Raw genomic sequence first — 138,216 nt, 5'->3', positions numbered from 1 at the left:
CACTTTTTAAGTTTGTTTGGTTGGTTTGAATCTAAGTTTGTTTGGTTTGTTTGAATCTAAGTTTGTTGCACTTACACACTTGGCATTCTAGGTCTTGAAGTGCTTTTTTAGGGAAATATTTCTGATTTCCCAAATCCTTGATTTCAAATTCATCACCCATTCTCAGTTTTAATTGATTGATTTTTGTTTGATCATCTCCGGTCAAAACAATGTCATCTACATAAACTATTAGAATAGCAATCTTTCCTGTCTTGGAAACCTTTGTACATAGAATATGATTAGAGTGCCCTTGACTATACCCTTGAGACTTGACAAAGATAGTGAATCTGTCAAACCATGCTCTCGGAGACTTTTTCAGACCATATAGGGATTTTTGGAGTTTACACACCTACTGACCAAATTGGGCTTCAAATCTTGGCGGGGGGCTCATGTAGACTTCCTCCACAAGGTCTCAATTCAAAGAAGCATTCTTAACATCTAGCTGGTATAGAGGCCAATCTTTGTTCACAACAACAAATAGCAAGACTCTAACAGTATTCAACTTAGCAACTGGAGAAAAGGTTTCTGAATAGTCAATATCATAGGTCTGAGTAAATCTTTTTGCAACTAACCTTGCCTTGTGTCTATCAAGTGTACCATCTGCTTTGTATTTGAGAGAAAACACCCATTTGCATCCTACAGTTTTATGTCCTTGGGTAGAGCACAGATCTCCCAAGTTCTATTGTTTTCAAGAACCTTCATCTCTTCCATAACAACATTTTTCCATTCAGGACACTCTAGAGCAGTGTAGATATTTTTCGGTATTATGGTAGAGTCAAGGCTTGCTGTAAACGCTCTAAACTATGAAGAGAGATTATCATAGAAAACATAGTTGCAAATGGGATGTTTAGTGCAGGATCTGGTACCTTTTCTCAAAGCAATGGGAATGTCAAGAGAGGGATCATACTCATCAAGTTTTCTTGTATGACCCTGTTATGCTTCATCATTACTGATTTCTATTCTAACCTCAATGTCATCACCATGGTTCTTTTCTTCCATATTTTCAAGAACAGCAACATCAGACTTGTCATTCTCACTTATCGTATTATTAGTACAAGGTTCTGTAGGGTTTTCCATACCTTGGTCTCGAGGAGGTTCGAAGTCTTGGACTGGAGCCGGCGGTTGACTAGTAGGGGACCCAACTTCCTTTATGAGATTCCTCCTGTAATATGTTTTCCAAGGAACTTGGTTTGCAGGTAAGATTATGGGATGAGGATCAACGTCAGATACAGTACTAGGAGTAGGTTCAGTAAATTCGAAAGTGTTGTTAGACTTTTCACTCACACTCTCCCCCTGAAGATGGCTAACAGGAAAGTAGGGTCGGTTTTCACAGAAAGTAACATCCATAGTGACAAAGTATTTTCTAAACGACGGGTGAAAACATTTATACCCGCTTTGGTGAATGGGATATCCAACAAACACACAGGCCTGAGCCCGAGGGGTAAATTTAGTCTAATTAGGGCCAAAATTATGGACATAAGTGGTACACCCAATGTAACGGCCCAACTCCTTATACTGAGTCGAAGTCATTACTAAATATAGGACAAGTGGTTTAGGACAAAATTTAGTAAAAACGTATAAGGTTTTAGAAATTTATTTATGAAAATCCAACAAGGTAACATGCAAAAAAAAAATGATGTTTCGTTCTAAAGTCCTACTCGGGCCCTATCTAAAACGAAATGGTAAATAGTGAAGAATACTCAAACTCAGGTACTAAAGTCAAAAACAAGAATAGGCGGAAGCAGAAATCCCTATGGCTTGCCACGGTCATTTCTGGTCGCTCGCCAGCTTGCCTTTGCCCTTACCTCGTCCTCTACCTGAAAACATGACATGAAAAGAGTGAGTACAAAATACTCAGTAAGGGACCCACTACTAGTCCCACTAGGTGCCTGTTAGCTTCCTGTCAGAGTCCTGTAACTGGTACCCAATCGCTGGCACGTTCCCGAACACGTGCAACATGCGCTCCCGTAGGAACGTAACTCTGGTCTTCGGTGCCCCGGGGGACACCTAGGACAATCGGGATGCGAGGACCCCGTCGAGTCACTCGAGTCATATCTATATCCATGCTAGACTGGTGTCCCGTCGGACCGCACAGTCCTAAATAGGTGGTGATCCCGAAGGACACCCATGCAGGTACGACTCTAACAGGTTAAACTAACAGGTACCCTAATCGCAGTATACATACACATGGCGTCATCATATAACATAACAGATAAATCATCATTACACTCTCCATCTCGACACCCGTCGTACAGCCATAACAGTTCTCGTCATCACAACATCATGCTATAATATAACCATATCATCAATCGCATCATACTATCATTAATTTCATGCATCGTACAGTCTAGTCCTCGACATGCACAATTGAAGGTATACGTGACCTCATAATTCTAAACATGGAGCTAGTAGTAGAAATCTCTTACCTGGAGATTTACTTGGCGAGTTCTAACCGCGAGGCAAGTGTGCTTTCCAAGCAACGAGGTCCTAACTGTTTAATACGCCAAAATTCGTAATTAAGTCACCAACGACTAACGGTTCAAAATTCAGTTGAAATGACTTACCCTAGAAAGAGGTTGCAATGCTGAGCCCCTACTGAAGAAATCCCACGCTGCAGCAGTTACTTGGTCCAAGACGTCCCTTAAGGAAAATAATTTAATTTAATTCCAAATTAAATTATTTAGTGTCCAAAGTCATTAAGTCTTACTGGGTAATGCCAAAATAATTAGTTTAATTATCCAAAATTGGATGGCAGGAGCCAAATTAGGCTTGGCGGCTCGGCTGGAAAGAGAACAAGGATCGGCTCGGCTTGGAGGTTGAAGATCGGCTCGGCTCGCGGCGCAGACTGGCGCGGCTCGTGGTGCAGACAAGCGCAGCTCGGCTTGGTACAGCGTCTACGCACGTGCGGCTCGCACGTGGGCGCTGCTCGGCTCGCGGGTGCACGCGGCTCGGGTTCCGGGTCAGAGGCACGCGGCACGGGCCGAGCTTCGGGTCACGGAGCGGGGCTTCGGCCGGGTGGGGTCCTCACGCGACGAGGCACTGGCTTCCGGATCCGGGTGGCGCGACGGCTGCGGGTGGTCCGGCTACACCACGGCTTCGCTCGGCGACGGCTGCAGACGGACGTTTCGGCTGCGCTGCGTCGGATCGAAGCGGCGCGACGCGGCTGGCTGACGGATCGGCTGCGGATCGCGAAGGGTGACGCGGCTCGGCTTCGGGCGACGGCTGCGAGAGACGACTGCTCCGGCGGACGCTCGGCGTGCGCGGATCGGCTTGGACGATTCTTCCGACGCGGCTGGAAGCTCGGCGACGGCTCGGGTGGACTGAAGACTCGGCTGCACTGCTGAACAGAGAGGGGAAGTCTTGGCGGCTCGGGTTCGCGGCGGCGGCGGCGGCGGCTGCTAGGGTTTTATTAATAAATCTTTTTTTTCCTCCCTTTTTCTCTTTTCTTTTCCCCCTTTCTTTCTTTGATTTTTCTCTTCTTCTTTACGCACGAGACCCAAGGCTTTTTATAAGACAATATCTCTTTTCTTTTCCTTTAAATAACCCAAACCAACCATCTCCTCTCTCTCTCCAAATCTCACCAAACTCAACCAACCCTCCTTTCAATTAGCAATAACTCACTAAATAATTTCTAAATACTAAAATAGGTAACATAATAGAAAAATACTTAATAATAAAAAAAGTGGAAAACCCAACTTTAATAAACCGGAAAATTCAAAATGATAAGGTTCTCCCAATAAATTTGTCTTTTCCAAGACCATACATAAATATTAATAGTAAGATGAACAAAAACAAGTTTGTTGGGGCGTTACATACTCCACTCCTTAGAAAACTTTCGTCCTCGAAAGTTCTAATCCTCGAACAGCTCGGGGTACTGAGCTCTCATGTCCTCTTCTTTCTCCCACGTGGCCTCTTCCACTCCATGGTTCTGCCAAAGGACTTTGACCAGTGGAATTTCTCGACTACGAAGCTTTTTGACCTCCCTTGCCAAGACCTCGACAGGCTGCTCCTCGTAGCTCAAGTTCTCGCTGATCGGTAGTGGCTCGAAGTCCACCACATGTGTTGGGTCTGCGACATATTTCCTCAGCATGGAGATATGGAATACGTCATGCACTGCAGCAAAAGATGGGGGTAGCGCCAAGCGATAAGCCACGGGGCCAATCCGCTCCAGTATCTCAAACGGCCCTACGAAGCGTGGACTCAGCTTCCCCTTCTTCACGAACCTCAGAACACCCTTCATAGGTGCTACCTTCAGAAAGACCATGTCTCCCACTTCAAGCTCGAGATCCTTACGTCGTACATCAGCATAACTCTTCTGTCTGCTCTGTGCTGTCAGCATACGAGCTCGGATCTTCTGTATGGCTGCATTGGTAGTCTGCACTAACTCGGGGCCTAGCATCCTCTGCTCTCCAACCTCGCCCCAGCAGACAGGAGATCTACAACACTTGCCATATAGAGCCTCGAACGGTGCCATACCGATAGTAGCCTGGTAGCTGTTATTATAGGCAAACTCCATCAGATGCAGATGAGAGTCCCAACTTCCTGAAAACTCTAGCACGCAGGCCCGTAGCATGTCTTCCAAAATCTGGTTCAATCTCTCTGTTTGACCATCAGTCTGAGGGTGGAATGCCGTGCTGAAGTCTAACCTCGTACCTAAAGCAAGTTGAAGTCCTTTCCAGAACTTCGATGTGAAACGAGCGTCTCTGTCTGAAATGATGGATACGGGTACTCCATGTAGTCTCACAATCTCTGTCATATATAACTGCCCCACTTACTGGCAGTGTAAGTGGATTTCCCTGGCACGAAATGGGCCGACTTCGTGAGTCTGTCGACCACAACCCAGATCACTGTATAGCCCTTTAGGGTCTTGGGCAGTCCCGTAATAAAATCCATCGACACACTCTCCCACTTCCACCCTGGCACACTCAAGGGTTGTAACAACCCGGCTGGACGTTGTCTAGGTGCCTTCACCTGCTGGCACACCAAGCACCTACTAACAAAGTCTGCCACTTCCCTCTTCATGTTCCTCCACCAGTAGACACTCCTCAAGTCCTGGTACATCTTCGTACTTCCAGGGTGCATGGTAAATGGAGAACTGTGAGCCTCAGTCAAAAGTTCTGTCTTGACTGCGCTGTCTTCCGGCACATACAAGCGTCCCTCAAACATAAGGCCATCGTCAGAGGATATGGAGAAGTCCTCACCTTGCCCTGTCTCTACCATACGACGCTTCTCGACCAAGTAAAGATCATTCAGCTAAGCAGCGATGATCTTTTGCCTCGAGGTTGGCTGAACTGACAACTGAGCCAACTGTGCGGTGACCTCACCTACTGAGACTGCAATCTCGGCTCTCTCAAAATCTCTGAGTAAGGGGGTCTGCTTGGTGATTAGCGCTGCTGAATGTGCAACCTTCCTACTCAGCGCGTCAGCCACTATATTTGCTTTACCTGGGTGGTACAGGATCTCGCAGTCATAGTCTTTCACCAACTCGAGCCACCTCCTCTGCCTCATGTTCAACTCCTTCTGAGTGAAGAAGTACTTCAGGCTCTTATGATCGGTGTAAATTTGTATCTTCTCACCGTACAGGTAGTGCCTCCATATCTTCAGTGCAAAGACTACAGCTGCCAACTCCAAGTCGTGGGTAGGGTAGTTCTGCTCATGAATCTTCAACTGGCGGGAGGCATAAGCAACTACCTTACCTTGCTGCATCAGGACACAGCCCAGTCCCTTCTTGGAAGCATCACTATAGATCACAAAGTTTCCCGACCCATCGGGCACTGTCAGGACTGGTGCAGTCACCAGCTTCTGCTTGAGCTCCTGAAAGCTACTCTCGCATGCTGGGCTCCAGACAAAAGGGGTTCCCTTCCTGGTCAACTGGGTCAACGGGCTGGCTATACGTGAGAAGTCTTCCACGAATCTCCTGTAGTAACCTGCCAAGCCCAGAAAACTTCGAATTTCACTAACTGTGGACGGTCGAGGCCAGTTGGTCACCGCTTCAATCTTTGTTGGATCCACTGAAACTCCCTCACTGGAAACCACGTGGCCAAGGAACGTCACCTTCCTTAACCAGAATTCACACTTGGAGAACTTGGCATACAACTTGTTGGCTCGAAGAGTCTCCAAAACCTGGTGCAAGTGCTCCTCGTGCTCAGCCTCAGTTTTAGAGTAAATCAAGATGTCATCAATGAAGACTATGACGAACGAGTCTAGAAAATCCTTAAACACCCTGTTCATCAAATCCATGAACACTGCAGGAGCGTTAGTCAAGCCGAAAGACATCACAACGAACTCGTAATGTCCGTACCTCGAACGAAAGGCCGTCTTGGGAATGTCACCGTCCCTAATCCTCAACTGGTGATAGCCTGACCGCATGTCGATCTTGGAAAAGACAGTGGCTCCCTGCAACTGATCGAACAAGTCATCAATCCTGGGCAAAGGGTAGCAGTTTTTAACTGTCACCTTGTTCAGCTCTCGGTAGTCAATACAAAGGCGCATCGACCCATCCTTCTTCTTCACGAACAACACTGGGGCTCCCCAAGGCGACACACTGGGCCGGATGAAACCTTTGTCCAGCAACTCCTGTAACTGGACCTTCAACTCTTTTAGCTCGGCTGGAGCCATTCTGTAAGGGGCCCTCGAGATAGGGGCAGTGCCCAGCTCTAACTTGATGGCGAAGTCTACCTCCCTGGGAGGCGGAAGTACTGGGAGTTCGTCGGGGAAAATATCAGGGTACTCCCTTACCACTGGTTCGGAAGATAGGGAAACTTCTGGCTCTCTAATATCCACTACGCTTGCCAAGATGCTCCAAGTACCCTGGCTGAGTAGTTTACTAGCCTTCATGGCTGAGATGACCTTGGGTATACATACCATGCCTGCCCCCCTAAATTTGAAACTAGCCCCGAAGGGAGGGTTAAAGACAACTTCCTTGCCAAAACAGTCTATATTTGCATGGTTAGCTGACAGCCAATCCATGCCTAGAATCATGTCGAAATCCTGCATGTCTAACACTAGTAAGGTCACGTCTAACATATGATTCGCTATCTCTACCCGACATGCCTTTATTTGTTCTTTGGACAACAGGACCTCCCCAGATGGAGTAGAAACAGACAAAACACTACCCAAAGGTTCTACCTCCAAACCCACATGCTGAACGAAAACAGAAGATATAAACGAGTGGGATGACCCAGAGTCAAATAGTACAAAAGCATAATGCCCCAAAATTGGGAGCGTACCTGTCACCACTGTACCAGCTCGCTCGGCCTCCTGCCGAGTAGTGGTAAAAACTCTCCCCTGCTGGGAAGCAGAAGGCTGGGGCGGTGTCGTCTCAAAGGGTTTCTGAGGACACATATCAGCAGTGTGCCCCGGCTGTCTGCACCTGAAGCAGACTCCACTTCCAGCCAAGCAACGACCTCCGTGGACTCTCCCACAGGTAGTACAAGCGGGTAGCTCTCTCAGAGTCCTCCCGGCTGCTGCAAGCTCCCGTCGGTGTCTCTGAAAGACACCTCCTGACCTCAGAGTTCGCTGCGGTATTACGTCAGGCTGCATCTCCACCTTTCTTTTCTGTCCCAAGGCTGACCCTCTGCCGGCAGCCTTAGACGAATCAGCTCTCTCATGCAGGCTCAAATCCAGTGTTATTCGTAGTGCATCAGCATGAGTGGTTGGCCGGAGAGCTCGGACAATGCCCTGAAGGTCTAGCCTGAGTCCTCTAACGAATTTCTCCGTCCTGGCAGCCTCATCCCTTACCACATCGGGAGCAAAACGGGACAGCATGTCGAACTCGGCGTCGTACTGCTCCACCGTCATATCGCCTTGCTCCAAGTTTAGGAACTCTTGCAGCTTAGCGTGCTTCACGTTGGCAGGGAAGAACTTAGCATAGAAGTTCTCCTTGAACTGCTCCCAAGTTATCTTGCTGACGTCGCCCCCCAGCATTCTCTCAGCAGTCTCCCACCAGGCGGTGCCCCTATCCTCCAAGAAGAAAACTGCACACTGCACCTTCTAGTCTTCTGGGCACTTCATGTACCGGAAGATAGTCTCTATGGACGTCAACCACATTTGGGCCTTTGTGGGGTTGTCCATGGATCCGTCAAAGGTCTTAGGATTATACTTCCTAAAGTCCCGTAAGTGTTTAGTCTCGGCCGACAGTTGAACTGGTACGGGTTGAGCTTCCTCAGGGGCTGGAGGAACGTCGGCCTGGGCCTGAACAGGGGTGGCCTGGTTCTGCTGGGCGGCGAGGAAAGGTGCCAAAGCAGCTTGCAGCATGTCCTGATAACGCTGCTCCATCGCGGCGAGATCCGCCTGGGTGACCGGTGCGTTAGGGTCGACCACCGGTGCAGCAGGTTGCGCCTCCAGCTGGCCACGACCAGCTCCTCTGCCTCCCCTACCACCTTCTCGGCGTGCACCTCTACGTGGCGGCATTCTCCCTAAAATTCACCAACAAAACTTTTCACCACAAGAACTTAACACACCTATCTCTAGGTCTAGTCTATTCAGGCAAAATTGTAATCTTAACATTAGCAAGGCTTTAGACATACCTGGCGAGTGTCGAAGGACCGTATAGCCATAGGGTGAAGTAAAACCAAAACAAAACAATGACTTACATCGTAGGTCAGTCTACAGAACCTAAAACACTGTGCTCTGATACCAACTATAACGGCCCAACTCCTTATACTGAGTCGAAGTCATTACTAAATATAGGACAAGTGGTTTAGGACAAAATTTAGTAAAAACGTATAAGGTTTTAGAAATTTATTTATGAAAATCCAACAAGGTAACATGCAAAAAAAAAATGATGTTTCGTTCTAAAGTCCTACTCGGGCCCTATCTAAAACGAAATGGTAAATAGTGAAGAATACTCAAACTCAGGTACTAAAGTCAAAAACAAGAATAGGCGGAAGCAGAAATCCCTATGGCTTGCCACGGTCACTTTTGGTCGCTCGCCAGCTTGCCTTTGCCCTTACCTCGTCCTCTACCTGAAAACATGACATGAAAAGAGTGAGTACAAAATACTCAGTAAGGGACCCACTACTAGTCCCACTAGGTGCCTGTTAGCTTCCTGTCAGAGTCCTGTAACTGGTACCCAATCGCTGGCACGTTCCCGAACACGTGCAACATGCGCTCCCGTAGGAACGTAACTCTGGTCTTCGGTGCCCCGGGGGACACCTAGGACAATCGGGATGCGAGGACCCCGTCGAGTCACTCGAGTCATATCTATATCCATGCTAGACTGGTGTCCCGTCGGACCGCACAGTCCTAAATAGGTGGTGATCCCGAAGGACACCCATGCAGGTACGACTCTAACAGGTTAAACTAACAGGTACCCTAATCGCAGTATACATACACATGGCGTCATCATATAACATAACAGATAAATCATCATTACACTCTCCATCTCGACACCCGTCGTACAGCCATAACAGTTCTCGTCATCACAACATCATGCTATAATATAACCATATCATCAATCGCATCATACTATCATTAATTTCATGCATCGTACAGTCTAGTCCTCGACATGCACAATTGAAGGTATACGTGACCTCATAATTCTAAACATGGAGCTAGTAGTAGAAATCTCTTACCTGGAGATTTACTTGGCGAGTTCTAACCGCGAGGCAAGTGTGCTTTCCAAGCAACGAGGTCCTAACTGTTTAATACGCCAAAATTCGTAATTAAGTCACCAACGACTAACGGTTCAAAATTCAGTTGAAATGACTTACCCTAGAAAGAGGTTGCAATGCTAAGCCCCTACTGAAGAAATCTCACGCTGCAGCAGTTACTTGGTCCAAGACGTCCCTTAAGGAAAATAATTTAATTTAATTCCAAATTAAATTATTTAGTGTCCAAAGTCATTGAGTCTTACTGGGTAATGCCAAAATAATTAGTTTAATTATCGAAAATTGGATGGCAGGAGCCAAATTAGGCTTGGCGGCTCGGCTGGAAAGAGAACAGGGACCGGCTCGGCTTGGAGGTTGAAGATCGGCTCGGCTTGCGGCGCAGACTGGCGCGGCTCGTGGTGCAGACAGGCGCGGCTCGGCTTGGTACAGCGTCTACGCACGTGCGGCTCGCACGCGGGCGCTGCTCGGCTCGCGGGTGCACGCGGCTCGGGTTCCGGGTCAGAGGCACGCGGCACGGGCCAGGCTTCGGGTCACGGAGCGGGGCTTCGGTCGGGTCCTCACGCGACGAGGCGCTGGCTTCCGGATCCGGGTGGCGCGACGGCTGCGGGTGGTCCGGCTACACCACGGCTTCGCTCGGCGACGGCTGCAGACGGACGTTTCGGCTGCGCTGCGTCGGATCGAAGCAGCGCGACGCGGCTGGATGACGGATCGGCTGCGGATCGCAAAGGGTGACGCGGGCTCGGCTTCAGGCGACGGCTGCGAGAGATGGCTGCTGCGGCGGACGCTCGGCGTGCGCGGATCGGCTTGGACGATTCTTCTGATGCGGCTGGAAGCTCGGCGACGGCTCGGGTGGACTGCAGACTCGACTGCGCTGCTGAACAGAGAGAGGAAGGCTTGGCGGCTCGGGTTCGTGGCGGCGGCTAGGGTTTTATGAATAAATTTTTTTCTCCCTTTTTCTCTTTTCTTTTCCCCTTTCTTTCTTTGATTTTTCTCTTCTTCTTTACGCACGAGACCCAAGGCTTTTTATAAGACAATATCTCTTTTCTTTTCCTTTAAATAACCCAAACCAACCATCTCCTCTCTCTCTCCAAATCTCACCAAACTCAACCAACCCTCCTTTCAATTAGCAATAACTCATTAAATAATTTCTAAATACTAAAATAGGTAACATAATAGAAAAATACTTAATAATAAAAAAAGTGGAAAACCCAACTTTAATAAACCGGAAAATTCAAAATGATAAGGTTCTCCCAATAAATTTGTCTTTTCCAAGACCATACATAAATATTAATAGTAAGATGAACAAAAACGAGTTTGTTGGGACGTTACACCCAAACACACGAAGAGGAACCTCAGACACAAGGCGAGTAGAGGGGTAAGACGATCTAAGGGAGTCTGAAGGGGGAGTATACGAGAAGGCATTCTATTGATTAAGTGAGTGGCTGTAAGAATAACATCTCCCCACAGGTATGATGGAAGGGAAGTGGAAAGCATAAGGGAGCGAGCTACTTCCACAAGGTGACGGTTTTTTTTGTTCGACCACTCCATTTTGTTGAGGAGTGTAGGCACATGAGGTTTGGTGAGCAATCCCTTTGGAGGTTAGAAATTCACTAAGGTTATGGTTTTGGAATTCCCGACCATTATCACTTCGAAGAATTGCAATTTTTTATGAAATTATGTTTCAATAGTACGATAGAAGTTTTGGAAAATGGACGAAACCTCGGATTTATCTGTTATTAGGTAGACCCAGGTAAGACGGGTATGGTCATCGATGAAAGTTACAAACCACCGCTTTCCCGATGAGGTGGTGACCTTGGAAGGACCCCAAACGTCACTATGGATGAGGGTAGACGGTTGTGTAGGTTTATATGGTTGTGAGGGAAAAGAGACCCGATGTTGTTTAGCCCGGATACACATATCGCAAGATAGAGAAGAGACATCAAGTTTAGAAAAAAGGTGGGGAAATAAATATTGCATATATGTAAAGTTTGGGTGGCCCAGTCGAAAATGCCACAACATACAGTCTTTGTTCAAAAGTGCTAAAGTAAGATGACAGTAAACTAACCCTAGACAAACTACTATAGGAGGTATCATCATCAAGGATGTAAAGTCCCCTTCTATGTCAAGCAGTGCCAATCGTCCTCCTCGAGCTTATGTCCTGAAAATAAACCGATACAGATAAGAAGATAGCTTTACAATGCAATTCACGAGTGATCTTGCTTATAGATAACAAATTGTAAGACAGTTTAGGGACATGCAAAACACTCTGGAGAGTAAAACTGTCAGAGGGAACTATTTGTCCTTTGCCAGCGATTAGAGCTAGAGAGCCATCAGCTATTCGAATTTTTTCATTACCGGTACACGGGGCATAACAGATAAAGTGTTTCGAAGAACCTTTCAAGTGATCTATAGCCCTTGAGTCTAAGATCCAGGGATTCTTCCCATCAACGCTAATAAGCCCAAGGGACTGAGGCATACCTGACTGAGCAATGGCACCCAGAGTCGGAGTCTTGGTCTGGCTCGCAGTAGGATCAGTTGATTGAGAGGTGCTGGCAGGGGTAGTCTCACTAATGTATGCACGTCATGAGTTCTGTTTCTCGTTGGAGGACCGTTTGTTACCTCTTGGGGGACGACTGTGGAGTTTCCAACACTGATCCTTGGTGTGCCATTGTTTCTTGCAGTGCTTACACACAGGAATTGACTTCCCATTATTCTTGTCACTGTCATGATTTGAGGACCGAGCGCTAAAGGCAGCGGAGTCAATGGTAGGGGTAGTAGTACACCCATGGCATTAGTGCGATCCTCTTCCAGGCGGACTTCAAAACAAACTTCCATTAGGGAGGGAAGAGGTCTTTGTCCGAGTATACGACCACAAACAGTATCAAATTTGGGATTAAGTCTTGCAAGGAAGTCATAAACACGGTCAACCTCTTCAAGTTTAGCATATTGAGTATCGTCATTTGGTGTGTCCCAAACTGTCTCTCTGCACAAATCCATCTCTTTCCAGAGGAGAGAGAGCTTGTTAAAATAGGTAGTCACGTTCAGAGTCCCTTGTTTGCAATTATGGACCTGTTTTCGCAGTGTATACAACCGAGAGGCATTCTGTCGTTTCGAGTAAAGGGTTTGAGTTGTATCCCACAAATCTTTTGCTGTGGCAGCAGATAGTAGAGGCTTGTCGATCTGTGGTTCCATACTATTAATCAACATGGACCGAATAAGTGAGTCCTCCCCTTTCCAAAGTCGTTCCAAGGCGTCTTCTGGTAGAGGACGTACAGTCCCTCCAGTTAAGAAGTCGAACTGGTGGCGACCTTCGAGGAACATCTTTATTGATTGGGACCAAGAAAAATAATTTTGCCCATTTAATTTTTCACCTGAAAAATTCTCTGTAGACGAACCCAAAGAGCCAGTTATATAATTTGACAGTAAATTAGGGAACGAAGTTATCGGGTTCTTGGAATACATCGGTAACTCGGTTGGTTTGAAATGCATCAAAGACTCACCCGCTTCAATGTTTGATCTGTTCTAAGGTTGATTAATTCCGTTACCAGAAAACAATGGTTGCTGTAAAGAGTCAACGTACAGCGGATGCTTACTGTACAGATTTGAAAGATTTACGGTTGAGGGTTGCTATCCGGAGCTCATAGGCGGCGCGTGAGGATGCGAATGGCCGGAAGGGCTTGACGGTTGGACATCCGACGGCGCGTAAAAGGGAATGGGCTGGGCGGTGAGATGAAACGGCCCATGCGCTGGAGAGAAGCGGCGCGTGAAGCATCTTCTGGTCAGACGGTGGCTCGTACGACTGCGAAACCACTCCCGTTGGGTAGATCGGCGGTTTCTGTAGGTTTTGAAGCAGTTTCTCCATGGCGGCAGCGACGACAGTGACGGGTTCAATTTCGATCTGGGTTTCTCCTAGGGTTTTGTTATTGCTTTGCTCTGATACCATATTGAAAGCAATTAACAACAACCCGAGACTTACGTGGAAACCAGAGAACTGGGAGAAAAACCACGATACTTTAGTTTTTATTATTTTTCTTATGAATACAATTGGTACAAATAGAGAAAATAAATATAGTACAATAGGAGTAAGAAAGGAAAAGATCTAGGAAATATTTAGGAAATAAAATCTTATATATTATTCTTTCCAAAAATACTCTAAGGACAAAGCCCTACTAATTCTAACAGTAGGCTTTAAGGTTTTATTTGTGAAGATTATGATTTCATATTTAAGTTAATGAAAGTGTTTTACATTCCTACATCATGAAGTTGCATCCTTTATCTTTTTAAACATGTGTAGCCATATACTGCTTTAACTTTAAGTTTAAACTGTAACAATCTATTCTTTCAGTGCAAATCATACTTACGGTTGCTGAACATCATAGTGCCATTGTTCCTTGGCAACTTATAGCTGAAAGGACCGGTGTTGTTCTGAAGTTTGTAAGTTTAGGTGAACATAATGTCCCAAACTTACTAGAGTTAAAGGAAATGTTTTCAACAAAAACAAAGCTTGTGGTTACCTATCATGTCTCAAAATGTATTGGGTACACCATTCTATTTGATATTTAGCATTTTTTTAATCTATTTCCTTTTTATACCATTCAATTTATAAACATTACTCAAATAAAACAAGTAGTAGGTGAATATTTCAAACTGAAGTGTTATCATATTACTTCAGTTATCACACTTCTAGTGGAAAGGTTTGCAGCTGAATAAAAACAATAAAGTCAAATGAATGAAGAATGAAAAGAACTGTCAGACATTTTTCCTTCTCTTGATCTGTGTCCAGTTACTCTTGATATCTTTCTAATAATAACTATATGCAAATAGTGGAATTCAGTATGATTTGATTTTTTTCTCTGCAACTTATGTTCTTCCAATTGAAGAAATAGTTGGCTTAGCACATCATTTTGGGGCAAAAGTGCTTGTAGATTCGTGCTAGAGTGTTCTACACATAGTTGTCGACATCTAGGCACTTGATGCTGACTTTCTTATTGCTTCTTCTCACAAGGTTAGGTTGTTTTCTTATTAATTAAATGGCAAGCCTTACATTTGGGCATATGAAGATAAGGAATAAACATGCTTCAGATGTGTGGGCCTACAGGCATTGGATTCTTGTAGATTGATCTATTGTTTGCAATGCCTCCATTCTTAGGTATGTCCTTTGAGAAGATAAGTTATGAAATTAAAATTGCATCAGTTCGTTTTTAGGAAGTCAATATCTAATTTTCATATTTGGTCCTACATGGCTCTAGATGGTGGAGATTTCTTGACCATTCCACATTTGCACAACCTCGTTCCAGGTTAGTGGACTCCATGGTTGCAATTTTGTCCTTTTCTTTTTACTTTAAAATGAAATTTTTCTCAATGTATTTATTTTATATGATGTGGAAAAATTAAAACGTTCAATATATAGGGCTCAAGAATTGCAAGAGACCTAAATAACTGTCGTTTATTTAGCATTATTTGTTTGCTCATTTGTTCTCATAATAATTGACACTTGATAAATCATCTTTTTGAAGTCATTATGAGATTTAAATAGATGACTTCTTGAATGGTGCTAACATTTTGTGATGTCTATTTTATTCGAACTATTCATTAATTGATGCCTTTTTACATATCCTTTCATCTCTTCTATGTATTCTCTTTCTACCCAAATGCCTTTTGATATTTGCATTAAGAAGTCTTTTTGGTGGACAATATTGTCCTTAATTCTACTAATTACTCATATCCCCCTTCGTTAGATTTGAAGCTGGGACGCCTACAATTGGAGAAGCAATTGGTTTGGGGAGCTGCTATTGATTATCTATCTAGGATCGAAATGCAAAAAATTCATAGTTACGAAGTGAGTTGATTGAAATTTGGTATATACCCTTTGTTTGAGAATTTTTGGGCGGTGAAAAATGCGTGAAGCAACTAAATCAGGGTATCAACTAAATAAATACCTTCATAGTAAGTTAGTAATAGAATTTTTTTTTCTTTAATCAAGGAATTTATGTATTATTTTTCTATCAACTAGGTTACCTGGAACACTGAAAATTCAGAATGATATGATAAATATGTTTACTAGTTTTAAGACTTTAGTCTAACGACGAGGAGGTGTTGTATGCTAACAGGAAGAATTGGCGAATTATCTATATGAAAACCTTCGTGCAGTCCCTAACATTCGAATATATGGCCCAGCTCAATTTAGACTTTAGTGTATTTATAAATTATTTAATTAAGCAACGGTTTCATGGACTACATTTTTTCTACATAATTATCGATGTATACATTGTTGACACTTACCTGCCTTTGTTTTTTTTCAATACAAAGTCTCAAATTCCCTGGGATCAAAATTATAGTGACTCGTTGAACTAGTATATGAGATTTTAATTATTGCTTAATTAGCCATGTTATTTGGCAATTGCTAAGAGACATCCATAAACATAAGCAATATTTGATGGTTGAACAAATAGGTTAGATAGGATGAAGTATTGATACATAAAATCATGTAGCTATAAATTTTATTGTTATTATTATTGGTTGGCCTAATAGTGTTAACATTAATGTGTTATTAAATATTTTGAAAAAAAAGTGAAAAAAAGAGACTAAACTAATAATCTACCCTATTATATATGGGTGTGTTCATAGTTTGTTGGAGCTTGTGTTTTCTAGAATAGAATCAGACCAAAATCGAAAATCAAATTGCATTATGTGGTTTGGTTTGGCTTCACAGTTTGCCTTTTATCAACATATGTTTTTTTTTATATATTTTTTAAATTCCTGAAAGTGATCGTGGCTATGAGAGAGTGAGAGTGGCATGGCATGGCGGTAGCGGTAAGAGTGAGAGATGTTGGAGTGGAGACAACCAGATTTAAGAGACTGAAAGTGGTGTGACCGTCGGAGGTGAGGTGAGGTGTGAGTGAGGGAGGGAGGTGATCATCGAAAAAGTTAGATGGAGAGAAAAAGAAAACATAAAGTTAAGTTGAATAAAATTGAATAGATAAAGGTAACAATATAGATTTATATTTTGTCATACCTAATAAAATCTTTAAAAATTGGTTGGTAATAAAAAAGGTTTGTCTTTGATTATTTGTGAAATTACCCTTCCCCTTCCACGAAAACTCTCTCCATCTCTCTAATTTGCTACCCACTCCTCCGATTTGCCATTTGAGTTCGTCGAGTTCCTCTTCTTCATGTGAATTCGTAGCTATGGATGCTCTTCTTCCTTCTTTTCTTTTTTCGAACATCACCTTCTTCCATCATATATCCCAACCTTGGTTATGTTCGTTGGAAAATATTTATTTGACGAAACTAGCTGGTCATACATAGCTTGAAGAACAAAGAAAGGAAGTTGGTTCTGAAGCATTATTATTATTATTATGCATGTCCCTAATTATTTCTCGTTCTATAGATTCATAATAGCAAGAATAGACATTCTTTTGAATTATTGGAAAATGATCTGGGGAATTAAATAGTCATATACATAATCTGATATTGTAAAATCAATAAAACATCAGTTTGAGTACAAGAATCCTACCGTAAAAAAAAAAAACATAAAGTATCCCAATTCAATGAAATGTATAACTACCTCCCAGCTACTAGTTACTTTTTTACACTTGAAGTCACTTAGCCCTTGTGGAGCAAAGAGTTATTAAAGTCAATATTAGTCATACTACAGTAAACAAAAAAGAAAGAAATAAAATTATAATATTTGTCATTAGTCATAAGTCTCGTAACATAGAGACATTATTGTAGTTGAACAAGTTTGGCCCTTGTCTTTGAATGAACAAAATACAGAGAAGGTAAGCGAGTAGACCCATAAATGATCCATTTTGAGTTTTTACAATCTATCTTTGTAGACAATATAGTAGATTGAAAATCTAGTTAATATGACAATTAGGTTTAAAATCCAAATGGAGTACATGTATCCAATGGTAAGTACAAAAGCAAGATTAGATTCGTAGATTGTTTTTTAAGGAAGTTCAAATAATGAATTGTGCATCAGTTTGAGATCTTTGCCTTATAAATATTCACTCATTAATGGAGATAGAGTGTTCTGTTCAGTTGGTGGTTGTGAAAAAAAAAAGGGAAAAAGATTTGTGGTTTTCCTAATCCTAGATCATTCCTCAAGTCCTAATTAAGTCGTTCACGTGGTTTTCCAATCCAAGTACAATTTCATAAGGTGATGAACAAATTCTGCCCTTAATACTATTACTTTTAATTTTATTGTCTTTCTAGTTAAGACCTCTCTTGCATTTTTCTTTTTTCTCACAAAGAGCAGATATAAAACTAGGAAACTTTTTTTACCCACCCATGTCCTGGAATTTCTACCGAATGCTAAAGATATATCCATAGCCCCAGCAAGCATGATAAGAAATCAAAAGCTTGATCATACATTGAAGTTCTTAACAACTCTTAGTTAATGAAATATATACATCTAACAATCTGTCATTTTGATGCTCACTTTCTGACAAATATACCATGTTAAACTTTGGACCATTTGATTAGTTAATAGATAACATTATTTTTTTTAACAAAAATCATTAATCTTACAATACAGCTTAAGAACTTTTTTGAAAAAGTTAGAGAAGAGGTTATATAAAAGAGAGTTACAGCTTTTATTTTTGGGTAAAAAGAGTAGGCAGGAGGTTGAAAAATGAGAAATGGGTAAAGAAGAGTTTATTGTGATCTGTCAAAATTTGTTGGTCCAGAGGGTGGGGGTTAATTTGTTCCTTGGTTAAAGGAGATTACCAAATATTGAAAAGGAAAAACAAATAAATAAAATTTTGAAAATTTTATACATTAGATAATTAAGTGTGATTGAGAATCTACGTCAGCAAGCAGCAGCTACGGGTGGACCTTCTTTGTATTCCAACTTCGAGCCATTTCCACAATGCCTTGAACGCTCACATTTTTGCGACATAGATAGCTATTTAAAAAAGGGAGCTTAAGTGCTCTTTTACAATTTTTAAGCAATGCTTAGATATAGCCAATAAAGGTACTATAAATAATTTATGAATCTCTTGCTATCCTAGTATTAGAAATTTCTTCAAGATTCTATTGAATCTAATTTTAATTTTGCAACTATTTCCAAAGTAAACAATAATAACAATATTGTAACGTTTCAAAAGAATTTAGGTTTCTTTATTATTTTTTTTTTATAGAAATGACTATGTACTTTTTTATATTTTCCCCATAAATATTAAACTAAAGTCATGAAATATGATAAGACTCAATTGTGATCAAATTATATGGTGGAAACTTATAACTAATTACGGAATACTTAAATAGGGAGAATTAAGAAATAAGAATGAGTTGTGATTTATTGTAAATTGTAGTTAAATAGATAAATGGTTGAATTTCGGGCACTAAAACGAAACATCGAATCGGCGCTCGATAGGACACATTTCCACACCTTTTGTTTTTTTCTCCACGTGGCTATAAAAATACAAAATAAATCATTTATGGAAAAAACATAGTTTGATGAAAAGTTCTGAAGAAATTATTTTAAATAACAGAATTTATTTTTTAAAATATTTATAAATAAAATATTTTAATGACATATAGTTATTTATGTTTAATAAGAAACCTCTCCGAGATAAATTTTTTTATACTTGATAGAAAAATATTTTATCTGTTTTATTATTTTTATTAATATAAAAATAGAGTTGTTTTAAAAATTAGAGTCGTTTTTAAATATATTAAATTTTTAGATTCTATTAAATAATGTCTATTAGTAAAATAGTATCACTATTTATAATAGTTTGTCTAAAAACTATTTAAAAAAACAAGTGCATTAAGTATTCTTTTGCAAAAAATGTGTATGCACGTATACATTCTTTTAACTTTAATTATATATTATTTTTTTAATTCAAAATCTCTAATAACTTAGTTAAAAATTAAAAAGTTTCATTTCATTTCATTTCAAATTTCAAAAAACAACTTCCCTTCGCAGCTTCTCTCTCATTTCTAAATTTCTTCATCTTTCTTCTCAACGGCAACTATCTCCCTCCTCTTCCCCCTCTCTCCGCCTCCCCTTCTCTCTCGATCTCTTGTCTCCTTCGTCTTCCTCAGAATCTTCACTCTTCCTTTCTCTCAATTTCTATTCTCTAAAATGAAGCATCCACCCAAGAAACCCTATCTTGCTAAATACCCATCTCGCCGATCCACTGCCATTTTCTATTCCATGCGCTAACGGCGCCGGAATCAAGGGCGGAAGACCCCTCGGAAGCCTATGTCGTCTTCCAAAGAAAATGCTTCACCGTCAGATCCCAAATTCCCAACTCCATGGTTCCCGATTCCAAACCCTCGCCGACTAAGTTGAAGAGCCTGCTCCATCTTCTAACCCACTTAAGCGGAAGCTCAGTATGGAGACCGTTCCTGAGAATTCCATCCCTGGGTTGTCTGATTCTGTTGTTAAGGTACTTTACGTGGTGTGATTATGGATGTTTTGGTATATTTTTTTCTTAATTTGTGTGGTGAAATGATATTTTCCTGTAATATGAAAAATTAATTTGGTCTTATGTTGAATCATCTCACAGATTAGAGAAGATGTAAAATCTGGTGTAGAAAATTTAACAGAGGAGTGTGTATCCACAATGGCAGCCGTTACTCGGCTTCTAATGAAGGTTTTTATCTTCCTCGTGCTAATATGCGCACCTGAGTGCACCCCTATCCCTGCAACCGTGTACTAAAAAAAAGTTGCAGTTGTCCAAAATGTCTATATATAATTTGTATGCCATCCTTTATATTTTTAATTTTGTAATTTCGTAGATTGGTTGAACTGACTTCAGTATGCGGTTGAAATCATAAACTCAAGATTAATCATCAAGTTTTGGACCTTGTTAAGTGAAATTAGTTCTATTACTAAAGCATGAAAAAAGATAAACTTTAATAAAGATTAGAAAATGTTCGACACTTTATAGTCTTGATTTGTGTCAAAGACTACTTAAAGCATGAAGTCTCTCATCATGATATTGTGAAAAATTGCATGCCTTTAGTAGTTCATGGTCTCCACTGTTCTTCCTTTTCATGGTTAACCTTTTAAAATGAATCGAATACAATTTTAAACACCATCTTTATAATCTCAGAATAATTATGCAGGGTTTATCAGAATAATATGTTTGTTTCTTCAGATATACTTAATATTTCATTGATTGCTCATTCATTTTGGTTTCCATTTTTAGTCGATTATGGTGGCTCACTTTGGAAACTTGTTACATAGCTACTGCCAAAAGCTTTAAATTGCCTTCCGGATGCACCTCAAAATCAGCTTCATTCTTTGTGTTTTCTAATTTCTAGCTCACTCAATTCAGCCATGGATGTACGGAGGTAAGTAAAGTTCCCTTTTGGAATTCAAGTTCTTCTGTACTTCTTGTTGGAGTTTGAGAGGCATTTTTGTTGTTGTTCTTCTTCTTGCATAACTGTGGTTGTGGAATTTGGGTTTTAGGTAGTGAAAGAACTTGTATTATAGTTTTATGTGGTAAAAGGAATTGGACCCACTTGCCATATGTTCACTCAATTTGATTTTTTACTGTAAGTTGAGTCAGTTGTGGTCATTTTGAAGGGGTTCAACTGCATCTGGGAAGTTGGGAAGGAGTCAAAAGGGATTTTTTAAGCCAAAACTGACTTCTCTCACTTTGCCAGAATTGACTTCTCTCACTTTCTTTCTCTGCACTTCTAACTTCCAAAGTTTTTGTGACTGTTAGTAGTTTCATCAAGTGTTTGTGTTTGCTACTTGGTTATGCTTCATAATTGCTTTAGATTCACAAAAATACTATAACCTGTAGCCCTGTAATTCTATCCATTTCAGGAGTTTGTGATCTTTTTGTGTGTAGGAACTAACACAAATTGAATATTTAAAAAGTGAAAAGTAGTTGGGTTTGTAGAAAATAAGTGCCATTTGGTTGAGTTATGACTACTTTTGAAGATGGTTTTATTTTAACTATGACTGCATTTGCTAGTTTGTTTTTTGGTACTTCATTCACCATCCATTTTCTCTCCATGGTTGAGTTTCTCCCCTCATTTATTTTTTATAACATTCATTAGATCACTCTTTAAATCATTCAATTACAAAGGAAAGGCTACTTCAATTCATCATCAGTAAACTATTTTTTTCCTTTAGTAACAATCACTCACATCATTGTCATTTCTCTATGTATTGTCTATAGACCAGGGCGATTTCTAGTTCTCTTCTAAGATTAAATAATTACCAGCTAATCATTTAGGAAGTATTGCAGTTAAATGGTTGTTGGGTTGTCAACTATACTATTTTTTATCTGTTTTCTGTGTGCGGTTGAAATTCTTCTGATGTCCCCCATCTCCTGTGATTCTTTTCTTCAAAATCAAATAGTAGAAGTATCTGTTGGTTCATTTGTTCCACTTGCTTTGTTCCCTGTCCAGGAGTAAACCTTCGTATATTGGAGAAACATGCTCACTGAGAACATTGAGATCAATTTCAACAAGCTTTACTACTAGTTTTGATAGGCTTACGAGTTTTGGAAACATAAGATTTGATCGAGAAGTTAGGAGTAAAGGTTTGGGATATCTTAAATGTTTGGGTGATAGAAACCCGGTATTTCTTCATTTGTGGAATGAAATACTTGTCATGTTGTGTGTGATTGCTACCTTGTTGGATCCTTTGTTCTGTTACACCTTGTTGGTTGATTAAGGCAAAAGATGTGTTGGATTTGACAACAAGATGAGAATAGTAGTTGTAATTGTTAGCTCAATCATAGACTTCCTCTACATAATTCTTATAGTCTGTCATTTTCATTTTAGATATTCCAAATTTTATAATGCAAAACCTGATGAAGCCGATGATGGTGTTTGCACAAGAGCTTGGAGATTCTTTTTATCTTACTTCACAATTGACGTTCTTTCAGTTCTTCCACTCCCCCAGGTATGAAACTTCAGCCTTTTGCTGGCTTAGATTCTATCAATCTTATTGTCAAATTTGTCCATTCCATTTGTAACCAAGGATTCATTTGTAGGACAAGAAAGATAATCATCATTTAGAATATATATGTGAGAGTGCACACACAAAAACAACTAATTATTCAAGCAGAAACATAAAAGCATAATTTACGGAGCATACTGTCCTAAGTTAAGTTTGTGCTATAACAAGATATCCACTCTTGATGTTAAAACACAAAGTCGTATTGTCTAATCCCTTTAGTAATCTACAAGAACTCCAAAGAAATAAGCTCTGGGTCATTATCAATTTTGTTTTCCATCCTAAAATATTCAATTATTCTCCTCTTTGGGAAATTATTGGAGGATGACCATGATTGAGATCTCAAATCTTTACACCAACAGCTGTTTGAATGTCTTTTCTATCTTTTCTTTCTTCTTACCTGGGAGGGGTTAAAAATTTTCATTTCTTGTGCATTATTAGCCATGCAGGGTTTACAGAAAGATTTGAACTTTTCATTTGTGGTCGTGAGCTGGCCAATGCATTTTTCGAATTGATCGATCGTATTTATCAGGTAAGAGGTGATTATATCAATCATTAATGTTAGAAGGGTGCACAGATGATGAAACTTTTTAGCCAATTTCATGGCATTTGAAAGAGAGAAAGTACATTAGTATTGAACTCAAGTTAAACTGGATAGTCTATCACCTTTTGGAAGATAACTTTCCTGTACTTTGTTCCATCTTGTATAGACCCTTTCAGTCGAAAGGTTACCAAAGGAATCGTTTTTGTTATGTGTTATGTGCTTAACTCCATAACAATGTGCGTCCAAGCTCTACATGAGCATTCTATTCTTCTTGCTTGGTATACTTGTGCATTATTGGTTTATGTGCCATGTCAAGAAATAATAGTTTCTATTGGAACGTTTTAGTGTTCCGGTTCCATGATAATTGGAATGGTTGTAATGATCTTTTTCTTTTAAAACAAACAAAATTGGCACAGAGGATGATTAGAAGACCAGATCAGGCAACACAATGAGAAGCATGGCTCAGCTGTTTCTTATGTATCTCGTTTCTTATGTAATGACTCTTTGGACTTCAATTGCCAAAAAGATGAGGATGATTCTTATGAAGTGACACTTGATGATGATTTTCTTACTGCTTTGGAATATGGAATGCCACCAGCTTCTGGACTGGTATGCTTGTCTTTTCTGTCTGTCCACTTTTATGCATCTCGTTTCGGATGGGATCCTTAATGCACCGCTAGTGAAACTCTAGATCATTCCATTCTTTTGACATAATAAAATCACAGAAAAAGTAGATTAGAGAGTGGCCAATGAAAGTATCTTGAATAGATATTTCATAGCTGCTATGAAGTTTTTCCACATGCAAACATTTAAAAACCAGCTGCTGAAGTCTCCCATGTGAAAGCAACTAAGCAAGTAGTCTAAAATTTTGAAGTGCATACAAATTAACGAATCTGGGATGATATTTGATCTATAATTAAATTGTGGAACGTATGATGGATGTTTCGTTGTACTTGGATGTTTAGTATCCCTTTTCCTCGCTGTAATAGATGGAAGAATTTAACTTTCAAGGAATTGGAATTGATAGATTATATGTAGACCCCAAGATCGTAGCCTTTTTATTTATTTAGGGTGATGGTATTATTCTGATGCATGTGAAAAATACTCGTGTGTAGGCGGTGGTTTTAGTTCTCATTCCAAGCTTAAGAGGATATGGATTTAGATACCCATCAATTGATGATTTGTGGGGTATGTGGGAAAAGAACTAGGGGTTAAATAATTTGCAAAAGACCAATGTAAGCATCCAATAAGTGGATAGGTCCTATATGTTAGCCCCTTAGGCATAGTTGAGGATGTTCTTATTAAGGCAGGAGGACTTATTTTTCTCGCTGATTTTAACATCCTAGATATCCATAAATTTTTAGTTTAACCTCTTTAATAAAATTTGATAGAAAATCTTGTTTTCTTTTTGTAGGAATAAAGGAAAAAATGGAGTCTAATCGAATTTGGAACCTTTGCAAGCAAGGGGAAGTTTTCTGTTCCCTATCTCTTTTTTCGATCCTTACAATCTTGCTTAAAATGCTTTGAAGACAAATTAAAGTTTTAAGTGGGGGGTAGGGTTGTAGCTTTGCATGTTCTATGTCCTTTGGGAAATTTTCATTTTGCCAGAAATGTTCAAATTTTAAACTTTTTCAATGTCTTTATTCTTAAAATAAATACCATGTCTAATTTGCTTTCTAGTTTAGACAAGCATGTCTGCCTAACCCTTGAGCATGGAGCTCGGGTTTGTGATTGTGTTTGTCATTTGAATATCTTAAATATGTTGAAAATGCATTCTTTGATAGCATAGAAATGCGTAGAAGACATGCTATTCATTTTCTAAATATTGTAAATACTGTACATACTTAATAATATGTGTTGAAAACATGTGCTGTTGAAAACATGGCCTAACCAAAACCAGATCTGCCTAGCCCTTAGAGTCCAGCCGGTTAGGTCAAGTAGAATGCGTTGAGCTCCCTCAGTATCAGAGCTTGTGTGGGGAACTCTTCACTTTTGGCCTAACCAAAACCAGACCTTCCTAGCCTTTAAAACCCAACCGGTTAGGTGAAGTAGAATGCGTTGAGCTCCCTCAGTATCAGAGCTTGTGTGGGGAACTCTTCACTTTTCGCCTAACCAAAACCAGACCTGCCTAGCCCTTAGAGTCCAGCCAGTTAGGTCAAGTAGAATGCGTTGAGCTCCCTCAGTATCAGAGCTTGTGTGGGGAACTCTTCACTTTTGGCCTAACCAAAACCAGACCTGCCTAGCCCTTAGAGTCCAGCCGGTTAGGTCAAGTAGAATGCGTTGAGCTCCCTCAGTATCAGAGCTTGTGTGGGGAACTCTTCACTTTTGGCCTAACCAAAACCAGACCTGCCTAGCCCTTACAGTCGAGCCGGTTAGGTCAAGTAGAATGCGTTGAGCTCCCTCAGTATCAGAGCTTGTGTGGGGAACTCTTCACTTTTCGCCTAACCAAAACCAGACCTACCTAGCCCTTAAAGTCCAGCCGGTTAGGTCAAGTAGAATGCGTTGAGCTCCCTCAGTATCAGAGCTTGTGTGGGGAACTCTTCACTTTTGGCCTAACCAAAACCAGACCTTTCTAGCCTTTAAAACCCAACCAGTTAGGTGAAGTAGAATGCGTTGAGCTCCCTCAGTATCAGAGCTTGTGTGGGGAACTCTTCACTTTTCACCTAACCAAAACCAGACCTGCCTAGCCCTTAGAGTCCAGCCGGTTAGGTCAAGTAGAATGCGTTGAGCTCCCTCAGTATCAGAGCTTGTGTGGGGAACTCTTCACTTTTGGCCTAACCAAAACCAGACCTTCCTAGCCTTTAAAACCCAACCGGTTAGGTGAAGTAGAATGCGTTGAGCTCCCTCAGTATCAGAGCTTGTGTGGGGAACTCTTCACTTTTCGCCTAACCAAAACCAGACCTACCTAGCCCTTAAAGTCCAGCCGGTTAGGTCAAGTAGAATGCGTTGAGCTCCCTCAGTATCAGAGCTTGTGTGGGGAACTCTTCACTTTTGGCCTAACCAAAACCAGACCTTTCTAGCCTTTAAAACCCAACCAGTTAGGTGAAGTAGAATGCGTTGAGCTCCCTCAGTATCAGAGCTTGTGTGGGGAACTCTTCACTTTTCACCTAACCAAAACCAGACCTGCCTAGCCCTTAGAGTCCAGCCGGTTAGGTCAAGTAGAATGCGTTGAGCTCCCTCAGTATCAGAGCTTGTGTGGGGAACTCTTCACTTTTGGCCTAACCAAAACCAGACCTTCCTAGCCTTTAAAACCCAACCGGTTAGGTGAAGTAGAATGCGTTGAGCTCCCTCAGTATCAGAGCTTGTGTGGGGAACTCTTCACTTTTCGCCTAACCAAAACCAGACCTACCTAGCCCTTAAAGTCCAGCCGGTTAGGTCAAGTAGAATGCGTTGAGCTCCCTCAGTATCAGAGCTTGTGTGGGGAACTCTTCACTTTTGGCCTAACCAAAACCAGACCTACCTAGCACATAAAGTCCAGCCGGTTAGGTCAAGTAGAATGTGTTGAGCTCCCTCAGTATCAGAGCTTGTGTGGGGAACTCTTCACTTTTGGCCTAACCAAAACCAGACCTTTCTAGCCTTTAAAACCCAACCAGTTAGGTGAAGTAGAATGCGTTGAGCTCCCTCAGTATCAGAGCTTGTGTGGGGAACTCTTCACTTTTCACCTAACCAAAACCAGACCTGCCTAGCCCTTAGAGTCCAGCCGGTTAGGTCAAGTAGAATGCGTTGAGCTCCCTCAGTATCAGAGCTTGTGTGGGGAACTCTTCACTTTTGGCCTAACCAAAACCAGACCTGCCTAGCCCTTACAGTCGAGCCGGTTAGGTCAAGTAGAATGCGTTGAGCTCCCTCAGTATCAGAGCTTGTGTGGGGAACTCTTCACTTTTGGCCTAACCAAAACCAGACCTACCTAGCCCTTAAAGTCCAGTCGGTTAGGTCAAGTAGAATGCGTTGAGCTCCCTCAGTATCAGAGCTTGTGTGGGGAACTCTTCACTTTTGGCCTAACCAAAACCAGACCTTTCTAGCCTTTAAAACCCAACCAGTTAGGTGAAGTAGAATGCGTTGAGCTCCCTCAGTACCAGAGCTTGTGTGGGGAACTCTTCACTTTTGGCCTAACCAAAACCAGACCTTTCTAGCCTTTAAAACCCAACCAGTTAGGTGAAGTAGAATGCGTTGAGCTCCCTCAGTATCAGAGCTTGTGTGGGGAACTCTTCACTTTTCACCTAACCAAAACCAGACCTGCCTAGCCCTTAGAGTCCAGCCGGTTAGGTCAAGTAGAATGCGTTGAGCTCCCTCAGTATCAGAGCTTGTGTGGGGAACTCTTCACTTTTGGCCTAACCAAAACCAGACCTGCCTAGCCCTTACAGTCGAGCCGGTTAGGTCAAGTAGAATGCGTTGAGCTCCCTCAGTATCAGAGCTTGTGTGGGGAACTCTTCACTTTTGGCCTAACCAAAACCAGACCTACCTAGCCCTTAAAGTCCAGTCGGTTAGGTCAAGTAGAATGCGTTGAGCTCCCTCAGTATCAGAGCTTGTGTGGGGAACTCTTCACTTTTGGCCTAACCAAAACCAGACCTTTCTAGCCTTTAAAACCCAACCAGTTAGGTGAAGTAGAATGCGTTGAGCTCCCTCAGTACCAGAGCTTGTGTGGGGAACTCTTCACTTTTCACCTAACCAAAACCAGACCTGCCTAGCCCTTAGAGTCCAGCCGGTTAGGTCAAGTAGAATGCGTTGAGCTCCCTCAGTATCAGAGCTTGTGTGGGGAACTCTTCACTTTTGGCCTAACCAAAACCAGACCTTCCTAGCCTTTAAAACCCAACCGGTTAGGTGAAGTAGAATGCGTTGAGCTCCCTCAGTATCAGAGCTTGTGTGGGGAACTCTTCACTTTTCGCCTAACCAAAACCAGACCTACCTAGCCCTTAAAGTCCAGCCGGTTAGGTCAAGTAGAATGCGTTGAGCTCCCTCAGTATCAGAGCTTGTGTGGGGAACTCTTCACTTTTGGCCTAACCAAAACCAGACCTTTCTAGCCTTTAAAACCCAACCAGTTAGGTGAAGTAGAATGCGTTGAGCTCCCTCAGTATCAGAGCTTGTGTGGGGAACTCTTCACTTTTCACCTAACCAAAACCAGACCTGCCTAGCCCTTAGAGTCCAGCCGGTTAGGTCAAGTAGAATGCGTTGAGCTCCCTCAGTATCAGAGCTTGTGTGGGGAACTCTTCACTTTTGGCCTAACCAAAACCAGACCTGCCTAGCCCTTACAGTCGAGCCGGTTAGGTCAAGTAGAATGCGTTGAGCTCCCTCAGTATCAGAGCTTGTGTGGGGAACTCTTCACTTTTGGCCTAACCAAAACCAGACCTACCTAGCACATAAAGTCCAGCCGGTTAGGTCAAGTAGAATGTGTTGAGCTCCCTCAGTATCAGAGCTTGTGTGGGGAACTCTTCACTTTTGGCCTAACCAAAACCAGACTTTTCTAGCCTTTAAAACCCAACCAGTTAGGTGAAGTAGAATGCGTTGAGCTCCCTCAGTATCAGAGCTTGTGTGGGGAACTCTTCACTTTTCACCTAACCAAAACCAGACCTGCCTAGCCCTTAGAGTCCAGCCGGTTAGGTCAAGTAGAATGCGTTGAGCTCCCTCAGTATCAGAGCTTGTGTGGGGAACTCTTCACTCTTGGCCTAACCAAAACCAGACCTTCCTAGCCTTTAAAACCCAACCGGTTAGGTGAAGTAGAATGCGTTGAGCTCCCTCAGTATCAGAGCTTGTGTGGGGAACTCTTCACTTTTCGCCTAACCAAAACCAGACTTGCCTAGCCCTTAGAGTCCAGCCGGTTAGGTCAAGTAGAATGCGTTGAGCTCCCTCAGTATCAAAGCTTGTGTGGGGAACTCTTCACTTTTGGCCTAACCAAAACCAGACCTGCCTAGCCCTTAGATTCCAGCCAGTTAGGTCAAGTAGAATGCGTTGAGCTCCCTCAGTATCAGAGCTTGTGTGGGGAACTCTTCACTCTTGGCCTAACCAAAACCAGACCTACCCATCCCTTAGAGTCCAACCGGTTAGGTCAAGTAGACACATACATATATGAGTCTAAATTCATACATATATCAAGTAAACTCAATGTGAATATGTGATTCTAAATTCATTTAATTTCGCTTTCAAATTTTTAAGAATGAAGTGACTTAATTGAATTCAATTTTGGTCGTTTCAATCGCATGATTAAGTTTGATTTCTAAAAGATGTAGGCTGGAAAAGGAGGTGAGCTAACATTGAATAGAAGAACCATAACAAGAGGGGCACTGGATTCATTGAGAAATGGGCGAGAGATTCCATGGCTCCCATTTCTTTAACTTTTGCAATCGATAGTAATGTCGATCTTGACAGGTAATGTTAATCTATTTAAGTTGAGAGGTTTGGAATACTTCATGAAAATTAAGGTTGATATAGTCTTTAATTTAATGTTGGTTTTGTAAAAAAAATTAAAGTCTGCTGAATTTGAGATTGGATATTGAAACAACTATCTTTTTTACTTGAAAATCTGAATGAAATTGCATTTCTCTTTTGTTTGAGTCGGATTCTGCTTTTGAATCTTGGAAACTTTTTTGATTCATGTTTCTGTAATGTTGAATGGGTATGAAACAAAGTTAGGGGTTGAAATCTTGCAGGAATGTTGGAATGAAGATTTAGGAATTAATTCCTCTTTCTTAGAAGAATCTAAATCTATACAAAGGTCTTCTTTTTTGTTTCCAATCATCTGAGGTAATCTTGTAGGTTCTTTAATTCTTGGTGGAAATTCTAGACTACCTGAGGTAATTTTTGCTTTCTTAATAGTTTTTGTTGCATGTTTTCATGCCATTCTTGAAAATCTTGAGGTTGTTCTTGATTGTTCCCATGTTTGGTTTAGGTTTGTTTTGAACACCTTTTAGGTTTGTTTGAGACTCAATTTGTTGCATCTACACACTTAATTGCTATTTTGGGACTTGAAGTGCTTTTTTTACAATGTTTGAATTTTTTTGGTAAGTTATGACTTACGAAATTATACTTGAGCATTGTTAGGCTATTTTTTAAGTTCGAATGGTACTTAGACATGTTGGTAGGTTATGAGTTATGAGTTACGAAATTATATTTGTTGGGTCATTTTGATAGTTCAAGTGATACTTAGACACGATTTGAACAACTTTTAGGTTTGTTTGAGACTCAGTTTGTTGCATCCACACACTTAATTGCCATTTTGGGTCTTGAAGTGCTTTTTTTACAATGTTTGAATTTTCTTGGTAGGTTATGAGTTACGAAATTATACTTGAGCATTGTTAGGCCATTTTTTAAGTTCGAATGGTACTTAGACATGTTTTGAACAGGTGTTAGGTTGTTTCGAACTAAGTTTGTTGCACATACAGACATGATTGCCATCGAAGGGCTTTTTCCACACTTTTTTGAACTTTTTGGCAAGTTATGAGTTACAAGCTTTTGCACTTAAGCGTCATTGGGTCGTTTGAAAGCTAAGACGTGTTACGAATGCCTTTTTGGTCGGTTTGAATCTAAGTTTGTTGCACTTACACACTTGGCATTCTAGGTCTTGAAGTGCTTTTTTTCAATCTTTTTTGAACTTTTTGGTACGTTGTGAGTTACGAACTTACAGTTAAGATTTGTTAGATCGTTTTGAAAGTTCAAGTGATACTTGGACATGTTTTGAATGCGTTTTAGGTTGGTTTGACACTAAGTTTGTTGCACTCACACACACGGTTGCCACTTTGGGTCTTAAAGTGCTTTTTTCACACTTTTTGAACTTTCCGCTAGGTTGTGAGCTATGAACTTACACTTAAGATGTCTTAGGTCGTTTTTTAAGGTCCAAGTGATACGTAGACATGTTTTCAACACCTTTTAGGTTTGTTTTAAACTTAGTTTGTTGAACTTACGCACTTTGTTGCCATTTTGGGTCTTGAAAGGCTCTTTTCTCACTTTTTTTTAACTTTTTGCTAGGTTATGAGTAACGAACTTACACTTAAGCTTTGTTAGATCGTTTCTAAAATTCAAGTGATAATTAGACTCGTTTTGAACACTTTTAAGGTTGGTTTGAGGGTAAGTTTGTTGTACTTACACATTTGGTTGCCATTTCTTTTGTGGTCTTTGAAGTGCTTTTTTCACAGTTCTTGACTTTTTGGTACGTTGGGAGTTGTAAACTTACACTTAAACTTTGTGAGGTTGCTTTTAAAGGTCAAGTGATACGTAGGCTCGGTTGGAACACTTTTTAAGTTTGTTTGAGACTAAGTCTGTTGCACTTACATGCTTGGTCGGGTTGTGCCATTTTAGGTCCTCGGTGCTTTTTTCACTCTTTTTTGAACTTTTTAGTCGGTTATGAGTTGCGAATTTACACTCAAGCAATGTTCAGAGGTTTTAAACTCTTTTTATTTTGGTTTGGAACTAAGTTTGTTGAACTTGCACACTTGGCTGACATGTTGGGTGTTAGAGTGCTTTTATCGCACTTTTTGGAATTTTGGTCGGTTGTGATTTGCGAACTTATACTTAAGCATTGTTCGATCGTTTTGAAAGCTTACACACGTTTTGAACTCTTTTTAGGTTGGTCTGAAACAAAGTTTGTGGCACTAACACACTTGGTTGCCATTTTCGGTCTTGAAGTGCTTTTTCCACACTTTTTGAATTTTTTGGTAGGTTATGGTTTACGAAATTACACTTAAGTTTTGTTGGGTCATTTTGATAGTTCAAGTGATACTTAGACACGATTTGAACACCTTTTAGGTTTGTTTGAGACTCAGTTTGTTGCATCCACACACTTAATTGCCATTTTGGGTCTTGAAGTGCTTTTTTTACAATGTTTGAATTTTCTTGGTAGGTTATGAGTTACGAAATTATACTTGAGCATTGTTAGGCCATTTTTTAAGTTCGAATGGTACTTAGACATGTTTTGAACAGGTGTTAGGTTGTTTCGAACTAAGTTTGTTGCACATACAGACATGATTGCCATCGAAGGGCTTTTTCCACACTTTTTTGAACTTTTTGGCAAGTTATGAGTTACAAGCTTTTGCACTTAAGCGTCATTGGGTCGTTTGAAAGCTAAGACGTGTTTCGAATGCCTTTTTGGTCGGTTTGAATCTAAGTTTGTTGCACTTACACACTTGGCATTCTAGGTCTTGAAGTGCTTTTTTTCAATCTTTTTTGAACTTTTTGGTACGTTGTGAGTTACGAACTTACAGTTAAGATTTGTTAGATCGTTTTGAAAGTTCAAGTGATACTTGGACATGTTTTGAATGCGTTTTAGGTTGGTTTGACACTAAGTTTGTTGCACTCACACACACGGTTGCCACTTTGGGTCTTAAAGTGCTTTTTTCACACTTTTTGAACTTTCCGCTAGGTTGTGAGCTATGAACTTACACTTAAGATGTCTTAGGTCGTTTTTTAAGGTCCAAGTGATACGTAGACATGTTTTCAACACCTTTTAGGTTTGTTTTAAACTTAGTTTGTTGAACTTACGCACTTTGTTGCCATTTTGGGTCTTGAAAGGCTCTTTTCTCACTTTTTTTTAACTTTTTGCTAGGTTATGAGTAACGAACTTACACTTAAGCTTTGTTAGATCGTTTCTAAAATTCAAGTGATAATTAGACTCGTTTTGAACACTTTTAAGGTTGGTTTGAGGGTAAGTTTGTTGTACTTACACATTTGGTTGCCATTTCTTTTGTGGTCTTTGAAGTGCTTTTTTCACAGTTCTTGACTTTTTGGTACGTTGGGAGTTGTAAACTTACACTTAAACTTTGTGAGGTTGCTTTTAAAGGTCAAGTGATACGTAGGCTCGGTTGGAACACTTTTTAAGTTTGTTTGAGACTAAGTCTGTTGCACTTACATGCTTGGTCGGGTTGTGCCATTTTAGGTCCTCGGTGCTTTTTTCACTCTTTTTTGAACTTTTTAGTCGGTTATGAGTTGCGAATTTACACTCAAGCAATGTTCAGAGGTTTTAAACTCTTTTTATTTTGGTTTGGAACTAAGTTTGTTGAACTTGCACACTTGGCTGACATGTTGGGTGTTAGAGTGCTTTTATCGCACTTTTTGGAATTTTGGTCGGTTGTGATTTGCGAACTTATACTTAAGCATTGTTCGATCGTTTTGAAAGCTTACACACGTTTTGAACTCTTTTTAGGTTGGTCTGAAACAAAGTTTGTGGCACTAACACACTTGGTTGCCATTTTCGGTCTTGAAGTGCTTTTTCCACACTTTTTGAATTTTTTGGTAGGTTATGGTTTACGAAATTACACTTAAGTTTTGTTGGGTCATTTTGATAGTTCAAGTGATACTTAGACACGATTTGAACACCTTTTAGGTTTGTTTGAGACTCGTTTGTTGCATCCACACACTTAATTGCCATTTTGGGTCTTGAAGTGCTTTTTTTACAATGTTTGAATTTTCTTGGTAGGTTATGAGTTACGAAATTATACTTGAGCATTGTTAGGCCATTTTTTTAAGTTCGAATGGTACTTAGACATGTTTTGAAAAGGTGTTAGGTTGTTTCGAACTAAGTTTGTTGCACATACAGACATGATTGCCATCGAAGGGCTTTTTCCACACTTTTTTGAACTTTTTGGCAAGTTATGAGTTACAAGATTTTGCACTTAAGCGTCATTGGGTCGTTTGAAAGCTAAGACGTGTTTCGAATGCCTTTTTGGTCGGTTTGAATCTAAGTTTGTTGCACTTACACACTTGGCATTCTAGGTCTTGAAGTGCTTTTTTTCAATCTTTTTTGAACTTTTTGGTACGTTGTGAGTTACGAACTTACAGTTAAGATTTGTTAGATCGTTTTGAAAGTTCAAGTGATACTTGGACATGTTTTGAATGCGTTTTAGGTTGGTTTGACACTAAGTTTGTTGCACTCACACACACGGTTGCCACTTTGGGTCTTAAAGTGCTTTTTTCACACTTTTTGAACTTTCCGCTAGGTTGTGAGCTATGAACTTACACTTAAGATGTCTTAGGTCGTTTTTTAAGGTCCAAGTGATACGTAGACATGTTTTCAACACCTTTTAGGTTTGTTTTAAACTTAGTTTGTTGAACTTACGCACTTTGTTGCCATTTTGGGTCTTGAAAGGCTCTTTTCTCACTTTTTTTTAACTTTTTGCTAGGTTATGAGTAACGAACTTACACTTAAGCTTTGTTAGATCGTTTCTAAAATTCAAGTGATAATTAGACTCGTTTTGAACACTTTTAAGGTTGGTTTGAGGGTAAGTTTGTTGTACTTACACATTTGGTTGCCATTTCTTTTGTGGTCTTTGAAGTGCTTTTTTCACAGTTCTTGACTTTTTGGTACGTTGGGAGTTGTAAACTTACACTTAAACTTTGTGAGGTTGCTTTTAAAGGTCAAGTGATACGTAGGCTCGGTTGGAACACTTTTTAAGTTTGTTTGAGACTAAGTCTGTTGCACTTACATGCTTGGTCGGGTTGTGCCATTTTAGGTCCTCGGTGCTTTTTTCACTCTTTTTTGAACTTTTTAGTCGGTTATGAGTTGCGAATTTACACTCAAGCAATGTTCAGAGGTTTTAAACTCTTTTTATTTTGGTTTGGAACTAAGTTTGTTGAACTTGCACACTTGGCTGACATGTTGGGTGTTAGAGTGCTTTTATCGCACTTTTTGGAATTTTGGTCGGTTGTGATTTGCGAACTTATACTTAAGCATTGTTCGATCGTTTTGAAAGCTTACACACGTTTTGAACTCCTTTTAGGTTGGTCTGAAACAAAGTTTGTGGCACTAACACACTTGGTTGCCATTTTCGGTCTTGAAGTGCTTTTTTCACACTTTTTGAATTTTTTGGTAGGTTATGGTTTACGAAATTACACTTAAGTTTTGTTGGGTCATTTTGATAGTTCAAGTGATACTTAGACACGATTTGAACACCTTTTAGGTTTGTTTGAGACTCAGTTTGTTGCATCCACACACTTAATTGCCATTTTGGGTCTTGAAGTGCTTTTTTTACAATGTTTGAATTTTCTTGGTAGGTTATGAGTTACGAAATTATACTTGAGCATTGTTAGGCCATTTTTTAAGTTCGAATGGTACTTAGACATGTGTTGAACAGGTGTTAGGTTGTTTCGAACTAAGTTTGTTGCACATACAGACATGATTGCCATCGAAGGGCTTTTTCCACACTTTTTTGAACTTTTTTGCAAGTTATGAGTTACAAGCTTTTGCACTTAAGCGTCATTGGGTCGTTTGAAAGCTAAGACGTGTTTCAAATGCCTTTTTGGTCAGTTTGAATCTAAGTTTGTTGCACTTACACACTTGGCATTCTAGGTCTTGAAGTGCTTTTTTTCAATCTTTTTTGAACTTTTTGGTACAGTTAAGATTTGTTAGATCGTTTTGAAAGTTCAAGTGATACTTGGACATGTTTTGAATGCGTTTTAGGTTGGTTTGACACTAAGTTTGTTGCACTCACACACACGGTTGCCACTTTGGGTCTTAAAGTGCTTTTTTCACACTTTTTGAACTTTCCGCTAGGTTGTGAGCTATGAACTTACACTTAAGATGTCTTAGGTCGTTTTTTAAGGTCCAAGTGATACGTAGACATGTTTTCAACACCTTTTAGGTTTGTTTTAAACTTAGTTTGTTGAACTTACGCACTTTGTTGCCATTTTGGGTCTTGAAAGGCTCTTTTCTCACTTTTTTTTAACTTTTTGCTAGGTTATGAGTAACGAACTTACACTTAAGCTTTGTTAGATCGTTTCTAAAATTCAAGTGATAATTAGACTCGTTTTGAACACTTTTAAGGTTGGTTTGAGGGTAAGTTTGTTGTACTTACACATTTGGTTGCCATTTCTTTTGTGGTCTTTGAAGTGCTTTTTTCACAGTTCATGACTTTTTGGTACGCTGGGAGTTGTAAACTTACACTTAAACTTTGTGAGGTTGCTTTTAAAGGTCAAGTGATACGTAGGCTCGGTTGGAACACTTTTTAAGTTTGTTTGAGACTAAGTCTGTTGCACTTACATGCTTGGTCGGGTTGTGCCATTTTAGGTCCTCGGTGCTTTTTTCACTCTTTTTTGAACTTTTTAGTCGGTTATGAGTTGCGAATTTACACTCAAGCAATGTTCAGAGGTTTTAAACTCTTTTTATTTTGGTTGGGAACTAAGTTTGCTGAACTTGCACACTTGGCTGACATGTTGGGTGTTAGAGTGCTTTTATCGCACTTTTTGGAATTTTGGTCGGTTGTGATTTGCGAACTTATACTTAAGCATTGTTCGATCGTTTTGAAAGCTTACACACGTTTTGAACTCTTTTTAGGTTGGTCTGAAACAAAGTTTGTGGCACTAACACACTTGGTTGCCATTTTCGGTCTTGAAGTGCTTTTTTCACACTTTTTGAATTTTTTGGTAGGTTATGGTTTACGAAATTACACTTAAGTTTTGTTGGGTCATTTTGATAGTTCAAGTGATACTTAGACACGATTTGAACACCTTTTAGGTTTGTTTGAGACTCAGTTTGTTGCATCCACACACTTAATTGCCATTTTGGGTCTTGAAGTGCTTTTTTTACAATGTTTGAATTTTCTTGGTAGGTTATGAGTTACGAAATTATACTTGAGCATTGTTAGGCCATTTTTTAAGTTCGAATGGTACTTAGACATGTTTTGAACAGGTGTTAGGTTGTTTCGAACTAAGTTTGTTGCACATACAGACATGATTGCCATCGAAGGGCTTTTTCCACACTTTTTTGAACTTTTTGGCAAGTTATGAGTTACAAGATTTTGCACTTAAGCGTCATTGGGTCGTTTGAAAGCTAAGACGTGTTTCGAATGCCTTTTTGGTCGGTTTGAATCTAAGTTTGTTGCACTTACACACTTGGCATTCTAGGTCTTGAAGTGCTTTTTTTCAATCTTTTTTGAACTTTTTGGTACGTTGTGAGTTACGAACTTACAGTTAAGATTTGTTAGATCGTTTTGAAAGTTCAAGTGATACTTGGACATGTTTTGAATGCGTTTTAGGTTGGTTTGACACTAAGTTTGTTGCACTCACACACACGGTTGCCACTTTGGGTCTTAAAGTGCTTTTTTCACACTTTTTGAACTTTCCGCTAGGTTGTGAGCTATGAACTTACACTTAAGATGTCTTAGGTCGTTTTTTAAGGTCCAAGTGATACGTAGACATGTTTTCAACACCTTTTAGGTTTGTTTTAAACTTAGTTTGTTGAACTTACGCACTTTGTTGCCATTTTGGGTCTTGAAAGGCTCTTTTCTCACTTTTTTTTAACTTTTTGCTAGGTTATGAGTAACGAACTTACACTTAAGCTTTGTTAGATCGTTTCTAAAATTCAAGTGATAATTAGACTCGTTTTGAACACTTTTAAGGTTGGTTTGAGGGTAAGTTTGTTGTACTTACACATTTGGTTGCCATTTCTTTTGTGGTCTTTGAAGTGCTTTTTTCACAGTTCTTGACTTTTTGGTACGTTGGGAGTTGTAAACTTACACTTAAACTTTGTGAGGTTGCTTTTAAAGGTCAAGTGATACGTAGGCTCGGTTGGAACACTTTTTAAGTTTGTTTGAGACTAAGTCTGTTGCACTTACATGCTTGGTCGGGTTGTGCCATTTTAGGTCCTCGGTGCTTTTTTCACTCTTTTTTGAACTTTTTAGTCGGTTATGAGTTGCGAATTTACACTCAAGCAATGTTCAGAGGTTTTAAACTCTTTTTATTTTGGTTTGGAACTAAGTTTGTTGAACTTGCACACTTGGCTGACATGTTGGGTGTTAGAGTGCTTTTATCGCACTTTTTGGAATTTTGGTCGGTTGTGATTTGCGAACTTATACTTAAGCATTGTTCGATCGTTTTGAAAGCTTACACACGTTTTGAACTCTTTTTAGGTTGGTCTGAAACAAAGTTTGTGGCACTAACACACTTGGTTGCCATTTTCGGTCTTGAAGTGCTTTTTCCACACTTTTTGAATTTTTTGGTAGGTTATGGTTTACGAAATTACACTTAAGTTTTGTTGGGTCATTTTGATAGTTCAAGTGATACTTAGACACGATTTGAACACCTTTTAGGTTTGTTTGAGACTCAGTTTGTTGCATCCACACACTTAATTGCCATTTTGGGTCTTGAAGTGCTTTTTTTACAATGTTTGAATTTTCTTGGTAGGTTATGAGTTACGAAATTATACTTGAGCATTGTTAGGCCATTTTTTAAGTTCGAATGGTACTTAGACATGTTTTGAACAGGTGTTAGGTTGTTTCGAACTAAGTTTGTTGCACATACAGACATGATTGCCATCGAAGGGCTTTTTCCACACTTTTTTGAACTTTTTGGCAAGTTATGAGTTACAAGCTTTTGCACTTAAGCGTCATTGGGTCGTTTGAAAGCTAAGACGTGTTTCGAATGCCTTTTTGGTCGGTTTGAATCTAAGTTTGTTGCACTTACACACTTGGCATTCTAGGTCTTGAAGTGCTTTTTTTCAATCTTTTTTGAACTTTTTGGTACGTTGTGAGTTACGAACTTACAGTTAAGATTTGTTAGATCGTTTTGAAAGTTCAAGTGATACTTGGACATGTTTTGAATGCGTTTTAGGTTGGTTTGACACTAAGTTTGTTGCACTCACACACACGGTTGCCACTTTGGGTCTTAAAGTGCTTTTTTCACACTTTTTGAACTTTCCGCTAGGTTGTGAGCTATGAACTTACACTTAAGATGTCTTAGGTCGTTTTTTAAGGTCCAAGTGATACGTAGACATGTTTTCAACACCTTTTAGGTTTGTTTTAAACTTAGTTTGTTGAACTTACGCACTTTGTTGCCATTTTGGGTCTTGAAAGGCTCTTTTCTCACTTTTTTTTAACTTTTTGCTAGGTTATGAGTAACGAACTTACACTTAAGCTTTGTTAGATCGTTTCTAAAATTCAAGTGATAATTAGACTCGTTTTGAACACTTTTAAGGTTGGTTTGAGGGTAAGTTTGTTGTACTTACACATTTGGTTGCCATTTCTTTTGTGGTCTTTGAAGTGCTTTTTTCACAGTTCTTGACTTTTTGGTACGTTGGGAGTTGTAAACTTACACTTAAACTTTGTGAGGTTGCTTTTAAAGGTCAAGTGATACGTAGGCTCGGTTGGAACACTTTTTAAGTTTGTTTGAGACTAAGTCTGTTGCACTTACATGCTTGGTCGGGTTGTGCCATTTTAGGTCCTCGGTGCTTTTTTCACTCTTTTTTGAACTTTTTAGTCGGTTATGAGTTGCGAATTTACACTCAAGCAATGTTCAGAGGTTTTAAACTCTTTTTATTTTGGTTTGGAACTAAGTTTGTTGAACTTGCACACTTGGCTGACATGTTGGGTGTTAGAGTGCTTTTATCGCACTTTTTGGAATTTTGGTCGGTTGTGATTTGCGAACTTATACTTAAGCATTGTTCGATCGTTTTGAAAGCTTACACACGTTTTGAACTCTTTTTAGGTTGGTCTGAAACAAAGTTTGTGGCACTAACACACTTGGTTGCCATTTTCGGTCTTGAAGTGCTTTTTCCACACTTTTTGAATTTTTTGGTAGGTTATGGTTTACGAAATTACACTTAAGTTTTGTTGGGTCATTTTGATAGTTCAAGTGATACTTAGACACGATTTGAACACCTTTTAGGTTTGTTTGAGACTCGGTTTGTTGCATCCACACACTTAATTGCCATTTTGGGTCTTGAAGTGCTTTTTTTACAATGTTTGAATTTTCTTGGTAGGTTATGAGTTACGAAATTATACTTGAGCATTGTTAGGCCATTTTTTAAGTTCGAATGGTACTTAGACATGTTTTGAACAGGTGTTAGGTTGTTTCGAACTAAGTTTGTTGCACATACAGACATGATTGCCATCGAAGGGCTTTTTCCACACTTTTTTGAACTTTTTGGCAAGTTATGAGTTACAAGCTTTTGCACTTAAGCGTCATTGGGTCGTTTGAAAGCTAAGACGTGTTTCGAATGCCTTTTTGGTCGGTTTGAATCTAAGTTTGTTGCACTTACACACTTGGCATTCTAGGTCTTGAAGTGCTTTTTTTCAATCTTTTTTGAACTTTTTGGTACGTTGTGAGTTACGAACTTACAGTTAAGATTTGTTAGATCGTTTTGAAAGTTCAAGTGATACTTGGACATGTTTTGAATGCGTTTTAGGTTGGTTTGACACTAAGTTTGTTGCACTCACACACACGGTTGCCACTTTGGGTCTTAAAGTGCTTTTTTCACACTTTTTGAACTTTCCGCTAGGTTGTGAGCTATGAACTTACACTTAAGATGTCCTAGGTCGTTTTTTAAGGTCCAAGTGATACGTAGACATGTTTTCAACACCTTTTAGGTTTGTTTTAAACTTAGTTTGTTGAACTTACGCACTTTGTTGCCATTTTGGGTCTTGAAAGGCTCTTTTCTCACTTTTTTTTAACTTTTTGCTAGGTTATGAGTAACGAACTTACACTTAAGCTTTGTTAGATCGTTTCTAAAATTCAAGTGATAATTAGACTCGTTTTGAACACTTTTAAGGTTGGTTTGAGGGTAAGTTTGTTGTACTTACACATTTGGTTGCCATTTCTTTTGTGGTCTTTGAAGTGCTTTTTTCACAGTTCTTGACTTTTTGGTACGTTGGGAGTTGTAAACTTACACTTAAACTTTGTGAGGTTGCTTTTAAAGGTCAAGTGATACGTAGGCTCGGTTGGAACACTTTTTAAGTTTGTTTGAGACTAAGTCTGTTGCACTTACATGCTTGGTCGGGTTGTGCCATTTTAGGTCCTCGGTGCTTTTTTTACTCTTTTTTGAACTTTTTAGTCGGTTATGAGTTGCGAATTTACACTCAAGCAATGTTCAGAGGTTTTAAACTCTTTTTATTTTGGTTTGGAACTAAGTTTGTTGAACTTGCACACTTGGCTGACATGTTGGGTGTTAGAGTGCTTTTATCACACTTTTTGGAATTTTGGTCGGTTGTGATTTGCGAACTTATACCAAATTGGGCTTCAAATCTTGGCGGGGGCTCATGTAGACTTCCTACACAAGGTCTCAATTCAAAGAAGCATTCTTAACATCTAGCTGGTATAGAGGCCAATCTTTGTTCACAACAACAAATAGCAAGACTCTAACAGTATTCAACTTAGCAACTGGAGAAAAGGTTTCTGAATAGTCAATATCATAGGTCTGAGTAAATCTTTTTGCAACTAACCTTGCCTTGTGTCTATCAAGTGTACCATCTGCTTTGTATTTGAGAGAAAACACCCATTTGCATCCTACAGTTTTATGTCCTTGGGTAGAGCACAGATCTCCCAAGTTCTATTGTTTTCAAGAACCTTCATCTCTTCCATAACAACATTTTTCCATTCAGGACACTCTAGAGCAGTGTAGATATTTTTCGGTATTATGGTAGAGTCAAGGCTTGCTGTAAACGCTCTAAACTATGAAGAGAGATTATCATAGAAAACATAGTTGCAAATGGGATGTTTAGTGCAGGATCTGGTACCTTTTCTCAAAGCAATGGGAATGTCAAGAGAGGGATCATACTCATCAAGTTTTCTTGTATGACCCTGTTATGCTTCATCATTACTGATTTCTATTCTAACCTCAATGTCATCACCATGGTTCTTTTCTTCCATATTTTCAAGAACAGCAACATCAGACTTGTCATTCTCACTTATCGTATTATTAGTACAAGGTTCTGTAGGGTTTTCCATACCTTGGTCTCGAGGAGGTTCGAAGTCTTGGACTGGAGCCGGCGGTTGACTAGTAGGGGACCCAACTTCCTTTATGAGATTCCTCCTGTAATATGTTTTCCAAGGAACTTGGTTTGCAGGTAAGATTATGGGATGAGGATCAACGTCAGATACAGTACTAGGAGTAGGTTCAGTAAATTCGAAAGTGTTGTTAGACTTTTCACTCACACTCTCCCCCTGAAGATGGCTAACAGGAAAGTAGGGTCGGTTTTCACAGAAAGTAACATCCATAGTGACAAAGTATTTTCTAAACGACGGGTGAAAACATTTATACCCGCTTTGGTGAATGGGATATCCAACAAACACACAGGCCTGAGCCCGAGGGGTAAATTTAGTCTAATTAGGGCCAAAATTATGGACATAAGTGGTACACCCAATGTAACGGCCCAACTCCTTATACTGAGTCGAAGTCATTACTAAATATAGGACAAGTGGTTTAGGACAAAATTTAGTAAAAACGTATAAGGTTTTAGAAATTTATTTATGAAAATCCAACAAGGTAACATGCAAAAAAAAAATGATGTTTCGTTCTAAAGTCCTACTCGGGCCCTATCTAAAACGAAATGGTAAATAGTGAAGAATACTCAAACTCAGGTACTAAAGTCAAAAACAAGAATAGGCGGAAGCAGAAATCCCTATGGCTTGCCACGGTCATTTCTGGTCGCTCGCCAGCTTGCCTTTGCCCTTACCTCGTCCTCTACCTGAAAACATGACATGAAAAGAGTGAGTACAAAATACTCAGTAAGGGACCCACTACTAGTCCCACTAGGTGCCTGTTAGCTTCCTGTCAGAGTCCTGTAACTGGTACCCAATCGCTGGCACGTTCCCGAACACGTGCAACATGCGCTCCCGTAGGAACGTAACTCTGGTCTTCGGTGCCCCGGGGGACACCTAGGACAATCGGGATGCGAGGACCCCGTCGAGTCACTCGAGTCATATCTATATCCATGCTAGACTGGTGTCCCGTCGGACCGCACAGTCCTAAATAGGTGGTGATCCCGAAGGACACCCATGCAGGTACGACTCTAACAGGTTAAACTAACAGGTACCCTAATCGCAGTATACATACACATGGCGTCATCATATAACATAACAGATAAATCATCATTACACTCTCCATCTCGACACCCGTCGTACAGCCATAACAGTTCTCGTCATCACAACATCATGCTATAATATAACCATATCATCAATCGCATCATACTATCATTAATTTCATGCATCGTACAGTCTAGTCCTCGACATGCACAATTGAAGGTATACGTGACCTCATAATTCTAAACATGGAGCTAGTAGTAGAAATCTCTTACCTGGAGATTTACTTGGCGAGTTCTAACCGCGAGGCAAGTGTGCTTTCCAAGCAACGAGGTCCTAACTGTTTAATACGCCAAAATTCGTAATTAAGTCACCAACGACTAACGGTTCAAAATTCAGTTGAAATGACTTACCCTAGAAAGAGGTTGCAATGCTGAGCCCCTACTGAAGAAATCCCACGCTGCAGCAGTTACTTGGTCCAAGACGTCCCTTAAGGAAAATAATTTAATTTAATTCCAAATTAAATTATTTAGTGTCCAAAGTCATTGAGTCTTACTGGGTAATGCCAAAATAATTAGTTTAATTATCCAAAATTGGATGGCAGGAGCCAAATTAGGCTTGGCGGCTCGGCTGGAAAGAGAACAAGGATCGGCTCGGCTTGGAGGTTGAAGATCGGCTCGGCTCGCGGCGCAGACTGGCGCGGCTCGTGGTGCAGACAAGCGCAGCTCGGCTTGGTACAGCGTCTACGCACGTGCGGCTCGCACGTGGGCGCTGCTCGGCTCGCGGGTGCACGCGGCTCGGGTTCCGGGTCAGAGGCACGCGGCACGGGCCGAGCTTCGGGTCACGGAGCGGGGCTTCGGCCGGGTGGGGTCCTCACGCGACGAGGCACTGGCTTCCGGATCCGGGTGGCGCGACGGCTGCGGGTGGTCCGGCTACACCACGGCTTCGCTCGGCGACGGCTGCAGACGGACGTTTCGGCTGCGCTGCGTCGGATCGAAGCGGCGCGACGCGGCTGGCTGACGGATCGGCTGCGGATCGCGAAGGGTGACGCGGCTCGGCTTCGGGCGACGGCTGCGAGAGACGACTGCTCCGGCGGACGCTCGGCGTGCGCGGATCGGCTTGGACGATTCTTCCGACGCGGCTGGAAGCTCGGCGACGGCTCGGGTGGACTGAAGACTCGGCTGCACTGCTGAACAGAGAGGGGAAGTCTTGGCGGCTCGGGTTCGCGGCGGCGGCGGCGGCGGCTGCTAGGGTTTTATTAATAAATCTTTTTTTTCCTCCCTTTTTCTCTTTTCTTTTCCCCCTTTCTTTCTTTGATTTTTCTCTTCTTCTTTACGCACGAGACCCAAGGCTTTTTATAAGACAATATCTCTTTTCTTTTCCTTTAAATAACCCAAACCAACCATCTCCTCTCTCTCTCCAAATCTCACCAAACTCAACCAACCCTCCTTTCAATTAGCAATAACTCACTAAATAATTTCTAAATACTAAAATAGGTAACATAATAGAAAAATACTTAATAATAAAAAAAGTGGAAAACCCAACTTTAATAAACCGGAAAATTCAAAATGATAAGGTTCTCCCAATAAATTTGTCTTTTCCAAGACCATACATAAATATTAATAGTAAGATGAACAAAAACAAGTTTGTTGGGGCGTTACATACTCCACTCCTTAGAAAACTTTCGTCCTCGAAAGTTCTAATCCTCGAACAGCTCGGGGTACTGAGCTCTCATGTCCTCTTCTTTCTCCCACGTGGCCTCTTCCACTCCATGGTTCTGCCAAAGGACTTTGACCAGTGGAATTTCTCGACTACGAAGCTTTTTGACCTCCCTTGCCAAGACCTCGACAGGCTGCTCCTCGTAGCTCAAGTTCTCGCTGATCGGTAGTGGCTCGAAGTCCACCACATGTGTTGGGTCTGCGACATATTTCCTCAGCATGGAGATATGGAATACGTCATGCACTGCAGCAAAAGATGGGGGTAGCGCCAAGCGATAAGCCACGGGGCCAATCCGCTCCAGTATCTCAAACGGCCCTACGAAGCGTGGACTCAGCTTCCCCTTCTTCACGAACCTCAGAACACCCTTCATAGGTGCTACCTTCAGAAAGACCATGTCTCCCACTTCAAGCTCGAGATCCTTACGTCGTACATCAGCATAACTCTTCTGTCTGCTCTGTGCTGTCAGCATACGAGCTCGGATCTTCTGTATGGCTGCATTGGTAGTCTGCACTAACTCGGGGCCTAGCATCCTCTGCTCTCCAACCTCGCCCCAGCAGACAGGAGATCTACAACACTTGCCATATAGAGCCTCGAACGGTGCCATACCGATAGTAGCCTGGTAGCTGTTATTATAGGCAAACTCCATCAGATGCAGATGAGAGTCCCAACTTCCTGAAAACTCTAGCACGCAGGCCCGTAGCATGTCTTCCAAAATCTGGTTCAATCTCTCTGTTTGACCATCAGTCTGAGGGTGGAATGCCGTGCTGAAGTCTAACCTCGTACCTAAAGCAAGTTGAAGTCCTTTCCAGAACTTCGATGTGAAACGAGCGTCTCTGTCTGAAATGATGGATACGGGTACTCCATGTAGTCTCACAATCTCTGTCATATATAACTGCCCCACTTACTGGCAGTGTAAGTGGATTTCCCTGGCACGAAATGGGCCGACTTCGTGAGTCTGTCGACCACAACCCAGATCACTGTATAGCCCTTTAGGGTCTTGGGCAGTCCCGTAATAAAATCCATCGACACACTCTCCCACTTCCACCCTGGCACACTCAAGGGTTGTAACAACCCGGCTGGACGTTGTCTAGGTGCCTTCACCTGCTGGCACACCAAGCACCTACTAACAAAGTCTGCCACTTCCCTCTTCATGTTCCTCCACCAGTAGACACTCCTCAAGTCCTGGTACATCTTCGTACTTCCAGGGTGCATGGTAAATGGAGAACTGTGAGCCTCAGTCAAAAGTTCTGTCTTGACTGCGCTGTCTTCCGGCACATACAAGCGTCCCTCAAACATAAGGCCATCGTCAGAGGATATGGAGAAGTCCTCACCTTGCCCTGTCTCTACCATACGACGCTTCTCGACCAAGTAAAGATCATTCAGCTAAGCAGCGATGATCTTTTGCCTCGAGGTTGGCTGAACTGACAACTGAGCCAACTGTGCGGTGACCTCACCTACTGAGACTGCAATCTCGGCTCTCTCAAAATCTCTGAGTAAGGGGGTCTGCTTGGTGATTAGCGCTGCTGAATGTGCAACCTTCCTACTCAGCGCGTCAGCCACTATATTTGCTTTACCTGGGTGGTACAGGATCTCGCAGTCATAGTCTTTCACCAACTCGAGCCACCTCCTCTGCCTCATGTTCAACTCCTTCTGAGTGAAGAAGTACTTCAGGCTCTTATGATCGGTGTAAATCTGTATCTTCTCACCGTACAGGTAGTGCCTCCATATCTTCAGTGCAAAGACTACAGCTGCCAACTCCAAGTCGTGGGTAGGGTAGTTCTGCTCATGAATCTTCAACTGGCGGGAGGCATAAGCAACTACCTTACCTTGCTGCATCAGGACACAGCCCAGTCCCTTCTTGGAAGCATCACTATAGATCACAAAGTTTCCCGACCCATCGGGCACTGTCAGGACTGGTGCAGTCACCAGCTTCTGCTTGAGCTCCTGAAAGCTACTCTCGCATGCTGGGCTCCAGACAAAAGGGGTTCCCTTCCTGGTCAACTGGGTCAACGGGCTGGCTATACGTGAGAAGTCTTCCACGAATCTCCTGTAGTAACCTGCCAAGCCCAGAAAACTTCGAATTTCACTAACTGTGGACGGTCGAGGCCAGTTGGTCACCGCTTCAATCTTTGTTGGATCCACTGAAACTCCCTCACTGGAAACCACGTGGCCAAGGAACGTCACCTTCCTTAACCAGAATTCACACTTGGAGAACTTGGCATACAACTTGTTGGCTCGAAGAGTCTCCAAAACCTGGTGCAAGTGCTCCTCGTGCTCAGCCTCAGTTTTAGAGTAAATCAAGATGTCATCAATGAAGACTATGACGAACGAGTCTAGAAAATCCTTAAACACCCTGTTCATCAAATCCATGAACACTGCAGGAGCGTTAGTCAAGCCGAAAGACATCACAACGAACTCGTAATGTCCGTACCTCGAACGAAAGGCCGTCTTGGGAATGTCACCGTCCCTAATCCTCAACTGGTGATAGCCTGACCGCATGTCGATCTTGGAAAAGACAGTGGCTCCCTGCAACTGATCGAACAAGTCATCAATCCTGGGCAAAGGGTAGCAGTTTTTAACTGTCACCTTGTTCAGCTCTCGGTAGTCAATACAAAGGCGCATCGACCCATCCTTCTTCTTCACGAACAACACTGGGGCTCCCCAAGGCGACACACTGGGCCGGATGAAACCTTTGTCCAGCAACTCCTGTAACTGGACCTTCAACTCTTTTAGCTCGGCTGGAGCCATTCTGTAAGGGGCCCTCGAGATAGGGGCAGTGCCCAGCTCTAACTTGATGGCGAAGTCTACCTCCCTGGGAGGCGGAAGTACTGGGAGTTCGTCGGGGAAAACATCAGGGTACTCCCTTACCACTGGTTCGGAAGATAGGGAAACTTCTGGCTCTCTAATATCCACTACGCTTGCCAAGATGCTCCAAGTACCATGGCTGAGTAGTTTACTAGCCTTCATGGCTGAGATGACCTTGGGTATACATACCATGCCTGCCCCCCTAAATTTGAAACTAGCCCCGAAGGGAGGGTTAAAGACAACTTCCTTGCCAAAACAGTCTATATTTGCATGGTTAGCTGACAGCCAATCCATGCCTAGAATCATGTCGAAATCCTGCATGTCTAACACTAGTAAGGTCACGTCTAACATATGATTCGCTATCTCTACCCGACATGCCTTTATTTGTTCTTTGGACAACAGGACCTCCCCAGATGGAGTAGAAACAGACAAAACACTACCCAAAGGTTCTACCTCCAAACCCACATGCTGAACGAAAACAGAAGATATAAACGAGTGGGATGACCCAGAGTCAAATAGTACAAAAGCATAATGCCCCAAAATTGGGAGCGTACCTGTCACCACTGTACCAGCTCGCTCGGCCTCCTGCCGAGTAGTGGTAAAAACTCTCCCCTGCTGGGAAGCAGAAGGCTGGGGCGGTGTCGTCTCAAAGGGTTTCTGAGGACACATATCAGCAGTGTGCCCCGGCTGTCTGCACCTGAAGCAGACTCCACTTCCAGCCAAGCAACGACCTCCGTGGACTCTCCCACAGGTAGTACAAGCGGGTAGCTCTCTCAGAGTCCTCCCGGCTGCTGCAAGCTCCCGTCGGTGTCTCTGAAAGACACCTCCTGACCTCAGAGTTCGCTGCGGTATTACGTCAGGCTGCATCTCCACCTTTCTTTTCTGTCCCAAGGCTGACCCTCTGCCGGCAGCCTTAGACGAATCAGCTCTCTCATGCAGGCTCAAATCCAGTGTTATTCGTAGTGCATCAGCATGAGTGGTTGGCCGGAGAGCTCGGACAATGCCCTGAAGGTCTAGCCTGAGTCCTCTAACGAATTTCTCCGTCCTGGCAGCCTCATCCCTTACCACATCGGGAGCAAAACGGGACAGCATGTCGAACTCGGCGTCGTACTGCTCCACCGTCATATCGCCTTGCTCCAAGTTTAGGAACTCTTGCAGCTTAGCGTGCTTCACGTTGGCAGGGAAGAACTTAGCATAGAAGTTCTCCTTGAACTGCTCCCAAGTTATCTTGCTGACGTCGCCCCCCAGCATTCTCTCAGCAGTCTCCCACCAGGCGGTGCCCCTATCCTCCAAGAAGAAAACTGCACACTGCACCTTCTAGTCTTCTGGGCACTTCATGTACCGGAAGATAGTCTCTATGGACGTCAACCACATTTGGGCCTTTGTGGGGTTGTCCATGGATCCGTCAAAGGTCTTAGGATTATACTTCCTAAAGTCCCGTAAGTGTTTAGTCTCGGCCGACAGTTGAACTGGTACGGGTTGAGCTTCCTCAGGGGCTGGAGGAACGTCGGCCTGGGCCTGAACAGGGGTGGCCTGGTTCTGCTGGGCGGCGAGGAAAGGTGCCAAAGCAGCTTGCAGCATGTCCTGATAACGCTGCTCCATCGCGGCGAGATCCGCCTGGGTGACCGGTGCGTTAGGGTCGACCACCGGTGCAGCAGGTTGCGCCTCCAGCTGGCCACGACCAGCTCCTCTGCCTCCCCTACCACCTTCTCGGCGTGCACCTCTACGTGGCGGCATTCTCCCTAAAATTCACCAACAAAACTTTTCACCACAAGAACTTAACACACCTATCTCTAGGTCTAGTCTATTCAGGCAAAATTGTAATCTTAACATTAGCAAGGCTTTAGACATACCTGGCGAGTGTCGAAGGACCGTATAGCCATAGGGTGAAGTAAAACCAAAACAAAACAATGACTTACATCGTAGGTCAGTCTACAGAACCTAAAACACTGTGCTCTGATACCAACTATAACGGCCCAACTCCTTATACTGAGTCGAAGTCATTACTAAATATAGGACAAGTGGTTTAGGACAAAATTTAGTAAAAACGTATAAGGTTTTAGAAATTTATTTATGAAAATCCAACAAGGTAACATGCAAAAAAAAAATGATGTTTCGTTCTAAAGTCCTACTCGGGCCCTATCTAAAACGAAATGGTAAATAGTGAAGAATACTCAAACTCAGGTACTAAAGTCAAAAACAAGAATAGGCGGAAGCAGAAATCCCTATGGCTTGCCACGGTCACTTTTGGTCGCTCGCCAGCTTGCCTTTGCCCTTACCTCGTCCTCTACCTGAAAACATGACATGAAAAGAGTGAGTACAAAATACTCAGTAAGGGACCCACTACTAGTCCCACTAGGTGCCTGTTAGCTTCCTGTCCGAGTCCTGTAACTGGTACCCAATCGCTGGCACGTTCCCGAACACGTGCAACATGCGCTCCCGTAGGAACGTAACTCTGGTCTTCGGTGCCCCGGGGGACACCTAGGACAATCGGGATGCGAGGACCCCGTCGAGTCACTCGAGTCATATCTATATCCATGCTAGACTGGTGTCCCGTCGGACCGCACAGTCCTAAATAGGTGGTGATCCCGAAGGACACCCATGCAGGTACGACTCTAACAGGTTAAACTAACAGGTACCCTAATCGCAGTATACATACACATGGCGTCATCATATAACATAACAGATAAATCATCATTACACTCTCCATCTCGACACCCGTCGTACAGCCATAACAGTTCTCGTCATCACAACATCATGCTATAATATAACCATATCATCAATCGCATCATACTATCATTAATTTCATGCATCGTACAGTCTAGTCCTCGACATGCACAATTGAAGGTATACGTGACCTCATAATTCTAAACATGGAGCTAGTAGTAGAAATCTCTTACCTGGAGATTTACTTGGCGAGTTCTAACCGCGAGGCAAGTGTGCTTTCCAAGCAACGAGGTCCTAACTGTTTAATACGCCAAAATTCGTAATTAAGTCACCAACGACTAACGGTTCAAAATTCAGTTGAAATGACTTACCCTAGAAAGAGGTTGCAATGCTAAGCCCCTACTGAAGAAATCTCACGCTGCAGCAGCTACTTGGTCCAAGACGTCCCTTAAGGAAAATAATTTAATTTAATTCCAAATTAAATTATTTAGTGTCCAAAGTCATTGAGTCTTACTGGGTAATGCCAAAATAATTAGTTTAATTATCGAAAATTGGATGGCAGGAGCCAAATTAGGCTTGGCAGCTCGGCTGGAAAGAGAACAGGGACCGGCTCAGCTTGGAGGTTGAAGATCGGCTCGGCTTGCGGCGCAGACTGGCGCGGCTCGTGGTGCAGACAGGCGCGGCTCGGCTTGGTACAGCGTCTACGCACGTGCGGCTCGCACGCGGGCGCTGCTCGGCTCGCGGGTGCACGCGGCTCGGGTTCCGGGTCAGAGGCACGCGGCACGGGCCAGGCTTCGGGTCACGGAGCGGGGCTTCGGTCGGGTCCTCACGCGACGAGGCGCTGGCTTCCGGATCCGGGTGGCGCGACGGCTGCGGGTGGTCCGGCTACACCACGGCTTCGCTCGGCGACGGCTGCAGACGGACGTTTCGGCTGCGCTGCGTCGGATCGAAGCGGCGCGACGCGGCTGGATGACGGATCGGCTGCGGATCGCAAAGGGTGACGCGGGCTCGGCTTCAGGCGACGGCTGCTGCGGCGGACGCTCGGCGTGCGCGGATCGGCTTGGACGATTCTTCTGATGCGGCTGGAAGCTCGGCGACGGCTCGGGTGGACTGCAGACTCGACTGCGCTGCTGAACAGAGAGAGGAAGGCTTGGCGGCTCGGGTTCGTGGCGGCGGCTAGGGTTTTATGAATAAATTTTTTTCTCCCTTTTTCTCTTTTCTTTTCCCCTTTCTTTCTTTGATTTTTCTCTTCTTCTTTACGCACGAGACCCAAGGCTTTTTATAAGACAATATCTCTTTTCTTTTCCTTTAAATAACCCAAACCAACCATCTCCTCTCTCTCTCCAAATCTCACCAAACTCAACCAACCCTCCTTTCAATTAGCAATAACTCATTAAATAATTTCTAAATACTAAAATAGGTAACATAATAGAAAAATACTTAATAATAAAAAAAGTGGAAAACCCAACTTTAATAAACCGGAAAATTCAAAATGATAAGGTTCTCCCAATAAATTTGTCTTTTCCAAGACCATACATAAATATTAATAGTAAGATGAACAAAAACGAGTTTGTTGGGACGTTACACCCAAACACACGAAGAGGAACCTCAGACACAAGGCGAGTAGAGGGGTAAGACGATCTAAGGGAGTCTGAAGGGGGAGTATACGAGAAGGCATTCTATTGATTAAGTGAGTGGCTGTAAGAATAACATCTCCCCACAGGTATGATGGAAGGGAAGTGGAAAGCATAAGGGAGCGAGCTACTTCCACAAGGTGACGGTTTTTTTTGTTCGACCACTCCATTTTGTTGAGGAGTGTAGGCACATGAGGTTTGGTGAGCAATCCCTTTGGAGGTTAGAAATTCACTAAGGTTATGGTTTTGGAATTCCCGACCATTATCACTTCGAAGAATTGCAATTTTTTATGAAATTATGTTTCAATAGTACGATAGAAGTTTTGGAAAATGGACGAAACCTCGGATTTATCTGTTATTAGGTAGACCCAGGTAAGACGGGTATGGTCATCGATGAAAGTTACAAACCACCGCTTTCCCGATGAGGTGGTGACCTTGGAAGGACCCCAAACGTCACTATGGATGAGGGTAGACGGTTGTGTAGGTTTATATGGTTGTGAGGGAAAAGAGACCCGATGTTGTTTAGCCCGGATACACATATCGCAAGATAGAGAAGAGACATCAAGTTTAGAAAAAAGGTGGGGAAATAAATATTGCATATATGTAAAGTTTGGGTGGCCCAGTCGAAAATGCCACAACATACAGTCTTTGTTCAAAAGTGCTAAAGTAAGATGACAGTAAACTAACCCTAGACAAACTACTATAGGAGGTATCATCATCAAGGATGTAAAGTCCCCTTCTATGTCAAGCAGTGCCAATCGTCCTCCTCGAGCTTATGTCCTGAAAATAAACCGATACAGATAAGAAGATAGCTTTACAATGCAATTCACGAGTGATCTTGCTTATAGATAACAAATTGTAAGACAGTTTAGGGACATGCAAAACACTCTGGAGAGTAAAACCGTCAGAGGGAACTATTTGTCCTTTGCCAGCGATTAGAGCTAGAGAGCCATCAGCTATTCGAATTTTTTCATTACCGGTACACGGGGCATAACAGATAAAGTGTTTCGAAGAACCTTTCAAGTGATCTATAGCCCTTGAGTCTAAGATCCAGGGATTCTTCCCATCAACGCTAATAAGCCCAAGGGACTGAGGCATACCTGACTGAGCAATGGCACCCAGAGTCGGAGTCTTGGTCTGGCTCGCAGTAGGATCAGTTGATTGAGAGGTGCTGGCAGGGGTAGTCTCACTAATGTATGCACGTCATGAGTTCTGTTTCTCGTTGGAGGACCGTTTGTTACCTCTTGGGGGACGACTGTGGAGTTTCCAACACTGATCCTTGGTGTGCCATTGTTTCTTGCAGTGCTTACACACAGGAATTGACTTCCCATTATTCTTGTCACTGTCATGATTTGAGGACCGAGCGCTAAAGGCAGCGGAGTCAATGGTAGGGGTAGTAGTACACCCATGGCATTAGTGCGATCCTCTTCCAGGCGGACTTCAAAACAAACTTCCATTAGGGAGGGAAGAGGTCTTTGTCCGAGTATACGACCACAAACAGTATCAAATTTGGGATTAAGTCTTGCAAGGAAGTCATAAACACGGTCAACCTCTTCAAGTTTAGCATATTGAGTATCGTCATTTGGTGTGTCCCAAACTGTCTCTCTGCACAAATCCATCTCTTTCCAGAGGAGAGAGAGCTTGTTAAAATAGGTAGTCACGTTCAGAGTCCCTTGTTTGCAATTATGGACCTGTTTTCGCAGTGTATACAACCGAGAGGCATTCTGTCGTTTCGAGTAAAGGGTTTGAGTTGTATCCCACAAATCTTTTGCTGTGGCAGCAGATAGTAGAGGCTTGTCGATCTGTGGTTCCATACTATTAATCAACATGGACCGAATAAGTGAGTCCTCCCCTTTCCAAAGTCGTTCCAAGGCGTCTCCTGGTAGAGGACGTACAGTCCCTCCAGTTAAGAAGTCGAACTGGTGGCGACCTTCGAGGAACATCTTTATTGATTGGGACCAAGAAAAATAATTTTGCCCATTTAATTTTTCACCTGAAAAATTCTCTGTAGACGAACCCAAAGAGCCAGTTATATAATTTGACAGTAAATTAGGGAACGAAGTTATCGGGTTCTTGGAATACATCGGTAACTCGGTTGGTTTGAAATGCATCAAAGACTCACCCGCTTCAATGTTTGATCTGTTCTAAGGTTGATTAATTCCGTTACCAGAAAACAACGGTTGCTGTAAAGAGTCAACGTACAGCGGATGCTTACTGTACAGATTTGAAAGATTTACGGTTGAGGGTTGCTGTCCGGAGCTCATAGGCGGCGCGTGAGGATGCGAATGCCCGGAAGGGCTTGACGGTTGGACATCCGACGGCGCGTAAAAGGGAATGGGCTGGGCGGTGAGATGAAACGGCCCATGCGCTGGAGAGAAGCGGCGCATGAAGCATCTTCTGGTCAGACGGTGGCTCGTACGACTGCGAAACCACTCCCGTTGGGTAGATCGGCGGTTTCTGTAGGTTTTGAAGCAGTTTCTCCATGGCGGCAGCGACGACAGTGACGGGTTCAATTTCGATCTGGGTTTCTCCTAGGGTTTTGTTATTGCTTTGCTCTGATACCATATTGAAAGCAATTAACAACAACCCGAGACTTACGTGGAAACCAGAGAACTGGGAGAAAAACCACGATACTTTAGTTTTTATTATTTTTCTTATGAATACAATTGGTACAAATAGAGAAAATAAATATAGTACAATAGGAGTAAGAAAGGAAAAGATCTAGGAAATATTTAGGAAATAAAATCTTATATATTATTCTTTCCGAAAATACTCTAAGGACAAAGCCCTACTAATTCTAACAGTAGGCTTTAAGGTTTTATTTGTGAAGATTATGATTTCATATTTAAGTTAATGAAAGTGTTTTACATTCCTACATCATGAAGTTGCATCCTTTATCTCTTTAAACATGTGTAGCCATATACTGCTTTAACTTTAAGTTTAAACTGTAACAATCTATTCTTTCAGTGCAAATCATACTTACGGTTGCTGAACATCATAGTGCCATTGTTCCTTGGCAACTTATAGCTGAAAGGACCGGTGTTGTTCTGAAGTTTGTAAGTTTAGGTGAACATAATGTCCCAAACTTACTAGAGTTAAAGGAAATGTTTTCAACAAAAACAAAGCTTGTGGTTACCTATCATGTCTCAAAATGTACTGGGTACACCATTCTATTTGATATTTAGCATTTTTTTTAATCTATTTCCTTTTTATACCATTCAATTTATAAACATTACTCAAATAAAACAAGTAGTAGGTGAATATTTCAAACTGAAGTGTTATCATATTACTTCAGTTATCACACTTCTAGTGGAAAGGTTTGCAGCTGAATAAAAATAATAAAGTCAAATGAATGAAGAATGAAAAGAACTGTCAGACATTTTTCCTTCTCTTGATCTGTGTCCAGTTACTCTTGATATCTTTCTAATAATAACTATATGCAAATAGTGGAATTCAGTATGATTTGATTTTTTTCTCTGCAACTTATGTTCTTCCAATTGAAGAAATAGTTGGCTTAGCACATCATTTTGGGGCAAAAGTGCTTGTAGATTCGTGCTAGAGTGTTCTACACATAGTTGTCGACATCTAGGCACTTGATGCTGACTTTCTTATTGCTTCTTCTCACAAGGTTAGGTTGTTTTCTTATTAATTAAATGGCAAGCCTTACATTTGGGCATATGAAGATAAGGAATAAACATGCTTCAGATGTGTGGGCCTACAGGCATTGGATTCTTGTAGATTGATCTATTGTTTGCAATGCCTCCATTCTTAGGTATGTCCTTTGAGAAGATAAGTTATGAAATTAAAATTGCATCAGTTCGTTTTTAGGAAGTCAATATCTAATTTTCATATTTGGTCCTACATGGCTCTAGATGGTGGAGATTTCTTGACCATTCCACATTTGCACAACCTCGTTCCAGGTTAGTGGACTCCATGGTTGCAATTTTGTCCTTTTCTTTTTACTTTAAAATGAAATTTTTCTCAATGTATTTATTTTATATGATGTGGAAAAATTAAAACGTTCAATATATAGGGCTCAAGAATTGCAAGAGACCTAAATAACTGTCGTTTATTTAGCATTATTTGTTTGCTCATTTGTTCTCATAATAATTGACACTTGATAAATCATCTTTTTGAAGTCATTATGAGATTTAAATAGATGACTTCTTGAATGGTGCTAACATTTTGTGATGTCTATTTTATTCGAACTATTCATTAATTGATGCCTTTTTACATATCCTTTCATCTCTTCTATGTATTCTCTTCCTACCCAAATGCCTTTTGATATTTGCATTAAGAAGTCTTTTTGGTGGACAATATTGTCCTTAATTCTACTAATTACTCATATCCCCCTTCGTTAGATTTGAAGCTGGGACGCCTACAATTGGAGAAGCAATTGGTTTGGGGAGCTGCTATTGATTATCTATCTAGGATCGAAATGCAAAAAATTCATAGTTACGAAGTGAGTTGATTGAAATTTGGTATATACCCTTTGTTTGAGAATTTTTGGGCGGTGAAAAATGCGTGAAGCAACTAAATCAGGGTATCAACTAAATAAATACCTTCATAGTAAGTTAGTAATAGAATTTTTTTTCTTTAATCAAGGAATTTATGTATTATTTTTCTATCAACTAGGTTACCTGGAACACTGAAAATTCAGAATGATATGATAAATATGTTTACTAGTTTTAAGACTTTAGTCTAACGACGAGGAGGTGTTGTATGCTAACAGGAAGAATTGGCGAATTATCTATATGAAAACCTTCGTGCAGTCCCTAACATTCGAATATATGGCCCAGCTCAATTTAGACTTTAGTGTATTTATAAATTATTTAATTAAGCAACGGTTTCATGGACTACATTTTTTCTACATAATTATCGATGTATACATTGTTGACACTTACCTGCCTTTGTTTTTTTTCAATACAAAGTCTCAAATTCCCTGGGATCAAAATTATAGTGACTCGTTGAACTAGTATATGAGATTTTAATTATTGCTTAATTAGCCATGTTATTTGGCAATTGCTAAGAGACATCCATAAACATAAGCAATATTTGATGGTTGAACAAATAGGTTAGATAGGATGAAGTATTGATACATAAAATCATGTAGCTATAAATTTTATTGTTATTATTATTGGTTGGCCTAATAGTGTTAACATTAATGTGTTATTAAATATTTTGAAAAAAAAAGTGAAAAAAAGAGACTAAACTAATAATCTACCCTATTATATATGGGTGTGTTCATAGTTTGTTGGAGCTTGTGTTTTCTAGAATAGAATCAGACCAAAATCGAAAATCAAATTGCATTATGTGGTTTGGTTTGGCTTCACAGTTTGCCTTTTATCAACATATGTTTTTTTTTTATATATTTTTTAAATTCCTGAAAGTGATCGTGGCTATGAGAGAGTGAGAGTGGCATGGCATGGCGGTAGCGGTAAGAGTGAGAGATGTTGGAGTGGAGACAACCAGATTTAAGAGACTGAAAGTGGTGTGACCGTCGGAGGTGAGGTGAGGTGTGAGTGAGGGAGGGAGGTGATCATCGAAAAAGTTAGATGGAGAGAAAAAGAAAACATAAAGTTAAGTTGAATAAAATTGAATAGATAAAGGTAACAATATAGATTTATATTTTGTCATACCTAATAAAATCTTTAAAAATTGGTTGGTAATAAAAAAGGTTTGTCTTTGATTATTTGTGAAATTACCCTTCCCCTTCCACGAAAACTCTCTCCATCTCTCTAATTTGCTACCCACTCCTCCGATTTGCCATTTGAGTTCGTCGAGTTCCTCTTCTTCATGTGAATTCGTAGCTATGGATGCTCTTCTTCCTTCTTTTCTTTTTTCGAACATCACCTTCTTCCATCATATATCCCAACCTTGGTTATGTTCGTTGGAAAATATTTATTTGACGAAACTGGTCATACATAGCTTGAAGAACAAAGAAAGGAAGTTGGTTCTGAAGCATTATTATTATTATTATGCATGTCCCTAATTATTTCTCGTTCTATAGATTCATAATAGCAAGAATAGACATTCTTTTGAATTATTGGAAAATGATCTGGGGAATTAAATAGTCATATACATAATCTGATATTGTAAAATCAATAAAACATCAGTTTGAGTACAAGAATCCTACCGTAAAAAAAAAAAAAAACATAAAGTATCCCAATTCAATGAAATGTATAACTACCTCCCAGCTACTAGTTACTTTTTTACACTTGAAGTCACTTAGCCCTTGTGGAGCAAAGAGTTATTAAAGTCAATATTAGTCATACTACAATAAACAAAAAAGAAAGAAATAAAATTATAATATTTGTCATTAGTCATAAGTCTCGTAACATAGAGACATTATTGTAGTTGAACAAGTTTGGCCCTTGTCTTTCAATGAACAAAATACAGAGAAGGTAAGTGAGTACACCCATAAATGATCCATTTTGAGTTTTTACAATCTATCTTTGTAGACAATATAGTAGATTGAAAATCTAGTTAATATGACAATTAGGTTTAAAATCCAAATGGAGTACATGTATCCAATGGTAAGTACAAAAGCAAGATTAGATTCGTAGATTGTTTTTTAAGGAATTTCAAATAATGAATTGTGCATCAGTTTGAGATCTTTGCCTTATAAATATTCACTCATTAATGGAGATAGAGTGTTCTGTTCAGTTGGTGGTTGTGAAAAAAAAAAAGGGAAAAAGATTTGTGGTTTTCCTAATCCTAGATCATTCCTCAAGTCCTAATTAAGTCGTTCACGTGGTTTTCCAATCCAAGTACAATTTCATAAGGTGATGAACAAATTCTGCCCTTAATACTATTACTTTTAATTTTATTGTCTTTCTAGTTAAGGCCTCTCTTGCATTTTTCTTTTTTCTCACAAAGAGCAGATATAAAACTAGGAAACTTTTTTTACCCACCCATGTCCTGGAATTTCTACCGAATGCTAAAGATATATCCATAGCTCCAGCAAGCATGATAAGAAATCAAAAGCTTGATCATACATTGAAGTTCTTAACAACTCTTAGTTAATGAAATATATACATCTAACAATCTGTCATTTTGATGCTCACTTTCTGACAAATATACCATGTTAAACTTTGGACCATTTGATTAGTTAATAGATAACATTATTTTTTTTAACAAAAATCATTAATCTTACAATACAGCTTAAGAACTTTCTTGAAAAAGTTAGAGAAGAGGTTATATAAAAGAGAGTTACAGCTTTTATTTTTGGGTAAAAAGAGTAGGCAGGAGGTTGAAAAATGAGAAATGGGTAAAGAAGAGTTTATTGTGATCTGTCAAAATTTGTTGGTCCAGAGGGTGGGGGTTAATTTGTTCCTTGGTTAAAGGAGATTACCAAATATTGAAAAGGAAAAACAAATAAATAAAATTTTGAAAATTTTATACATTAGATAATTAAGTGTGATTGAGAATCTACGTCAGCAAGCAGCAGCTACGGGTGGACCTTCTTTGTATTCCAACTTCGAGCCATTTCCACAATGCCTTGAACGCTCACATTTTTGCGACATAGATAGCTATTTAAAAAAGGGAGCTTAAGTGCTCTTTTACAATTTTTAAGCAATGCTTAGATATAGCCAATAAAGGTACTATAAATAATTTATGAATCTCTTGCTATCCTAGTATTAGAAATTTCTTCAAGATTCTATTGAATCTAATTTTAATTTTGCAACTATTTCCAAAGTAAACAATAATAACAATATTGTAACGTTTCAAAAGAATTTAGGTTTCTTTATTTTTTTTTTTATAGAAATGACTATGTACTTTTTTATATTTTCCCCATAAATATTAAACTAAAGTCATGAAATATGATAAGACTCAATTGTGATCAAATTATATGGTGGAAACTTATAACTAATTACGGAATACTTAAATAGGGAGAATTAAGAAATAAGAATGAGTTGTGATTTATTGTAAATTGTAGTTAAATAGATAAATGGTTGAATTTCGGGCACTAAAACGAAACATCGAATCGGCGCTCGATAGGACACATTTCCACACCTTTTGTTTTTTTCTCCACGTGGCTATAAAAATACAAAATAAATCATTTATGGAAAAAACATAGTTTGATGAAAAGTTCTGAAGAAATTATTTTAAATAACAGAATTTATTTTTTAAAATATTTATAAATAAAATATTTTAATGACATATAGTTATTTATGTTTAATAAGAAACCTCTCCCGAGATAAATTTTTTTATACTTGATAGAAAAATATTTTATCTGTTTTATTATTTTTATTAATATAAAAATAGAGTTGTTTTAAAAATTAGAGTCGTTTTTAAATATATTAAATTTTTAGATTCTATTAAATAATGTCTATTAGTAAAATAGTATCACTATTTATAATAGTTTGTCTAAAAACTATTTATAATAGTTTGTCTAAAAACTATTTAAAAAAACAAGTGCATTAAGTATTCTTTTGCAAAAAATGTGTATGCACGTATACATTCTTTTAACTTTAATTATATATTATTTTTTTAATTCAAAATCTCTAATAACTTAGTTAAAAATTAAAAAGTTTCATTTCATTTCATTTCAAATTTCAAAAAACAACTTCCCTTCGCAGCTTCTCTCTCATTTCTAAATTTCTTCATCTTTCTTCTCAACGGCAACTATCTCCCTCCTCTTCCCCCTCTCTCCGCCTCCCCTTCTCTCTCGATCTCTTGTCTCCTTCGTCTTCCTCAGAATCTTCACTCTTCCTTTCTCTCAATTTCTATTCTCTAAAATGAAGCATCCACCCAAGAAACCCTATCTTGCTAAATACCCATCTCGCCGATCCACTGCCATTTTCTATTCCATGCGCTAACGGCGCCGGAATCAAGGGCGGAAGACCCCTCGGAAGCCTATGTCGTCTTCCAAAGAAAATGCTTCACCGTCAGATCCCAAATTCCCAACTCCATGGTTCCCGATTCCAAACCCTCGCCGACTAAGTTGAAGAGCCTGCTCCATCTTCTAACCCACTTAAGCGGAAGCTCAGTATGGAGACCGTTCCTGAGAATTCCATCCCTGGGTTGTCTGATTCTGTTGTTAAGGTAGTTTACGTGGTGTGGTTATGGATGTTTTGGTATATTTTTTTCTTAATTTGTGTGGTGAAATGATATTTTCCTGTAATATGAAAAATTAATTTGGTCTTATGTTGAATCATCTCACAGATTAGAGAAGATGTAAAATCTGGTGTAGAAAATTTAACAGAGGAGTGTGTATCCACAATGGCAGCCGTTACTCGGCTTCTAATGAAGGTTTTTATCTTCCTCGTGCTAATATGCGCACCTGAGTGCACCCCTATCCCTGCAACCGTGTACTAAAAAAAAGTTGCAGTTGTCCAAAATGTCTATATATAATTTGTATGCCATCCTTTATATTTTTAATTTTGTAATTTCGTAGATTGGTTGAACTGACTTCAGTATGCGGTTGAAATCATAAACTCAAGATTAATCATCAAGTTTTGGACCTTGTTAAGTGAAATTAGTTCTATTACTAAAGCATGAAAAAAGATAAACTTTAATAAAGATTAGAAAATGTTCGACACTTTATAGTCTTGATTTGTGTCAAAGACTACTTAAAGCATGAAGTCTCTCATCATGATATTGTGAAAAATTGCATGCCTTTAGTAGTTCATGGACTCCACTGTTCTTCCTTTTCATGGTTAACCTTTTAAAATGAATCGAATACAATTTTAAACACCATCTTTATAATCTCAGAATAATTATGCAGGGTTTATCAGAATAATATGTTTGTTTCTTCAGATATACTTAATATTTCATTGATTGCTCATTCATTTTGGTTTCCATTTTTAGTCGATTATGGTGGCTCACTTTGGAAACTTGTTACATAGCTACTGCCAAAAGCTTTAAATTGCCTTCCGGATGCACCTCAAAATCAGCTTCATTCTTTGTGTTTTCTAATTTCTAGCTCACTCAATTCAGCCATGGATGTACGGAGGTAAGTAAAGTTCCCTTTTGGAATTCAAGTTCTTCTGTACTTCTTGTTGGAGTTTGAGAGGCATTTTTGTTGTTGTTCTTCTTCTTGCATAACTGTGGTTGTGGAATTTGGGTTTTAGGTAGTGAAAGAACTTGTATTATAGTTTTATGTGGTAAAAGGAATTGGACCCACTTGCCATATGTTCACTCAATTTGATTTTTTACTGTAAGTTGAGTCAGTTGTGGTCATTTTGAAGGGGTTCAACTGCATCTGGGAAGTTGGGAAGGAGTCAAAAGGGATTTTTTAAGCCAAAACTGACTTCTCTCACTTTGCCAGAATTGACTTCTCTCACTTTCTTTCTCTGCACTTCTAACTTCCAAAGTTTTTGTGACTGTTAGTAGTTTCATCAAGTGTTTGTGTTTGCTACTTGGTTATGCTTCATAATTGCTTTAGATTCACAAAAATACTATAACCTGTAGCCCTGTAACTCTATCCATTTCAGGAGTTTGTGATCTTTTTGTGTGTAGGAACTAACACAAATTGAATATTTAAAAAGTGAAAAGTAGTTGGGTTTGTAGAAAATAAGTGCCATTTGGTTGAGTTATGACTACTTTTGAAGATGGTTTTATTTTAACTATGACTGCATTTGCTAGTTTGTTTTTTGGTACTTCATTCACCATCCATTTTCTCTCCATGGTTGAGTTTCTCCCCTCATTTATTTTTTATAACATTCATTAGATCACTCTTTAAATCATTCAATTACAAAGGAAAGGCTACTTCAATTCATCATCAGTAAACTATTTTTTTCCTTTAGTAACAATCACTCACATCATTGTCATTTCTCTATGTATTGTCTATAGACCAGGGCGATTTCTAGTTCTCTTCTAAGATTAAATAATTACCAGCTAATCATTTAGGAAGTATTGCAGTTAAATGGTTGTTGGGTTGTCAACTATACTATTTTTTATCTTTTTTCTGTGTGCGGTTGAAATTCTTCTGATGTCCCCCATCTCCTGTGATTCTTTTCTTCAAAATCAAATAGTAGAAGTATCTGTTGGTTCATTTGTTCCACTTGCTTTGTTCCCTGTCCAGGAGTAAACCTTCGTATATTGGAGAAACATGCTCACTGAGAACATTGAGATCAATTTCAACAAGCTTTACTACTAGTTTTGATAGGCTTACGAGTTTTGGAAACATAAGATTTGATCGAGAAGTTAGGAGTAAAGGTTTGGGATATCTTAAATGTTTGGGTGATAGAAACCCGGTATTTCTTCATTTGTGGAATGAAATACTTGTCATGTTGTGTGTGATTGCTACCTTGTTGGATCCTTTGTTCTGTTACACCTTGTTGGTTGATTAAGGCAAAAGATGTGTTGGATTTGACAACAAGATGAGAATAGTAGTTGTAATTGTTAGCTCAATCATAGACTTCCTCTACATAATTCTTATAGTCTGTCATTTTCATTTTAGATATTCCAAATTTTATAATGCAAAACCTGATGAAGCCGATGATGGTGTTTGCACAAGAGCTTGGAGATTCTTTTTATCTTACTTCACAATTGACGTTCTTTCAGTTCTTCCACTCCCCCAGGTATGAAACTTCAGCCTTTTGCTGGCTTAGATTCTATCAATCTTATTGTCAAATTTGTCCATTCCATTTGTAACCAAGGATTCATTTGTAGGACAAGAAAGATAATCATCATTTAGAATATATATGTGAGAGTGCACACACAAAAACAACTAATTATTCAAGCAGAAACATAAAAGCATAATTTACGGAGCATACTGTCCTAAGTTAAGTTTGTGCTATAACAAGATATCCACTCTTGATGTTAAAACACAAAGTCGTATTGTCTAATCCCTTTAGTAATCTACAAGAACTCCAAAGAAATAAGCTCTGGGTCATTATCAATTTTGTTTTCCATCCTAAAATATTCAATTATTCTCCTCTTTGGGAAATTATTGGAGGATGACCATGATTGAGATCTCAAATCTTTACACCAACAGCTGTTTGAATGTCTTTTCTATCTTTTCTTTCTTCTTACCTGGGAGGGGTTAAAAATTTTCATTTCTTGTGCATTATTAGCCATGCAGGGTTTACAGAAAGATTTGAACTTTTCATTTGTGGTCGTGAGCTGGCCAATGCATTTTTCGAATTGATCGATCGTATTTATCAGGTAAGAGGTGATTATATCAATCATTAATGTTAGAAGGGTGCACAGATGATGAAACTTTTTAGCCAATTTCATGGCATTTGAAAGAGAGAAAGTACATTAGTATTGAACTCAAGTTAAACTGGATAGTCTATCACCTTTTGGAAGATAACTTTCCTGTACTTTGTTCCATCTTGTATAGACCCTTTCAGTCGAAAGGTTACCAAAGGAATCGTTTTTGTTATGTGTTATGTGCTTAACTCCATAACAATGTGCGTCCAAGCTCTACATGAGCATTCTATTCTTCTTGCTTGGTATACTTGTGCATTATTGGTTTATGTGCCATGTCAAGAAATAATAGTTTCTATTGGAACGTTTTAGTGTTCCGGTTCCATGATAATTGGAATGGTTGTAATGATCTTTTTCTTTTAAAACAAACAAAATTGGCACAGAGGATGATTAGAAGACCAAATCAGGCAACACAATGAGAAGCATGGCTCAGCTGTTTCTTATGTATCTCGTTTCTTATGTAATGACTCTTTGGACTTCAATTGCCAAAAAGATGAGGATGATTCTTATGAAGTGACACTTGATGATGATTTTCTTACTGCTTTGGAATATGGAATGCCACCAGCTTCTGGACTGGTATGCTTGTCTTTTCTGTCTGTCCACTTTTATGCATCTCGTTTCGGATGGGATCCTTAATGCACCGCTAGTGAAACTCTAGATCATTCCATTCTTTTGACATAATAAAATCACAGAAAAAGTAGATTAGAGAGTGGCCAATGAAAGTATCTTGAATAGATATTTCATAGCTGCTATGAAGTTTTTCCACATGCAAACATTTAAAAACCAGCTGCTGAAGTCTCCCATGTGAAAGCAACTAAGCAAGTAGTCTAAAATTTTGAAGTGCATACAAATTAACGAATCTGGGATGATATTTGATCTATAATTAAATTGTGGAACGTATGATGGATGTTTCGTTGTACTTGGATGTTTAGTATCCCTTTTCCTCGCTGTAATAGATGGAAGAATTTAACTTTCAAGGAATTGGAATTGATAGATTATATGTAGACCCCAAGATCGTAGCCTTTTTATTTATTTAGGGTGATGGTATTATTCTGATGCATGTGAAAAATACTCGTGTGTAGGCGGTGGTTTTAGTTCTCATTCCAAGCTTAAGAGGATATGGATTTAGATACCCATCAATTGATGATTTGTGGGGTATGTGGGAAAAGAACTAGGGGTTAAATAATTTGCAAAAGACCAATGTAAGCATCCAATTAGTGGATAGGTCCTATATGTTAGCCCCTTAGGCATAGTTGAGGATGTTCTTATTAAGGCAGGAGGACTTATTTTTCTCGCTGATTTTAACATCCTAGATATCCATAAATTTTTAGTTTAACCTCTTTAATAAAATTTGATAGAAAATCTTGTTTTCTTTTTGTAGGAATAAAGGAAAAAATGGAGTCTAATCGAATTTGGAACCTTTGCAAGCAAGGGGAAGTTTTCTGTTCCCTATCTCTTTTTTCGATCCTTACAATCTTGCTTAAAATGCTTTGAAGACAAATTAAAGTTTTAAGTGGGGGGTAGGGTTGTAGCTTTGCATGTTCTATGTCCTTTGGGAAATTTTCATTTTGCCAAAAATGTTCAAATTTTAAACTTTTTCAATGTCTTTATTCTTAAAATAAATAACATGTCTAATTTGCTTTCTAGTTTAGACAAGCATGTGTGCCTAACCCTTGAGCATGGAGCTCGGGTTTGTGATTGTGTTTGTCATTTGAATATCTTAAATATGTTGAAAATGCATTCTTTGAGAGCTTAGAAATGCGTAGAAGACATGCTATTCATTTTCTAAATATTGTAAATACTGTACATACTTAATAATGTGTTGAAAACATGTGCTGTTGAAAACATGGCCTAACCAAAACCAGATCTGCCTAGCCCTTAGAGTCCAGCCGGTTAGGTCAAGTAGAATGCGTTGAGCTCCCTCAGTATCAGAGCTTGTGTGGGGAACTCTTCACTTTTGGCCTAACCAAAACCAGACCTTCCTAGCCTTTAAAACCCAACCGGTTAGGTGAAGTAGAATGCGTTGAGCTCCCTCAGTATCAGAGCTTGTGTGGGGAACTCTTCACTTTTCGCCTAACCAAAACCAGACCTGCCTAGCCCTTAGAGTCCAGCCAGTTAGGTCAAGTAGAATGCGTTGAGCTCCCTCAGTATCAGAGCTTGTGTGGGGAACTCTTCACTTTTGGCCTAACCAAAACCAGACCTGCCTAGCCCTTAGAGTCCAGCCGGTTAGGTCAAGTAGAATGCGTTGAGCTCCCTCAGTATCAGAGCTTGTGTGGGGAACTCTTCACTTTTGGCCTAACCAAAACCAGACCTGCCTAGCCCTTACAGTCGAGCCGGTTAGGTCAAGTAGAATGCGTTGAGCTCCCTCAGTATCAGAGCTTGTGTGGGGAACTCTTCACTTTTGGCCTAACCAAAACCAGACCTACCTAGCCCTTAAAGTCCAGCCGGTTAGGTCAAGTAGAATGCGTTGAGCTCCCTCAGTATCAGAGCTTGTGTGGGGAACTCTTCACTTTTGGCCTAACCAAAACCAGACCTTTCTAGCCTTTAAAACCCAACCAGTTAGGTGAAGTAGAATGCGTTGAGCTCCCTCAGTATCAGAGCTTGTGTGGGGAACTCTTCACTTTTCACCTAACCAAAACCAGACCTGCCTAGCCCTTAGAGTCCAGCCGGTTAGGTCAAGTAGAATGCGTTGAGCTCCCTCAGTATCAGAGCTTGTGTGGGGAACTCTTCACTTTTGGCCTAACCAAAACCAGACCTTCCTAGCCTTTAAAACCCAACCGGTTAGGTGAAGTAGAATGCGTTGAGCTCCCTCAGTATCAGAGCTTGTGTGGGGAACTCTTCACTTTTCGCCTAACCAAAACCAGACCTACCTAGCCCTTAAAGTCCAGCCGGTTAGGTCAAGTAGAATGCGTTGAGCTCCCTCAGTATCAGAGCTTGTGTGGGGAACTCTTCACTTTTGGCCTAACCAAAACCAGACCTACCTAGCACATAAAGTCCAGCCGGTTAGGTCAAGTAGAATGTGTTGAGCTCCCTCAGTATCAGAGCTTGTGTGGGGAACTCTTCACTTTTGGCCTAACCAAAACCAGACCTTCCTAGCCTTTAAAACCCAACCGGTTAGGTGAAGTAGAATGCGTTGAGCTCCCTCAGTATCAGAGCTTGTGTGGGGAACTCTTCACTTTTCGCCTAACCAAAACCAGACTTGCCTAGCCCTTAGAGTCCAGCCGGTTAGGTCAAGTAGAATGCGTTGAGCTCCCTCAGTATCAGAGCTTGTGTGGGGAACTCTTCACTTTTGGCCTAACCAAAACCAGACCTGCCTAGCCCTTAGATTCCAGCCTGTTAGGTCAAGTAGAATGCGTTGAGCTCCCTCAGTATCAGAGCTTGTGTGGGGAACTCTTCACTCTTGGCCTAACCAAAACCAGACCTACCCATCCCTTAGAGTCCAACCGGTTAGGTCAAGTAGACACATACATATATGAGTCTAAATTCATACATATATCAAGTAAACTCAATGTGAATATGTGATTCTAAATTCATTTAATTTCGCTTTCAAATTTTTAAGAATGAAGTGACTTAATTGAATTCAATTTTGGTCGTTTCAATCGCATGATTAAGTTTGATTTCTAAAAGATGTAGGCTGGAAAAGGAGGTGAGCTAACATTGAATAGAAGAACCATAACAAGAGGGGCACTGGATTCATTGAGAAATGGGCGAGAGATTCCATGGCTCCCATTTCTTTAACTTTTGCAATCGATAGTAATGTCGATCTTGACAGGTAATGTTAATCTATTTAAGTTGAGAGGTTTGGAATACTTCATGAAAATTAAGGTTGATATAGTCTTTAATTTAATGTTGGTTTTGTAAAAAAAATTAAAGTCTGCTGAATTTGAGATTGGATATTGAAACAACTATCTTTTTTACTTGAAAATCTGAATGAAATTGCATTTCTCTTTTGTTTGAGTCGGATTCTGCTTTTGAATCTTGGAAACTTTTTTGATTCATGTTTCTGTAATGTTGAATGGGTATGAAACAAAGTTAGGGGTTGAAATCTTGCAGGAATGTTGGAATGAAGATTTAGGAATTAATTCCTCTTTCTTAGAAGAATCTAAATCTATACAAAGGTCTTCTTTTTTGTTTCCAATCATCTGAGGTAATCTTGTAGGTTCTTTAATTCTTGGTGGAAATTCTAGACTACCTGAGGTAATTTTTGCTTTCTTAATAGTTTTTGTTGCATGTTTTCATGCCATTCTTGAAAATCTTGAGGTTGTTCTTGATTGTTCCCATGTTTGGTTTAGGTTTGTTTTGAACACCTTTTAGGTTTGTTTGAGACTCAATTTGTTGCATCTACACACTTAATTGCTATTTTGGGACTTGAAGTGCTTTTTTTACAATGTTTGAATTTTTTTGGTAAGTTATGACTTACGAAATTATACTTGAGCATTGTTAGGCTATTTTTTAAGTTCGAATGGTACTTAGACATGTTGGTAGGTTATGAGTTATGAGTTACGAAATTATATTTGTTGGGTCATTTTGATAGTTCAAGTGATACTTAGACACGATTTGAACAACTTTTAGGTTTGTTTGAGACTCAGTTTGTTGCATCCACACACTTAATTGCCATTTTGGGTCTTGAAGTGCTTTTTTTACAATGTTTGAATTTTCTTGGTAGGTTATGAGTTACGAAATTATACTTGAGCATTGTTAGGCCATTTTTTAAGTTCGAATGGTACTTAGACATGTTTTGAACAGGTGTTAGGTTGTTTCGAACTAAGTTTGTTGCACATACAGACATGATTGCCATCGAAGGGCTTTTTCCACACTTTTTTGAACTTTTTGGCAAGTTATGAGTTACAAGCTTTTGCACTTAAGCGTCATTGGGTCGTTTGAAAGCTAAGACGTGTTACGAATGCCTTTTTGGTCGGTTTGAATCTAAGTTTGTTGCACTTACACACTTGGCATTCTAGGTCTTGAAGTGCTTTTTTTCAATCTTTTTTGAACTTTTTGGTACGTTGTGAGTTACGAACTTACAGTTAAGATTTGTTAGATCGTTTTGAAAGTTCAAGTGATACTTGGACATGTTTTGAATGCGTTTTAGGTTGGTTTGACACTAAGTTTGTTGCACTCACACACACGGTTGCCACTTTGGGTCTTAAAGTGCTTTTTTCACACTTTTTGAACTTTCCGCTAGGTTGTGAGCTATGAACTTACACTTAAGATGTCTTAGGTCGTTTTTTAAGGTCCAAGTGATACGTAGACATGTTTTCAACACCTTTTAGGTTTGTTTTAAACTTAGTTTGTTGAACTTACGCACTTTGTTGCCATTTTGGGTCTTGAAAGGCTCTTTTCTCACTTTTTTTTAACTTTTTGCTAGGTTATGAGTAACGAACTTACACTTAAGCTTTGTTAGATCGTTTCTAAAATTCAAGTGATAATTAGACTCGTTTTGAACACTTTTAAGGTTGGTTTGAGGGTAAGTTTGTTGTACTTACACATTTGGTTGCCATTTCTTTTGTGGTCTTTGAAGTGCTTTTTTCACAGTTCTTGACTTTTTGGTACGTTGGGAGTTGTAAACTTACACTTAAACTTTGTGAGGTTGCTTTTAAAGGTCAAGTGATACGTAGGCTCGGTTGGAACACTTTTTAAGTTTGTTTGAGACTAAGTCTGTTGCACTTACATGCTTGGTCGGGTTGTGCCATTTTAGGTCCTCGGTGCTTTTTTCACTCTTTTTTGAACTTTTTAGTCGGTTATGAGTTGCGAATTTACACTCAAGCAATGTTCAGAGGTTTTAAACTCTTTTTATTTTGGTTTGGAACTAAGTTTGTTGAACTTGCACACTTGGCTGACATGTTGGGTGTTAGAGTGCTTTTATCGCACTTTTTGGAATTTTGGTCGGTTGTGATTTGCGAACTTATACTTAAGCATTGTTCGATCGTTTTGAAAGCTTACACACGTTTTGAACTCTTTTTAGGTTGGTCTGAAACAAAGTTTGTGGCACTAACACACTTGGTTGCCATTTTCGGTCTTGAAGTGCTTTTTCCACACTTTTTGAATTTTTTGGTAGGTTATGGTTTACGAAATTACACTTAAGTTTTGTTGGGTCATTTTGATAGTTCAAGTGATACTTAGACACGATTTGAACACCTTTTAGGTTTGTTTGAGACTCAGTTTGTTGCATCCACACACTTAATTGCCATTTTGGGTCTTGAAGTGCTTTTTTTACAATGTTTGAATTTTCTTGGTAGGTTATGAGTTACGAAATTATACTTGAGCATTGTTAGGCCATTTTTTAAGTTCGAATGGTACTTAGACATGTTTTGAACAGGTGTTAGGTTGTTTCGAACTAAGTTTGTTGCACATACAGACATGATTGCCATCGAAGGGCTTTTTCCACACTTTTTTGAACTTTTTGGCAAGTTATGAGTTACAAGCTTTTGCACTTAAGCGTCATTGGGTCGTTTGAAAGCTAAGACGTGTTTCGAATGCCTTTTTGGTCGGTTTGAATCTAAGTTTGTTGCACTTACACACTTGGCATTCTAGGTCTTGAAGTGCTTTTTTTCAATCTTTTTTGAACTTTTTGGTACGTTGTGAGTTACGAACTTACAGTTAAGATTTGTTAGATCGTTTTGAAAGTTCAAGTGATACTTGGACATGTTTTGAATGCGTTTTAGGTTGGTTTGACACTAAGTTTGTTGCACTCACACACACGGTTGCCACTTTGGGTCTTAAAGTGCTTTTTTCACACTTTTTGAACTTTCCGCTAGGTTGTGAGCTATGAACTTACACTTAAGATGTCTTAGGTCGTTTTTTAAGGTCCAAGTGATACGTAGACATGTTTTCAACACCTTTTAGGTTTGTTTTAAACTTAGTTTGTTGAACTTACGCACTTTGTTGCCATTTTGGGTCTTGAAAGGCTCTTTTCTCACTTTTTTTTAACTTTTTGCTAGGTTATGAGTAACGAACTTACACTTAAGCTTTGTTAGATCGTTTCTAAAATTCAAGTGATAATTAGACTCGTTTTGAACACTTTTAAGGTTGGTTTGAGGGTAAGTTTGTTGTACTTACACATTTGGTTGCCATTTCTTTTGTGGTCTTTGAAGTGCTTTTTTCACAGTTCTTGACTTTTTGGTACGTTGGGAGTTGTAAACTTACACTTAAACTTTGTGAGGTTGCTTTTAAAGTTCAAGTGATACGTAGACTCGGTTGGAACACTTTTTAAGTTTGTTTGGTTGGTTTGAATCTAAGTTTGTTTGGTTTGTTTGAATCTAAGTTTGTTGCACTTACACACTTGGCATTCTAGGTCTTGAAGTGCTTTTTTAGGGAAATATTTCTGATTTCCCAAATCCTTGATTTCAAATTCATCACCCATTCTCAGTTTTAATTGATTGATTTTTGTTTGATCATCTCCGGTCAAAACAATGTCATCTACATAAACTATTAGAATAGCAATCTTTCCTGTCTTGGAAACCTTTGTACATAGAATATGATTAGAGTGCCCTTGACTATACCCTTGAGACTTGACAAAGATAGTGAATCTGTCAAACCATGCTCTCGGAGACTTTTTCAGACCATATAGGGATTTTTGGAGTTTACACACCTACTGACCAAATTGGGCTTCAAATCTTGGCGGGGGGCTCATGTAGACTTCCTCCACAAGGTCTCGATTCAAAGAAGCATTCTTAACATCTAGCTGGTATAGAGGCCAATCTTTGTTCACAACAACAAATAGCAAGACTCTAACAGTATTCAACTTAGCAACTGGAGAAAAGGTTTCTGAATAGTCAATATCATAGGTCTGAGTAAATCTTTTTGCAACTAACCTTGCCTTGTGTCTATCAAGTGTACCATCTGCTTTGTATTTGAGAGAAAACACCCATTTGCATCCTACAGTTTTATGTCCTTGGGTAGAGCACAGATCTCCCAAGTTCTATTGTTTTCAAGAACCTTCGTCTCTTCCATAACAACATTTTTCCATTCAGGACACTCTAGAGCAGTGTAGATATTTTTCGGTATTATGGTAGAGTCAAGGCTTGCTGTAAACGCTCTAAACTATGAAGAGAGATTATCATAGAAAACATAGTTGCAAATGGGATGTTTAGTGCAGGATCTGGTACCTTTTCTCAAAGCAATGGGAATGTCAAGAGAGGGATCATACTCATCAAGTTTTCTTGTATGACCCTGTTATGCTTCATCATTACTGATTTCTATTCTAACCTCAATGTCATCACCATGGTTCTTTTCTTCCATATTTTCAAGAACAGCAACATCAGACTTGTCATTCTCACTTATCGTATTATTAGTACAAGGTTCTGTAGGGTTTTCCATACCTTGGTCTCGAGGAGGTTCGAAGTCTTGGACTGGAGCCGGCGGTTGACTAGTAGGGGACCCAACTTCCTTTATGAGATTCCTCCTGTAATATGTTTTCCAAGGAACTTGGTTTACAGGTAAGATTATGGGATGAGGATCAACGTCAGATACAGTACTAGGAGTAGGTTCAGTAAATTCGAAAGTGTTGTTAGACTTTTCACTCACACTCTCCCCCTGAAGATGGCTAACAGAAAAGTAGGGTCGGTTTTCACAGAAAGTAACATCCATAGTGACAAAGTATTTTCTAAACGACGGGTGAAAACATTTATACCCGCTTTGGTGAATGGGATATCCAACAAACACACAGGCCTGAGCCCGAGGGGTAAATTTAGTCTAATTAGGGCCAAAATTATGGACATAAGTGGTACACCCAATGTAACGGCCCAACTCCTTATACTGAGTCGAAGTCATTACTAAATATAGGACAAGTGGTTTAGGACAAAATTTAGTAAAAACGTATAAGGTTTTAGAAATTTATTTATAAAAATCCAACAAGGTAACATGCAAAAAAAAAAATGATGTTTCGTTCTAAAGTCCTACTCGGGCCCTATCTAAAACGAAATGGTAAATAGTGAAGAATACTCAAACTCAGGTACTAAAGTCAAAAACAAGAATAGGCGGAAGCAGAAATCCCTATGGCTTGCCACGGTCATTTCTGGTCGCTCGCCAGCTTGCCTTTGCCCTTACCTCGTCCTCTACCTGAAAACATGACATGAAAAGAGTGAGTACAAAATACTCAGTAAGGGATCCACTACTAGTCCCACTAGGTGCCTGTTAGCTTCCTGTCAGAGTCCTGTAACTGGTACCCAATCGCTGGCACGTTCCCGAACACGTGCAACATGCGCTCCCGTAGGAACGTAACTCTGGTCTTCGGTGCCCCGGGGGACACCTAGGACAATCGGGATGCGAGGACCCCGTCGAGTCACTCGAGTCATATCTATATCCATGCTAGACTGGTGTCCCGTCGGACCGCACAGTCCTAAATAGGTGGTGATCCCGAAGGACACCCATGCAGGTACGACTCTAACAGGTTAAACTAACAGGTACCCTAATCGCAGTATACATACACATGGCGTCATCATATAACATAACAGATAAATCATCATTACACTCTCCATCTCGACACCCGTCGTACAACCATAACAGTTCTCGTCATCACAACATCATGCTATAATATAACCATATCATCAATCGCATCATACTATCATTAATTTCATGCATCGTACAGTCTAGTCCTCGACATGCACAATTGAAGGTATACGTGACCTCATAATTCTAAACATGGAGCTAGTAGTAGAAATCTCTTACCTGGAGATTTACTTGGCGAGTTCTAACCGCGAGGCAAGTGTGCTTTCCAAGCAACGAGGTCCTAACTGTTTAATACGCCAAAATTCGTAATTAAGTCACCAACGACTAACGGTTCAAAATTCAGTTGAAATGACTTACCCTAGAAAGAGGTTGCAATGCTGAGCCCCTACTGAAGAAATCCCACGCTGCAGCAGTTACTTGGTCCAAGACGTCCCTTAAGGAAAATAATTTAATTTAATTCCAAATTAAATTATTTAGTGTCCAAAGTCATTAAGTCTTACTGGGTAATGCCAAAATAATTAGTTTAATTATCCAAAATTGGATGGCAGGAGCCAAATTAGGCTTGGCGGCTCGGCTGGAAAGAGAACAAGGATCGGCTCGGCTTGGAGGTTGAAGATCGGCTCGGCTCGCGGCGCAGACTGGCGCGGCTCGTGGTGCAGACAAGCGCAGCTCGGCTTGGTACAGCGTCTACGCACGTGCGGCTCGCACGTGGGCGCTGCTCGGCTCGCGGGTGCACGCGGCTCGGGTTCCGGGTCAGAGGCACGCGGCACGGGCCGAGCTTCGGGTCACGGAGCGGGGCTTCGGCCGGGTGGGGTCCTCACGCGACGAGGCACTGGCTTCCGGATCCGGGTGGCGCGACGGCTGCGGGTGGTCCGGCTACACCACGGCTTCGCTCGGCGACGGCTGCAGACGGACGTTTCGGCTGCGCTGCGTCGGATCGAAGCGGCGCGACGCGGCTGGCTGACGGATCGGCTGCGGATCGCGAAGGGTGACGCGGCTCGGCTTCGGGCGACGGCTGCGAGAGACGGCTGCTCCGGCGGACGCTCGGCGTGCGCGGATCGGCTTGGACGATTCTTCCGACGCGGCTGGAAGCTCGGCGACGGCTCGGGTGGACTGAAGACTCGGCTGCGCTGCTGAACAGAGAGGGGAAGTCTTGGCGGCTCGGGTTCGCGGCGGCGGCGGCGGCGGCTGCTAGGGTTTTATTAATAAATCTTTTTTTTCCTCCCTTTTTCTCTTTTCTTTTCCCCCTTTCTTTCTTTGATTTTTCTCTTCTTCTTTACGCACGAGACCCAAGGCTTTTTATAAGACAATATCTCTTTTCTTTTTCTTTAAATAACCCAAACCAACCATCTCCTCTCTCTCTCCAAATCTCACCAAACTCAACCAACCCTCCTTTCAATTAGCAATAACTCACTAAATAATTTCTAAATACTAAAATAGGTAACATAATAGAAAAATACTTAATAATAAAAAAAGTGGAAAACCCAACTTTAATAAACCGGAAAATTCAAAATGATAAGGTTCTCCCAATAAATTTGTCTTTTCCAAGACCATACATAAATATTAATAGTAAGATGAACAAAAACAAGTTTGTTGGGGCGTTACATACTCCACTCCTTAGAAAACTTTCGTCCTCGAAAGTTCTAATCCTCGAACAGCTCGGGGTACTGAGCTCTCATGTCCTCTTCTTTCTCCCACGTGGCCTCTTCCACTCCATGGTTCTGCCAAAGGACTTTGACCAGTGGAATTTCTCGACTACGAAGCTTCTTGACCTCCCTTGCCAAGACCTCGACAGGCTGCTCCTCGTAGCTCAAGTTCTCGCTGATCGGTAGTGGCTCGAAGTCCACCACATGTGTTGGGTCTGCGACATATTTCCTCAGCATGGAGATATGGAATACGTCATGCACTGCAGCAAAAGATGGGGGTAGCGCCAAGCGATAAGCCACGGGGCCAATCCGCTCCAGTATCTCAAACGGCCCTACGAAGCGTGGACTCAGCTTCCCCTTCTTCACGAACCTCAGAACACCCTTCATAGGTGCTACCTTCAGAAAGACCATGTCTCCCACTTCAAGCTCGAGATCCTTACGTCGTACATCAGCATAACTCTTCTGTCTGCTCTGTGCTGTCAGCATACGAGCTCAGATCTTCTGTATGGCTGCATTGGTAGTCTGCACTAACTCGGGGCCTAGCATCCTCTGCTCTCCAACCTCGCCCCAGCAGACAGGAGATCTACAACACTTGCCATATAGAGCCTCGAACGGTGCCATACCGATAGTAGCCTGGTAGCTGTTATTATAGGCAAACTCCATCAGATGCAGATGAGAGTCCCAACTTCCTGAAAACTCTAGCACGCAGGCCCGTAGCATGTCTTCCAAAATCTGGTTCAATCTCTCTGTTTGACCATCAGTCTGAGGGTGGAATGCCGTGCTGAAGTCTAACCTCGTACCTAAAGCAAGTTGAAGTCCTTTCCAGAACTTCGATGTGAAACGAGCGTCTCTGTCTGAAATGATGGATACGGGTACTCCATGTAGTCTCACAATCTCTGTCATATATAACTGCCCCACTTACTGGCAGTGTAAGTGGATTTCCCTGGCACGAAATGGGCCGACTTCGTGAGTCTGTCGACCACAACCCAGATCACTGTATAGCCCTTTAGGGTCTTGGGCAGTCCCGTAATAAAATCCATCGACACACTCTCCCACTTCCACCCTGGCACACTCAAGGGTTGTAACAACCCGGCTGGACGTTGTCTAGGTGCCTTCACCTGCTGGCACACCAAGCACCTACTAACAAAGTCTGCCACTTCCCTCTTCATGTTCCTCCACCAGTAGACACTCCTCAAGTCCTGGTACATCTTCGTACTTCCAGGGTGCATGGTAAATGGAGAACTGTGAGCCTCAGTCAAAAGTTCTGTCTTGACTGCGCTGTCTTCCGGCACATACAAGCGTCCCTCAAACATAAGGCCATCGTCAGAGGATATGGAGAAGTCCTCACCTTGCCCTGTCTCTACCATACGACGCTTCTCGACCAAGTAAAGATCATTCAGCTAAGCAGCGATGATCTTTTGCCTCAAGGTTGGCTGAACTGACAACTGAGCCAACTGTGCGGTGACCTCACCTACTGAGACTGCAATCTCGGCTCTCTCAAAATCTCTGAGTAAGGGGGTCTGCTTGGTGATTAGCGCTGCTGAATGTGCAACCTTCCTACTCAGCGCGTCAGCCACTATATTTGCTTTACCTGGGTGGTACAGGATCTCGCAGTCATAGTCTTTCACCAACTCGAGCCACCTCCTCTGCCTCATGTTCAACTCCTTCTGAGTGAAGAAGTACTTCAGGCTCTTATGATCGGTGTAAATCTGTATCTTCTCACCGCACAGGTAGTGCCTCCATATCTTCAGTGCAAAGACTACAGCTGCCAACTCCAAGTCGTGGGTAGGGTAGTTCTGCTCATGAATCTTCAACTGGCGGGAGGCATAAGCAACTACCTTACCTTGCTGCATCAGGACACAGCCCAGTCCCTTCTTGGAAGCATCACTATAGATCACAAAGTTTCCCGACCCATCGGGCACTGTCAGGACTGGTGCAGTCACCAGCTTCTGCTTGAGCTCCTGAAAGCTACTCTCGCATGCTGGGCTCCAGACAAAAGGGGTTCCCTTCCTGGTCAACTGGGTCAACGGGCTGGCTATACGTGAGAAGTCTTCCACGAATCTCCTGTAGTAACCTGCCAAGCCCAGAAAACTTCGAATTTCACTAACTGTGGACGGTCGAGGCCAGTTGGTCACCGCTTCAATCTTTGTTGGATCCACTGAAACTCCCTCACTGGAAACCACGTGGCCAAGGAACGTCACCTTCCTTAACCAGAATTCACACTTGGAGAACTTGGCATACAACTTGTTGGCTCGAAGAGTCTCCAAAACCTGGTGCAAGTGCTCCTCGTGCTCAGCCTCAGTTTTAGAGTAAATCAAGATGTCATCAATGAAGACTACGACAAACGAGTCTAGAAAATCCTTAAACACCCTGTTCATCAAATCCATGAACACTGCAGGAGCGTTAGTCAAGCCGAAAGACATCACAACGAACTCGTAATGTCCGTACCTCGAACGAAAGGCCGTCTTGGGAATGTCACCGTCCCTAATCCTCAACTGGTGATAGCCTGACCGCATGTCGATCTTGGAAAAGACAGTGGCTCCCTGCAACTGATCGAACAAGTCATCAATCCTGGGCAAAGGGTAGCAGTTTTTAACTGTCACCTTGTTCAGCTCTCGGTAGTCAATACAAAGGCGCATCGACCCATCCTTTTTCTTCACGAACAACACTGGGGCTCCCCAAGGCGACACACTGGGCCGGATGAAACCTTTGTCCAGCAACTCCTGTAACTGGACCTTCAACTCTTTTAGCTCGGCTGGAGCCATTGTGTAAGGGGCCCTCGAGATAGGGGCAGTGCCCAGCTCTAACTCGATGGCGAAGTCTACCTCCCTGGAGGCGGAAGTACTGGGAGTTCGTCGGGGAAAACATCAGGGTACTCCCTTACCACTGGTTCGGAAGATAGGGAAACTTCTGGCTCTCTAATATCCACTACGCTTGCCAAGATGCTCCAAGTACCCTGGCTGAGTAGTTTACTAGCCTTCATGGCTGAGATGACCTTGGGTATACATACCATGCCTGCCCCCCTAAATTTGAAACTAGCCCCGAAGGGAGGGTTAAAGACAACTTCCTTGCCAAAACAGTCTATATTTGCATGGTTAGCTGACAGCCAATCCATGCCTAGAATCATGTCGAAATCCTGCATGTCTAACACTAGTAAGGTCACGTCTAACATATGATTCGCTATCTCTACCCGACATGCCTTTATTTGTTCTTTGGACAACAGGACCTCCCCAGATGGAGTAGAAACAGACAAAACACTACCCAAAGGTTCTACCTCCAAACCCACATGCTGAACGAAAACAGAAGATATAAACGAGTGGGATGACCCAGAGTCAAATAGTACAAAAGCATAATGCCCCAAAATTGGGAGCGTACCTGTCACCACTGTACCAGCTCGCTCGGCCTCCTGCCGAGTAGTGGTAAAAACTCTCCCCTGCTGGGAAGCAGAAGGCTGGGGCGGTGTCGTCTCAAAGGGTTTCTGAGGACACATATCAGCAGTGTGCCCCGGCTGTCTGCACCTGAAGCAGACTCCACTTCCAGCCAAGCAACGACCTCCGTGGACTCTCCCACAGGTAGTACAAGCGGGTAGCTCTCTCAGAGTCCTCCCGGCTGCTGCAAGCTCCCGTCGGTGTCTCTGAAAGACACCTCCTGACCTCAGAGTTCGCTGCGGTATTACGTCAGGCTGCATCTCCACCTTTCTTTTCTGTCCCAAGGCTGACCCTCTGCCGGCAGCCTTAGACGAATCAGCTCTCTCATGCAGGCTCAAATCCAGTGTTATTCGTAGTGCATCAGCATGAGTGGTTGGCCGGAGAGCTCGGACAATGCCCTGAAGGTCTAGCCTGAGTCCTCTAACGAATTTCTCCGTCCTGGCAGCCTCATCCCTTACCACATCGGGAGCAAAACGGGACAGCATGTCGAACTCGGCGTCGTACTGCTCCACCGTCATATCGCCTTGCTCCAAGTTTAGGAACTCTTGCAGCTTAGCGTGCTTCACGTTGGCAGGGAAGAACTTAGCATAGAAGTTCTCCTTGAACTGCTCCCAAGTTATCTTGCTGACGTCGCCCCCCAGCATTCTCTCAGCAGTCTCCCACCAGGCGGTGCCCCTATCCTCCAAGAAGAAAACTGCACACTGCACCTTCTAGTCTTCTGGGCACTTCATGTACCGGAAGATAGTCTCTATGGACGTCAACCACATTTGGGCCTTTGTGGGGTTGTCCATGGATCCGTCAAAGGTCTTAGGATTATACTTCCTAAAGTCCCGTAAGTGTTTAGTCTCGGCCGACAGTTGAACTGGTACGGGTTGAGCTTCCTCAGGGGCTGGAGGAACGTCGGCCTGGGCCTGAACAGGGGTGGCCTGGTTCTGCTGGGCGGCGAGGAAAGGTGCCAAAGCAGCTTGCAGCATGTCCTGATAACGCTGCTCCATCGCGGCGAGATCCGCCTGGGTGACCGGTGCGTTAGGGTCGACCACCGGTGCAGCAGGTTGCGCCTCCAGCTGGCCACGACCAGCTCCTCTGCCTCCCCTACCACCTTCTCGGCGTGCACCTCTACGTGGCGGCATTCTCCCTAAAATTCACCAACAAAACTTTTCACCACAAGAACTTAACACACCTATCTCTAGGTCTAGTCTATTCAGGCAAAATTGTAATCTTAACATTAGCAAGGCTTTAGACATACCTGGCGAGTGTCGAAGGACCGTATAGCCATAGGGTGAAGTAAAACCAAAACAAAACAATGACTTACATCGTAGGTCAGTCTACAGAACCTAAAACACTGTGCTCTGATACCAACTATAACGGCCCAACTCCTTATACTGAGTCGAAGTCATTACTAAATATAGGACAAGTGGTTTAGGACAAAATTTAGTAAAAACGTATAAGGTTTTAGAAATTTATTTATGAAAATCCAACAAGGTAACATGCAAAAAAAAAAATGATGTTTCGTTCTAAAGTCCTACTCGGGCCCTATCTAAAACGAAATGGTAAATAGTGAAGAATACTCAAACTCAGGTACTAAAGTCAAAAACAAGAATAGGCGGAAGCAGAAATCCCTATGGCTTGCCACGGTCACTTTTGGTCGCTCGCCAGCTTGCCTTTGCCCTTACCTCGTCCTCTACCTGAAAACATGACATGAAAAGAGTGAGTACAAAATACTCAGTAAGGGACCCACTACTAGTCCCACTAGGTGCCTGTTAGCTTCCTGTCCGAGTCCTGTAACTGGTACCCAATCGCTGGCACGTTCCCGAACACGTGCAACATGCGCTCCCGTAGGAACGTAACTCTGGTCTTCGGTGCCCCGGGGGACACCTAGGACAATCGGGATGCGAGGACCCCGTCGAGTCACTCGAGTCATATCTATATCCATGCTAGACTGGTGTCCCGTCGGACCGCACAGTCCTAAATAGGTGGTGATCCCGAAGGACACCCATGCAGGTACGACTCTAACAGGTTAAACTAACAGGTACCCTAATCGCAGTATACATACACATGGCGTCATCATATAACATAACAGATAAATCATCATTACACTCTCCATCTCGACACCCGTCGTACAGCCATAACAGTTCTCGTCATCACAACATCATGCTATAATATAACCATATCATCAATCGCATCATACTATCATTAATTTCATGCATCGTACAGTCTAGTCCTCGACATGCACAATTGAAGGTATACGTGACCTCATAATTCTAAACATGGAGCTAGTAGTAGAAATCTCTTACCTGGAGATTTACTTGGCGAGTTCTAACCGCGAGGCAAGTGTGCTTTCCAAGCAACGAGGTCCTAACTGTTTAATACGCCAAAATTCGTAATTAAGTCACCAACGACTAACGGTTCAAAATTCAGTTGAAATGACTTACCCTAGAAAGAGGTTGCAATGCTAAGCCCCTACTGAAGAAATCTCACGCTGCAGCAGTTACTTGGTCCAAGACGTCCCTTAAGGAAAATAATTTAATTTAATTCCAAATTAAATTATTTACTGTCCAAAGTCATTGAGTCTTACTGGGTAATGCCAAAATAATTAGTTTAATTATCGAAAATTGGATGGCAGGAGCCAAATTAGGCTTGGCGGCTCGGCTGGAAAGAGAACAGGGACCGGCTCGGCTTGGAGGTTGAAGATCGGCTCGGCTTGCGGCGCAGACTGGCGCGGCTCGTGGTGCAGACAGGCGCGGCTCGGCTTGGTACAGCGTCTACGCACGTGCGGCTCGCACGCGGGCGCTGCTCGGCTCGCGGGTGCACGCGGCTCGGGTTCCGGGTCAGAGGCACGCGGCACGGGCCAGGCTTCGGGTCACGGAGCGGGGCTTCGGTCGGGTCCTCACGCGACGAGGCGCTGGCTTCCGGATCCGGGTGGCGCGACGGCTGCGGGTGGTCCGGCTACACCACGGCTTCGCTCGGCGACGGCTGCAGACGGACGTTTCGGCTGCGCTGCGTCGGATCGAAGCGGCGCGACGCGGCTGGATGACGGATCGGCTGCGGATCGCAAAGGGTGACGCGGGCTCGGCTTCAGGCGACGGCTGCGAGAGATGGCTGCTGCGGCGGACGCTCGGCGTGCGCGGATCGGCTTGGACGATTCTTCTGATGCGGCTGGAAGCTCGGCGACGGCTCGGGTGGACTGCAGACTCGACTGCGCTGCTGAACAGAGAGAGGAAGGCTTGGCGGCTCGGGTTCGTGGCGGCGGCTAGGGTTTTATGAATAAATTTTTTTCTCCCTTTTTCTCTTTTCTTTTCCCCTTTCTTTCTTTGATTTTTCTCTTCTTCTTTACGCACGAGACCCAAGGCTTTTTATAAGACAATATCTCTTTTCTTTTCCTTTAAATAACCCAAACCAACCATCTCCTCTCTCTCTCCAAATCTCACCAAACTCAACCAACCCTCCTTTCAATTAGCAATAACTCATTAAATAATTTCTAAATACTAAAATAGGTAACATAATAGAAAAATACTTAATAATAAAAAAAGTGGAAAACCCAACTTTAATAAACCGGAAAATTCAAAATGATAAGGTTCTCCCAATAAATTTGTCTTTTCCAAGACCATACATAAATATTAATAGTAAGATGAACAAAAACGAGTTTGTTGGGACGTTACACCCAAACACACGAAGAGGAACCTCAGACACAAGGCGAGTAGAGGGGTAAGACGATCTAAGGGAGTCTGAAGGGGGAGTATACGAGAAGGCATTCTATTGATTAAGTGAGTGGCTGTAAGAATAACATCTCCCCACAGGTATGATGGAAGGGAAGTGGAAAGCATAAGGGAGCGAGCTACTTCCACAAGGTGACGGTTTTTTTTGTTCGACCACTCCATTTTGTTGAGGAGTGTAGGCACATGAGGTTTGGTGAGCAATCCCTTTGGAGGTTAGGAATTCACTAAGGTTATGGTTTTGGAATTCCCGACCATTATCACTTCGAAGAATTGCAATTTTTTATGAAATTATGTTTCAATAGTACGATAGAAGTTTTGGAAAATGGACGAAACCTCGGATTTATCTGTTATTAGGTAGACCCAGGTAAGACGGGTATGGTCATCGATGAAAGTTACAAACCACCGCTTTCCCGATGAGGTGGTGACCTTGGAAGGACCCCAAACGTCACTATGGATGAGGGTAGACGGTTGTGTAGGTTTATATGGTTGTGAGGGAAAAGAGACCCGATGTTGTTTAGCCCGGATACACATATCGCAAGATAGAGAAGAGACATCAAGTTTAGAAAAAAGGTGGGGAAATAAATATTGCATATATGTAAAGTTTGGGTGGCCCAGTCGAAAATGCCACAACATACAGTCTTTGTTCAAAAGTGCTAAAGTAAGATGACAGTAAACTAACCCTAGACAAACTACTATAGGAGGTATCATCATCAAGGATGTAAAGTCCCCTTCTATGTCAAGCAGTGCCAATCGTCCTCCTCGAGCTTATGTCCTGAAAATAAACCGATACAGATAAGAAGATAGCTTTACAATGCAATTCACGAGTGATCTTGCTTATAGATAACAAATTGTAAGACAGTTTAGGGACATGCAAAACACTCTGGAGAGTAAAACCGTCAGAGGGAACTATTTGTCCTTTGCCAGCGATTAGAGCTAGAGAGCCATCAGCTATTCGAATTTTTTCATTACCGGTACACGGGGCATAACAGATAAAGTGTTTCGAAGAACCTTTCAAGTGATCTATAGCCCTTGAGTCTAAGATCCAGGGATTCTTCCCATCAACGCTAATAAGCCCAAGGGACTGAGGCATATCTGACTGAGCAATGGCACCCAGAGTCGGAGTCTTGGTCTGGCTCGCAGTAGGATCAGTTGATTGAGAGGTGCTGGCAGGGGTAGTCTCACTAATGTATGCACGTCATGAGTTCTGTTTCTCGTTGGAGGATCGTTTGTTACCTCTTGGGGGACGACTGTGGAGTTTCCAACACTGATCCTTGGTGTACCATTGTTTCTTGCAGTGCTTACACACAGGAATTGACTTCCCATTATTCTTGTCACTGTCATGATTTGAGGACCGAGCGCTAAAGGCAGCGGAGTCAATGGTAGGGGTAGTAGTACACCCATGGCATTAGTGCGATCCTCTTCCAGGCGGACTTCAAAACAAACTTCCATTAGGGAGGGAAGAGGTCTTTGTCCGAGTATACGACCACAAACAGTATCAAATTTGGGATTAAGTCTTGCAAGGAAGTCATAAACACGGTCAACCTCTTCAAGTTTAGCATATTGAGTATCGTCATTTGGTGTGTCCCAAACTGTCTCTCTGCACAAATCCATCTCTTTCCAGAGGAGAGAGAGCTTGTTAAAATAGGTAGTCACGTTCAGAGTCCCTTGTTTGCAATTATGGACCTGTTTTCGCAGTGTATACAACCGAGAGGCATTCTGTCGTTTCGAGTAAAGGGTTTGAGTTGTATCCCACAAATCTTTTGCTGTGGCAGCAGATAGTAGAGGCTTGTCGATCTGTGGTTCCATACTATTAATCAACATGGACCGAATAAGTGAGTCCTCCCCTTTCCAAAGTCGTTCCAAGGCGTCTCCTGGTAGAGGACGTACAGTCCCTCCAGTTAAGAAGTCGAACTGGTGGCGACCTTCGAGGAACATCTTTATTGATTGGGACCAAGAAAAATAATTTTGCCCATTTAATTTTTCACCTGAAAAATTCTCTGTAGACGAACCCAAAGAGCCAGTTATATAATTTGACAGTAAATTAGGGAACGAAGTTATCGGGTTCTTGGAATACATCGGTAACTCGGTTGGTTTGAAATGCATCAAAGACTCACCCGCTTCAATGTTTGATCTGTTCTAAGGTTGATTAATTCCGTTACCAGAAAACAACGGTTGCTGTAAAGAGTCAACGTACAGCGGATGCTTACTGTACAGATTTGAAAGATTTACGGTTGAGGGTTGCTGTCCGGAGCTCATAGGCGGCGCGTGAGGATGCGAATGCCCGGAAGGGCTTGACGGTTGGACATCCGACGGCGCGTAAAAGGGAATGGGCTGGGCGGTGAGATGAAACGGCCCATGCGCTGGAGAGAAGCGGCGCGTGAAGCATCTTCTGGTCAGACGGTGGCTCGTACGACTGCGAAACCACTCCCGTTGGGTAGATCGGCGGTTTCTGTAGGTTTTGAAGCAGTTTCTCCATGGCGGCAGCGACGACAGTGACGGGTTCAATTTCGATCTGGGTTTCTCCTAGGGTTTTGTTATTGCTTTGCTCTGATACCATATTGAAAGCAATTAACAACAACCCGAGACTTACGTGGAAACCAGAGAACTGGGAGAAAAACCACGATACTTTAGTTTTTATTATTTTTCTTATGAATAAAATTGGTACAAATAGAGAAAATAAATATAGTACAATAGGAGTAAGAAAGGAAAAGATCTAGGAAATATTTAGGAAATAAAATCTTATATATTATTCTTTCCAAAAATACTCTAAGGACAAAGCCCTACTAATTCTAACAGTAGGCTTTAAGGTTTTATTTGTGAAGATTATGATTTCATATTTAAGTTAATGAAAGTGTTTTACATTCCTACATCATGAAGTTGCATCCTTTATCTCTTTAAACATGTGTAGCCATATACTACTTTAACTTTAAGTTTAAACTGTAACAATCTATTCTTTCAGTGCAAATCATACTTACGGTTGCTGAACATCATAGTGCCATTGTTCCTTGGCAACTTATAGCTGAAAGGACCGGTGTTGTTCTGAAGTTTGTAAGTTTAGGTGAACATAATGTCCCAAACTTACTAGAGTTAAAGGAAATGTTTTCAACAAAAACAAAGCTTGTGGTTACCTATCATGTCTCAAAATGTACTGGGTACACCATTCTATTTGATATTTAGCATTTTTTTTAATCTATTTCCTTTTTATACCATTCAATTTATAAACATTACTCAAATAAAACAAGTAGTAGGTGAATATTTCAAACTGAAGTGTTATCATATTACTTCAGTTATCACACTTCTAGTGGAAAGGTTTGCAGCTGAATAAAAACAATAAAGTCAAATGAATGAAGAATGAAAAGAACTGTCAGACATTTTTCCTTCTCTTGATCTGTGTCCAGTTACTCTTGATATCTTTCTAATAATAACTATATGCAAATAGTGGAATTCAGTATGATTTGATTTTTTTCTCTGCAACTTATGTTCTTCCAATTGAAGAAATAGTTGGCTTAGCACATCATTTTGGGGCAAAAGTGCTTGTAGATTCGTGCTAGAGTGTTCTACACATAGTTGTCGACATCTAGGCACTTGATGCTGACTTTCTTATTGCTTCTTCTCACAAGGTTAGGTTGTTTTCTTATTAATTAAATGGCAAGCCTTACATTTGGGCATATGAAGATAAGGAATAAACATGCTTCAGATGTGTGGGCCTACAGGCATTGGATTCTTGTAGATTGATCTATTGTTTGCAATGCCTCCATTCTTAGGTATGTCCTTTGAGAAGATAAGTTATGAAATTAAAATTGCATCAGTTCGTTTTTAGGAAGTCAATATCTAATTTTCATATTTGGTCCTACATGGCTCTAGATGGTGGAGATTTCTTGACCATTCCACATTTGCACAACCTCGTTCCAGGTTAGTGGACTCCATGGTTGCAATTTTGTCCTTTTCTTTTTACTTTAAAATGAAATTTTTCTCAATGTATTTATTTTATATGATGTGGAAAAATTAAAACGTTCAATATATAGGGCTCAAGAATTGCAAGAGACCTAAATAACTGTCGTTTATTTAGCATTATTTGTTTGCTCATTTGTTCTCATAATAATTGACACTTGATAAATCATCTTTTTGAAGTCATTATGAGATTTAAATAGATGACTTCTTGAATGGTGCTAACATTTTGTGATGTCTATTTTATTCGAACTATTCATTAATTGATGCCTTTTTACATATCCTTTCATCTCTTCTATGTATTCTCTTCCTACCCAAATGCCTTTTGATATTTGCATTAAGAAGTCTTTTTGGTGGACAATATTGTCCTTAATTCTACTAATTACTCATATCCCCCTTCGTTAGATTTGAAGCTGGGACGCCTACAATTGGAGAAGCAATTGGTTTGGGGAGCTGCTATTGATTATCTATCTAGGATCGAAATGCAAAAAATTCATAGTTACGAAGTGAGTTGATTGAAATTTGGTATATACCCTTTGTTTGAGAATTTTTGGGCGGTGAAAAATGCGTGAAGCAACTAAATCAGGGTATCAACTAAATAAATACCTTCATAGTAAGTTAGTAATAGAATTTTTTTTCTTTAATCAAGGAATTTATGTATTATTTTTCTATCAACTAGGTTACCTGGAACACTGAAAATTCAGAATGATATGATAAATATGTTTACTAGTTTTAAGACTTTAGTCTAACGACGAGGAGGTGTTGTATGCTAACAGGAAGAATTGGCGAATTATCTATATGAAAACCTTCGTGCAGTCCCTAACATTCGAATATATGGCCCAGCTCAATTTAGACTTTAGTGTATTTATAAATTATTTAATTAAGCAACGGTTTCATGGACTACATTTTTTCTACATAATTATCGATGTATACATTGTTGACACTTACCTGCCTTTGTTTTTTTTCAATACAAAGTCTCAAATTCCCTGGGATCAAAATTATAGTGACTCGTTGAACTAGTATATGAGATTTTAATTATTGCTTAATTAGCCATGTTATTTGGCAATTGCTAAGAGACATCCATAAACATAAGCAATATTTGATGGTTGAACAAATAGGTTAGATAGGATGAAGTATTGATACATAAAATCATGTAGCTATAAATTTTATTGTTATTATTATTGGTTGGCCTAATAGTGTTAACATTAATGTGTTATTAAATATTTTGAAAAAAAAGTGAAAAAAAGAGACTAAACTAATAATCTACCCTATTATATATGGGTGTGTTCATAGTTTGTTGGAGCTTGTGTTTTCTAGAATAGAATCAGACCAAAATCGAAAATCAAATTGCATTATGTGGTTTGGTTTGGCTTCACAGTTTGCCTTTTATCAACATATGTTTTTTTTTTTATATATTTTTTAAATTCCTGAAAGTGATCGTGGCTATGAGAGAGTGAGAGTGGCATGGCATGGCGGTAGCGGTAAGAGTGAGAGATGTTGGAGTGGAGACAACCAGATTTAAGAGACTGAAAGTGGTGTGACCGTCGGAGGTGAGGTGAGGTGTGAGTGAGGGAGGGAGGTGATCATCGAAAAAGTTAGATGGAGAGAAAAAGAAAACATAAAGTTAAGTTGAATAAAATTGAATAGATAAAGGTAACAATATAGATTTATATTTTGTCATACCTAATAAAATCTTTAAAAATTGGTTGGTAATAAAAAAGGTATGTCTTTGATTATTTGTGAAATTACCCTTCCCCTTCCACGAAAACTCTCTCCATCTCTCTAATTTGCTACCCACTCCTCCGATTTGCCATTTGAGTTCGTCGAGTTCCTCTTCTTCATGTGAATTCGTAGCTATGGATGCTCTTCTTCCTTCTTTTCTTTTTTCGAACATCACCTTCTTCCATCATATATCCCAACCTTGGTTATGTTCGTTGGAAAATATTTATTTGACGAAACTAGCTGGTCATACATAGCTTGAAGAACAAAGAAAGGAAGTTGGTTCTGAAGCATTATTATTATTATTATGCATGTCCCTAATTATTTCTCGTTCTATAGATTCATAATAGCAAGAATAGACATTCTTTTGAATTATTGGAAAATGATCTGGGGAATTAAATAGTCATATACATAATCTGATATTGTAAAATCAATAAAACATCAGTTTGAGTACAAGAATCCTACCGTAAAAAAAAAACATAAAGTATCCCAATTCAATGAAATGTATAACTACCTCCCAGCTACTAGTTACTTTTTTACACTTGAAGTCACTTAGCCCTTGTGGAGCAAAGAGTTATTAAAGTCAATATTAGTCATACTACAATAAACAAAAAAGAAAGAAATAAAATTATAATATTTGTCATTAGTCATAAGTCTCGTAACATAGAGACATTATTGTAGTTGAACAAGTTTGGCCCTTGTCTTTGAATGAACAAAATACAGAGAAGGTAAGCGAGTAGACCCATAAATGATCCATTTTGAGTTTTTACAATCTATCTTTGTAGACAATATAGTAGATTGAAAATCTAGTTAATATGACAATTAGGTTTAAAATCCAAATGGAGTACATGTATCCAATGGTAAGTACAAAAGCAAGATTAGATTCGTAGATTGTTTTTTAAGGAAGTTCAAATAATGAATTGTGCATCAGTTTGAGATCTTTGCCTTATAAATATTCACTCATTAATGGAGATAGAGTGTTCTGTTCAGTTGGTGGTTGTGAAAAAAAAAAGGGAAAAAGATTTGTGGTTTTCCTAATCCTAGATCATTCCTCAAGTCCTAATTAAGTCGTTCACGTGGTTTTCCAATCCAAGTACAATTTCATAAGGTGATGAACAAATTCTGCCCTTAATACTATTACTTTTAATTTTATTGTCTTTCTAGTTAAGACCTCTCTTGCATTTTTCTTTTTTCTCACAAAGAGCAGATATAAAACTAGGAAACTTTTTTTACCCACCCATGTCCTGGAATTTCTACCGAATGCTAAAGATATATCCATAGCCCCAGCAAGCATGATAAGAAATCAAAAGCTTGATCATACATTGAAGTTCTTAACAACTCTTAGTTAATGAAATATATACATCTAACAATCTGTCATTTTGATGCTCACTTTCTGACAAATATACCATGTTAAACTTTGGACCATTTGATTAGTTAATAGATAACATTATTTTTTTTTAACAAAAATCATTAATCTTACAATACAGCTTAAGAACTTTTTTGAAAAAGTTAGAGAAGAGGTTATATAAAAGAGAGTTACAGCTTTTATTTTTGGGTAAAAAGAGTAGGCAGGAGGTTGAAAAATGAGAAATGGGTAAAGAAGAGTTTATTGTGTTCTGTCAAAATTTGTTGGTCTAGAGGGTGGGGGTTAATTTGTTCCTTGGTTAAAGGAGATTACCAAATATTGAAAAGGAAAAACAAATAAATAAAATTTTGAAAATTTTATACATTAGATAATTAAGTGTGATTGAGAATCTACGTCAGCAAGCAGCAGCTATGGGTGGACCTTCTTTGTATTCCAACTTCGAGCCATTTCCACAATGCCTTGAACGCTCACATTTTTGCGACATAGATAGCTATTTAAAAAAGGGAGCTTAAGTGCTCTTTTACAATTTTTAAGCAATGCTTAGATATAGCCAATAAAGGTACTATAAATAATTTATGAATCTCTTGCTATCCTAGTATTAGAAATTTCTTCAAGATTCTATTGAATCTAATTTTAATTTTGCAACTATTTCCAAAGTAAACAATAATAACAATATTGTAACGTTTCAAAAGAATTTAGGTTTCTTTATTTATTTTTTTTTTATAGAAATGACTATGTACTTTTTTATATTTTCCCCATAAATATTAAACTAAAGTCATGAAATATGATAAGACTCAATTGTGATCAAATTATATGGTGGAAACTTATAACTAATTACGGAATACTTAAATAGGGAGAATTAAGAAATAAGAATGAGTTGTGATTTATTGTAAATTGTAGTTAAATAGATAAATGGTTGAATTTCGGGCACTAAAACGAAACATCGAATCGGCGCTCGATAGGACACATTTCCACACCTTTTGTTTTTTTCTCCACGTGGCTATAGAAATACAAAATAAATCATTTATGGAAAAAACATAGTTTGATGAAAAGTTCTGAAGAAATTATTTTAAATAACAGAATTTATTTTTTAAAATATTTATAAATAAAATATTTTAATGACATATAGTTATTTATGTTTAATAAGAAACCTCTCCGAGATAAATTTTTTTATACTTGATAGAAAAATATTTTATCTGTTTTATTATTTTTATTAATATAAAAATAGAGTTGTTTTAAAAATTAGTGTCGTTTTTAAATATATTAAATTTTTAGATTCTATTAAATAATGTCTATTAGTAAAATAGTATCACTATTTATAATAGTTTGTCTAAAAACTATTTAAAAAAACAAGTGCATTAAGTATTCTTTTGCAAAAAATGTGTATGCACGTATACATTCTTTTAACTTTAATTATATATTATTTTTTTAATTCAAAATCTCTAATAACTTAGTTAAAAATTAAAAAGTTTCATTTCATTTCATTTCAAATTTCAAAAAACAACTTCCCTTCGCAGCTTCTCTCTCATTTCTAAATTTCTTCATCTTTCTTCTCAACGGCAACTATCTCCCTCCTCTTCCCCCTCTCTCCGCCTCCCCTTCTCTCTCGATCTCTTGTCTCCTTCGTCTTCCTCAGAATCTTCACTCTTCCTTTCTCTCAATTTCTATTCTCTAAAATGAAGCATCCACCCAAGAAACCCTATCTTGCTAAATACCCATCTCGCCGATCCACTGCCATTTTCTATTCCATGCGCTAACGGCGCCGGAATCAAGGGCGGAAGACCCCTCGGAAGCCTATGTCGTCTTCCAAAGAAAATGCTTCACCGTCAGATCCCAAATTCCCAACTCCATGGTTCCCGATTCCAAACCCTCGCCGACTAAGTTGAAGAGCCTGCTCCATCTTCTAACCCACTTAAGCGGAAGCTCAGTATGGAGACCGTTCCTGAGAATTCCATCCCTGGGTTGTCTGATTCTGTTGTTAAGGTAGTTTACGTGGTGTGATTATGGATGTTTTGGTATATTTTTTTCTTAATTTGTGTGGTGAAATGATATTTTCCTGTAATATGAAAAATTAATTTGGTCTTATGTTGAATCATCTCACAGATTAGAGAAGATGTAAAATCTGGTGTAGAAAATTTAACAGAGGAGTGTGTATCCACAATGGCAGCCGTTACTCGGCTTCTAATGAAGGTTTTTATCTTCCTCGTGCTAATATGCGCACCTGAGTGCACCCCTATCCCTGCAACCGTGTACTAAAAAAAAGTTGCAGTTGTCCAAAATGTCTATATATAATTTGTATGCCATCCTTTATATTTTTAATTTTGTAATTTCGTAGATTGGTTGAACTGACTTCAGTATGCGGTTGAAATCATAAACTCAAGATTAATCATCAAGTTTTGGACCTTGTTAAGTGAAATTAGTTCTATTACTAAAGCATGAAAAAAGATAAACTTTAATAAAGATTAGAAAATGTTCGACACTTTATAGTCTTGATTTGTGTCAAAGACTACTTAAAGCATGAAGTCTCTCATCATGATATTGTGAAAAATTGCATGCCTTTAGTAGTTCATGGTCTCCACTGTTCTTCCTTTTCATGGTTAACCTTTTAAAATGAATCGAATACAATTTTAAACACCATCTTTATAATCTCAGAATAATTATGCAGGGTTTATCAGAATAATATGTTTGTTTCTTCAGATATACTTAATATTTCATTGATTGCTCATTCATTTTGGTTTCCATTTTTAGTCGATTATGGTGGCTCACTTTGGAAACTTGTTACATAGCTACTGCCAAAAGCTTTAAATTGCCTTCCGGATGCACCTCAAAATCAGCTTCATTCTTTGTGTTTTCTAATTTCTAGCTCACTCAATTCAGCCATGGATGTACGGAGGTAAGTAAAGTTCCCTTTTGGAATTCAAGTTCTTCTGTACTTCTTGTTGGAGTTTGAGAGGCATTTTTGTTGTTGTTCTTCTTCTTGCATAACTGTGGTTGTGGAATTTGGGTTTTAGGTAGTGAAAGAACTTGTATTATAGTTTTATGTGGTAAAAGGAATTGGACCCACTTGCCATATGTTCACTCAATTTGATTTTTTACTGTAAGTTGAGTCAGTTGTGGTCATTTTGAAGGGGTTCAACTGCATCTGGGAAGTTGGGAAGGAGTCAAAAGGGATTTTTTAAGCCAAAACTGACTTCTCTCACTTTGCCAGAATTGACTTCTCTCACTTTCTTTCTCTGCACTTCTAACTTCCAAAGTTTTTGTGACTGTTAGTAGTTTCATCAAGTGTTTGTGTTTGCTACTTGGTTATGCTTCATAATTGCTTTAGATTCACAAAAATACTATAACCTGTAGCCCTGTAATTCTATCCATTTCAGGAGTTTGTGATCTTTTTGTGTGTAGGAACTAACACAAATTGAATATTTAAAAAGTGAAAAGTAGTTGGGTTTGTAGAAAATAAGTGCCATTTGGTTGAGTTATGACTACTTTTGAAGATGGTTTTATTTTAACTATGACTGCATTTGCTAGTTTGTTTTTTGGTACTTCATTCACCATCCATTTTCTCTCCATGGTTGAGTTTCTCCCCTCATTTATTTTTTATAACATTCATTAGATCACTCTTTAAATCATTCAATTACAAAGGAAAGGCTACTTCAATTCATCATCAGTAAACTATTTTTTTCCTTTAGTAACAATCACTCACATCATTGTCATTTCTCTATGTATTGTCTATAGACCAGGGCGATTTCTAGTTCTCTTCTAAGATTAAATAATTACCAGCTAATCATTTAGGAAGTATTGCAGTTAAATGGTTGTTGGGTTGTCAACTATACTATTTTTTATCTGTTTTCTGTGTGCGGTTGAAATTCTTCTGATGTCCCCCATCTCCTGTGATTCTTTTCTTCAAAATCAAATAGTAGAAGTATCTGTTGGTTCATTTGTTCCACTTGCTTTGTCCCCTGTCCAGGAGTAAACCTTCGTATATTGGAGAAACATGCTCACTGAGAACATTGAGATCAATTTCAACAAGCTTTACTACTAGTTTTGATAGGATTACGAGTTTTGGAAACATAAGATTTGATCGAGAAGTTAGGAGTAAAGGTTTGGGATATCTTAAATGTTTGGGTGATAGAAACCCGGTATTTCTTCATTTGTGGAATGAAATACTTGTCATGTTGTGTGTGATTGCTACCTTGTTGGATCCTTTGTTCTGTTACACCTTGTTGGTTGATTAAGGCAAAAGATGTGTTGGATTTGACAACAAGATGAGAATAGTAGTTGTAATTGTTAGCTCAATCATAGACTTCCTCTACATAATTCTTATAGTCTGTCATTTTCATTTTAGATATTCCAAATTTTATAATGCAAAACCTGATGAAGCCGATGATGGTGTTTGCACAAGAGCTTGGAGATTCTTTTTATCTTACTTCACAATTGACGTTCTTTCAGTTCTTCCACTCCCCCAGGTATGAAACTTCAGCCTTTTGCTGGCTTAGATTCTATCAATCTTATTGTCAAATTTGTCCATTCCATTTGTAACCAAGGATTCATTTGTAGGACAAGAAAGATAATCATCATTTAGAATATATATGTGAGAGTGCACACACAAAAACAACTAATTATTCAAGCAGAAACATAAAAGCATAATTTACGGAGCATACTGTCCTAAGTTAAGTTTGTGCTATAACAAGATATCCACTCTTGATGTTAAAACACAAAGTCGTATTGTCTAATCCCTTTAGTAATCTACAAGAACTCCAAAGAAATAAGCTCTGGGTCATTATCAATTTTGTTTTCCATCCTAAAATATTCAATTATTCTCCTCTTTAGGAAATTATTGGAGGATGACCATGATTGAGATCTCAAATCTTTACACCAACAGCTCTTTGAATGTCTTTTCTATCTTCTTACCTGGGAGGGGTTAAAAATTTTCATTTCTTGTGCATTATTAGCCATGCAGGGTTTACAGAAAGATTTGAACTTTTCATTTGTGGTCGTGAGCTGGCCAATGCATTTTTCGAATTGATCGATCGTATTTATCAGGTAAGAGGTGATTATATCAATCATTAATGTTAGAAGGGTGCACAGATGATGAAACTTTTTAGCCAATTTCATGGCATTTGAAAGAGAGAAAGTACATTAGTATTGAACTCAAGTTAAACTGGATAGTCTATCACCTTTTGGAAGATAACTTTCCTGTACTTTGTTCCATCTTGTATAGACCCTTTCAGTCGAAAGGTTACCAAAGGAATCGTTTTTGTTATGTGTTATGTGCTTAACTCCATAACAATGTGCGTCCAAGCTCTACATGAGCATTCTATTCTTCTTGCTTGGTATACTTGTGCATTATTGGTTTATGTGCCATGTCAAGAAATAATAGTTTCTATTGGAACGTTTTAGTGTTCCGGTTCCATGATAATTGGAATGGTTGTAATGATCTTTTTCTTTTAAAACAAACAAAATTGGCACAGAGGATGATTAGAAGACCAGATCAGGCAACACAATGAGAAGCATGGCTCAGCTGTTTCTTATGTATCTCGTTTCTTATGTAATGACTCTTTGGACTTCAATTGCCAAAAAGATGAGGATGATTCTTATGAAGTGACACTTGATGATGATTTTCTTACTGCTTTGGAATATGGAATGCCACCAGCTTCTGGACTGGTATGCTTGTCTTTTCTGTCTATCCACTTTTATGCATCTCGTTTCGGATGGGATCCTTAATGCACCGCTAGTGAAACTCTAGATCATTCCATTCTTTTGACATAATAAAATCACAGAAAAAGTAGATTAGAGAGTGGCCAATGAAAGTATCTTGAATAGATATTTCATAGCTGCTATGAAGTTTTTCCACATGCAAACATTTAAAAACCAGCTGCTGAAGTCTCCCATGTGAAAGCAACTAAGCAAGTAGTCTAAAATTTTGAAGTGCATACAAATTAACGAATCTGGGATGATATTTGATCTATAATTAAATTGTGGAACGTATGATGGATGTTTCGTTGTACTTGGATGTTTAGTATCCCTTTTCCTCGCTGTAATAGATGGAAGAATTTAACTGGGCCCATTTGTTTGTTAGGCTTGAGCCCATTTGCCTGTTGGGCTTAAGCTTGGGTCCATCTACCTATTGGGCTTGAGCTTGGGCCTATTTTCTTGGCAGACTTGGGCTCGGGCCTATTTGCTTGGTGGGATCGGACTCGAGCCCACTTGTTTGCACGGGCTCAGGCTCATTATTTCTTTGGCCCAATTTTTCTTCGGGGCTTAAACTAGGTTGGACATGAGAAAACTTGACTACCCAAATCCAATCAAATTATAATCATCACAATTTTGCTGCTGATGTGGTGCAATTTAATTGACCAAAATTTCTTATTCAACAATGAGTTATTATTTAAATTAAAAAAGAAAACTAACAATAATTGATTTATTATTTATTTAATGTAATAAAACCAATATTAACTATTAATTAAATTTTCAAATTCTTGCCAATAATTTAATTTTTGAAAATTTAACAAAAAAAAATAAATAAAAATTCGCGCCTAATGAGGTTACTCGTTTAATAAGGTTGTGTGAGATAATCTCAATCATACTCCCTCTTTTGAAATTGAAAGTTTATCATCTATCCTTATGATTAGTGTAATAAAAATGTATTAGTTGAATAAACTAATATATATTTTTTTAAATTATCATATTATGTTTGTTTGAAGTCGTTGTTTCTAAATTCAATATTGTTTTCTTTATATATATAATTTGGAAAGAAAAAAAGAAAATATAAGAAAAAAAGAGTTTTGATAGGTGGTAAGGCACATTTGTGTAGAAATAAAGGTAAGTCAAATGATGTAATAAGTTAAATTTTAATTAAATACAATTAACTCTCATATTGTGCTTACAACTGTTATATATATAGAAACACTCTCTTCGATTCTCAATCTCCTGTAGAGAAAGGGTTTGATGCAAACAACTCCTTCCCCTCAATTCCCTTTCTCTATCAAAAGACACTCCACCAAATGGGCTCTTAGAGGTGTTTTCGTTGAAAAGGAGATTCAAACATCAAACCTCAATTGAAAATTTCTTGGAACAAGAGTTTTCGAAGGTATTACCTCTCATAGAACTGCAACCTTGAACTACTCAAATAACTCTTGGATACTTGCTATCAACTTAAGTCAACAACAAAAGAAAGAAAGAAGTGAGAGGACTCTTTAATCTTAAAAGGGAATATTACCAATAAAGAAACAAGTTGTTATATATTTATAAGCTAGAAACTTAGTGACTCTAAAAAATACAAAAAAAAAAAAAACAATCAAATAAATATAAAAATAGAAACATTTGTTAAATTTAACTTAGTTGGTGTGTCACGCCTCACCCCCGCACGTGCCTTGAAACTCGCTATGCGGCACACAACGCAACTTGAGTAGTTCTGATGTCTCATAATAAAACGCCAGAACACTCAACTTAAGTCCTTGAACTTTAACTTTGATCAGCGTCCAATCAACTTAATGCGAACTTGATACTTAGACATTAGGCATTAAGAAATGTACAATGCAAGATATTAACAACAAAGACTTATTTTATTTCTTAATGATACACGTTCCAAATATACATATTGCACAATTTCTTAGAAACACAAGCTATGAAGTAAAATTTAGAATGCCTTACTGATCAGCTTCAATATTTGTAGCTTGTCTCACTCAACCCAACTTGACCTTAACGCCTGGTGACCTAGGGGAAGGGAAAACTTAAAACATAAGTAAAAACATAGTGAGCAATAGATTTTGAAAACCTTTTTCGACATACAATATATGCAATCATTTTCATAAACACGACTTTCATCGCCTCATTTCGATAAATCATAAAACACGCATTAGTCTTCCATATTCCTTTTGCCAAGAACATGAACCATTCCTACGCATAAACTACCGTGATATCCTTTTCATCAACAACAGCCCTTGGAGAATTTCTTGGTTCATTTTCCATTGTCTCAGGCTGCTAAGTCTAATAAGCCCCTTTTAAGCATTGACCAGCTTCATTCCACCATGCAGTCATTTTCTACATGCTTGCCTTTACTCTTTATGTGCACATAATAGTTAGCTTAATAATAGGAATAAGACTAATGGTTTACTCGCAAGCATAACATACATTCTTCAAACATAAACTTTACTTAGAGCATAACACAAAGCGTTCTTTAGGCATTATTTCTTTCATAAATGTTAACGTATGAACCATAATAAAAAAACAACAGGAACTTAGAAGAAAGCTTTAAGGTCTTAAAACATTTTGAAAAATCACTCACAATGCTAATTCTTTTCTTCAAAACGCTTGTCCCCCAAAGACCTTCTCGCCTAGTGTTTCTTCTTTTCAATAGAGTAATTCTAAGAATTTTAGCATAACTTTCTTTTATACTAACCCTTCAATCTTATTTAAAATAATCTTAATTTTGATTAGTCATCTTTAATTCCTTTAAGATTGCCAGCTCCTACTTAAAGTAATACACATGTAAGCCTAATAGTTTTTCAAACCATGCTTAGCTTAAACTCTTACACATGGCTCATTAAGTAGACTTAGGAAATTTCCTAGTATTTTCCTAATTCTTAAAGTCTGGCTTCAATTCGCCTTGAATCTAAAACGCCTTCCTTTTTCCCAAGTCACCTAACTTCCACGCAAGCTACCAATCAGAATGCCTACTTCCAAAATTACTCTTCTCAAAACTCCCTCTTCAAAACTTAATAGTTGAGTTGTTATTTGACCAAAATCAAACATAACACACCCTATCAATTAAGGGTGAGCATCGAATAGTCGGAGTCGATTTTTCGACCAAACCAACACTAAGCCGACCGATTGATTTAGTAAATGTTCAAACTATCACATTCCGCCTTAAATGCCACTTCATGTGACCAAATGGGGGCATGTCGCCTAATCACTCATTATGCATCTCTCCACGAGATGTCACGTTGAACGCCTAGTAAGCGGAACAACTTAACTTGCTTTTACTTAATGTAACGAAAATTAAAACTTTACTTTGTTTCCTAGTACTCTTTACATAATACAAATCAACCCTAACCTCTAGGTGGTAAGATCAAATAACAATAACAACAACAATGCAGCAAGATAACATAACTTCTTCTCTTTATTGACTTAACACTTTACAGAGAACATACTCCACAATTACATTCCTTTTCTCGCAAAACCACATAATTAAAACTGATTTCTGATCCACTTTTCTTCCTCCACCGCCTACAAAGCTCCTTATAGCGGGGGGCACTTAGAGGTGTAAGGGTCTCTTTCACTTCGGTCGCCCAACAACCATTTCAGGGACAACCTTCAGGGCTCCCTTTACCGAGCTTAGTTCTTTGGCTCTTTTGCTCTCCAAATTTGGCCTCCTTAACCTAGTTGTAACCCTTGCCTTCTCTTCTAAACTGAACAGTATCTCTCAAAGTTAAGGAGTGAAGTCCTAACCAACTCCTTAAACACGAGATAAGATGATTCGACTTGTACATTGCACAAGCTTATATAATTGCCTACCTTTCCCTCCTTTACTTAGCTTCTACGTTTGAGGTCCATTCCTTACTTGGCTTTAACGCCTGACACCTAAGAAGGAGAGACTTAAAACGTAAGTCAATGAATTAGTGAGTGATGGGTTTAGGAAATACCTTTTAGGGAATACAACATTTTTAGATATCATAACCACAAGGTCATTTCATATATAAATATATAGATCTCATCGCCTTAAACATAATCATAAGCTTTTAACGCATTAAACACATATAACCATGGCAACAATTTCATGTGGTTTAAGTTATCAAGCATTTACTACTCATCGTCGGGGCCTGGGATTTTCCCATCGTCTGGACCTGGAGTTCGCTTTTACCAGCATCTCACTGTCTAGACCTGCGATTCACATTCACCACCATCACACGATGGATTTGAGCTCCACTTTCACTAGCGTCACGTGATTTTCCTGAGGTTTCCATCAGCGCCTCGTAATACACATTCTTTCTCAGACTTGGAATTCCCTTTTACCAGCATCTCATCGCCTAGACCTGGGATTCACATTCACCAGCATCACACGATGGACCTGGGATTCACTTTCACCAATGTCTCCCATAACATTCCTCGCCTAGATCTGAGATTCACATTCACTAGCATCTAACATCAATAACACATCTTGTACTCGCTCAGACCTGGAATTTGCTTTCACCAGAATCTGATAGCCTAGACCTGGGATTCACATTCACCGACATCACTCAATGGATCTGAGATTCACTTTCACCTGTGTCTCTCATAACATCCTCGCCTAGATCTGGTATTCACATTCACCAATTCAACATCAATAACACATCTCATACTTGCTCAAACCTGTTCACTTTTACCGGCATCTTATCGTCTAGACTTGGGATTCACATTCACCAGCATCACCCAATAAATGTGGGATTCACTTTCACCAGCGTCATGCGATAGGTTAAACCACACCATAGCGTACAATCATCACATACCACAATAAGGAAATATTAGCTCAGAAGCTTGTCATACAACACATTGTAGCACATTAGTAACAATTCTAGCAATAACATCAAACATAAGATCACAAAGATTCACAATCAATCATAAACATTACTTTCATTAACAAAAGAATCATTTATTCATTTACAAGATCGTTTATGAAACACTTTCTTTTTATTCATAACAAATATTTTTTATAGGACCACTCACGAAAATACTTAGCCTCAACTCTTTCTCCATGTGGCTTTACAGCTTCTCCTTCTTGTCTAGTGGTTCCTCTCAACCAGTTGTTCAATGCCCAAAACTCTTTCTAGACAATTTATCAGAAAGTCTAACATCTCATGTCCTTCTTTTGACCTTGTTGGTCCTATTAACATCTCATGTCCTTCTTTTGACCTTGTTGGTCCTATTTATAGTGACCTTTCGCATCTAAGGGTCATCTCCATGCTTTACACATGTCACTTTTCATTTCGTTGCGCTATGCAACCAACCTAAACTTGACACAGAAGCCAACGTCAGTTAGAAATAGACAATTTTCTTGAGATGCCAACCTTATCTCCTTGAAAAGTCAAACTTCTTATCATCTAACCCCTTTTCAAGAAGCCACTGAACATTTACTTTGCCTCAGAGGGTTGTCCAATCACCTCGTACGGACGTCCAACCTCTTAACAGAATGCCTACCTTGTCGCAACCATATTTAGGTGCAAGCACTTCTCCGCGCATCACTTCACTCAAGGCCTAGTTCTTAGCTTCCATTGTGGCCTTCTTCCTCACCAACTAATCTCATCGTGTTGCTTACTCTAATGCGATAGCATTTAGACTCAATTGCTTCTCTCACTTCGTCATATCTTTCATTGCACCATTCTTTGCAGAATGCTTCTTACCAACACTTTGTGCAACGCGACTCTTCTCAATGAGACTACTCTTCAACAAGACTCCCTTTTGGATCCAAAATTCACCCAAATATACTCCGCCCATGAATGAGTACAAACCGACAAATTGTCGGTTTAGGTTGGTTCGAGCCTTTAAAATTTTAAAAAATGTCAGTTTAGATTTTTCTCAAATTGACACCAATTGAAACTCTCCTTATCTTCAATCAACCACCTTCAGTTCGGTCGGCTCGATTCTTCAGACTATCATTGTAACGATTCAACTTTTAAACTTAAGCTGAGGTCATTACTTAATTAAAAATAATATTAAAAAATCTAAAACTATGCAAAGTGTAAAAAAGTATGAGTTTGCAAGAAAACTAACTATGAATATGCATATTGTTGTAAAACATCAATACATAAATAAAATTTTTTGAGCAAGAGTCTTATGGGGAGGGGGAGGGAGAGAGAGAGAGAGGGAGAGAGAGAGAGGGAGAGGGAGAGAGAGGGAGAGGGAGAGGGAGGGAGAGGGAGAGGGAGAGGGAGAGGGAGAGGGAGGGAGAGGGAGGGAGAGGGAGAGGGAGGGAGAGGGAGAGGGAGGGGGAGAGAGGGAGGGGGAGAGAGGGCGGGGAGAGAGAGGAGAGAGAGAGAGAGAGAGAGAGAGAGAGAGAGAGAGAGAGAGAGAGTCGAACTCCTTTGTATTACTATGTAATTTTCTCAATTTCTTTATAATCTAATTCACGATGATGATGAAGAATAAAAAGGGAAGCGAGGATGGGATAGATTTCGATCCCCATCTCAACAACATTTTCTTTTAAAAAAGAAAGATTTAGATAAAAGACCTCATTTGACTATGAAATTTCACAAATATCCTAAGATAAGATTTTTTTTACTTAATTAGGAATTCACATATTTTTAGGACAATTTTAACCTTATGATTAACATTATATTTATCATTATTATAACTATTATAACTATTATCATTATTATAATTCCCTTTTGTCTAAGTTATAACTGTCTTAATTATGATCTTAATTAATATAAAATCTTAATTATTAATGAAAAAACATTACCTTATATAATTTATTTTAAATTATCATCAAATAATATATCTTTGAATATGGAAATAATTTTCAAAAATCTCTTTCTTAATTATTCATCAGATGCATAATTATTTAATCCTCATCTTCGTCGTCAACAGTCATTCTTTCCTGTTACATCTGTCACCTGCAAGTTATCCAATTTCTCCACCAATTTCGGTACATCTTCCGCTTGAAAGTTATCAAATTTCTTCACCAATTTCATCCAATTTCATCCTTCATCTCCTTATATTTCGTCAATCATCGATTTCGATTTCGTTATTCACAGAATCTCAATTTATTTCGTCCTTTCGTTCTTCTCATACATCTGGTTAGTTATCTTCCTCAATTCGTTATATTTTTATGTACTCCATTAGAACGTTTAACGTTATATTCTGGAATATTTATTTTAGACATATACCACTTCATATATATAACAATGCATATATTTTTACATACAGTTCTCAAGGAATATCAATTGTTTGTTATGTGAATTAGTTAGATATACCCCTTTACATATACAATAATGCATATAAATTGAGCTACTGTAACCACTACAAGAAATTAAGATTCTCCTAACGCATACAAAGGCGTTATAAGAACAAAAGTCAGGAAATAAGCATTATCTCGATGACACATTTCACACGTTGGGCGAATGAGCTTTTTTCGACGTCTTGAAAGAGGACAACATTTTCGACGTTTGAAGTAGGGTATCGAGAATAATAACTTATCCCGACGCGGCATGCACGCATCGAAAACTACCAGTCGAAAATTTTTGAACATTAATTATGTCAAACAGATATTCCCAACGCACCCTGCATGGCGTTGGAGACGTCGTCGGGAGTAAGAGGAGCTCTTAATGCTATTTTTAGTGCATGGGAAATGGCACCGAGAGTAATGCGAGATCCCGATGTCATTAATTATTCATCGGGAATGGCATCAGAGGTAAGGGGATCTCCCAATATTTTCATGTTGCAACGGGAGTTTCCCTATAAATTAGATGTTTCAGTTATGTGAAACACAGAATTGGAACGAAAGAGAGAAAAAGGAGGAGATGCCGGCGATCGAAGAGAAGAGAAGTGCCCAACCGTCGCCGCCGTGAGCCTGCCATCATCCCTCTCCCGTCATCTTAGTTGAGTTAAATTTAAAATCCTAAATCTTAAAAAATGTTAGTTTAGGTTAGGTTTATTTAAATAGTTTTTGTTTTTTTAAAATTAGTTTTAGGATTTTAATGTTGAATTAATTGTAGGATATTGTTTAGGAATAGATTTTGGTTTTTGAAATGGGAATTTTGAATGTAGGTTGAAGGGGGGTGTATTTGAGAAATTGACTTGAAGAATTAAAATTTTTAATGTGTGGGTTGAATTGCAATTTTGAGGGATTAGGGTTAAAAATTTGAGGGGAGGGGGGGGTAATGGCTATTATTGCCTTAAAAATTTTGTAATATATGTTATGATTCGTTTTACCTATCCTACAGTTATTGTAGCCTTTAGTTCAATTCTAATAATTTATTTTTTAGTAGTTTTGAATAACTTTGTTGTTAATTTAGGACGGTTATCCTACAGTTATGGTAGTCTTTTTGTTTTGAATTTGTTTTTATTTCTGATGGTTTGAAGAGGTGGTAGTAGGATTGCTTATAAGGTAGCTTTGTTGAAAGGAGTGTGTAGGATGCGAAGATTGAAGTTGTTTATGGTTAATAATTAGGTTGTGCTGGCTATCCTGCAGTTATGGTAGCCTCTGTAGTTTGAAGTTAGTTTTAGTAAAAAATTTGAGAGATTGTATATTTAGGGGAGTAAGTTTAGGATGTGAGAGGAGAGGAATATGTTTCTAATCAAATCTATTTATGTTTTAGGGACTTAAACGATGAACAAGGGTTGGATGAAACTTAGAAATAAGTTTTTCCTTGAGTATAGAGAGGGAGTGACCTAATTTTTAGAATTTGCCAAGTTTTACGTTGATGCCTACAAACGAATAAGGTGATGGAAAAAACAAAGCAGACATGCAGCAGCAGAAGATATAGATCATGCTTTACTTGATATGCATCTAAACGATTTAGAAGTTAACATGCATATACTAAGCGATGGACATAAACGAAAAACCAAAAGGTAAACGATGTTCTTACTATTGCAGTTCTGAACTTTTTCTTTAATCCAACGCTTCTTCTTCCCAAATATCACAAACAAGGACAACCACCAAGTTGTCCTACTATGCTCAGGACCAAGAACGGAGTTGGGGGACTCGGTTTTGTGAAGTGAAAAATATTGAGAGAGATGGGGAGTGTATCGTTTAGGTGTTGTTATTCAGAGAAAACCTTATCATTTTTTCATTCGGTAATGAGAAGTTTTATATGAAATTTACATGCAAATTTGCAAGTAAATTATTTCATATCTTATCAACACCTAATCAATCCATTAACTCTTTAATGAAATTAGTGGCTTCAAATTCATAATAATTTGCCACATTTTCCATTGACCGTTAATTAATAAAGTAATTAGCCAAAAGGGCATTTTGGTCATTTGACCAACTTAAGTCAAAGTTAAACTTTTCTTAGTCAAAAGTCAACTTTTTGAATTTTTACTAAATTTTCCATCTTGACTAATTCTAACCTCCCGAGTATGAATCCGTATTCATTTCTCTAAAAAATTCAAATTATATTTGAATATAAATTCAATCAAAGTTCAAAATCAACATGTTGACTTTTTGACCGTTCTCTAAACTTTTCAAGCTTTTTAAATATGAATCTATATTTATATTTATTTAAATCATATTTAAACACAAAACTTACAATTTATTTCTACCAACTTATATCTGGTATATTTGTCGGGGTCTCTCTTTTATCTTTATTCGAACAATTCGAATTACTTCAACATACTTGTTCTTAGTTGAATCCATATGAGCTAGTAGGGAAACCTAATGGATCTATAGATCATGGGCTCTAACGATTCGAGATTAACTGGCTAAACTCTTTTAGACCAAAGTTAATCAACATTCGTGAACTAAAGAGTCATTCCACTAAAGACCCTTAGTTGCACTATTCTCACTATAGATATATTTCTGTCCACTTGATATAACTATGATAAGTAAGTCAATCCTTCACAGGTTGTTCATAATCTTGGTGGGTCAAAATACTGTTTTACCCCCGAGACTACATCTTGTTCCTTAAGACCCACTGATCCACTGTTGAACAATTGGTTTAAGGTTCAACCTATAAACCAGAATCCTTCTCGGACCAATGAGAAGGTGGGGCCCCTTGTTCAAGACTTGGATTCAGTCCTCAAGGAAACAACCTATCTACTATCCCAGAAGTGGAAAGGAGTGAATTCCATCTTGCACCCTATGTCCCTAGCTATCCACTCGGTCTTACCCCTAAAATGGAAGGCTTTGGGCCAGCGATGTTGAGCTGCCCTCACCTATGCAGATCTAAGGATACTACCGAATGAACAAAAGTTCATAGTTAGCATAAGATTAAGATCAAGTTACCTAGGTCATCATAAATGAAATAGTCAGTTTACAATTTACGGTGTTATAACTAAAAGTGATTATTTCGTGGTTTCAGTCTTGTGCAAACCATTTACATAGGACGCCCCCACTCCCATGTCTCTACATGAACGATCCAGGATTACATCGTTTGTACTAACTACGGAGCGAACCGCATCCATAGTGTTTATCTAGAATAAGGCGTCCAACCTTATTTATACACTATAGACTATTTGGGCTATTAATTTGAACTTAATCCATTTTTATGTCTATACATAAAGTTCAAGTGTATTTGACAAACTCAGTAAAATAGCCTTGGGACCTAAATTTATTGGTTTTAAGATTATAGCATTCAATAATAAATTACATTGAATCAAATAACAAAATACAAGTTTTAGGACACAAATTCCAACATAAGGTGCCCATGCAAAAGATGTATGAACTTAAATTAGAACTCATTAAAGGGTGTGAAGCGACATCTACTGACTATTGGAATATCCCCCTACTACATAGAATGGGTGTATCATGGAGAGTCATTAAGCTTTAGAGGTACAAAAAACTTTGAGGAAGGAACTAGTAGTAACCCTTTTTATGAAGGAACTAATAGTAGGAAGTTTAGTGAAGAACATGATATGTTTGGTATGCTGAATGATTTATAAGTCCCAATTGAACAGGAAGAGGAATCGGAGGAACGTCGTTTGGAAGATGAAATGCCGAGGAATATTGGGGTACATATAGATGAAGATAGAATAAACATATTTTAAGACTTATTGAATGAAGCACGTAATGAGTTGTACCCCGGTTGTTCTGGATTTTCGTCCATGAATTTTTTGGTTAAGTTGATGCATGTGAAGGTTCTAAATAGTTAGAGTAACAAGTCGTTCAACATGTTGTTAGAACTCTTAAGAGCAACGTTTCCAATGTGTAGTAGTACTATCCCTAGTTCATTTTATGAAGCCAAATGAAAATTTCGTGACTTAGGCTTGGGATACGAGACTATTCATGTCTGCAAGTACAATTATGTATTGTACTGAAAAGAGTTTGCTGATTTGTAACATTGTCCTATATATGGCGAGGTTCGGTACAAGGTTAATCATAATAGAGGGAATAAAGTTTCGCATAAGGTATTGCACCATTTTTCTTTGATATCGAGATTACAGCACTTGTTTATATTACAGGAAGGGTCTACTGACATGAGATGGCATATGGATAAACGTTTTGAAATAGATGATGTGTTGAGACATTCAGCTGATGTAGAGGGATGGAAGCATTTTGATTCTGAATTTCTTGATTTTGTTTCTGATCCACGAAACGTGCGTTTGGGGTTAGCTTTAAATGGATTTAACTCATTTGGTCAAATGAGTACCTCATACTGTATGTGGCCTATTGTGTTACTTTCTTACAATTTTCCACTATGAAAATGCATGAAAAAGATGCATTTCTTCATGTCACTGCTCATACCCGATCCTAGATCTCTTGATAGGGAAATCGATGTGTATCTCCAACCATTTATTGAGGAACTGAAAGAGTTATGGACTTTTGGGGTGCGTATGTATGACTCTCTTACAGGTTAGTTATTTCAACTATATGCAACCTTGTTGTGAACGATTACTGACTTTCCGGCGTATGGCAACCTATCAGGGTAGAGTACAAAGGGGTATCAGGCATGTCCCATATGCATAGATGATCGTTTGAGATATGAGGTAGAATATCCTTCATGGGACATAGGCTTATCTTCCAGATAACCACGTGCGGTGTAGAAGTAGGCTACACGATGGAAAGGTAGAGCGTCAGGCTCCTCTAGTGGTGATGAATGGACTCGAAATCATAGAATATCAAGATCAATTAAAGTTTCCAGTTATGAGTAAACGTCCCTCAATAAATGATAAGAAAAGAAAGAGAGCTCTTAATTGGACGAAGAGAAGTATTTTTTTCAAACTTCCTTACTGGTCGAGATTATTGTTATATCACAAACTTGACGTAATGCACATTGAGAAGAATGTTTGTAACAATTTGGTTGTACGTTGTTGAATATCGAAGGGAAAACCAAGGATACCATGAATGCTCGGTTGGACCTACAAGATCTGAAGATAAGAAAGGATTTACACCTTATAGAAGTTGGTAACCGATTGGTCAAGCCACACGCGAGCTACACTTTGATTAGCATTGAACGAGTTGAGTTTTACAAGTTCCTGAAATCAGTTAAGTTTTTCGATGGATTTGTTTTCAATATATCGCGATGTGTGCATGAAAGAGAGGGAAAAATATCAGGACTCCAAACGCACGATTGTCATGTTTTATTACATCGATTGCTACCTATTGGTATTCGAGCATTCTTACCGAAAATGTGTACACTGCTATTACCAAATTATGTAATTTTTTTTGTGACTTGTGCACCAGAACGATAAGAATAAGTGATTTGGACAGATTGCAAGCAGACATCATAATCATACTTTGTAAGTTGGAAAGAATATTTTCACTTGTCGTCTTTAGCGTTATGGTACATTTAGTCGTTCACTTACCATATGAAACCAAGGTTACATAAATTTACATATAATAATTGACGAATATGATTAGTGTATTATTGTTTTTCTTTAGATATATACCCCTTCTTATTTACCATAATACTATATGGACATCCAGTAACCATAGAAGATCATATGTTTTTCTGTGATTTAGTATATATATACCCCTACTTAATTACAACATAAATTTGTAGTGACATATATTTCTAATATGTTTTGGTTGGATGGCCAAAATTGCAGTTTACTTTGATGGTTTTTTCAATGAATCGAACAATTACGTTAGTTTTAGTGTGTCTAAAATTATATTTAGTAAACATATGTGCTATAAAGAATTGTACACTAGCCTTAGAGGCAGTTTTATTGATATAAAAAATATTGATATATACTTTTGTCTAGGTCTTATAGAATGTGTTAAGAAGGATTTGCCTATAACGAATGATAACGGTGTTAAATGAGTTTACCATATAATAACATCGAATGTTGAGCGACATATTGCCCTTATTGTTCATTTTGTTGGCCCTTTATCAATTTGTTTGGGTTCATTGTCATTAAATTCTTTTCAAACTCAAATCCACGATGATGGGGGTCGTTTTTATGAAAACATAGATATCTCTAAGGTAAATTCCAACTTTGCACTGAAAATCCACGACATGTTTTCAACCAAATCTTTGTTCAAATAGTGCATACAAGTCATTGCTATTAGAGACAATTTTCAATACGTTACTGTGAAATCAATACGTTACTGTAAATTTATAATATACTTTTGATTGTTTCCCTTTGTCATGTGTTGGCATTTTTGCTTCAGGTGTTTTAAAGACAACATCTGGTTTCACAAACTTCTGATCCTGTTACACCACAATCTATGTAGCTGTAGATCCTCTTAACTCCTGCTCATCATCGTCTGGATATATGGTTTACAGTGGTTTGTATTGAATTGGTTCTTTATATCTTACTTCCTTCTACCATATATACATATTATATTTTTGTTTAATGATTTATACCATTTCAAATACACATTCAGAAACTAAAACATATACCTCTGTATTATCGTCAATCACAATTGGATAATCCTTGTTTGATTTAATATGTTTCAACCTTGATCTTAGGCATCTTTCGCTTCGACGCACCATTTTTTTCCAACTACATATACAGATTATGATACAATATCAACTACCATTTACGATATTATGATTTTTATAGATTTCAACTTCTATTTTTAAGTGGAAACATAGCCAAATTTCAAAAACGTACATCATAGCCAAACACTTCTTATTTCATTTGAAAGTTGCATTTTAAGAATATAAACATCAGAAGGAAATATATACAACATGCATTACTTAATTTGTGGTTTAAAGAGAAAATCAACACTTTACGGACTTTAAAGTTGTGGTTTGAAGAATATAAACATCGATTTGACAATACAAATCATGAATGTAATTAAACCCTAAATGCTTCCACAATCTCATTTTCTAAATAAAATAGTATGAAGAAGAATGTTTGAGACTTTAAAGAAATACGATCTGATGTAAATATACCCCTTTTTATTTCATATAAGAAGTATAAAAATAGACTAACCGTAATGGAAGATTGCTTTGCAACACAGTGATAGAAGAACGCTTACACCCGAACGACGGACTTGCTAGAGATGAAGAATCAAAACCCTAATGTGAGCTTGTAATGGTTGACGGTAAAGGACCGCGAAAGACGAAGAATGAGAAAAAGATGGTAGTTTTCGTCGAACAAAGTGCACTTTCCTTGTACGTGCAATGATATCTCTTTTTTCACGCTATTAACGTCTCTAAATCTTTACTTTTCAATTTTTTTTTCATTTACATCAAAGAAGCATGGCTATTATAGTAAATTGATTCAGTTTTTTATGAAAATAAATTAGCCCATTTAAAAGAGTTGTGAAATATATGAGGATCATTACCTAATATCATATAGCAAATTAGATGGTTTTGAGTTAAAAGCATTTTCAAAAATCTAAATGAAAGAAAATGATGATGGGCTAAATTTAGAGGCCCAAATAGCTCTCTTGTAATAGTTCCGTACACAAAACGGAGGGAGGAGGAGGAAGCGTTTAGCTTAGCTACATAATTACAGACCATTACTTTAAGATATGTTTTTTGCAAATGCATACTTGTATGTTTCTAGATAGGACTTTCCTCCCTATATTTTTTCAATTTTATAATATTTAAGTTTTATATATTTAGAAATATTTAAATTAAGCCATGTATTTTTACCAAATCATGAATTTAGTTATCTAATATTATTATCAAAATTGATTGAGGAGATGTTGGAATTTATGAGAAAACAACTCTTGTTTAAAAATTATTTTTATTCATAAAACCAATTTAAAATTAAATTTGGATTACTTTTTCGTAATGATTTTTTTAATATTAAATATTTGAAAAGTTATGAGTGAAACACGTAGCCAATAATAATCATAATTTTTAGGTAAGAAATTAAATTATGTAAATATATCGAGAAACAATTTATCCTAAAAAGGTTTATAAATAATTAGGTTTTTCTTAGAAAGTTAACTAAATATCGAAGTTTCACCTTAACAAAAATGTCGAGAAATATCGATAAATATCAATATTTATGTAGAATTTTAAAATTATATAAAAACAAGAAATTAAAAGAATTAATTGTTAAATAAATATTAATGTATCATTTTAATAGTATATAGTGACTTTTTCTATCACGCACCATCCCAAGGTCACTTGATGCAATCAAGTGGAGGCATGATCGCCTAGACATTCTATATTTATTTCCCACGAGATAGCACATAGAATGCCTAATAAGCAGAACTAACACAACTAACAACCAATCTTTAAGTAACTTGAATCTTAGCTTTATCGCCTATTTTAACTTTAAACCTTTTAACTTCCTTCTTCTCACCCAGTGCTTTCTCAATAAGCAACACAACACTTAGATCATGTTTAACCTTATTTTATTTATACTAATCTTAAATCAGATTAGTCATGTTGCAGCTTCTCTTAGTTTGCCAACTCCTATTTAGCACTTTACACGTGTTAGCTTATAACTTATCAAGTCATGCTTAAGCTTATGCTCAACACATAATCAACTGTTTAATCGAGATTAGACATTTCCTCAAAAGACTAACTTTCTTCGCTTAAGCATCAAAACCCCTTGTTACACTTGACCGCAATTTTCTTTGCATCGCTTGCTTTAACACGATCTATTCTCAAAACGTCTTCTACTTCTTTCCAACAAAATAAAACCCTTTTATTTGAGACACGGGTGTGACATATATTTTCTTTTAAATGAAATATGAACATGTTAAAAAAAAAAAAATAGAATTAATTATATCCATATTGTAAACTAAAAAAAAGTAATGAATATATTTAAGATTTATTTAGAGTATTATTAATATTATTATGGTTGGGGGAAAGAGTTTGGAAGATGAATTTGATGAGTTATAATTCTACTTGGTCAAAACCAGATGATAATCGATACATAACATCACTTCTTATTTCAAAATTAAATAACAAGAAGGGGATGGACTAAAACTGATAAAAACATTCCAAATTGAGGGATCAAAATGATATTTTACACGAAAAGGAGGAGGAGGGTGGGACCCACTTCGAGAGAAACCTCAATTCGAATTCACATTTCTCCCTTCGCTTCTTTAACTTCCTAACTGCTCTGCTTTCCATCACGAAACTCCATCTTCATCTTCCTCCTTAATCGCAAACACCATGAAATCCAAGAAACGAAGGCCTAATCCCAACCCTCAATCCTTCTCTCCACCCAAGAACAAGAAGCTCCGTTCTCACCTTCCACGCCGCAAACGCCCGAGGATTTCACCTTTTCTCTGCTCTAATTTGGTTTCCCATTCCCCCGCTCCCTCCACCACCTTTGCTTTTGCTGCCGCAGAATCCACCTCCACTTCCTTCTACACATCCCGACCTGACGTTTCTAGCCACCTCAGCGCTCCCAATTTCAGGAAGAGACGATTTGATTCCAAGAAGGAGGTTGGAGTAGGGAGTAATGTGGAAGTGTCTGAATCTTCTTGTGTTGAATCTAATTCTGGAGTTGATTTTGGTGTTTCCGGACCAAGCACTACTTCGAAGTTAAAGAATAGGAGTAGTTTTAGGACAACTATTAACGGAAATGAAGATCAAATTGATCCAGCGGAGAATGGAGTTGAGAAGTTCGAATTCACGGATGTTGATGTCTCGTCGAAGCTTTGTGGAAAGGAAGCTGTGGTACTCACTTCTTGTGTAGAGTCTTGTGCTGAATCTATCTTTCAGAGTGTTTGTCCGTTCGAAGAGAAACGATTAGAAGTTGAAGATAACAGACTATGGGAATTTCAGTTACCTGAGCTACCGAGAAATGAGATTAATGAAACTTTCACTGTTTCGAAGTCGGATTCGACGATAGAACAGTGGCCTGGCAGCTTGAAGTTTGAATCGGATCTTGCTTGCACGGAGCAATTCTCTTACGATGATGTTTCGGAATACTCTAGCCAGGCGTTGTCGCTTCAGTCAACTATTCTATTGGAGACTTCTGATGAGTACTGCTCAGATTACACTCCATCAATTTTCTTGGAATCCGGAAGCGAATTTTCAGAGAAATCGAACGAAGACGCAGCTCCTTCATCGACATTTAGAATGTTGCTGCAGTACAGACGCGACTTTCTAAGCTTAAATTCCTCTCCAGACATCAGAACTAGCTCGCCTATTGAAGAAGAAAAAGTAGATCAATCGACGGTAATTCGCTGTTTTCATGCTTCCTTTTCGTTTATCATCTGCAATAAACATGGAGCTAATCAAACAACTTATATTTTCTTTTTTCGGTTTATTTAATGGATTTTAAATTAGATTCTGAGATTTGAAGAATTGGACGACGAAGAAGCCTATCGAATGTTCAGAAATAGAGAAAGACGCCAATTGATTATTCACGACTACATAGAGGAGTATCGATCCACAACGGATTATGGCGATCTCATTCTTCAGCAACGGTCAAATATGGTCCAATGGATAGTTGAAGTAAGTCCTGGATTTCAAACCTCCGTGTTTCTCTTAACAATTCCTGAATTAGCATAAGAATTTCGACCTGTCTTTCATTTTCATCGTTAATAGCTTTGGTATTCTGAGACATTGGAACTGTATAGTGTATAGGCACTGTCTATCATATTACAATTTGTACCGAATTGCAAATTTGTTCTTAGGATGTCGTAAAATGAGTCCCCTGCCTTATTTGATTTGGAACTTTATTCAACAATGTGATTTACTGATGAAAATTAGGAAGTCATTACTATGATCATACTTTTCACTATTTAAAGCAAGCAGTTCATGATTCCATATATACACCTAGATGTTACAAGCTTCAATGCATCTTGAATTAGCCAAGTTCAACTGATTTTTTTTCTTTTTTCATTTTGTACTTCTACTTGGATGCATAATCTGTTTTTTTTTTTTTCTTAATAATAGAATACTGATTCATAACAGCGAGATTTGTGCTCATTACTGTGGATGTTAGGATTTTCTTCGGAATACTCCAATGTACTTGCATTTTCATCATCCGTTTATGGAATACATTCTTTATAATATCTTTCAATTCCTTTTCATGCGTTAAGACTTGTCATCAATCAGTGGCTCAAAGTTTTTTACATTATATAGCTTTAATTTGTTGAATGATGGCAGCGATCTAGAGAAAACAAACTTCATCAGGAGACGACATTTTTAGGAGTTACCCTTCTAGACCAGATTCTGAGCAAAGGATTCTTCAAAGCTGAAAGTCGCCTTCAAATTCTAGGCATAGCATGTCTAACTTTGGCGACTAGAATTGAAGAAAATCAGTCATACAGCTGGTGACTTTTGAATCTCTCTTTTGCCCCATTTGTCTTCATCTCAGTTTTAATTATATAACATGTGTGGTTCTTATCTACTATAACCTTAACTTCGTTAGTCTATATTATATAGGATGAGTATTGATAGGAAACCAAACTGCATGGCAATTGGTCTTCTTGTCTCAATCCAAGGGTGTAGAATTGAGTAAAGTTAGGATCAAATGGTAAGTAGTACTAGAAATAATAATCAGAAAGAACTGTCTAAAAGTACTTGAATTCAATAGTCTTGAATGTTTTTCTCGAGTTCAAAGTGCCGGGACAGAAACTTTTTCCATTCATGAACAAAATAACGTTGTGTGATTATATCGTAGACCCTCTTATAGCAATTATGTTACAGAAAATAGCCATACATGTTACATTAGTTGTCGATGCACACACCTTCCGTAGGGTACTGTAGTTAAATATTATTGCATTAGCAATATCTTCCAGTTCTTAAGTTAACAACTCATGTGCACTGAAGAGACCCAAGACCCACCAAGAAAACACTATATGGCAAACCACTTCAATCACTTGATCAGGCCATCAGACAATAAAATTCTGATATAGAGCTCCAAGTCAAGTCAGATGTAAAACAATTGTTTAAAACAGTTCTTTCTCTCTCTCTCTCTCTCTCTCTCTCTCTCTCTCTCTCTCTCCCCCTCCCTCCCTCAAACTTCCTCTTACCTAGTCTTCATTTATCTTTGACTGGTATTTTACATGAAAGGTGTTGCATAATCATCGTCTGTTTCATTAAATAGAGCTTGAGAATTGAAGGTATGATAGTACTTAATTTGTTTTTGGGCATTTCAGGTTACAGCAAAGGAATATCCATGTAGGGAGCAACACGTACAGAAGAGCAGAAGTTGTTGGCATGGAATGGCTTGTTGAAGAAGTTCTTAAGTTCCATTGTTTCTTGCCAACTGTTTACAACTTCTTGTGGTAAATCTTCCTTTCACTAACTTCATCATTAGTAGAAAGGGAAAAAGTTTTCCCTTTCCTGCATCCATTGCTAATAAACTCCTGTCCATTAACAATTTGAAACTACTCCAAATAACATGCTTTATTTAAATTTCTTTTGTCGAAAATTATGTTAGGTTCTACCTGAAAGCTGCTGGAGCTAACTCAGATTTGGAGAATCGAGCTAAGAATTTCGCAGTGCTCGTTCTTGCAGACAAAGTCCAATTTTGTTATTTCCCTTCAACAATTGCAGCTGCAGTTGTCATCTTGGCGTCCTTAGGAGAAAAACAAGATGCACCAAGTCAACGAGTCATTGAGGTACAAAAATACAAATACCTGTCAGAGGGAAAACTCCTTTTATCTATATGTATATATTTAACCAATAGAACATAAATAAACAAGTATTTCGAAATCTAGAAGAAAATTTGAAGTTTTAGAAAAAAACAGCATAATCCAAGTCCAATTAGATTCAACTCTAACGTAAAGTGCACATATAAATTTCGTATGAACATATACTTTAAGGAAGTGATAGGTTATAGTGTTAGTTTAGATTACATATCAAATCCATAATAGTGAACTTTCTACTGTTAATCAATATGAAAGTTTATTATAAATTTATAACAGTAAACTATTTATTTAGATTACTCTTGCATATTTCTTACTTTATCTTGAGGAAGTTTTCCCGTCTTGTAAAACCCTTCCATGACCGAAATTGAAAGGACATTGTATCCACGCTCGCTCACGTAAGCATTAAAATATGTCATTGAAGTTGAATCCGTGAGTCAAACCTGCATTGAGTCTACCTCTTTTTTTTTTTTTTTTTTTTTTTTTTTTTTTGTAATTACTATCTATTTTTAATAATTTATTTCTCTTATGTATTTTCTGTAGTCTGAAATTTGAATAGCGGAACTATTAGACTTTCTGTGGAGCTAACTCATAGCATTTGCTGCATTGTGGTTTTGCAGACACATGTCAGAACAGAAAACGACGATCTGCCTGAATGTATCGAGGTATTTATAGTCAACCACAGAGAACCAATTTATCATTGCATAAAACTTTAATCAGATTAACTTTTCAAAAGAGTTGCTTTGTAAAAACACATTTTCAAGCATTTAAAAAGAGTGAATCCAAACAAATCCTTATTTTGCCATACATACATACTTAGAGCAAAAGGTTAGTAATACAGTATGAAATTTTAACAGAGCTTGGAGTGGCTATTAAAGCTTTTATGATGGAAGCATCAAATCCTAACACAGCAAAAAAGAAAGCAAGCAATTGGTCTTTTTGACATATTCTTGACCACTTAAACATCATCTTGAACACAGCTAGTGAAGCTCACCCTCCGAAACCAGCTATATAGGTAAGACATTCATCAATTCAGTTCTCTTCTATTCTATCACCAACAGAATGAAAATTTGGTTTTTCCTTTCAAATTTTATTATAACAAGAGATTGAATCAGGACCTAGTCAAGTCCAAAACCAAATAGTATTTGATGTTCATTTACATGCTTTCATAATTTCATGTATTTAGTAGTGTTGAATTACAGGATGTATGTAATTGATACTCAGACCTAATGACTCTATATTCTTCACCAAAAAAAAACAATGGTTACGATGAGATTTTCAATACTCGAGCAATTGAAGCTTAAAATGTAAGCCATGAGAATGTCACTCCCAACCATTCTTCTACTTGCAACTCACAAATCACCTGAAGCTTAAAAAGCATCCTTTAATTTCATTCAAACATCCTATTATCCTAAGTTGGTATATAATATTATGCTTATTACTCCAAATAATCATAATAACAATAAACAACATGATGGATGAGATGATAAAAATAAAAATGAATTTATGTTTCGAACCGAAGAATATGTGAATTCACAATACCTAAAATTGAAAGAAACTTTACTGCATTAATCAATTACAAAAGTTAAATGAAACAGTATACAATCAAAGTATTCAAAAAGGAATTTTTCTACCCGAAAGAATGTCATAACATTTCAACATCCACAAGTAGAAAGAAGTAAACTCTGTAATTGGAGCACCTCTAAAATGTAAAAAATGTATAATATCATACAACAAAGTGGAGAAGAAGAAGAAGAAGAAGAAGAAGAAGAAGAAGCAATGTAATTCACAAGTATAATGTTTTTCATTCATATGATATTATGATTCACAACTTACTGTCTCCTCTATCTATCTGCTGAATTAACTGGAACAATAGCAGGCTCCCCAGGTAAAGGCTCATCGAGATGGAGCTCGGCGAAGTTACTAATGATCCCCGTTCTCTCCCGATATATACTCTCCTTTTTCTCCTCCTCGGCTTTCTCGACTTTTACCTTTGTCATTTGGGTCACTTCCTCAGCAGCTTTTGTAACTGCAGTTACTGCGTTTGAAAACCATGCTGCTCCAGTTAACACATAATAATTGCTCATCAGCGCCGTTCCAGCGCTTGTTGCCTTTTGCTCTGCAACGGCAAGGGCGGATTTCGTCTTCTCCGTAACCTGGAACATTTCATCCATCTCCCTGACCTTTTCATTCACCACTGCTGTGCCTGCTGTTATTTTCTCAGTTATTCCCATCTTGCGGTCAATGGAAGCTACGGTTGCAGAAGCATTTGATGTGAATTGGAGTCGTTCGTCGAATGCTTTTGCTTTGTTTAGAGCATCCTTCCCCAAGATGAAACCCTTAGCAAGCATTGTACTTACGACGTCTTCAGCCTGATTTGGAGCAATCCCAGTAACCGTTTGCCTTTTATCCTAACAATTTTATGACAGGTACTTGATTGTTTTAGATGCTTCCATTTCATCATCAGACAACATAAAAGATCAAGGAAACAACAACAACAACAACAACAACAAGACGTTTTGAGAAATTACCAGGATTGATGACATTGCTTCAGGTGGAAGATGGTAATTCTCAACCAAAGTAATTGTTACAGATAGATCACCAATTTTAGCTCCCTGAAACATAAAAACAGAGTGTGAAAACAAAAACTAAGATAACCATAAAAATAATTAAAGAGACCAATGTGGCTAATTGAAGAAACATACTGTCAAAAGTATTGCAGTATCAGCTCCTTGAGAATCCTTATACGTAACATAAGCCACCTGAGTGTTCTCACTTTCTCTACATCAAAAATAATAACAATAAAATAAAACCAACACTTGCAATATACTAAAATTTAAATTCAACTCTCAGTAGAGGAGATATTATCACTAACCTTTGCATTTCAACATAAAGGATTTCACCTGAGAATGAAAAGAATTCTTTGATATCTCTCTCTGAAGTAAGTTTTGAGATATTGCTGACTTTGACAGTTCTCATCTAAATAGCAAAAGAAAATTTATTTAAACAAATGCAAAAGTGTTTATCTTCTTATGAATTAAGAATATGTTTAGATGATTAAACATTTTGTTTTCAATCTCAGTGGCATTTTCACATAATATCAGAAGTCTAAGGTTATGAATTCTAACTTTCTCAATATTATTTCTTCTTCAAATTAAACACTCAACTTCAATACCAAAGAAACCTAAAGAATAAATATAAAAAGACTAAGTATGTGATTTCATATATCCAATCAGCAGAAGACTCAAGGCTCATAGGTTCAATCATTCGCTCCAAGAAAATGTCAGATCTACAAGTCAATCCCAACATATATCTTAGTGAATAAGACAACTACAATTAGACAATTAACATTCGTTAATTCCATCAAAGTAATAGTTGAAGTTCATCAAAGATATGAACACATGTGTGTTGAGTTTAGTGGCAGTGATTTAACAGTTAACAATTCAAACTTCATTGAGTTTTCATCATCAAAGTGAAAAGAAACTAAGCTGAGATTCAGGTAACTGAATTCATAAACAGAAGGAATGAAGGAAGAGAGTGTTGCGTTGATAAATTGGAATTGAAACAAAAAATGTAAGTGAAATTTCTGTGGGCAAAACAATGAGAAAGAGAAAAGATTGTAGAAACAGAGATGTTGAAAATGCAAAACCCTAATTTGAACATTAAAATCGAAATTACAGAAATGGGGATTGAGTATTATGAGAAGAAGAAGAAGAAGAAGAGTAAAAGTAAAACGTAAATGCGGCAGGCAGATCTGCATCAAAGATTCACACATAAAGAAGAAGAAGAAGAAGAAGAAGAAGAAGACGAAAGAACTCACCGACATTTCTGAAAATGAAAAGAAATGAAGAAATGGTTAGATGAGATGGAGCGGCGGAGAGAAGAGAAGAAGAGAAAATGGTTGAAGATGAGATGAAGAAAGTATTTGTTGGATTTCTGGAAACGGATACGGTTTTTCTTTTTTCTTTTTCATTTAGATTTAGAAGAGGAGAGGATACCGAAACAAAAAAAAAAAAAAAAAAAAAAAACAAAAAAACAAAAAAACAAATGGGAATTTTTATGAACTGTTGACTTTAATATTGTTATTTATTATAATACATAAGTGGAGCCAACTGGATGACAATTCAATTTTATCCAATTTTCTTTTCTCTTCTCTTTTCTTCTTTTAGATTACAATAAGAAAATGGAATTTGGACCCAATTGAAGTTTGTAAGATTGGATTCAGTTTATCACTTCATCTCCAATGTACACAAATTGTTATTGCCTTTGTTGCATTTTTATTCTCCAATCATTTTTAAAATTAATTATCATTTATATCTTTTCTTTAATAAACTATTATTATTTTAAAACACAAATTTAAATAGTGATTGATATAATCTAAATCAATTTGGATAATCCAAATGTTTTATGGTTGGGTTCCTCTTTTAATATTAGAGTTGTTCAGGTTGGACAAACTTACTGTTGAATATTCACGTTAAGTCTAACCGACTCATAGTTATGAACACTTTTAATAGACATGGATTAATTTCGGCTCAAATCCTCTTAAACCTCGATGCATTTTTATATCGGTATAAAACAAATTCATTATAATTATAAGGTCAAAATTGGTCGAATTACAATGAGTTGCATTCATGTGTTTATTGTCATAGGTCTCAACTGCAAAAGGAATTAGATCTTTTTTTGCATCTTTTAAATGATAGTTCGCAATCCTAAATTGATTTCCTTTGATATCATTTACATTAACATTAACATTGGGAATGGAATTAATGTGGTCGAGATTACCATAATGTTCTTGAGATATAATAAAAAAAATTCCCAAACATTAATAATTTTGGTTTTAATCTTTTGAATGTTTGGTCGTTTTAGACATCCAAGTACATTCCTCTCATGATTTATTTATTGCTCAAACCTCCTCTTATTGTCTATGGTTTAGTTACTGTGTGTTAGTATCATAACTTTGCTTAGAATTGGCCTTGTAGACAATATCGATATTTGAACAATACAACCATTATTGATATTAGTATTAGTATTTAGAATCAATACTGATATCGACATTAGTACTAGTACAAGTGTATAGTCATTTAATTGTGGTACAAAAGTGTATCAAATATCGCTTCTATTTAGATCAATATCGTTATCATCAATTTTTCGTACCCGAAACACATTTAGTTGAATTATTTATATTTTTTATTCAGCTGAATTATTCGAGACAAATTTAAATACATATCCATTTATATATGCATATCAAAAATTTGAAAAACCTTCGGGTAGTAATTAAAGGAATGAATTAAACCAAATTGTGTTAAAGAATTTAGCTAAATTGAGATATGTATATAGTTGAGAATCAATAGATTTCCACTGCAAATACCTTTTAACAAAAAAGTTGATAAGCTTTTGATACATAATTGGATGACCAACCTAAGATTACAATAATTTTCATTCACTACTTTTGATGTTATCATTGAATGTAAAGGTGAGCCAAAGTGAAAGTATTAGATGGTATGATTCGACAGCCAAATATGGGTAGAAAGAGGGTTTTTTTTTTTTAATTTTATTTCTATATCAATGTGGACACACCAACTAAATATGATCATTACGAAACACCCACCTTTAACCTATCTTTTCTTTTTTCTTTTAAATAAGTTCTTTTTGTGTGAACTAAAGAAAAGTTTTCTTTTTATTTGTTCTTCAATATGCAAAATATCCAAAACATTTATGGTAACCTGCAATTTAATTTAGTTTTTGTTAAATTTGTCACAATGTCCATTGAACTATTAAAGGTTAGATTAATTTTACCATATGCAGCAAAAAAAAAGAGAAAAGTTACATCTTTAGTTGCTCGATTTTGAAGAATATATGTGTTTGATTTTTTAATTTTAAAATGTACCTATATTTAGTTTTGGGTTTTTTAAAAGAGGTTTCTATAACCTAAAATAGAATGTCCTATTACAAGTTTGACCTAATATTGTCAGATTTTTCATAAATGTCCTAATGAGCTTTAATTTTACACAAATGTAGAGCTCAAAAGATCAAATTACCCATCTTTATTATTAATATTATATTAAAAATTAGAAGAAAATGAAATAAGGAAAGTTGACCAAGATTTGCATTTATTAGATATTATATATAAATATGGAATGTGATTAATTCTATTATGGTAATATCATAATCAAGATTATCCCATAATTATTTTTCTTTTGATGATTTTGTTCAAAAACTCCTCACTCATTCATTTCTCTCTCTTCGTCCATTCTTTCTTATTTCGTTTATCTCCTTCAAATTTTTTCGGTGAGTAAGGATTTGTTATTATATGCAAAATTTGTTAGAGTATATGAAAAATATATAGTATATTACGTAGTTCATGTTTTGGAAAATTTGTAGGGTATATGAAAAGAATATAGTATATTATGTAGTTTTCGATCAACAAATTAGAGTATATGAAAAACATATAGTATATTATGAAAAAATACGTAGTATATTATGTAGATATATGAAAAATATAAAACGTGCTAATGGAAACGTGAAAAAGTTAGATGAAATTTTGAGATATTTGTTTAAAATTATCTCTAAAGTAGGTGATTTTTCTAAATATTTCTTCTTCTTCTTCTTCTTCTTCTTCTTATTATTATTATTATTCCATCGTAATTAATTTTAAAACAGAAAATAATTTTTTAAATCGTATATCGTGGAGATGCGATGAAGTTGGTGGTGCAAAATTTGACTGGCTTTTTGTTCTTCGTCAAGGTTGAAGACGTGATCTTAGAACTCAAATCACTGCTTACCAACGCAACCTCCCTTCTCATTGTTTGATCTTCATTCCCGACCACGATCCCAAACATCTCATCTCCCGGGTCGATGATGGAATCTCACTCGTTGATTCATGTGTTGTTGCACTTCGATCTTCAAACACATGACTCGTTCAAATTCAGCAAACAGGTACGAAAAAACACAGAACAGTAGTGGCAAGATGGGTCGGTCAAGAACTAAAAACTACAAAACAGAAACAAGGTTAGTATACGGCTGAGTCACAGAACATGCTCTCTTTAAGACCTTTCGCGACTCTGCTATGGATTGTGCAAACGGATTATCGCCCTGTCATCCCCAAGATAAGATAGTCTCACTTCTTTAGTTGATTTTGCACGAAAACCAACTGGTAATCAATAAAACGCTAAAAATTGACAGGCACAAAATTGCTCAGAAATAACTCAGAATCACAGAAAAGAAACAGAAGACAGAAGAGAAGAATGAACTTGTTTGTTGTGTGTTTCAAATGAAAGAGGAACGGGTTATTTCTATAGGTATAGAAATGGATAGCTTAACGGTCACAAAACGGTAAAGAATTTATTGAGGAGAAATGGGATTAATGACGTTGAAACGAAAATTAATTCATAAACGTTAATCATAATTAAATTCTTAACAGTATAACTTTTCACAATTTTTTAAAAAACATTTTAGAAAATTAAAAGAAATTTTAGTAAAAGAACTATTATTTTATCTCTCCTCTCTGACGGACGGCAGCGGCGTGCGTTTGGAGATATAGGTATATCCTTATTTGCCTATCTCCTTCCTCATTCCAAAACTTAGGTGCTCCAAGGGCCTAAACCCATTGATCAATCAATGGGTATATGAAGGAGCCTCCACATTCTAAAATAATCAATGTGGGAATGCTTGAGAGAATAAAATAATATTATTTTTCCTTTTCACAAAATTTTCATCTAATAATTTTTAATATCAGCCCCTCACTTGAAATTTTTTTAAAACATTTTCATCAAGTAGTGTCTGTCCCTATAGTGTTGTGCTTAAGTAAAGGTGTCTGATGACTTGAACCTTTACTAGTAACAACAGTTTGGAGTATTGTAAAGTAACTTGTAGTTTTGAACTTTACTTCTAACGCTATTGCACACACAACATTATTTGAGTGAAGTTCTAAAAATAGTTCGTGTTTTATGGCCTTGCACGTATATCCCAGTTTAGTGAACGTTCTAGGAATCTGTCCAGAATTCCATAGAAAGCGGCCCTCACTTCCACATTCACAAAGGTGAATCTATCAAGAGTACTCTTGTAGCTAGGTACCCTACTTGATATCAAGTATAGATTTCATTAAGAACAAAGTTCAGACTCATCATACGCTTCAAAATGTCATGCTAATCACTAAATCATAAGAATGGAACTTCTAATTATTTAGCGTGATTCACGTCATATTATTTGTGATCAATTATTGCCCATTGAACTTGTTTCTTGGGATCTCCAGTCTTTCAAGTTGGGTTTACCTCACAGTAATTTAAGTTTTAATAGGCTTGAGTCTCATTCTTTCTAAGGTTTTAAAAACCTTTTCTATAGTGAGTCCTTTCGTCAAAGGATCAGCCAAGTTATCGTCATACCGTACATAATCCACTATCACTGCACCAGTAGTGAGCAATTCTCTAATGGTACTATGCTTACGATGTATATGTCGTCTCTTACCATTATAAGAACGGTTTTGAACTTTTGCGATAGTTGTAGTATTATCACAATGGAATAGCTTGTGATATTAGTAGTTAGTGTTATCGATAGCTAGTGTTATCATTTCTGACTCCATCGTTGACTGGGCTAAGATTGTCTGTTTCTTGGATTTTCAAGCAACAACTCCTTCTGTTATATTAAAAATATAGCCACTTGTAGCCTTTGAGTCATCTGAGAGGGAGTTCCAATCAGCATCGCTGTAACCTTCAAGTACGGCAAGAAATTTATTATAATGTAATCCTAGGTTTTCGTTTTTCGTAAGGTATCTCATTACTCTCTCTATCGCATTCCAGTGTTCTAGACTATGTCTAGTGCAATCAGCAGCATACCTCAAACTACCTATGATACTAGCGTACTCGAATTGGTTAACACTGTCACTAGTGTTCTTGAATAATTTCACATTAGAGTCATAAGGTGTACAAGATGGTTTACTTTTGAAGTAGTTGTACTTCTTTAGAATCTTTTCTATGTAATGAGATTGATCTAAGGAAATTCCATTTTCAGTTCTCGTAATTTTAATACCTAAGATTACATCAGCTTCACCCAAGTCTTTCATGTCAAAGTTTGCACTTATCATAGATCTTACATCATTTATGACGTGCAAGTCTGATCCTAACATGTCATCTACATATAGGCATATGATAATACATAACCTACCTTTAGTCTTATAGTAGATACATTTGTCACTTTCATTTACTTTGAATCCTTTTGACATGAGTAAGTTGTCAAACTTTTCGTGCCATTGTTTGCGAGCTTGTTTTAGGCTGTAGAGGAATTTATCTACTTTACAAACTTTGGATTCTTGGCCGTGAACTATGAAACCTTCAGGTTGTTCCATATAAATCTCTTCTTCTAAATCACCATTTAGGAAAGTTGTTTTGACATCCATCTGATGGATTAAGAGATTGTTTAGGGTAGCTATAGATATCAACACTCTAATTGAGGTGATTCTAGTGACCGGAAAAAAAAGCATCAAAGAAATTTATGTTTTCTTTCTACCTAAATCCTTTTGCTACTAATCTAGCGTTATACTTATCTACTGATCCATCAGGTTTGAGTTTCTTCCTTAAAACTCATTTGTAGCCTATGGCTTTACAGCCAGGGGGTAAGTCAATTAGGTGTCAAGTTCTATTGGATTTAAGAGAGTCCATTTCATCATCGATAGCTTCTTACCATAAATTGGCATCTACTGAGGATAAGGCTTCTGTTAGATCTTTTGGATATTCTACGTTGTATGTTTCGAAGTCTTCTCCAAAATCTTTTATGGTTCTAGCTCTCTTGCTTCTTCTAGGTTCAGAATCTACTTCCTTTTCTTAGGTTTGGATCCTAATTAAAGGTATACTACTGGAACTTGAACCCCTACTAGTTTGACCATTTAGGCCCTTACTATTTCTAGATTTAAAAGGAAATCTATCCTAAAAAAAATCTACGTCATTCGATTCTATGATTACTTTGTTTTCTAAGTCATAGAACCTATAGACTTTACTGTTTTCAGCGTATCCTATGAAGAAACATTCATAGGCTCTACTTGTTAGTTTCCTTCTTTTTGCATCAGGTATTCTAACATAAGGTAGACAACCCCAAGTTCTAAGATAAGACAAGTTTGGTATTTTATGTTTAAGGACTTCGTATGGTGATGTTTTACTGTTTAATTTGGGAATCCTATTAAGGACATAATTAACAGTTTTAATTATTTTACCCCACCAAGATGGTGTTGCTCCTGACTCAAGTAAGATAGCAACTACTAACTCATTTAGAGTTATATTCTTTCTTTCTGCTTTTCCATTCATTTCAGAAGAATAAGGTATAGTAGTTTCGTATATTATTCCTTCTGAGTTATAAAACTCATTAGTTAAACAAGACAACTCTGATCCTATGGTTTGTGTGAATCTAGCCTTGTTGAGGAGATATTCGGAGACTAAATTCTTTCAAATTTTTGGAGTATGCAGAACTTCCTTCAGCATAAGCGTCTTGCCGGATGTGAATTTCAGTTCTACTTCTCAAATGTTGGTCACCTTGGTTGTTTGATGATCTCTCAGAAGGATATTCTTATCCTTAACCTCATTATATTTTCTTAAAAGACTAAGGTCGTGGCAGACATGGCGGGATGCACCAGTGTCTAGCCATCAACTTTCAAAACCCCTAATTACATTAACTTCATAAATCATATCTTTAGAATAAATTAATTTGAATTTAATAAGAAACATTGAGAAACAAATAAGCAAGTTCTCACTTAAACAAAAAGGCATGAAAAAATTGATAAAAGAAATAATAATTTGGTTATCTTGGAATTAGTAAGATTGAATAAAGTTGTTAAAATGTTGAATCACGAGATATTAGGAAGAAGTTATGATATGGGTTGCTATATCTTTACCACATCGAAAAATAATTAAAGGCTCATAAATGCATAACATAGATTAATTACACTATATAGACGAAATAATTACAGTTCGAAAATATGAGTATTTTGGTATTTTATAAAATACCATGAGCGTGCAAAAAATGTCATTTGCTAGAAATCAAAAGAAAAAGTAGTTTTGTCATTCCTAAAAACTATGTTATATCCCTTGTTATTTCTTATTATAACCCAAAACAAGAGTTATGATAACATTTTCCTCAAACAGGGGTTAGATTACTATAACCCAGCCCACTAATGATAACTCCTTGGGCCAAACGGCCCCTAAAATTCTAAAAGTCGCTCATTGTCTCTGTCGTCTCTTCATCCTTCTGCAATCCTTCAATCCCAATTGTTCGTCCTCGCCTTCAACCTCTGCCCCTCCTTCTTTCTTTTGTTTTTTTTCCCTTTGTCCACTGGCCGCCCCCTTCCTCTTTCTTTTGTTTTTTACGGTCGGCCGCCCCTTCTTTCTTTCTTTTTGTTTTTTTGTCGTCGGTGACCCCCTCCCTCTCTCAAAGTGAGTCTTGGCTTTGTGGAATTTGGTATTTAATGTGTTTTTGGAGTTATGTTCTAAATTTGTTTGGCAACAACATATATGTTATATAATTTGTATTTGATGGTTGTGGGATTGAGCTCTGTTGTTCTACTTCTACTCCATAGATTGATATACAAAAGGAGTGAACTTTTCTATTTGAGCAACTATTGATTGATCTGTAAAAAATTAGACTTTAGACTGCATCTAATCAATTCTATTTACTATTTAATACTTGTTTCATGATTTTTTTTTTTTTTTTTTGGTTATTTCTTCTAGTTGAGGAGAGGTTTGGATCCATTCTCCATCTTTGAACACAGGATTTCAAGACAAGAGAAGGAAAGGTGTAGACCCCGAATTACACATAGATCAGGAAAAAAAATCAACCCTCTAACTCATAAGTGATAGACCAATATTATTATATAAAAAATACAGCAAAATCTATTGGTGATAGATTTATATGGATAAACTCTTGTGATCCATAAGTGATAGACCAATATTATTATATATGCTAATATTTTAAATTTAATTGCTATATTTGTAATTATCTATTAAAAGCTTAAGAGTATAATTGCAATCCCCATCTCAAAAAATAAATTGTAATAAATTTTATAGTGAAAATTAGGGGTGAGGGATTTACAGAGAACCACATAGTTCTCTTGGTTAAAAATTATAATAATCAAATCTCATCATCAATGATATGTAACTAGAATAAGTAAATTTTTTTTTTTTTAAAAAAAGAAGGGTAGGTTTCATTTAAGCTTTATTTCCTATTTCAGTTTTGGGATTGGCCATATTTTATCTAAGCCTTGTTTTTAATTTTCATGATGTTTGAAAAGTGAGATAGGGGCCCCTCCTTAACAATTGACTGTTTATGAAGATTAATTGCGACAAATTTTCTTTTTCTTTTTAAATTGCCAAATCCAGATTGTGACAAAAAGACAAAAAGAGAAGACATGCGGTGCATTCTCTGAGTATTGCTCTACCTATGTTTAACCATTTCAAACCAAGATATTAAAAAAAAAAAAAAACATACATACATGAACTCATCTTTGAGCATCTCACCCCAATTACACAATAATATAAAGTAAAGAGTTTAACACATAGTAAATTATAATGGGATAAAATTGAATGATACGCACAACAATGGATGTAAAACAGGATGCACCTAAGTTTCTTAAATAAATTATATTGGTAAAGAAATTCCAAAATCATGCAGTAGAGAGATTGTAGAAGTGAGTTGAGAGGAGCATTTTGATCATGAATTTTATATTGATGAGTTCACTTCACTGCTGGGCATTCTAAGAATTATGAGTCAAAAAGTAAATAAAAATTAAGCATCCTACCATTTGAGAGCCACAAGGGAAGTTAAAATGAAGATGGCAAATGTTGCATTTTCATCTTTATCATAAAAATGGAGCTTTGAGAGGGACGCCCTTTTTCTTCGTTTTTCTTGGTTGTAAAGATGAAGGGCTAGTTTTGGTCTCTTCTATGGACTCAACAATTGATATGGTTGATTCCAATTCACTTGCATTTGTTTCTGGGCTGGTTTTGTTGTCCTTTACCCATAAGTTACCAAAGGAATCCTGACTCAGAGATACGACGGTTCCTATTAAGGAATATTTCAAGATCTACAATTTCTCCCATTATTTAGGCATTTATTGTAAATTGATCACATTGTAATTTCTTACCATATTTATACATTTGTAATTTGTATAAATGTTTACTATAAATGAGAATGAAGGCAAGCAAGAAATACAAAATACATTTAGAAAATTTCATGGTATCATAGCTTTCCTAAAATTAATTTGCATACCTTCAATGGCCACCTCTACCTCCAACCTCATTTCCAAAACATCCATTCTCATTCCCGATTCCTCACCAATTCATCTATTTCCACCTCTACTCTCTTTTTGCTATACAACATCTACAATCTTGTACCCATCCAACTAGGTTTTACAAATTACGTTCTCTGAAAATATCAAGTCTCCTCCATCCTCAAAGCCCATTCCCTCTTTGGCCACATTGATGACTCAATTCCTTGTCCTCCAAAATGTTTACCATCATCAACTCCTAGAATCAATCCTGAAATCAACCTTGAGCATCTTCAATGACTATCTCGCGACCAAGCTCTTATTACCTTAATAAACGCCACTTTATCATCCTCTGCCCTTGCCTATGTTGTCAGCTCAGTCTCCTCCAAAGCATTATAGCTTTCTTTAGAAAAACACTACTCCTCAAATACCAAATCCAACATTCTTGATTTAAGGTCAACCCTCTATACTATAGAGAAAACTCCTTCTAAAAGCATTGAACAATATACCTCTCGCATCAAAGGCCTTGTCGATAAACTTGTTGTCGCATCCGTCTCTCTTGAAGATGAAGAAATCCCCATTCACACTCTAAATGGCCTCCCCGCTACCTTCAATGTCTTTAGAACATCTATTCAAACACGCAGCGGTAACATCTCCCTTGAAGAACTCCACACCCTTCTTACTTCAGAAGATGGCCAAAGCTTCAGCCATTGAAGCCATCCCTATAGTAATTGTGGCATTCCAACCATCTCAGCATCAAAGCAGCCGTGAAAATTATTGTGGACGTCGTTCATCTGATTATTGTGGAGAATGTAACCCTAATTTCCAATCATCCATAAAATTTTCTTATTATCGTGGAACGTGGGCCTTAGGAAGGGAAAATGGTTTTTGGCCCAACAATAATGGCCCATTTCACCCATCCAACTTCAGCCCATTCCATCAACGTGGCATCGTTGGGTCCACTCCCAATCAGCCCATTTCTCCCTCGCATAGGCCTGAAACAAATTCTAGACTAGTTGCTCGCATTTTTTGTCAAATATGCCCGAAACAAGGATATGGAGCTCTCGATTGCTATAATCACATGAATTTTCTTATCAAGGCCAACATCCACCCTCCCAATTAGCAGCGATGGCGGTAAACTCTATGAATTCTCAAACCTCTGGTGAAAATACTAACAAGTTCTGGTTATCTGACAGTGAATGTAACATTCATATGAAAAATGAGTTGGCAAATCTCAACCTATCCAACAATTATAATGGTGAGGAAACTGTCACAGTGGGAAATGACCAGCCTTTAAATATTCAAAATACCAACAGTGATAAACTTTTAACTCCCTCTCATATCTTTAATCTCTTCAAAATACTCCACGCTTCTCAACTTGCTGCAAATCTATTATCTGTTCATAAATTTTGTCTTGACAATAATTGTATTTTTATTTTTGATACTGATTGGTTCCTTATTCAGGATAAAGTCATGGCCGAACTCTCTATACCGGTGAAAGCATCAATGGCCTCTATCCTATTCCCAGTACTTATACTCTATCCACATCTACCATGCATTCTAAATCTTTTAATTTTCATGCAAAATAGGAAGATACATCATTATGCCATTTTCGTTTTGGTCATCTTGCTCCAAAAATTCTTAGCTCTATTTTATCTCGCATTGGTCTATCTATGTCTTCTTCAATTTCTATTTGCAATTGCATTAGTTGTTTAAAAGCAAAAATGACAAAATTACCTTTTCTCATGTCTTTATCCACCTCTCTTACACCACTTGAACTTATCCACAGCGATGTATGGGGACCCTCTCCAATAATTTCTTCTAAACGAAAATCGATATTATGTTAGTTTCATTGACGGTTTTAGCAAATTTACTTGGCTCTTTCCTATTGCTTACAAATCTAATGTTCCATCTATTATTCAAAAATTTGTTCCCTTTATTGAAAATCAAATATCTCAAAAAATGAAAAATTTTCACTCCGATGGTGGAGGTGAATTTTGCAACACTACCTTACAATCTTTTTTTATTTATTCCAAAGGTATTTTTCACAAAAAATCATGTTCTTATACTTCTAAATATAACGGTGTTGCTGAACGAAAACATCGTCACATAGTTGAAACTACAATGTCTATAATTTTTCATTCCTCTGTTCCTCTTGAATTTTGGCCTTATGCCTTCTCCACTGCAGTTTTTCTTGTTTATCGAATGCTCTCTCCCTCAATTAAAATGTTATCACAATTTGAAATGCTTTTTGGTTACACTTCTGATTTACATCATTTAAAAGTTTTTGGATGTGCATGTTACCCCCTTCTCAAGCTTTACACCAAACACAAACTTGAACCAAAAACCACACAACACGTATGTTTTTAGGCTATCCTTACAATTTCAAAGGCTATATTTGTTACAATCCATTAACCAAACAAACCATACTTTCACGACATGTTATCTTTCATGAAACAATCTTTCCTTATGCAAATTCCACCATCTCTTCTCCATCTCAGTCCATTTCAAATTCTGATTTCCAGCATACTACTCACCTTACTAAACATTCCACATCATACACCCTCGCCTTTTGCCTCCATTTCCAATATCCAATCACCACCTCCCAACCCTCCCGCTGTTGACATCACTTGCTCATCTTTCATGAATACTAATACTAATGCCACTAGTCAGTCTTTGGATGTTTCATCTACAGTCAATATAAGAAATGACATAAATGCAGCCACAACCGACATACATGTTCCACCTCCTCCTCGGAATACCCATACTATGCAAACTCGAGAAAAATCAGGTATTTTTAAGCCAAAGGCCTTCCACATCACAACTGCTCTCCCGACTCCCACATCATACACGAAAGCCTCTAAGTATCCTAAATGGTGGACTGCGATGTGTGAGGAATTCAATGCTCTTCAAGCACAAGGTACTTAGTCCTTAGTACCTCAACTTCCATCTATAATATTGTTGGTTGTAAATAGGTTTTTCGAGCAAAATATAATCTTAATGGCTATGTTACTCATCACAAAGCACGACTAATTGCTAAAGGTTATCATCAGGTACAAGGTTTTGATTTTGATGAAACATTTAGTCCTGTTGTTAAGGAACCCACCATACGCATCATTCTTGCTCTTGCTGCTCAATACAATTGGTCCTTAACCCAGTTAGATGTCAAAAATGCATTTCTTCATGATATTCTCCAGAAAACAGTATACATGTCTCAACCTATTGGCTTCAAGAACAAAACATATCCAAATCATGTGCGTCTCCTTCACAAGAGTCTCTATGGCCTCAAATAGGCCCCTCACGCTTGGTTTGAATGCTTTACATCTTATTTATTTACTCTGGGTTTTGTTGCTTCTACCGTTGATCCCTCATTATTCATTTGATCAATAAGATCTTCTCTCACTTACTTACTTTTGTATGTATATGACATCATTGTTACTAATCCTGACTATTCATACGTTTTTTTCATCAAAAACCAATTGACCCTTGAATTTCAAATATCTGACCTTGGTCCTTTGAAGTACTTTCTTGGTTTCAAAATCCATTCCTCCGCTGATGGCATATTTGTTAACTAGGTCAAATATCTCAATGATCTCCTTCACACATTGGGAATAATCTCTACAAAATATTTTACCACACCAATGTCTCCTTTTCTTGATCTTTATACAACTGCACCTCCATTTAATGATTCATCCCTCTATTGCAGACTAGTTGGTTCCTTGTAAGATCTCACATTCACTCGTCCTGATATTGTCTTCTCTGTAAATTGTGTCAGTCAATTCATGCACAAACCAACTGTCATTCACTTCTCGGTCGTCAAATGCATCCTCAGATATCTACGTGGTAGTCCAACCCTTGGAATAAAATTTCACAAAGGTTTGTTCTCTTTACAGATTTTTTGTGACTCAGATTGGGTAGGTGATATATTTGATCAACATTCCACCTCAGGATTCATCGCCTTCCTCGGTTCTAATCCAATCTCTTGATCTTCTAAAAAGCAATTTACAGTTTTCCGTTCTTCCACAGAAGTCGAATATCGTTCACTTGCCACCACTATGCTGACCTTTATTGGATCCCACAACTTCTTTGTGATCTCCATGTTCCTCTTAAGACCTCACCAACATTATGGTGTGATAATGTTTTCGATATATCTTTGGCTCTAATCCAATTTTTCATGCTTGAACCAAACACATCGAGATTGATTACCATTTTGTTCAGGAAAAAGTTCTTCGCAAAGACATCTCCGTTCGTTACATCTCTTCCAACAACCAACTAGTTGATATTCTCACAAAGCCGCTACTGTCTTCATATGACGAGGAGTAATAAAATAATCTTAATCAGAATTATGTGCATATATTTACTCAATCTTCTCACAACATATGCAACAACATGTATTGTACAGTTTATAAAAAACGTAATACTTCCTATAATCTTTGCTTATTCAGATTGAGAAATATTATCTCATTTATTTTCCTTAAGGCTCGTTACTAGCATCATAAGAGCACCATCAAACTATTAAACTCTCTTTAATAGTATTCAATGTGTGATTGATATAAATCAAAAGATTCTCAATAATACTAAGCTCATCACATTAGCCTCACATAAATTTTTCATGACTTCAAGATGTGATAACTTTATAGCATTACTATCATTTATGTTTGTATCACATAAATCTCTCACATCAACATACAAACATATCATCACACAATAAACTCCAAAAAATATTTAGTAAACACATATATCAACAATTCACTACTCGGGACATTGTTTACAGTGTTGTTAAAAAATTTTCCTCATTAAACTTTCAGGGACTAGTTTAAGACCATAAAGAAATTTGACTATACCAAGTTACCATTGAGGAATATCATCTTTACCTACATTTGATGTATTAGAAAACCACGTACAGCTACAAAAGCTTTTGAGGCTCTATAGTGGCTAATTTAGTCATACAAGGACAAGAATAATCAAAACATTCTAAATTCCACATTTGATTCAAAATATTTTTTTCATAAGTTGCACCTATGTACTTATAATCAATTTTCTTATCTAATGTGGGACTTTGGTCGCACTCCCAACGATCCTCCCCTTGAACAAAGTTCCAACCAAACCTCCCCTAAAATAGACATCCATCCATTTAACTTTTATCTAGGCTAACTCCTCTCTAGAGCATATTGCCTATTCAATAGAGCTCAACCATGGATAATACTGTGACTACTTTTAAGGTTCTACTACACCTTTGTTCGACCTAGGATTATATCAACAAGGCTAAACCAAGAACAACATGACTCTGATACCACTTTAATTTAGAGACACTTTAGGGTATAAGTCCCCATGCCTTATAAGATATCACATATTCAATAGTTTAGACAATATCTTAAACTTTCATAAGACCCTATGAGATTTATAAAGAATGAATTTGCATATTTCATACTACTAGAAACTTTAGTTGTATGAAAATAATGTCGAACGACCAAACTTGACAATTCATGATGCAAGTCATGCATAAACTTTGTCAAATATAACATACACGAAGTATTATTTCTCCCCATGCTAACATGCTAATAGACATGCTCAAGTAGATCATAATAGCGTCTCAATATTCACAAACTTATTTATCAATTAAACATGTATATCTATATACAACACTATTGTGAGCATAATCAATAGACATAGTCAAAGGTTTTCAATCAAACCATAGATTTCTTGAACACAAGATATATTGCCTTAGTAATTAGACACCCCACAATTCTAAATATTTAGGTGCATAACATATCTAAAGTTCAACAGTACCATTTTGTTGTCTAATTTAAATTCATCACGACAACATTCTATTTATGGTATTAGCAACAATACAATAATTATGAACCAATATGCTTGTCAATGAAATATTCAATATATACTTATCACACATATATTGAATATCATGCTCAAATATAACAATGAAATAAAATTGCCAAATATTTTCAAGTCATATATAAAAAATCGAAATATTGTTGACTCTTAAACTATAGGAAAACCAAACCCATTATTATCCAAAGCTTACAATAACTTGACTTTCTATCACATGTATCCTGAGATAATTTGCTACTCATGAAATATCCAAACATGTATTCATTAGGTATGTATCAGATATTAATGATTAAAACCAGTCAAAGAAATCTCAACAATTTAAAGCTGAAATATCATCAATAGGCTTGAAATCTGAATTTTAATTTCTATCACGATTACATCTGAAGAATCATTGTTTAATATTATACAAATATGAATAAATGACCAAAATATCATCACTTAAAGAAAAAAAAATCATCTTTGATGACCAACAATCACAAAACCCATTACACATGCACATTTGACAATTAAACTATAAAATCTCAAATCAAATTTTAACTCAATATATGTTGGTTTATCTTTCGTAAGTCATGGCAGCGCGCCATTTTGAAAATAAGTTCATAATATTTTGGTTTTCTTAATTTTTTTTCTTCAATTTGCAACAAAAGATTCATCCGAATTAATAGCTCTTGTCAATCTAAAACTTAGAGATTCAATAACTTCCTTCCAAACTTCTTTCACACAAACTATTTAATGATCACAAATAGGATGGGCTAACAAATCTAGAATTGATTTTAATTTAGGAAATCAATTTCTTTCAATTTTATTAAATTTTACTTCTCAATGTAGAAAAAGAATGACTCCTTGTTTTAGATTGAATCATAATAAAATCCATATCAAAAACTTTTTCTAAGCAACACAGATATTGATGCTAACACAAGATATTGAAGCTACTATGATATTAAAATTGAAATTAATACCTTGTAGTCTCAAAGAAACCTGCTTCTTGTTCTCGAACTTGCACAGCAACCGCGAAGATGCCTCATGAACCAAAACCTTAAAAGATCAAGCACCTCAAAATTCATAGCTGTCCCTTTTAATCTTAAAAGATCAAGCACCTCAAAATTCATAAAAGGGTATGCGTTGGACTCTAATATTTTAGTTTTTACTAAGATGCACTTTACATGTGTGACTGAGATCTAGATGATGTATTTTCCCAAATTAATATGGACTCAACCTCTTTGCTTGTATGAAAAATATTGATATGTATGCTATATTACACTCTTTCCTATCTACTTTGCTGTTGTGTGGAAAACTATCAATACGAACATTAGGCAAGAGTCGTGAGCATTTTTTGTACATTTTAAGTTAAGCTATTTTAAGTAAAAATTCCATAAGCATCTCTTCTGCTTCAACATAGTTGTTTTGTTGCATCAGTATCCATCCTAAATTCCCCAGTAATCTAGTAGCTTCTTGCTCTACAAAAACTTGAAACTTCTTTCCTTAAGATCGCGCGGTTTTAGTCTGCTTACCATTAAACGCTAAACCTTGTTGAATTAAGAATCGTTTATGCTTCAAAGGAGCTATCTGGTCATCTAATCTTTAAGTTTATGCTCCATTACTTTAAGTTCCTTATGAATCTTAGCCTCCCAAGTTTTGACTACTTTTTTGTTCTTATTGTTTCTGTTTTTATGTTGGTTTTTATTCTTGTTAGGAGTGTTGGTTTTGGTTTTTTATCTGAACTTAAGTAATTTGGATTTAGTTATTAAGTTTCTGGTTTTTTACTCTAATTTTTTGCTCCATTCATTTAAGTTCCTTATGAATTTTAGCCCCCTAATGTTTTTAGTACTTTTTTGTTCTTGTTGTTGTTTTAATGTTTCATTTATAGTTTCTGGTTCCTTATGTGAACTTAAGTAATTTGGATTTGATTTATATATGGCTAGAACTTGTTTTCATTGTTGTTTGTTATGGTTGTGAATGGAATGAATATATTGTTTTAGCTCGACTAGAAGTAAGATTATTGATTGTATTCTATTATGTAATATTGTTCTAACTTTCTTAAATAATGTGTAGGAGCAAATTGAACAAATTATTGGTCTCGAAGAAATGGATTCTTTGTTACTAATTTTGGTTGTGTACGAAATGAAGGCTTTGGGAAGTACCAATTGCATGGCCATATGATAAAGTGACCATTGGTATGTTATCTTCTAATCTTTTTTATCTACATTTGTTAAAGATTTTCTATACTTGTTTAATTAATATGCACTATTATTGGTGTCTACAAAATCATACATTGATATATGTTTTTATAAATTTATGTAGGTGAATGAAATGGTGGCTTATTAGAGGGAAAATAACCAACGATGAAAGTAGCTCATATCTATATGATAATATAATATTGAACACTTGGTGAATTTTGTTTTGTATTTTGAAGGTAAAACATGTGTTGTTAGTACATTCACTAAATACCCTATATACCTTTGTATCATTTAGGACCACACAACTTTATTTAAGTAAATTATTGAATACTTTATTATGTAATTTTAATAGATTATGAATGGAAGTTATTAGTATTTATTATGCTGTGAAGTGCTTATATGTGTAGATTTAACTAAAGTTGAGTACTTGAGCTAAAATTTATTAAAAGCTAATTAATTCAAAAATTATTTTTGAGAAAAAAGTTCCTCTTTCATAGCAATAAGTTAAAGCTATAGAAAGAACTAGCTAGTTATATAGCAAAAAACAAATGCTATCAAAAGGTTGTTATAATTATTATAATAATTGGAAATGATTAAATAGCATTATTATAGCATAACATTGCAGCTGTAAATACTATATTAGAGTGTTGCAAAAAGGCTATTATATGTTAGAGATAGCACATTATTTAAACTATATAAACTTATTATAGCTCTAATGAAAAACGCTGTCAAATGTTTTTATAGCAACGTATATAAGCTATATCTTCAAACTCTACAATAGAACTCATTATAGCTTCAGAAAAACGCTATAAAAAGTCCCAAACTTTTAATAACATGGGCTATCAAGACTTTCGAAAAACGTTATAAAAAGTCTATTATAACCTTTTTCGTTAGCTATTGTATATACTCGAACTTGATCCACGTTTATGTCTCTACATAAAGTTCAAGTTAATTCAAAATAGCCTTCAGAGCTTAGTTTATTAGATTTAAGATTATAGTATTCGATTTCACTAATAATTTCTTGATAACAACTTTATTAAATAGAATATGATAACAAACTACGAGTTTTAGGACATAAATTCTAACAAACTCAACTATAGTTTTCATAAACTATTTTTTTTATGTTTTAGTTTTTACTTTATTTTGATGTTCAATCACACCGTAAAAAGATTGGTGGCGACTCCTTTTTTATTTTGTTTTAAAACTAACTCTTTTAAGGATGTCGGTCGCTCTCGTCGTCTCAAGCACATGACAACACATGGTAGACAACTTTTTATCTATTAGAAGAGGTTGTGTACTTGTGGAACAATGTCTCTCCATCTCTAGGCATATTCCTAAAAACTTTTTGCACTCTTTTTCTCTATCTTCTGCACATCTAACTAATATGGAACCATATATATGTCTCGTTTGTATTGTTTGAGAAAAAAAAATTGTCAAGTTTTTCCATGTGTTGATATGCGCACCATCCAAATACATATACCATCGAGAAGCTGGACCTATAAAGTTGTCTTAGAAATAATGTATCAGTAGTTTGTCATCATGGACATATGTACCCATCTTTCTACAATACATGACAATATGGTTTCTAGAGCATGAGGACTCATCCTATCTTTCAAATTTAGGAACTTTGAATTGTGCTAGAATAATTATATCTAGCACTAGACATAACTAGGTAACATCCATATTACTGAAGATATCAGTTCCTTCCACAACTCTCAAACTCTCTTATAAGATTTCAAACTTTTCATTGTAGGAAGTTTTAGATTCTTCTTTTGTCAAATTTCTTCTAACCTCAGGATCATTTAGGTTAGGGATCGTAACTGTTACTTTCGAAGGATCCTCATTAATAGGTCGAAAGTTTGCTTGACTAGCCAAAAGGAATTCCCTTATTTCCCTTGGGAAGAGTTAATTGATTAATAGGAGCATTTTAAAGAAGATTATATGTAGTATACTGTGGAGTAAATCTCTCCATTAGAAGATGCAGTGACAAATTTACTCTAATCGTAGTGCTAGGTTGAACTACTTCTGCTATGAATTTGCCTTTCTCTGGCATATAAAGAATAGTTTTCACCTTTTCTTTCAATTCTTCGATATCCTTCATGGTCTTCTCTGTCTCTACAATGTGTTGTTTCATGTTTCTCATTCTATATCTGGTGATGTATGTGTGATTAATTCTTAGTGATCAAGCTATATTTCTTTTTATGTTTTTTTTATTAAGAAAAGGAAAGGAATTTAATGACATGAATGA

General features: G+C 38.2%; 5 protein-coding genes across 45 annotated transcripts; 4 read left to right on the top strand and 1 right to left on the bottom strand.

Annotated features, from left to right (window-relative positions):
* Positions 1 to 10,344: 10,344 nt before the first annotated feature.
* Positions 10,345 to 15,954, top strand: LOC127151486 (cysteine desulfurase 1, chloroplastic-like). Of its 5 annotated transcripts, XM_051091445.1 has the most exons (6): positions 10,543 to 10,556; positions 13,996 to 14,094; positions 14,661 to 14,799; positions 14,900 to 14,947; positions 15,389 to 15,489; positions 15,761 to 15,954. In XM_051091445.1, the coding sequence occupies exons 3-6, from the start codon at positions 14,784 to 14,786 to the stop codon at positions 15,842 to 15,844; spliced, it is 249 nt and encodes an 82-aa protein (XP_050947402.1). In that variant the 5' UTR covers positions 10,543 to 10,556; positions 13,996 to 14,094; positions 14,661 to 14,783; the 3' UTR covers positions 15,845 to 15,954. The 5 variants fall into 5 exon arrangements, 1 of the variants encoding a protein (XP_050947402.1); XR_007824525.1 differs by having other exon boundaries at positions 10,345 to 14,799; positions 15,389 to 15,596; positions 15,761 to 15,950; XR_007824527.1 differs by lacking the exon at positions 15,761 to 15,954 and having other exon boundaries at positions 10,345 to 14,084; positions 15,389 to 15,754.
* Positions 15,955 to 19,537: 3,583 nt separating this feature from the next.
* Positions 19,538 to 86,843, top strand: LOC127151484 (cyclic nucleotide-gated ion channel 1-like). 27 transcript variants are annotated; one of them, XR_007824506.1, is made up of 11 exons: positions 19,543 to 20,050; positions 20,171 to 20,257; positions 20,816 to 20,960; positions 22,410 to 22,530; positions 23,026 to 23,116; positions 23,545 to 23,737; positions 29,344 to 29,488; positions 29,770 to 29,913; positions 54,631 to 55,435; positions 55,536 to 55,583; positions 56,025 to 56,452. XR_007824506.1 is itself a non-coding variant. In XM_051091434.1 (7 exons), the coding sequence occupies exons 1-5, from the start codon at positions 19,997 to 19,999 to the stop codon at positions 29,452 to 29,454; spliced, it is 474 nt and encodes a 157-aa protein (XP_050947391.1). In that variant the 5' UTR covers positions 19,548 to 19,996; the 3' UTR covers positions 29,455 to 29,488; positions 29,770 to 29,913; positions 86,416 to 86,843. The 27 variants fall into 27 exon arrangements, 12 of the variants coding, with proteins under 12 accessions (XP_050947390.1, XP_050947388.1, XP_050947391.1 ...); XR_007824512.1 differs by having other exon boundaries at positions 23,026 to 23,737; positions 54,631 to 55,291; positions 55,385 to 55,435; XR_007824511.1 differs by having other exon boundaries at positions 19,544 to 20,050; positions 23,026 to 23,737; positions 29,770 to 29,863; positions 54,631 to 54,729; positions 55,292 to 55,435.
* A 3,729-nt stretch (positions 86,844 to 90,572) lies between these two features.
* On the top strand, positions 90,573 to 108,620 carry LOC127151485 (cyclic nucleotide-gated ion channel 1-like). Of its 7 annotated transcripts, XR_007824520.1 has the most exons (6): positions 90,575 to 91,078; positions 91,199 to 91,285; positions 91,844 to 91,988; positions 93,438 to 93,558; positions 94,045 to 94,756; positions 108,342 to 108,580. XR_007824520.1 is itself a non-coding variant. In XM_051091444.1 (5 exons), the coding sequence occupies exons 1-5, from the start codon at positions 91,025 to 91,027 to the stop codon at positions 94,116 to 94,118; spliced, it is 435 nt and encodes a 144-aa protein (XP_050947401.1). In that variant the 5' UTR covers positions 90,577 to 91,024; the 3' UTR covers positions 94,119 to 94,355. The 7 variants fall into 7 exon arrangements, 2 of the variants coding, with proteins under 2 accessions (XP_050947400.1, XP_050947401.1); XR_007824521.1 differs by lacking the exon at positions 91,199 to 91,285 and having other exon boundaries at positions 90,574 to 91,078; XR_007824522.1 differs by lacking the exon at positions 93,438 to 93,558 and having other exon boundaries at positions 94,564 to 94,756.
* Positions 108,621 to 111,146: 2,526 nt separating this feature from the next.
* LOC103493462 (cyclin-SDS-like) lies at positions 111,147 to 118,844 on the top strand. 5 transcript variants are annotated; one of them, XR_007824504.1, is made up of 9 exons: positions 111,160 to 112,275; positions 112,387 to 112,554; positions 113,212 to 113,378; positions 114,207 to 114,335; positions 114,491 to 114,671; positions 115,319 to 115,363; positions 115,556 to 115,713; positions 116,575 to 117,262; positions 118,379 to 118,844. XR_007824504.1 is itself a non-coding variant. In XM_008454203.3 (7 exons), the coding sequence occupies exons 1-7, from the start codon at positions 111,262 to 111,264 to the stop codon at positions 115,583 to 115,585; spliced, it is 1,734 nt and encodes a 577-aa protein (XP_008452425.2). In that variant the 5' UTR covers positions 111,160 to 111,261; the 3' UTR covers positions 115,586 to 116,004. The 5 variants fall into 5 exon arrangements, 2 of the variants coding, with proteins under 2 accessions (XP_050947387.1, XP_008452425.2); XR_007824502.1 differs by lacking the exon at positions 118,379 to 118,844 and having other exon boundaries at positions 116,578 to 117,451; XR_007824503.1 differs by lacking the exon at positions 118,379 to 118,844 and having other exon boundaries at positions 116,575 to 117,451.
* LOC103493460 (binding partner of ACD11 1) lies at positions 116,238 to 118,668 on the bottom strand. Its single transcript, XM_008454201.3, has 5 exons — positions 118,519 to 118,668; positions 117,574 to 117,677; positions 117,404 to 117,479; positions 117,230 to 117,313; positions 116,238 to 117,109 (listed from the first exon to the last, which is right to left on the bottom strand). Exons 1-5 carry the CDS (start codon positions 118,522 to 118,524, stop codon positions 116,543 to 116,545), a joined length of 837 nt encoding a protein of 278 aa, XP_008452423.1. The 5' UTR covers positions 118,525 to 118,668; the 3' UTR covers positions 116,238 to 116,542.
* Positions 118,845 to 138,216: the final 19,372 nt, after the last annotated feature.

Source organism: Cucumis melo, chromosome 10, assembly GCF_025177605.1.
Source record: "Cucumis melo cultivar AY chromosome 10, USDA_Cmelo_AY_1.0, whole genome shotgun sequence".
In the NCBI taxonomy this organism is placed as follows: Eukaryota; Viridiplantae; Streptophyta; class Magnoliopsida; order Cucurbitales; family Cucurbitaceae; genus Cucumis; species Cucumis melo.
This window is presented reverse-complemented; position numbering and strand designations above follow the sequence as displayed.

Bases quoted from the DNA above. Each gene is read 5' to 3' on its own strand.
- LOC127151484 (XM_051091433.1), top strand. From the start codon at position 19,997: ATGGAGACCGTTCCTGAGAATTCCATCCCTGGGTTGTCTGATTCTGTT. The intron at 20,051-60,831 runs GTACTTTACGTG...ATCATCTCACAG, and splicing joins TGTCTGATTCTGTTGTTAAG to ATTAGAGAAGATGTAAAATC. The intron at 60,919-61,514 runs GTTTTTATCTTC...CTTGTTACATAG, and splicing joins TTACTCGGCTTCTAATGAAG to CTACTGCCAAAAGCTTTAAA.
- LOC127151486 (XM_051091445.1), top strand. The intron at 14,948-15,388 runs GTTAGTGGACTC...CCCCTTCGTTAG, and splicing joins TTTGCACAACCTCGTTCCAG to ATTTGAAGCTGGGACGCCTA. The intron at 15,490-15,760 runs GTGAGTTGATTG...GTATGCTAACAG, and splicing joins AAAAAATTCATAGTTACGAA to GAAGAATTGGCGAATTATCT.
- LOC127151485 (XM_051091443.1), top strand. From the start codon at position 91,025: ATGGAGACCGTTCCTGAGAATTCCATCCCTGGGTTGTCTGATTCTGTT. The intron at 91,286-91,881 runs GTTTTTATCTTC...CTTGTTACATAG, and splicing joins TTACTCGGCTTCTAATGAAG to CTACTGCCAAAAGCTTTAAA. The intron at 91,989-93,059 runs GTAAGTAAAGTT...TCCCCTGTCCAG, and splicing joins TCAGCCATGGATGTACGGAG to GAGTAAACCTTCGTATATTG.
- LOC103493462 (XM_008454203.3), top strand. From the start codon at position 111,262: ATGAAATCCAAGAAACGAAGGCCTAATCCCAACCCTCAATCCTTCTCT. The intron at 112,276-112,386 runs GTAATTCGCTGT...ATTTTAAATTAG, and splicing joins AAAAAGTAGATCAATCGACG to ATTCTGAGATTTGAAGAATT. The intron at 114,336-114,490 runs GTAAATCTTCCT...AAATTATGTTAG, and splicing joins ACTGTTTACAACTTCTTGTG to GTTCTACCTGAAAGCTGCTG.
- LOC103493460 (XM_008454201.3), bottom strand. The intron at 117,480-117,573 runs GTTAGTGATAAT...TTTTTGATGTAG, and splicing joins CTTTATGTTGAAATGCAAAG to AGAAAGTGAGAACACTCAGG. The intron at 117,110-117,229 runs GTAATTTCTCAA...TAAAATTGTTAG, and splicing joins AAGCAATGTCATCAATCCTG to GATAAAAGGCAAACGGTTAC.